Source organism: Gopherus evgoodei, chromosome 6 (assembly GCF_007399415.2).
Source record: "Gopherus evgoodei ecotype Sinaloan lineage chromosome 6, rGopEvg1_v1.p, whole genome shotgun sequence".
In the NCBI taxonomy this organism is placed as follows: domain Eukaryota; kingdom Metazoa; phylum Chordata; order Testudines; family Testudinidae; genus Gopherus; species Gopherus evgoodei.
In genome coordinates this window covers 56787937-56932115 of record NC_044327.1, presented here as the reverse complement: position 1 = coordinate 56932115, position 144179 = coordinate 56787937, and the positions used below count along the sequence as shown (strand labels likewise).

Below are 144179 nucleotides of genomic sequence, written 5' to 3'. Positions count from 1 at the left end.
TTAAAGGATACCTTATTGTCTCTCACTGCTTCTTTTACTTTGCTAGTTAGCCACAGTGGCACTTTTTTGGTTCTTTTACTATGTTTTTTAAATTGGGGGAGACATTTAAGTTGACGTTCTAGTATGATGACTTTAAAAAGTTTCCATGCAGGTTGCAGGGATTTCACTTTTGGCACAGTACCTTTTAATTTCTCTTTAACTAACTTCCTCATTTTTGTGTAGTCTCCCTTTCTGAAATTAAATGTTACAGTGTTGGGGGTAATGTTTTCCCTGCTACAGGGATGTTAAATTATAATATGGTCACTATTATCAAGCGGTCCAGCTATATTCATCTCTTGGACCAGATCCCATACTCCACTTAAGCCTATATCAAGAATTGCCTCTCCTCTAGTGGGTTCCAAGACCAGCTGCTCCAAGAAGCAGTCATTTAAGGTGTCAAGAAACTTTATCTCTGCATCCCGTTCTGAGGTGACATGTACCAGTCAATATGGCAACAGTTGAAATCCTCCATTATTATTATTGAGTTTTTTATTTTTATAGCCTCTCTAATCTCCCTGAGCATTTTGCAGTCACTATCATCATCCTGGTCAGATGGTCAGTAGTATATCCCTACTGCTATATTCTTATTTAAAGAATAAATTATATTCTTATGCAGATTTAAAAATCAGTTTAATATAATCTGGGATCACAAATCCTAAAATGCCTCTTTCATAATTGTACAATTATTGCAGATCATCATTAGAGGGCAAAGCTAAGGTTGTTTGGGTACCCTCACTACATTTTACTTAAAAATGTAGTATCTTAACTTTACATTTCCTAGGAGTATGCCACTTGGGTTTTGGTTAATTACAATGTAACTGTAATGTTTAACTTGACTAACTTAACTAGATATTGCCAGACAAAAAATGACCTTCAAATGGAGTTAAGGTTGAGAGTATAAATATATCAGTATCTTAAAGTTAAACATTACAGTTACGTTGTAATTAACCAAAAATCAAGTGGCATACCCCTAGGAAACAAACACAAAGTTAAGATAAAACATTTTAAAGTTAGTCAATCATGCATTCACAGCATAGTCCACCTTTACTCCTAATGTTGTTAAAAAATGCTAAGAAATCAAACAAATGAAGAGGAAGACCAAGCCTAGAACGCAAGATTCTTGATTCCATAACCAAAGCCTGGGACTAAAGAGGCTCCTAAACTTTAAAAATGCTGACTATGAGGATGCAGAGTGGGAGTGTGACACCCAGACTCCCTGAGACAGAGACAGAGAGAGAGCGTGCACACATGTTGTGAACAGGACAATCAGCTTCTTAAAGCCAGAGATGGAGATAATTGGAACTTACAAAAGCTCTCAGAGATTAAGGATTTAGTAAGGGAAAACATGTGTTTAGAGTCTTTATTATTTTAAGCATTTGCTCTTCTTGCTGCGGGTGAAGAAATAAATAATGGTTTACTCTAAATCATTTTCATCAGCTGCTGTCACAGGCTCTTGGAGGAAAAGGCTTAGAGTTGCCAAACTTAGCTGGACTTTTTGAGATAATATGGCTGGGAAGAACGAAGCCTGTGCCCATGGTCAGACTGTGTTATTCCACCTGGAGAGAGATGCAGAAAGTCAAATCTCTCAATGGAGGCTTGCACTTGATAAAAAGGGCTCCAAGATGCAGCTGACCTTGTAACCATGACATTAACCATGTAACATAAGACTGACGATGAGGTCTGCTCTTCCATTCCGAAGCTCATGCATCACTGAGGGATGCCCCAGCCCACCCTGCCAACATCAGAAAATCTAACCAGAGAGTTTTGTAGCAAATATATCCCCTTTCCCAGACATCAGGAAATCCCATGTTGATTGGGTGTTCTACTATCAGGACAGATGCTCTCTTCACATCTCCTAATGTCACAAAAAATCTAACCAGGCCACTTCACTCCCTGTAACAACACCATGATTTCAAGTAGGAGAACACAACATGCAGACGTCCTTCATCCTACAGCATTGTGCTGTATGAACTAGCAATTATAGTTTTCCTGATATTGCATCTTTAAATGTAAGTGAGCCTGCTTGTCTCCTAGCAAAGCTGTGAGCCAATCTAAGATTTTACAGTATATGACACATACTTCTCTCTCATGGAGATTTTAGACTATTTCTTTCTTTGTCTAAAATGAAAGTACTTGCTTTGCTTTTTGTGTAATAATCATTAGGGAAAAGACCACAAACTGATGTTGAGTGGGCAGGTGAGCTCATAACGCTGAGTTAAATTAATTTTGACATGTACATTGAGTAAGTTTGTTATGGAAAAATATATAGAACACTACAATGCCTAGTGCCCATGGCCACACTAAATCCCATTCATGGAAATACAAATATACCCCAGTCAATAAGCAGAATTCAGACACGTAGAACATAACACTATATACGCCATTTCTATAAATGAATAGTCCTAACATCCATGGTTGTGGAAATTTAAACCGATTGTGAAAATCCTTCTTTTTTAATCCATCCATCTAAAAGTCACTCTCCACTAAAGGAATCACTTGTGTAGTTCAATATAGCTAACCCCAAGCATTCAAAAATCGTAAGTCAGGCTTAACAAAAAAAACAAACAACAACATGACATTGGGTTAAAATCATGAGTAAAAAACAAACAACACACACACACACAACACATCAAGGGGCTCGTGTGTGTTCTGGTTTCTGAGCCTTCAGAGTGCACTTGGGTTATGTCTTCAAGCTTTTTTCCTCCCACAATCTGGAGGTCTAGATACTCACTTTTTGTAAAATGAAAGTTGAAATTCTCACATACAAGTTCAGGAGCCAGGATTTAAGAAAAAACATCAAATTTCACAAGACTTGTGTTATAATTCTAAGAGTTGGGAACGCTGGATTACTTGTAGCATTGGGAGAGCAAGACACAATCAGGGCACACTTGTTCACCAATGTATTGGGTTATCTAAACTAATTCCTTGCCACTGCAAATGCATGTAGCAATGTGGTGAAAGGGAGGAGATAGGGCTCCAATAAAAGGTGGCTTTAGTTCCCTGAAATTCAGCTTTTTTTAACTGCCAGATTTTTTTTAAATCTCATTATTTCTCATCATATCTAAATTGCCTATTGGTCCTTATTAATTTCTTTAAGAATCTTGAAAAAAACCCTTTATCTTCAGCATAAATCAGAATGAATAAATCCAGATTCAAAGGGAAATGCCCTCTGGGTACACACAGTGTTCTCCAACCCTTTTACTTCCTAATGGAATAAAACTCCACAGTTAGCTACATCTTTATTAAGCTACATTTGAATAAGAGTGAATATCATGGTTTTTAGAAAGAAGAAAAATCAAGTCACTCTCACTGAACAGCTCTTTCCACAGGAGAGATGACCTTTTATCTCAGGAAGAATAGCAAAATTGAGAGAGATTACAGATTGAGAAAACATGCACAACACAAACAATAGTGGATTAAAAATATCAGTGACAGACTGTTCAATTTTAAAGAAAATGTATTATGCAGTTATTTCCTATAAGTGACCACAAAATCTACAGAGGGGTTACACAATTACAACCTTTGGGCCCAATCCTGCCAGAATGCAGAACTGGTATCTAAAATATTAACCACAAATAAAGGACAGAGTAATTTGTTATACACAGATTTAGAAGCATTTCAAAAAACATCAAATAAGTACCCTGCATACTACAGGTAATGAGTATACCTTATTCTGCATTCTTACTTCATTTTTCATCTCCTTCAAGTATTTTCATGTGTCTGGTTATAAAACACTACACTGGATAAAGGGCCATTGCAAAGTCCACTCCAACCCCAAAAGGGATTCTTTTGTTGCTGATGTGCAGTGCTAGGAACACACTTTGCCTGTGTGTAGTGTGACATATTTGTTTGAAAACCCCAATGGCAGGAAAACAGACACTGCATTCCAGCTTTAATCAAAATGAAAGAGATATCTCAGTAATTTTCCAGAATGCAGTAAACTGCAGTAATGTACACAAAGTTTTAATCTGACAGATGAACCACATCCAATTTTTTAAATGTTTGTTTCCTTGCTGAAAAACCATTTAGATATCTAGTTATCAGTAATAATAAATTCCCTATTCATTTCTTATTTACATTTATGGCACAATTTTATATTAAACAACATGTAAAAAAGAAACATTTGCCCCCATCGCATTAGCTTGCCTATCTGTTTAACATCAGCCATAACAATCTTTTGAGAATCTGACTGAAGGCCTGGAGTTTCTCTGCATGATGTCCCTTTAGTCTCTTGTAAAAACAGCACAGAATGCCTGCCGTGTAAAATTAGGTCTAATCTTAATTATCTTGCTGTCTATTTCCTGAGCTTAATTAACTTTTCTGAGTGCTTTTCTCCACTGCAGTGAGGACTAGACCCATTTTGTCTTATTCAGTGTTTCATAATTTCTCTTTTCCCTCAGTTCCTAGGACGACAGCTCTTCAGAGTCCTAATTGCTATGGCAAAGGCAGAGATATGAGATTTGAAAGAAAAGCTATAATAAAAATTGAGGATGTACAGCAATGCATACTAATAAAAGAAACAGAAATCTTTGAGTGTGGAGAGAAAATCTGTTCTAACCCCTAAATGAACTGACTTTAAATATTTAATTATCCTGCTAAGTAAATTCAGATTATGGGATTCAAATCCTAGTCATTACAGGTCATCAGGCTGTTTTAGATGGAGTACAAATTGACTGCTAATACTCTGCAGTGCTCAAATAATTTTAGAACAACATTTAGTTTGCATATGCTTTCTTATGATCTGTCCACTCTTACCACAAGGGACAACAATGTTTTGAGATTTTAAAGCAAAACTGCAAAATGTACCATATCGTATAGCTAGAACTTCACATCGTTTTGCAAATTATAGGGAAACACCATCCAGTCATCAGGGAAATCCCCTATTCACTCTTTAGGCCATCTGCTTTCTCTATTTTTGCTCCTGTCGAAAAAAATTGGGGCTTTGTTTTAAGAATCAACACAATTATTCTGATATCAGTATAAATATGTTTCCTTACAACAGTTAACATTTTAGCTCAAACAGCCTCCATTGGGTCATTATTTATTTTGAGGATATACACCACCATGTAATTGGCCCTGTGGAGGAAAAAGAAGTCATTACTGTTTTTAGAGCACTAGCAGAACGGCACATCTTTCAGACAGATCAGATGACATTCTGATGTACAGTTTGGCTGATGTGGAGTGGTGATTGTTTTGGGGTGCAAGTAGTGAGGACATTAGGGTGACCAGATGTCCCAATTTTGGGGTCTTTTTCTTATATAGGCTCCTATTACCCCCCACTCCCCATCTTGATTTTTCACATGTGCTGTGGTCACCCTAGACGACATATACTGGACAACTGGAAGGAGGCAGGAAATGGACAACTCTCAGGCCCAGAGTGAAGCCCTTAAGTATACTGGTTTTGCAGTATGTTCTGCATTTTAACCGAATCAGGCTTCCTACTCCATGTAGGGCAATGTTCTAACCATGATAGTGGGTGACCAACTTTTGCCCCCCATCTCCTTACACACACAATACAATCTATCTTAATGAAGGTCCATTGAGCTGGGAGTCAACACACTAGAAGTTCAAATCTCAATTCTCCCACTCATGGTTTATATTTCTGTACATTTCACAGCCTTTAGGATTAAGCAAAGCCTCATACTAGTTACATGAGAAGTTGCATAACATCACTTCTAGGAGTCATGGGATAAAACCTGTTTTTAATATGGATGACTCGAATTACTCCACTCTGTTGCACTGTCTTTCAGCATGAATGTGCCAAATCTAAGTACTTGGCTATGCTGTATGTCTAAGCTACACTCTCCTTCAGAGCCAGGAATAGAAACCAGGATTTCTGATCCCAAACATTATTTACTATATAGTAAATACCTGTGTAAGTATAATGTAACCTCAAAGTAAATTATGTATAACTACTTTACAGACACCTTTTCCTGCACCTCTTGTATCATAGGCACCATCTCTCTTTACAGAGCATGGTGTATGCGTCAAAGAGTTCTTTGATGGCTGCCGAGTCCAAAGTGCAAAGGACAATCCTGTCTACAGGTAGAGCACACCCACACACTAGCAATACTCTAAAGCTGAGCAGCAGATTCTTTCCTTCTCTGAGGATATGTCTACATCTACAATTTTGCAGCGCTGGTTGTTACAGCTGTATTAGTACAGCTGTATAAGGCCAGCGCTGCAGAGTGGCCACACTTACAGCAACCAGCGCTGCAAGTGGTGATAGATGTGGCCAAACTGCAGCGCTGTTGGGCGGCTTCAAGGGGGGTTCGGGGAACGCGAGAGCAAACCGGGGAAGGAGACCAGCTTCCCTGCGGTTTGCTCTCGCGTTCCCCGAACCCCCCTGCAAACCGCAGGGAAGGAGACCTGCTTGCTCGGGGGTTTGGGGAACGCAAGAGCAAACCGCAGGGAAGGAGACCTGCTTGCACTGGGGTTCGGGGAACGCGAGAGCAAACCGGGGAAGGAGACCAGCTTCCCCGCGGTTTGCTCTCGCGTTCCCCGAACCCCCCTGCAAACCACAGGGAAGGAGACCTGCTTGCACGGGGGTTCGGGGAATGCGAGAGCAAACCGGGGAAGGAGACCTGCTTGATTACCAGAGAGGCTTCCTCAGGTATGCTGGGATACCTGCTTATTCCACGGAGGTCAAGAAAAGCGCTGGTAAGTGTCTACACTTGATTACCAGCGCTGGATCACCAGCGCTGGATCCTCTACACCCGAGACAAAACGGGAGTACGGCCAGCGCTGCAAACAGGGAGTTGCAGCGCTGGTGATGCCCTGCAGATGTGTACACCTCCTAAGTTGCAGCGCTGTAACCCCCTCACCAGCGCTGCAACTTTGTGATGTAGACAAGCCCTGATGCTGGTCATCACAAAGCTTGATCCAGTTTGCCTTGCAACGCCTTGCTCCATCTACAAGCTGACTCTGCTGAACAGCATTCAAAACCCCTTTCCCAATCATCCAAAGTGATACCAAAGGATACTAAGTCATCTTTGCAAGCATCCTGAAATCCAAGCAGTGGTCTGCCTCTTTTTCTAGGCCCTTCACAAGCTACAGAGTACAGCACACTCGTTGGGATCCTGTAATCCAGCATTTGCTTTACATGTCCAAGCATTAGTTTCTTACTAATAAACATTCCCATGAATGACATACCAGCATGATTTAACACTTCCACATTTGTTACCCTCTTGCCATCTTGTTCAAAGAATTTTATGCAAGCATCTAATATGAAAGCTGTTTAGTATTTTGGTATATTTGGCATAAGTTGTCCATGTTTCTGAGCCATATAGAAGAGTGGATTAAAACATGTCTCAAATACAGATTTTCACTTTAGTTGACAATTTGTTATTGTTGCAGGCTCTGTTTTGCAAAAGATCAAAGTTCCTGGCTGCTTTGCCAATTCAACTAGTGAGCTCAGCCTCAAGATCTACATTGCTGGTAACATTAGAGCCAAGGTACCAAAACTGGTCAACAACATCCAGTACCATCTAAGGTGATATCTGGAACTGGTTCTGAAGAGCCTTGGTGCATGATAACAGCCTTCAAGCTTATTGCTAGCCCAAAGATTTTGCATGAGTAAAGAACTTGGTAATAAGTTGTAATGCATCAACACTGTGAGCCACAAGGGCTGCATCACTTGCAAACAACAGGTCTCCTATGTTGATCTCCTTCACCTTCGTCTTAGTTCTGAACTTTGCCATGTTAAGCAAACCTCCATCATGTCTAGTGCTAAGATAGGCACCATCTCAAACATCACAGAATGCATGCTGAAGCAGAGATGAGAAGTAAATGTTAAACAGAGTAGGAGCCAGTATGCAACCCTGCTTCACGCCCTTGTTCATGTTAGAGTCAGACTGTTAGGTTTCATACATTACAGTTGCCTTCATGCCATCATGTAAGGATTTCACAAGGTTTAACAATATAGGTGGACAACCAAACTTCTTCAGAACAGTATAAATCTCTGATCAACTAACCATGTCAAAGGCTTTTGTTAAAGCTATAAAGGCCACGTACAGTGACATATGCTTTTCTCTGCACTTTTCCTACATCTCCTGTACATTCTCTGCTAAAGCACAAGACAGTGTTCGGTCTTTTCAGGAAGCATTACACAGAGTCAAACCCAAAGCCATTGCTTAAGATACAAACAGTAACATTTTAAATCAAACAATGAAATGTTTTAAACATTAGTTGAAATACTCTACCCACTTTCGTTTGAAAAGTTACATAGACTTAATACCTAACAATCTGTTCAAATGCAGATCTTCAAACTTTCTGTTGCTTATACAATGCACACTGATGACATGCAAGTCTGGTTTGTTATATCTCAATCTCAAAATAGGGTTTCACCATAACATTTACATTTCTTTACTTAGGCACAGTATACACACATACACACACACTATATTCCCTCAACTTCTTTAGAAATGATTTTTCAGTCTAGAGCACCTGGATTCACCTGCATTCTTCAGAACTGGAATGAAACTGTGATGTCTTCTGTCTTCTCAGCAAACAGAAAGCCTAGCCAGTCAATTCTTCTAGCTATCAGCATTCTGTCCTGTGGTAATAGCTGACTTGCTGTGATGAGATGGAAATCTTGCCCATAGCCAAAATGATACAGATGTGGAAAGCCAACCATGACAGCAGACACACCTTCTGGCCTTGCATCATCAGCAGCTAATTCACTAGTACCCTTAATAGCACATTTACCCTTACCCTCCCCACCCAAAGGTCTGATTGGCTCAGCTCTCAGACTCAGGATGTGTAAGACATGAAGAACTGCTTGCTGGTAATGGTGGCTTTCTATATGGCTTCATGAAAAACTATCAAGAATGCTTAGTAAATTCCATACTCTTCTAGACATTTCTAGCTGAGTCCCCTGTGCAGATGTGCAGAAAACAGATGCTTCAAATAAATCAATTCCTCCTCGCCATTGTTTCCCTTTGGACTGAAGTTAAAATGCTTGTGTAAAAGTAAGTAGATTACATGAGCCGCTGGCAAAGTTTATGTCAAGTCCCTCTCTAGTGCTGGCTCTCATAAAGGGCAATTACTACTCCTTTAGGTGAAGTGGCAGAGGTCTGTGATGAAGCTCGTTAGCTGCTAGGTTCAAACTCTTATGATGACCCTTGAGGAGGAAGGGTGAGAGTGGGAGGCAATATGGGTGCAAATGATGGGATTTTAATATCTTTGTTTACCACAAATAAATAATTTTTTTCTAAATCCCTCCTTAAAAAAAAACTCTTGCTGTGATGCCTACATAAATCTTGACAAATGTTTAGGCAGCTAGTGTGATGAGACCATGGTCTGTCATTCTGACTAATATTGCTTCTTTGTGCTTCCTCATCTATCTGCTCCACCTGTATTCATCTGTCTATATTCACATTACCTATATTATAAACCCTTTGGGGCAGAAACTGTCTTTTTGGTATGTAATTATACTGCAGCAAGAACAGTGAGTGCTGCTGCAATGTGAAGAAATAAAAATAATTATCCACCAAAACTTTACAAACAGGGGGCTGTTGTCAGAACATCAATCTCTGGACATTCTAAATTGCTCTTTAGAGGCCAGAGCATCCTGAAATTTCATTTATATTGGAAAGCATCTGAAATGGAGCTACAGGCACTATATTGTTACGTTTAGAACACTCCACAGCTTGCCAACACCTGGAGAGAAAGTCAAAGAGTTCCAGAAATGTATTTTTCTCTTTTTCTTTTGATACATGGGTCCAGAGGTGAAATTAAGGTGGTACGGGCCAGTAAGAAAAGGAGACTGACTGAGGGAGGGAGAGAGAAGCCTGCTCCCTGCATCAGAACAGTTTAAACTCAGCTGTTCCCTGATGGTTCAGTCCCCAGGGCTAGGTTTCTGGCATCCTTGTTAATTTCACTTACAGTAGCTGGGGGGAGGGGGTCGAGGGGAGGGTGTGTTTGACCATGGCAGGGGCAGTCCTTTTCTGCCCCGGGGATGAGGGGATCTCTCCAATACTAATATACACAACAAATACAAGCATTTGGCTACACAGCTTAAACCCAGAGCTAATAAAAGCAGGTGGAAGGGGAAAACTCACTTGGTTTCTCATCTCCTACCTCCCCGTCCTCCAGCCAGGCTGCAGACAAGGTTCTGCATTCCTCCCCATCCCCCCCCCCCACCTCCCAGCAGGGGTTTTCCTCTAGGCCAGGGGTCAGCAACCTTTCAGAAGTGCTGTGCCGAATCTTCATTTATTCACTCTAATTTAAGGTTTCATGTGCCAGTAATACATTTTAACATTTTTAAAAGGTCTCTTTCTATATCTTATCTATATCTTTCTTATCTCCAGATAAGTATGCCCAGTGGTTGGTGATGGGATGTTGGATGGGATGGGATCTGAGGCCATGGCTACACTAGAGAGTTGCAGCGCTGGTGAGGGGGTTACAGCGCTGCAACTTAGGATGTGTCCACACTTGCAAAGCACGGCCAGCGCTGCAACTTCCTGGTTGCAGCGCTGGCTGTACACTCAGTCGAGCCTCGGGTGTAGGGATTCCAGCGCTGGTGATCCAGCACTGGTCAGCAAGTGTGGACGCCCACCAGCGCTTTTATTGACCTCCAGGGTATAAGGAGGTATCCCAGCATACCTTAGAAGCCTCTCTGGTAACCATGCACACTCCACTGCCCTGGGCTCAGCTGATCCCCACCTTTAAATGCCCCAGGAATTTTAAAAATCCCCTTCCTGTTTGCTCAGCCAGGTGTGGAGTGCAATCAATCATTCAATCAATCAGCGACCATGCCTCCACGCCCCAGATGAGCCCCAGCATGGAACAGTTCCGAGCTGCAGGACCTCATCAGTGTTTGAGGTGAGGAAGCTGTGCAAGCACAGCTGCGCTCCAGCCGGAGAAATTATGATACCTATGGGCAGATATCACAGTCCTTGCTGAGAAGGGGCCATGAACGGGACGCGTTGCAGTGCAGGGTCAATATAAAAGAGCTGAGGAGTGCTTACTGCAAAGCCCATGAGGGAAATCGCCGCTCAGGAGCTGCCCCCACAACCTGCCGTTTTTACAAGGAGCTGGATGCCATACTTGGGTGTGACCCCACTGCCAATCCGAGGACCACGATGGAGAGTTCAGAGCAGGGAGAAGTGGGGGAGGGTGTAGAGGAAGCTGAGAGTCAGGCTACTGGGGTGGAAGGAGACACCCCGGAGTCCCAGGAGGCATGCAGCCAGGACCTCTTCTCAAGCCAGGAGGAGGCTAGCCAGTCACAGCAGCTGGAAGTTGCTGGTGAGGAAGAAACTGAGGAGCGTGCTCGGGGTAAGCAGATTTTTATGTTTTGGGAGAGGAGGGTTTGGGTTACGGCTGCCTGCATGCATGCCTAAACGTGGAATAGCCCATTGATTTGCTCTATCACGTCTCTGTAATCTGCCTCGGTAATCTCTTGAAAAGTTGCAGTCAGAGCGTGGGCAATGTGCTTGCGCAAGTTTATAGGGAGAGTGACCGTGGTCCTTGTCCTGGTCAGGCTAACTCGTCCGATCCACTGTGCAGCGAGGGGTGGCGGGGACCATGGCTGCACACAGGCAAGCTGCATAGGGGCCAGGGTGGAATCCACATTGCTGTAGAAGACCCTCCCTCTCTTCCCAGGTAACATGCAGCAGTGATATATCTGGCAGTAGGAAACCCTGTTGAGAATTTAGGGATACTTGAGTGCAGGGCGCCAGGTTCGCGGTTCCCCCCCCCCAGCCCCGCGGTGCGTTCCGGTCTCCCCACCCCTTTCCAGCACGTAGCCAGCCCCGCAGTGCGCTCCGGTCTCCCCCCCCCCCCTTTCCAGCAGGCAGGCAGCCAGCCCCGCGGCGTGCTCCGGTCTCCACCCCCCCTTTCCAGCAGGCAGCCAGCCCCGCGGTGAGCTCCGGTCTCCACCCCCCCTTTCCAGCAGGCAGCCAGCCCCGCGGCGTGCTCCGGTTTCCCCCCCCTCCTTTCCAGCAGGCAGGCAGCCAGCCCCGCGGCACACTCTGGTCTCCACCCCCCCTTTCCAGCAGGCAGCCAGCCCTGCGGTGAGCTCCGGTCTCCACCCCCCCTTTCCAGCAGGCAGCCAGCCCCGCAGCGCGCTACGGTTTTCCCCCCCTCCTTTCCAGCAGGCAGCCAGCCCCGCGGTGCGTTTCCCCCCCCCCCACCAGCAGGCCGGCATTTACGCAGACCGCCCCCCACCACCACCACCAGCTCACCACCTTCCTGTTCACTACTGTCCCCTGTGCAGGACACCAGCTACTTCCTGTACCCAGTGCAGATAAACCCCAGCTCCCCGACTGGTGGCCAGAACCCAGGCAGTGTGAGTGCCACTGAAAATCAGCTTGCGTGCCGCCTTTGGCATCCATGCCATAAGTTGCCTACCCCTGCTCTAGGCTCTAGCTTGCAGTAGGGAGACTGGCTGAGAAGCCTGCTGCTGCTGCCTGCAAAAGAACAGTTTAAACTCAGCTGTTCCCTGTGCAGTTCAGTGCCCAGAGTTAGGAGCTGTTTCTGGCATCCTTGTTAATTTCACTCCCAGTTGTTGTTGGGTGTGTGTGACCATGGCAGGGGCAGTTCTTTTCTGCCCCCGGGATGAGGGGATCTCCTAAAAATAATCAAAATCAGGAACCATTTCCAAGTTCAAATCTATTCCATTCCCTCCCCAGAAGAGGATCATGGTTGTGATGTCCAGACTGCTTGCAGATCCTCTTTGAAAATGTTACTGTTTAAAAAAAAAACAACACAAAAAACATGGAGAACATGGTGGAAAGATGTGTCATGATGATTAGGGTTTATTTTGGGCAAAGCAATTTTGCTAAAGAAACTAAAGATTCACAGGGAAAGCAAATAGCCCCCATAGACAAAACCACAAAAGGATTGGAGGGGAAAACCAAATAATCAGGGAAATTATTGTGCCTCCTTTGAAAGAAATAGTAGTTTTCATTCCAATCCACCCTCTTTATATATTGATTTAAACACCTGAAATGTCCTTAGGCCATCAGGTGCAATCTCAGGTCTCTTTTTGTTTTGTCCTGCCTGCAGAGTGCAGAGGCTGAAATTGACAAACTTTCTCTAAATATCTTGTATATTTCATGAAGGCCATTCCAGTTGTCCTTCATTCACTCCTGACTTCCTCCCCACCCCCCGGCTCCCTCCCTGTCTGGCTGGCTGTGGTTTTTGCCTTGGTTACTTATTACTTGGCAGACCCAGTACAGCGGCACCTGCTGGCTCTCTGCAGGCAGCAGCCCACAGGGGCTGGTTGCTGGGGTCACTGCTGGTCGGTGGCAGGCTGCAGATGCATTGTTTGTGACACATTCATACACATACATACAGTCAAAGGTGCAGGCAGCCCAGAGCCCTTTAAATCCCAGCCGTGGCTCCGGTGGCCGGGCTGGGGCCGGAATTTAAAGGGCTCAGCACTCCCCGTCGCTGCAGGCAGCCCAGAGCCCTTTAAATCCTGGCCGTGGCTGAGATTTAAAGGGCTCAGAGCTCCCGTCACTGCTGGCAGCCCAGAGCCCTTTGAATCCCAGCCGCGGCTCCGGTGGCTGGGCTGGGGCAGGGATTTAAAGGGCTCAAAGCTCCCGCCGCTGTGGGCAGCCCAGAGCCCTTTGAATCCCGGCCACGGCTCTGGTGGCCGGGCTGGAGCCAGGATTTAAAGGGCTCCAGACTTCCCTCAGCAGCGGGAGCTCTGGGCCCTTTAAATCCCTGCCCCAGTCCCGCAAAGCTCAGGGTTCCCCCGGTGGCCAGAGCCCCAGGCCCTTTAATTTGCCTCTGAGTCCCAGGGCACTCCCAGCCACCTCTGCAGCTGGGAGCCCCTGGTTGATTTAAAGGCTCTGGGTCTCCCAGCCACAGCTGGTTCCCCAGGGCCTTTAAATCTTGAGAGGCCACACCTCTTCCAGATGAGGCCACGCCCCCCCCCGGACTCCAGCAGTACCGGTAAGTCCTGTAAGTTACTTTCACCCCTGCATGGGTCATAATACAGACCAAATTTATGGTAATTTTTAGGGCAACAGTAAGGCCTCTCATATACAAGTGCTTGCAATGCAGTGTTCTGTAGTTTGGGTCTGTTGCCAGTTTGTCAACTTTTAACAGTAACATCACTTTTACATTTTAACTTCCCATTTTCAATGTTTGTGCTGCACTTTAATCCCCTCAACACTTCTGGAAAGTAGGGTATTATTATCCCCATTTTACAGATGAGAAAACTGATGACTTGTGACTAAGTGACTCTTTCCGCCCCCCCCCCCCCCCCCCCCCGAAGAACTAAAGAGTTCCTGGCTCCTAGCCCTAATACCAATCCACTAGACAACTGTGATGGTCCCCAGGAGTACCCAGGTTTGTGAAGCACCTCACCACTATCTGCCCTAAGCATGACACAGTCTTGTCTGTCCCTGCTGTGGAGCAGCTCCCTGAAACCAACAGCCTCTAGCAGCAAATGAACTGACTTCTAGTGCTCACAAAATGAAAGTCTCAAACTTCTACAAACCCTCAAATTCCAACTTAAACGTCCACAAACACCTGTAACAAACTCTGTTTGCAAAGCTCTTAAGCATGCATGTACAAAAATCACCACAGCCTCCAGCAAATCACAGCACAGCAATCAATGGTCAAAATAGAAGGAGGAGCTCATCCATTTTACTTGCTGTCATCAGAAATCTTGGTGATGTGTGTCAACGTTGCATCATCTTATAACGATGGGATACAAGAAAGGGGTGAGGGCAGGGAGTTTCTTCGCTAGAAAATTTTTAACCATCTGCTGTATTTATAACAGATTTTGGAAGAGAAACTGTATGCATAACCTAAATATGGTTATTTCTCTGTGGTTCCCCCCAAGGATGGAGACTCAGGTGTGTCCTTCTGCCCCCTCCACTGTACTGAAGAGGAGGTTGGGTGGATGCGAAGGATGGTCTCCATGTTTCTCTCACCCAGGAGGGCAGGAGGAACTGGCAAGGAAAACGGACCATTCTTTAGAAGAGTAGAGGCAAACTGGTGATTCCCAACTGGGATACATCATCTTCTTCCCCTGTCAAGTGCTGATGCTGCTCTTCCTATTGGTGGGAAAATCAGGGCCCAAAAAAGCCTCAGCAACCACTAAGTTCTACTGCTAGTATTATCACTGCAGATCCCCTGGCTCAGAATCCTCACTTGAACCTTCACCAGGTACAGAGGATGGGAACAGAGCCAGGGTGATGAGGAGTTCTTCCTCTGCTCTGAGCAACTCATGGCAAAAAATTGGTTTGAAGCTCATTTTGTTCAGGTGACTCTTGTGGCTCAGATTTGAATAACCAGTTTCTAACACAAACTATGAAGAGTTTGCCTATGCCCTGCTATGCAATGAGTTTCCAGGCCTCTCTTTCATGCTGGCTATACCTCCTAAGAGGCAAATCTATTGAGTCTAAATGACAAAAAAGCATCTGCTGAAGCTACTAACAGCTTATTGGATATGTTCAACTAAGCCGGCTCCAGATCCCCTCTGCCCTCATTAGTAGATATCCTGGCAGTCAGTCAATGGAAATACAATAAAACTCAGAATTTCAGGAGTTAGAAAGAGGCAGCGTATGGCTAAAGAGAAAGAGAGAGAGAGAGAGAGAAATATCAATGCAAAGCAATTGTACTTGCTCAATGATCTTGCCTCTTCCATAAAATTATGTCATGCTGGTATTTTCCCTTTATTTCCATACCAAAGCCATAGTCACTAAAGCTCTTATAATACAATCAATGAGCTTTAATTTCACATTAATACACCATGCAGCATATTGGAGTTTCTGCATAGTTCATAGTGTGGGGCTCTGAAAGCTCAGGCAAAGCCTGCACATAGGTGGTGAGAATCACAAAAGATCATGCCGTATACATTAACGCTGTCCTGAAACACTTTGGAAAAGCCCCATAAAACCTCAGCTACGTGAATAGCGTAGCTGAAGTCAGCGTATCTTAGGTCGATTTACCTGGCCGTGAGGACGGCGGTGAGTCAACTACTGCCGCTCCCCTGTCGACTCCACTTCCACCTCTCACCATGATGGAGTTCCGGAGTCGACGGCAGAGCTATCGGGGATTGATCGCTACCCGCCAATCCGGCGGGTAGTGTAGAAATAACATCAGTGTATTTATATAGGCTAGAATCCCTTAGTCTAACAAAAACCTGAAAGATATTTCCCAATGTCAGAGATACAAAAAAGTTATTAAACCAAGAAACTTCCATGAAATGAAAGCCAGTCAGTCCCTTGTTCTTTGTTAGTAGGCAGTGCTAGCCCCCGGGTGCATGGTAAGCCTGGATTCATAGGTCAGAGCAGCATTGACTTGGTCTATGGAGTCTGTTTAACAGAAGCTAGGTCTGGAATAATCAGCGTGAGATATCAAAATCTTGCCTCTCACTTTCATGAGGGCAGGTATATAATGGGTATAACCCTGCCTCAGAGGAACAATTTCAATAAACAATATACACAGAGCTGTAATGAGTCTAGAAAGTAGTTAGGCCATAAACAGATTTTCCCCCTCACTGTTACGTTGCACTCCCTCCACCCCATCGATTTTCTGTATTCCTCTGTTGTTCCTTGGGGAAGTTGGGGACTGCTTCCCCAAACACCAAGAAATCTCTCTGTGTCAATGTGATAAGGATTTGTTAAACCCAGGCCAGCTCTAGTGGGATTTGCCATTTTCTTTTACGTATATTTGCAATAGAAATTGACTTATTCTGTGCTCTTGTATGAATTTTTTAAATGGGATTTTGCTTGCTGGCATAAATAAATTTTTGTCATGATGAGACTGGTATACTGCATGCTTTAATATATATGTTTGCAATACAGTGGATGGTTTGCTGTATGCTTCTATGTGTATTTTTCCTATGAATATGCACTGGGGTTTGCAGATTCTTTTTAAATGCTAATGTGACAGGTTCATCTTGGAGTACAATCTGGAACTGGGGTACCATTAAGCCCTGTGACCCACCAGCCTGGGCTCCCTCTCACACTATGGTGCTGTGACAAGTTGCAAAGCCCTCCAGCCTGCACTGTCACCAGCATTCACACAGGTAGGGACATACCCGGCTGCAGTTACATGCAGGCTTTCTAACCAGCAGCTTCCCAGCCTAGGACCCCAAAGCAGTACTGTCCTTCTCTGTTCAAAGCTGGCCAGTATATGGGTTTAATATCCAGTCTGCCTCTCCCTCAATGTGAAGGAAGCAATGCACACTTGTTGTAACCAAGCAGAGATTTTCCCCAAGCACTCCAGTCAAAGCTCACTGGTTTGGATTAAACCAAAATAAATTTATTAACTAAAAAAAATAGATTTTAAGTGATAGCAAACAGATCAAAGCAAATTACCTAGTAAATAAACAAAATGCAAATTAAGTCTAAGATACTAGAAAGATAGGATATGAACTAGCAAATTCTCACCCTGGCTGATGAGATAGGCAGGCTGCAGATTCTTATGCAACAAGCTGCCCTTGCTTTATAGCTTGGAATCCCCAAGTCTTTTATACACAGGCTAGAAATCCCTTTAGCCTGGGTCCAGCATTACTCCCAGTTCAGTCTTTGTTCCTCAGGTGTTTCCAGATGTCTCTTACTGTGTGGGAACTGAAGAACCACAGATGATGTCACTCCCTTCTTTATCTAGCTTTAGGATAGGGCGGGAACACTTTGTTTCAAAGTTCAGTTCCCAGACCAGTTTGTGGAAAAACACTGATATCCCAAGATGGAGTCTGGAATCATGTGGCCTGCTCACATGTCCTTGTAGAGTCATTGCGGTCATTATTTACAGGCTGTCTCAAGTGTTCTCAGGAAGGCTTACCAGGTGGGAGATAAGCTTCTTGTAAAGCCTATTGTTTACCCTAATGGCTCATTGCCCTGAATAGGCCCTTCCCAACCAGCTATGTAGGCTAAAAGCATCTTGTATAGTGGGTGTTACCCAGGTGTAACTTCATTTGAAGTACAGATACATAGTCAGCATTTATAACTTTAGATACAAAATGATACATGCATACTAATAGGATAATCATATTCAGCAAATCATAACTTTTTAAAAGACACTTCACATGACTTATCTTGTATAAAATGCATACTTATGCCATAATCATATCATCATAATATTACCATAACAAATATGGGGTGCAGTGTCACAGCTAATTTTCCCAATAGTCCTAAGAATGGGATAAGAATTAATTATGTTTCAGGTCAAGCCACAAATGTTCAAGGGAAACTTTAAATGCTTTTTACTTTCCATTATTCCACTCTCCTAACAAAGGCAAAAATAGGATACCTCAGAGTTTGCAAAAACAAAATGAAAATTCTCACACACTCACACACCCCACATTAATCCCAGTATCTTATTCATTAGATTGCAGACAGAACCCAAAATATTATTTGCAAGGATACTACGGTAAGTGTCCCTCTCTCTGTATTTCCAAAATTTACCATTTTTCCCTATCATAGCATTCTCCCTGTTATGTGTTCACTTTTAATACAGCTTTCAGAAAAAGAAGCCATATGAATTACTGTCATATGGCCTGTCCAGTGGGACGCAAGTTTGACTCTAGTTATAACAATAATAATATTTAGCATTGTTCATCCATAGCTCCTAAGGTGTTTTACAAAGGAGGGCAAGGAGAAGGGTTAAGAGACTTCTCCAAGATGATACCGCAAGTCAAATGTAGAGCTGGGAATAGAACTCAGAACAGCTAACTTTCCAAGCAGTGGGGCATACTGCCTGCTTAGCTTAGCCCTTTGTTTCCTGAGCTCTTTTCAGCAGGACAGGAGGTGCTGAGAAACTATATAATGAGTTTCCGAGATCACAGAAGGGGGGACATACATAATTCTGAAGTAATACTTCTGACTCAGAAGCAATACCCTGGGGTCCACAGCCAGCCTTGGCTGGGAGGATAGAGGATTAAGAAGTTAAAAGGAAAAAATTGGTGGAATTTTAGAGCTTCCAAGATGGTTTGTGTCCATTCTGTCTCCCTAGTTGTTTACATGATCGCCAACACCGCAGTATTTCAATGCCTCACAAACATGACTGTATACTTACAATCTCTATGTGAGGTAGGGAAGTAGTACTATCCCACTTTCTGGGAACTGCAGCACATAGAGATTAAGTGATTAGCACAAGGTCACTAAGGAAGTAGAGTCAGGAATGGAATGCAAGTCTCCTATATCCCGATTTGGTGCCCTAGCCACAAGACCATCCATCCTTTGGGGGCAGGGAGGAGGGAGGATGCCATTTTGGAAAATACGGGTCTTCACTATGTTAAAAGAGTGTTAAGTGCCAAACATTTTCAGAGAGGTGCCAAAATATATTCATTTTCTTGCATTAACTTAAATTAAATTCAAACCATTAAATGGGAAGTCAGTGTCCTATTAATAGTAGCCATTGACTGAGATGAGTTCTGTCAGGATGTCCTGTATTTCTGGCAATTCAGAACCACATGTTCTGTTCTCCTGAAGCAGCAGAGGAAGGAAGACTCTTTTCTATCACCTCTTTCTTCTGACTCTCCCCCCAGCAATCTTTGAACCTGAGCGGTCTGTATTGCATTACAATGTCACATGCTGGCAGAATCCAGTCAAATTAATGTGCAAGTTCTCTGCAAATCTGGAATTTACCTTGATCTGGAGGGATTGAATTAGAAAAGGGAAAAAGGAATAATCCAATTGCTACATTTATATGTAAGGACTTTGTCACTGAAAAGGTTGTCAAGGGATTAAGAAGACATGAGGAAAATGATGTTTAATGATTCACTAAAATGTGTACTTTAAAAAAAATGGAAAAGAGCATTCTATACTTTCCTCATGCAAAAAGCTGGACATTACTTCCATAGAAATGCAGCTTGTCTATAAATTACCTGTCAGTATATTAAGTGTGCTCACTGAACAGACTTCTCAAGACAATTCAAATGTGATACTAGAAATAGAACAGTAGATGGCATAATTACACTGTGATCAGGGGATATTTCAGCACCACTATTTGTTCCTAAGCAATAGCTTGACAAACATTTTCTTTCACCTAAATCATTCAGGCTTGTGACAAGAAAAAGAAAAATGAAAAGATGCCACACTTACTACCCATTTTCTGCTGCAAATGAAAGCATAACAAATATAAATCTGATCAGTTGACAGCTGATGTAACAGACAGCTGTAAGAGAAAAGTAAATGTGAGCTGATGTTCATTGCTATTACTAGCAATGGATCTGAGCTTTGGACCAGAGTTTTACTTCTCAAGAAAGAACAGATCCCAAACCCTAGATCTGGATGTCCTTAACTTGGTTGCTCAATATCCAGGTTTGGATCCAAACTTCTCCAAAGTTCTGGGTATTTAGCTCATGATAGAGAAATGTTAAAGAAGAACAATCAGATCCAAACCCAGGTTCAGATCCAAGTCTGCCTCTGGTATTTTTTTTTCCTGAAAACATAAGCGTTATTTATAAATATGTCTTAAAATAGTAAACCAGTCCAGCTGCCATTACAAAACCAGACACAAAAAAGGGCAGGAAATAGTAAATTGGTGCAAGTTCATCAGTTGCTATTACTAAAAGAGCAGAGGTTTTGGTTCAAGTAGCAGGAACATCCTCAGGAAATGGAAATATCTATATTGGGTTACTGTTACCACACTGAAAACTAATGCACACTAGATACTAAGCTTTCCTTTGCACTGGTTCTTAAATATTAATGGTTTTCTTAATAGATTTTAGGCAAGGATGTTATACTTAAGGACCATAAGATTGTAATTTTAAAAGGGACCACAATTAAATCAAACAGTAAATATACATCTGAGTTGAGAGGGTGGGGAAAACCTGTCAGAGCATTTAAAAACTCTGACTTAAAGTTTTTTCATTTTAATAGCAAACAATTGCCCTCATCATGCCTTTCAAAAGGCTTTTTGAATATTAAATTTTACATTAACACACTAATGACAGAGATAAGTATATCTGTTTTACAGAGGCAGACAGCATCAATGTTGCTAAGATTTTCTAAAGGGGATGCAAATAAGTAATAATAATGTAAATAGGTGGTTGTGTAAACTAGCTGCATCTTTATAGAAGACAATGAATTGCATATCTGATCCTTTACACAAGCCACAGTCTGAGATGCAGGCTGTCCTGGAAAGTGGACAGTTATATTCTCCATATGCTTCGTAGGGAATGTCTACACTGGGACACTCAGGAAAGTTAGGGTGATCAACTTCAAGCAGGAAGTCAATGCACATAAGTTAAAGAGTATTAAACCCCAAAGTGGGTGTTCTCACTCAGGAGTAACGTGTCCTCAGTTCATTATAAATTAATCTTCCTTGGAGGAAGATTAAATTAAGGGAACTAAGGCCACTTTATGTGTGAATGAAAGTATCTCCCTTAAGGGAGGGTTAATTCACTTTAACTTATGCACATTGACTTCATGCCTCTAGTTGATTTGCCTTAACTTTCTTCAGTCTCCTAATGTAAATTAGCAATATTCATGTCTTGGGCCAACTCCAGAAGAAATATCAAAGCTAGTCTATTCAAATAGTCCTCAGTCGCTGTATTACATGAGTTTTTCAGGTATGCAAGAGTGGTGTAAAAAATAAATAGTCCCAAGTAGGCAGAATAGCAAATGTCTTTAGCAATATGTGATAATTATAGCATCCAAACACAGTGGGGCCTCGGAATAAACTGGTAACCCTGGCCCTTGTCTTGGCTTCTGTCCTCTTTACCAGGGTCGGCTTTAGGCCTATTCCACCAATTCCCCCAAATCAGGCCCTGTGCCTAAGAGGACCCTGTGCCCAGTGAGAATCCCTTCCCTGGCTAGAGGTGCGTTTTTAATTTTTACTCACCTGGCGGCGTTTTGGGTCTTCAGCGGCACTTCAGCGGTGGGTCCTTCACTCTCTCCGGGTCTTCGATGGCACTTCAGCGGCGGGTCCTTCGCTTACTCTGGGTCTTTGGCGACACTTCAGCAGTGGGTACTTCAGTGCCGCTGAAGACCTGGAGCAAGTGAAGGACCCACCGCTGAAGTGCCGCCAAAAACTCAGAGCACCGCCCAGTGAATACAAGCCCCACTTTTTTTTTCCCATATGTGTTGGGTTTTTTTTAAGTCATCCCTGCCAGGGCCCCGTCGAAACTGTTTGAATTGGGCCCCGCACTTCCTAAAGCCGGCCCTGCTCTTTACCCTCACTCAGCTCCCTAGTCATTTCCAATTCCTCCATGTCTTGACTCTCCTTCTGTTTCCCTTGATCCCTTCTCTGAACATAAGAGGGCAAGGAGCTTTTCTAGAAGTAAAGTCTCAGTTCTGCAGATTCTGAGTTGAAGACTCATGTGCTCCTGATATAGGGTGACCAGATGTCCCAATTTTATAGGGACAGTCTAAATATTTGGGGAGTTTTCTTACATAGGTGCCTATTACCCCCCACCCTCTGTCTCGATTTTTCACACCTGCTATCTGGTCAGCCTATCCTGAGATGAACTCAGTGCACCTGAAGGAGAGGTGGCATTACACCTCCTTACATCCCTGCAATGCTGGAGCCAATGCCTCAGGGCTGCTCTAAAATTACACTAGCAAACATGGCTCCTAGTAATCTGTTCCACTGGCCAAGGACTGATCAGAGCACTAAGTGCTAGGACTCTAGCCTTCTGTAAAAGGGCAGTCTTGATCCTACTTCTGTCTCAGGCCTGGTCCATACTACGCGTTTAAACCGATTTTAGTAGCAATAAACCGATTTAACCCTGCACCCGTCCACACAACAAGGCCCTTTATATCGATATAAAGGGCTCTTAAAACCGGTTTCTGTATTCCTCCCCGACAAGAGGACTAGCACTGAAATCGGTATTACTATATCGGATTAGGGTTAGTGTGGCCGCAAACCAACGGTATTGGCCTTCGGGCAGTATCCCACAGTGCACCACTGTGACCACTCTGGAAAGTGATCTAAACTCGGATGCACTGGCCAGGTAGACAGGAAAAGCCCCACGAACTTTTGAATTTCATTTCCTGTTTGCCCAGCATGGAGCTCTGATCAGCACGGGTGGCGATGCAGTCCCAAATCCAAAAAGAACTCCAGCATGGACCGTACAGGAGATACTGGATCTGATCGCTGTATGGGGAGACAAATCTGTTCTATCAGAGCTCCATTACAGAAGATGAAATGCCAAAGCATTTGAAAAAAATCTCCAAGCTATGATACAGAGTCCACAGCACAGAGCTATGTGACAGGCGTAACGGAAAGCCGAAGAATTAAATGGACGCTCATGGAGGAAGGGAGGGGGGACTGAGGACTCCAGATATCCCACAGTCCCTGCAGTCTCCGAAAAGTATTTGCATTCTTGGCTGAGCTCCCAATGCCTGTAGGGTCAAACACATTGTCCGGGGTGGTTCAGGGTATATCTCATCAATTTACCCCCCTTCCCCCCGCATGAAAGAAAAGGGGAAAAAATCATTTCTTGACTTTTTTCAATGTCACCATATGTCTATTGCATGCTGCTGGTAGACACGGTGCCGTGGCACTGAACAGCAGCATCCTCTCCCCTCCCTTCCCCGGTGGCAGACGGTACAGTGCAGAAGGACTAGCAGCCGTCCTTGTCATGATCCCATGAGTGCTCCTGGCTGGCCTCAGGTGAGGTCGGCCGGGGGCGCCTGGGTAAAAATAGAAATGACTCCCGGTTATTCCCAGCAGATGGTACAGAACAGCTGGTAAGCATCCTCATCATAGCAATTGGGGGCTGAGCTCCATCAGCCTCCCCTCCCCCCCGCTTTCATGTCTAAAGAAAAGATTCTGTACTGCCTGGACTATCATAGCAGCAGGATGCTGGGCTCCTCTCCCCTCCCACCGTTTAATGTCCTGCCTGGACTATCATAGCAGCTGGAGGATGCCTCCCTCTCATTTTATCTCACTAAAAAGTCAGTTTTTCTTATTCCTGCATTCTTTATTACTTCATCACACAAATGGGGGGGACCCTGCAACGGTAGCCCAGGAAGGTTGGGAGAGGAGGGAACAACGGGTGGGGTTGTTGCAAGAGCACCCCCTAGAATGGCATGCAGCTCATCATTTCTGTGGGATCTGACACGGAGCAGCTGTGCTCTCTGGTACACTGGTTCTCTAGTACACTTGCCTCATATTCTAGGCAGGACTGACTATTTTTAGATACAACATTTTTGTCTTTGCACCCCCGGCCAACCTCAGCGAAGGTCAGCCAGGAGCACCCATGACAGCAGCAGATGATACAGAACGACTGATAACCATCATTTCATCGCCAATTTACAATGGCACTGCAGACAGTACAGAATAACTGGTAACTGTCTCTGCTATCTTGCAAAGGCAAATGAATGCTACTGTGTAGCGCTGCAGTACCGCCTCTGTCAGCGGCATCCAGTACACATACGGTGACAGTGACAAAAGGCAAAATGGGCTCCATGGTTGCCATGCTATGGTGTCTACCAGGGCAATCCAGGGGAAAAGGGCGCAAAATGATTGTCTGCCATTGCTTTCACGGAGGAAGGAATGAGTGATGACATTTACCCAGAATCACCCACGACACTGTTTTTGCACCATCATGCATTGGGATCTCAACCCAGAATTCCAATGGGCGAGGGCAACTGCGGGAACTATGGGATAGCTACGGGATAGCTACCCACAGTGCAACGCTCCAGAAATCGACGCTAGTCTCGGTACATGGACGCACACCACCAAATTATTGTGCTTTGTGTGGCCGCGTGCACTCGACTTTATACAATCTGTTTTACAAAACTGGTTTATGTAAAATCGGAATAATCCTGTATTGTAGACGTATCCTCTGTCTACAAACTCTGCAGAGACTCTTGTGTTGGTCCAACACCTTGTGTGGTTTATTTACCAATGTATTCCCACCACCTTCATAATATACACAGCTCCTGTAACAAGCAGGAGAGAGCAATCTCTCTCTTCCCTTATTGCCTGCTTTCCCCCTATTTGCAAGTGCTGGCTAATGGCTTAATTAGCCTTTCTGTCCTGCCCCACCAATAAATTAGGTATCCCATATCCTGGATGAATTCCCTATCCCCTAGGCTAAAGGTTATAAGGATGGTCACTTCCTCCTTCCCCTCTCATGCCTTTTTGTGATTCTAGTCCTCCTTTGCTTTTGTCAAGATGCCCAAAAAATCGAACTGAAAAAATTCAAGTCGGGTTGAAACAAAACATTTCTGGAAACTTTTGGTGAACGAAAAGTGTTTGTTTTCAGTACAACCTGAAACATTTTTTCCTCTCCATTTTTTGGAATTTCCAGAGACCCCCAAAAAATAAAATCCATTATTGGCCCAGCTCTAGACCTCCATGGTCTATAGAGCCAGGAAGGAGGAGGAAGAGGAGCATGTGTAATCTAAAAGCATGAACTTTTCCAGGATAAATTGGAAAGAGCAATTTTAACATAAGCTAACCTGCCTGATACCTGAAAAAGCTCATATCTGCCCCATAATATCCATCCAACTTCCCAGGCTCTGTCATGCTGTAATTTTGATGATGGCATGGGTCATCACTTGCTGGTTCAATACTGAAATCCTTGGGAGAAGCTGCCTACAGCTACATTGGAAGTGGTATAAATGTCTCCTGAAGATGGCAGTCCCTTGACAGAAACTGTGCTAATGGTATTACTGGTGGTTTATTGTTTTTTTTCCAGCATGATATGGCCTTTCATTTTCCAGTGCTTGCTAACTCAGTCCTGTGCCAATCAATGAAGAGACCGCCAAGTGTGCTGTGAAGAGAATCTGGCCCTTTTCTGGATAAGAAAGATTAATGACAGGCTCAGAGTTTTCTGTCAATTGTGCTTTAAAAAGGATTGAATTTCATATAAGGCTGCTTGAACTGCTCCTTTACAAGTCACAGCACGTCTGACTCCAACACAATTTTAAGCCTCAAACTAGAGTTTTTTAGATATGGAGTCCAAATCTATATTTTATTTCTTAAAATGTCCTTACTTTTCCTGCTGTTGGTTTTGCTGTGATACTTAGGCTCTGTCTTGAGGGCCTTGCACTGAACCAAGGACATGCTGTACCAGTGATGCTTTGATAGTGACTGTCAAAGACTAAAAAGAGAAGCTGAGAGGGATGAATTTACATCTATTAAATAAGTGCTGCAAGTCATACTTGGATCTACATGTGGTGGTTGTGTCATTATGGTTCTGTTACTATCACTGTCACCTGTGGCCATCAAGTCAGAGGTTCAAGCACTGTACACAAGGGCTTAGTCTCACCAAGAAGCAGTACCTACAATGCCACTTGTAGGACTATGCAGGCATCATTCTGTGGTTAAGTTATTAAATCAAAGTACTTTCTGTTCATCTCCAGTAACAGTCTCAGTGGGAGTTTAAAAGAATCCTTTGTCCTTTACTGAGAGTAGGCTTTAATGCCCATATCAATAAAACAGGTTTTAGCACCTAATTTTATTTGGGCTTCCACCCAAACTCCAGTGTTGGGGTTGCAATTATGAGCCTGCAACTGAACTCATTTAGATGTCTAGCTCCCTGATTTGTGGATACTGTCAGGCAGATAGGCGCCTGCATGGGTTTAAAGGTGGCTGTAATTAAAGGCTTCCATGTGTAAATGTGGACACAAAATTATTCCCACAATATTAAGACTTCTTTTAAAAAAAAAACAACTTGGGCACAGATCATGCAATTCCACCTGACAGAGTGCCATTGAATTCCAAACCAGGCCTGGGTATGAGCTATTGCCAAGACATCATGACTGCTATATTTGCCTATGTATTAACTTCCCTGCCAGTATCTAACTCACTTCTTTGTAAATTTATTTGGCCTACTTGAAATGTGAAAGGTGCTATAAAATGGTACCTGAATAAATCAAATCATATTCCACTGAATCTTATTTCTTATCACATTAAAGTTGGGTGTTTGTCATGGGAAAAAAAAAAAGAAAAATCATGACTTTATAACTGCAAAAATGCAAATAAACCAGAAGACTAAGAAACTGTAAATGTAACTAAGTTCAAAGAAAGAAACAAGGGATGGTCCTGGGATTTACAGAAAAACCGATTAAAATGATCATTAGAAACAGAATTATAAAACACCTAGATTATCATTATACGATGGGACATGGGGTGTCATTTATTATACATCTGTACAGTGTTCAGCACAATGGAGCCCTGATCTTGACTGGTGCATTTGGGGACAATCATAATACTGATAAATAGTAATACACATCTTCCACAGTTTAAACAGGGGGAAATCATGCCTCTCTAATAAAAAAATAATCAGCAACAGAGCAGATAAAGAAGCAACTGATATATATTTAAAGTTTCAAAAAGCCCAGGTGGTATTTGTGGGCAACCCAGTAAAATATCTGTTTAAAGCCTACCACTGATCAAAACAAAACAAAAAAAAGATAAGTTGGGATGCATAAAGAAAGGGTTAGAAATTAACACTGAGATTATGTAAATCAATGGTACACTCTCAGCTGGAATACTGTGTCCTGATACTTCATGATTAAGGCTACATTTTAGCCACGGGTATTTTTAGTAAAAGTCATGGACAGGTCACGGGCAGTAAACAAAAATTCATTACCTGTGACCTGTCCATGATTTTTACTATATACCCCTTACCTAAACTTGGGCCGGGGTCTGTGGGTCCTTTGGAGGAGGGGAGTCCACAGTCTGGTGCTGGGGGGAGTTGGGCAGGCCACAGCATGCAGCCAGGCCCCCTGCTGCTGCTGGGCGGGCAGGCCACGGTGCACAGCCCAAGGGACCCCAACTGGTGCTGGGAGAGGGGCTGGGCTGCGGAGTGCAGCCCAGGACACCTGCTGGGGCTGGGGATTGGCAGGGCTTGCAGGCTCCCTACCAGGCTCTGCCTGTCCACACAGCTCTGGCCAGGAGGGCTCCACACGCTGCTCCTGCCACAAGCAGTGGCTCTGCAGGCACAGCTCCCATTGGCCTGGAACTGCAACCAATGGGAGCTTCAGAGGCGGTGCCCACAGGCAGGGCTGTCCTTAGCCATAGGCAGAATAGGCAGCCGCCTGGGGCACCTCTCTGCAGGGAGCCCAGACAGAGGGGAAGCAGTGGAGAATGTAAGAGCAGGGCTGCTGGGTCCTAGAGAGAGCCGAATGCAGCACAGTCTGAGGGAGGAGATTGGCTGCTGGGAAGTCTCTGGGAAGGGGTAGGGGAAGGAACTCACCTGCAGGGGTGGCAGCTTATATGGGCTCAAGGTGCTCAAGCACCAGGAATATTCAAGGCTGGGGGCTGTGCTCCACCAATATTTGGAGCTGGGTTTCTCCTCTGCCCCCACCTCGGAACTTCCCTGGCTGAAAGAAAACAGCCAGTGCCTCTCTCCTTTGTTTGGGCTGCTTTTGCCTAAGACTATAGAGATCATTGGGAGGCAGCCTCTTGGAGCACTGGGGGAGGGGAAGAGGAAGAGAGGAGGGGAAAGGAGGCACACACATGCTTGGGAGCTCTCTCCCCCGCCCTCCCCCAGCACTCAGTGGCAGCAGCAGGGATGGGGAGGCCACACATGATGGCAACCCCCCGCCCTGGTACCCATCATAGGGGAGGCGAGTGGGCTTTCTGGACCTGAGAGAGTCACTAGGAGCATGTGCAGTGACTGTGGTGCAGAGTGAGTGTGCTGCGGGTGGGGGGCAGGAGAGAGAGGAGGGGTCCCTTCCCTGGAGCTTGCTTCTGCCAGTAAGGAGGGGGGAGAGTCCTCTCTGGCCCCAGCCCTGGGCAGCCTGTTTGCATCCCAAGTTCCTTAGCCTGAGCCCTGCCCCACCCCAGAGCCTGTGCCCCCAGCACCCCAACCCTGAGCACTCTGCTGCAGTGTGAACCCCTCATCCCTAGCCCCATCCCAGAGCCCTCACTTGAGGGGAAAAACATGCAACTTAAATTTGGTGGTCAATTTGGAGTATCATTGTGTTTAGCACAATACTTGATTATTTTACACCCTTTAAAGTATACAGGTGTTACAAAGTGGGAATGTTCTTAATGTTTTCTCTGAATACTGTGTGGGTGCCTCAGTTTCCCCTATGCATTTCTCAAGGATCTAGATGATGGGATAAAGATGTGTGATTGTTGTAGAGCCCTAGAGTGCCAGTGTGATGCCGTTTGCACAGAGAATGGCTGAAACCCTGTCTCCGGGTAACTGATGGCCTGGGTCACTCCTGCAAGGTGCCAACTGAAGGTGTTGGAGAACAAAGAGATCAGGTGGCCTCCTAATGCCTGGAAAAGAGACAAAGGCCAGAGGAGAGAGTGTCAGTGCCTGTTTGGACTTTCGGGAAGTGCATGGTGTGGAAGAGGATGCTGGGATGCTTTGGAACTACTCCATACAAAGCCAGTTAGGACTCCGGGGGAGCCTCCTCTCTCTGAGCATACTGTCTCCAGAGCAAGACGCTTACACCTTCCTGGGTCTGACCTCAGAGCATTCAGCATGCCCTTCCACACTGTGCGCTTTCCACAGCAAGTCTGTCCAGGCAGGTCCTGGGGCAACCAGAGGTCCCTGCATCCCAACTCTGCAGTCAGACGTGACTGTCAGCCAGCCAGTAAAACAGAAGGTTTATTAGATGACAGGATCACAGTCTAAAACAAAGCTTGTAGGTACAGAAAACAGGACCCCTCAGTCAGGTCCATCTTAGAGGGTGGGGAGCCTAGACCCAAGTTCTGGGCCTCTCCCCATTTCCCCAGCCAGTTCCAAACTGACACTCCCTCCTCTAGCCTTTGTGTCTCTTCTAGATCTCTTCTGATCTCTTTGTCCCCAGCACCTTCAATTGGCACCTTGCAGGGGAAACTGAGGCACCTACACAGTATTCAGAGAAAACATTTAGAACATTCCCACTTTTTCACAAGTGCAACAAAATATAATACTGTATATTGAAGCAGACAAGTGCTGCTTCTGAGTTTACACTTTTAATTGACCCTTGTAATCTTGTGGTGCCAACACATTGTAGCTTCATTTTATATCGGCTTACAGGGTTACAGCGGGGGGGAGGAGGGCGGGCAACACCATTTTGGGCACCACCAAAAATTATACAAACTTGCTGCCTATGCTCACCTGTGAGTGTGACTCTTTCCCCTGGCGTGAGGGCTGTCAGGGCTGAATTTCGGCGACATTTCTGCAGATGCTCGTCCTCCAGCCAGTATGTGGGTGCACTGAGAAGCCCCTGCGGGCGCCATGGCACCCGCGGGCACCACATTGTGGATCCCTGACCTAGAGAGCCTCCTGAAGCATGGTGATCATTTTGATTTAAATGGACTTGAACTGTACGAAGAACTGAGTTGTTGCCACATGCAAAATCAGTGATGGACATTGTACAGTTTATTCATACCAGCAAATTTGCCACTCATATTCTACTGACAATTCCTGTAACAGTAGCATCAGGAGAATAGAGTTTCTCAAAACTAAAGCTCATTAAAAACTATCTGCACTCTACAATGAGTCAGGAACCTTGACAGGTCTTGCTATTCTTACAATCGAACAAGACATCACTTTGTCATACGATGACATTATTACTGATTTTGCAGCCAAAAAAGCCAGAAAGATTGCTTTTAATTAAAAACTAATCCTTGTTTCAATACCTCTTCATATAAATTTCCAATAAAATGTTGACAAATTTAAAAAAAATATATTATTTGCATCATTCTGTCAAATCAGAATTTTTTCTATAGTGCGACTTTTTAGTGTTAGTTCATCAGTATTACAGTGTGCTTAATTAAGTTAAACTGGTTTTAGTAACATGCCTGTGGCAAGTTTTCCAATACTGTAAGCTTATGTTTGTGTTGCTAAGAGCAAGACAGGCACAGGGGCACCAGTTTAATAATCCCGCCTAGGGCACCATAAATCCTAAGGACGGCCCTGCCCACAGGCACAGGCAGCGCGCACAGCACCCCAGACCCGTCCACCTAGGAGCTGCAGGGACATGCCGGTGGGAGCCAGGGACTGCCCCTCCCAGGTAAGTGCTTGTTTTTTTGTACTCCTGCACTGGTCTGTCTACATACATCTGTTGTCTTGTCTTATACTTATATTGTAAGTTCTTTGGGACAGGACCTGTCTTTTGTTCTGTGTTTCAGGGTCCAGAGATGGTCAACAAAAATTACTAGAGGCCTGGAAAGATTTCAGTGTTAGAAATTAAATTATAAATGAGACATGATAGATGGCATATAACATTGTATAACATTGTATAAAAGGCATATAACATTATAAATAGCAAAAAATGTTCCCATAAAACACAATAGGGACATTCAAGGAACTTGAAAGGCAACAAATTTTAGACCAATGAAAGGAAACATTTTTTTTCTTTAAACGCACAACATGTAATTAGCCTGTGGGACTCATGGTCATGAGACATGGAGGCCAACAGCTCAGTAGAATTCAAAAGGATCTCACATTTAGATAAAGAATGGGAATATTCACAGTTACATTAGATAGGATAAACAATTGGAAGGAAGATAAATCCTTTGCTTCAGGACATAAGCCAAACTCAAGACAGTGATACTTTTCTCTACGAGTAAGTTATTCCATAATTATCTATCAAGCTGTTTCTTGCTCCTTCTTTTAAAGGCCCTGGAACTGTCCCAGTCACAGTCAGTACAGCGAACTAGATTGACCCCTGCTTTGATATAGCATGACAATTCCTATAACCTTTATAGGTTCAACAGACATTATATTTCACTGTTGCATAACGTAAATGTGCTACCATACATAACAGCTAGATTATGCCTTTGTCTTACTCCACCAAGCAGGGGAGGAAGGCCCCTCAACTCTTGTTCAATTTATCCAGATTTTGTACCTGCTGTCAGCAAGCAATAGGCAGGGAGTAAGAGTCAACTCCCCAACCCTCATTCCAACCTGCCACTCACTGCCAGAGTAGCTGACCAACCCTGGGGGCAAGTAACCCTTTTAAGAGTTGCAGTAACTTCCCTCCTCCTTACCACTCTGAGTCACAATTCCTTCCCAGGGCTGCTCCTCGAATGGAGAAACAACAAGGATCAATCTAGCCCATATAAAATATAAATATTTGTACAAGTGTATAATGGATTGTGCTACATAATTAGGAACTACTACATATACTTGTAGTTATGAATTTTTCACTTCTCTTTTAATTCAAGTCATTACCAGGATTCCTGACATACAACAACATTTATTTTTGAAGTCAGTACCCTTTCATATCTGAATATTCTAAGTATGGAATGTAACCAATCATCCATATTTAATAGGTAATCAAAATAAGTAGGTTTCAGTTGATAAGCACAATCACTTAAGGTCTGATCCTGCAAGTTGCTCAGCACCCTCTACTCCCACTGAAGTCAGGGGAAGGTGAGAGCATTCAGTACCCTTCAGGATGCACTCATCAGCTTGCAGAACTAGGGCCCAGATCGTGCAAAATAATGAAAGCTTAATGGACAAAAATCCCTAATATAAAAGTCTTAACTTCCATTCTGCATACACTTACTTTACTACCATGTTAGTTAAGCACATGTACAACTGTGTGCAGCATGGGGGCTTCAGACTTGTCTATATTAGAGACTGTTGTCCATTAAGCTGTTAGGGCTCGTCTGCATTAGAGATTTTTGTACTCATGTAACTACACTGATGCAAACCCCCAGTATAGATGGGCTGCAATGGTGAAACTTACTTCAGTTTGATGTGTCGCTTTGCAATGTAAACATCTGCTGCATTCCATCCCATTTCTGAGGTAGGCAAAGTGCCCCCCAGCTGCTGTAGGCCAGATTCTGATCTCAGTTACACCAGCATGGCTTTCCAGTGGTGTAGCTGAGATCCTTCAGGATGAACTCTAGTCTATAAATGAAACTTAAAACAAGTCACTAAGCATTATTGCTATTGACAATATAGCAGTGGATTATCCAGTCTAGTGATAGTGCTCATTGTATATGTGCATCATGTATATTACTCCAGCTGAGACTTGGCAGCCCCTCTACCAGGATAACCAAAAGGAAGCCTTCTGCTCCTAATGCCAGTCAGAGCTATGCATAAACCCCTCGTTAGTCACTCTCACACCATCCATACCAATGAATTATCTACCAGAAAGACCCAAACCCAAACATTAACATATACTCATAGATATCACAGAAAATATTTCTTCATTGACTCTTACACCAAGCAGTCACATGTCCCAGTACAACTGGAGACAGAAATTTATGAGTGAGCTAATTCGGAACTAATTATCAAGATAATGCAATTTAAACTATGTGACCTATCTATCTACATAATATATTTCCTAAAAAAACCCCTAATTTATAAAGTGAGTGTCCTGTGGAAGGACACTCCTAGAGCCTGGTATGATATTGGACAACATGCCTCCTGTATAGCCAGAGAAGATTAAAGGGAATTCTTTCTAGAAAGCATGCACCAACATATATACTACACAGCAGCTTGATACAAGAGAGGTTAAGATAAATATTGGCTACCAGATGTTGAAAAAAACCACTTACACTATAAAAATAAATATTTTAGTTCTTCCTCTTTGAGGAAAGTATTAACAGGATCCAAAAATAAAATCGTTCTCACCATTCTCAGTCTCTGATATGTAAGGTAAGACAGCTAAGCCACTTTCTGAGTCCAGCCTTTCCCCTACTCGTCCTATTCCTCATTTTATGCATATCAGCTGGACCCTGTAGTATAATCAGCCACAGCTGTATTCACTCCCCAGCCACCTAACCCCTCCATCCCAGTCTGATTCCATGCCCTTGCAAACCTGACAGTGGAAACAATTGTGAGTTTTTTCCTTTCCTTGTGTTACCCTGGCCAGATCACTGTCATAGTTACAGTGTTGATTTTCCAGGTCCAGTTTAGGATGAGCCAGCATGACACTTTCAGAAATCAGAATGGATAAATTGGCTCTGATAAAACCAGCCTCAACTCACACCTTTGCCTACCATTTGATCGGAACCAGTGGTGACTTTAGTGTGTTTGAGCCAAAAACTGAGAGACTCCCATGATTTTGGCCCTGTGTAAATGGTTCATGGGTGTTTAATTGAGTGGCATACTTCATGAAATTATCACTAAGAAAATGCATAGGCATCAGCTCTGCTAAGTAAAAGAAGATGTCAACTTTTTCCTAGGAAGAACTGATGTAACTATAAAAAGGTTCAACATTAGAAATGAATTACTCTCTTGCAGCTCAATATATGGTGAAAGATTATGGGGAGCAAGCATCGGTTTTGAACCCCCTGGCCAAGCACTGCAGTCCAAACTGTTCAACATTGTTCAGTTGGCTGTGCCCATTGTCAGCTTCATCATCAACGTCTCTAACCTTCCAGATGTCGGATAACCTGAAATGTGAAATGAAAGCAAGGCACAGTGAATTTAAAACACCAATTGAGGTTCTCTAGAGCTGAAGGACCAAACACAAACATGTTCAACTAGCAGATTTCTCTGACTTTACAATAGGCCATGGAGATTACACATCAGCACCAATGCACTTTGGATTTATTTCCCATAGTTCAGCATGAAATGAAAGGCCAATTTCTTCACAGCATTCTTGCTGTTGTGTGTTCTGCTGCAGTTTGACTGACAGCAAGTAGAGGGAAATGCTTTCTGTTTAGAGGAATGAAGTCCATTTGGTGACTAGTATGGCAAGCATTGTCAAATCAGTAGTTCTCTCTTGAAAATGGAGTTGACTATGGTATACAGTTTTCTGACATGCTTCTGCTTTTCTGCACATAGAGGCTTCATTCTTGATATTAAGCCCATAATGAGATCAGTTCACCCCGAAGTCTTTCCTAACATGCATTTCTTTGTTCAGTCTGTTAACACATTGCCTCTGGCAGAGGCGACAAGTGAAAAGTCATTTTCAGCACAGAAATATCTGAAGAACTACTTTCCTCAGGAACAGAATGAAAGAAGAATATGTTAAATACCTACTTGTTAAACTGTGAAAGCATAATGGATCCTTATAAATTAATAGGCTCCTTTAGAAGTTTACTGGTGTAGCTCTGGCTAGATCAGACTGAAAATTTATTTCTTAGTGACTTTTTAATTAAAAGTGTAAAAGTTCACTTGCTTTGACATCTGAACAGTTTCATCCTCAGGCACTTGTAACAAAGAACTGGAAGAGCAAATATCATTCTGTGCTTTTGGGAGGAAAAGTCTTAAATATACATTTGTTACAGTATAATCCAGCCAGAAAATTAATTTTCTATTAACGCTTAACTAGTGTACAAGCCAAGAATTTCAGATAGGCCTTTAAGCATGTGACAAATACAATACATGATTTATACACCAAATATATATTGCTTAATGTCAGACTAAAGTACAAAATAAACCAGAAGCGTGTCATGGACAGTCTGTTTTATCAATTAAGTATTTCATTCTGGAAAAAAATAGCTGATAGTAATTTATGTGAATTTCTTTCCAAAACAAGAGATGTACAGTTGCACATATATTTAATCAGCACATATACATATATGCTTCAGGTGTTTTCAGTGCTGCAAGGTGTTCCACATTAATGTTACAAGTTGCTGTTATCCATTTACAGACACACACTTTTGGTTTTCTTGGCTAGTACTTATGGTTTATGCAAATAATTTATACATTTGGGTAACAATTAACAAATACTCTTCTTCTATTCTCCTTCATTGGATTTGTGAATGCTCAAGCGAGCCAAGTGTTTGGTGATAGAGAAAAAACCCACAGGACTGAGGTTCACTTTAATGAAGGCAAAAGGCCACTTGCATAACTACAAAAAAAAAAAAAAAAGAAACCCAAAGGACTTCTCACAGGCAGACACTTGCCATAGCCCAGTGTCGACTGCTATGTGGCAGAGGCGTGAAAAAGGGGAAGAGAGGAGAGAACTGTAGCAGCAGAGGGAGAGAAGCAGAAAGACAGGACAGAGAAAACACAGAGAATGAAACCCTAACCTCATTAAGGTCAGTGGGTACTTTGCCATTGACTTCAGTGGGCTAGGATTTCACACAGAAAGCCTAATTCTATTCTTACATCAGTTTTACACTGATGTCACTCCATCGACTCCACAGGAGTTAGCCCTGATCTCTGTAACCATACGGAGACCATAGAATGTGGTCATATCCCCTATATCTGCCCCTGAAGAGGAACTTTTGCACTTGGATCCTCCCTCTCTGTGCAGAAGTGCTTGCCCACCTCCACATACCACCCCCTCTACCTATCTGAACCCTGTAGAGGCCTTTCTGTGCAGTCCAGGGACAGGACAGAGACTTGGTGAAGAGAAGTGGGAAAGCTGGAGTCACAGCATATCATCTCTACTTGATCTCCTGGGAAATCAGGCTATATTATCTTTTCCATGCAGGCCCCAATTGGGCTGCCAGTAGATGCTGCCACCATGGAGCCAAGAGTCCAATGAGCTGATCTAGAAGGCATAGATAGTCATGGCCTTCTGTAGATCCCCAGAGGTCCTCCTCATTTGGGGAGAGCCCCACAGTCATTTTGGCAAGGAAGGAAAACCCACAACTCCTTCATCCTGCCCCAACAGGATGATATGGGAAGATCACAGTAAGGAATCCTCAAAGACAGTTCTTCTCCCAAAGCTTCTCTCTCTGGTTTTTACACCAGAAGCTGAACCCAGCTCCTGTCTATTCCCCTCTTAGCTAGATTCCACGGTAGTTTGCAATGAGGTCAGATACATGTATGTTGGGTAACCTGCTCAAGAAAAGACTATATTGATAACATGCTCTCTGAAAACCTCTGGACATGGTCCAGAAAAAGGCAGTCACAATATTGCCCTCCTTGCCCCACATAAAATAGTCATGTTTTTCTTAATTTTTATTAAATTACTTAATCGTAAAAAAAAATTTTACTCTTCAGACACAGACTGCCTCTTGCAAAGAGCTAGAGGGTATCCCTCTCTAGAAAAATATTGATGCTGTTTGTGTGCATGGCTTCAGTTGGCTCAAGCAACGTACACTGGGGTGAAACTTTTGTGTTTGACTAAGTCACTTTTAGGGCAGTTTTGCACTAGCAGAGTGGTTCAAAGATGCCCCATCATAGAAAATAATCTGGTCTGAGTGCTTAAATTGGGACAATGATGAAACCACCAAAGCTATTGCACTTTTATTCATCACAGAAGTAAGTCAGATCTAAACCTTAATCAGAATTAAGATTAATGTACTAACCTACAGATCCATTTCACTCCCTAAACTTGAATGGCTATCAAGCCAATGCATCTGCATCAGGACTGGTCAAACAAATCTGGGCCTGCTACAAAATCCTTAGATTTGGGCCTATATCTGTTTAACTGAAGCCAGTGGTTTCAGTGTATGCAGACACTTGCAGTGTGACAGCACTCCTGGGTGTCAAACCCTTATTACAGTCTGTATGGTCATGTTCTTTTTCAGGCATGACAAATGTATTTAATTATTTTTATTTAAACATTACATAACCATAGCAACCATAACCTGGAGTTAACTGCAGCCTGCAGCTTACTGAGGACAATTTGTGCCTCTTTGGCCATGGCCACATCCTTACACAACAATCTGAGCTGCTTCAGAGTTTGGAGAGTCCAACATTCAATGTGTGAACCCCTTTCACCACCTGACTCACATTCCTATATTTTGAAAGCTACATGGAGCTAATTTAGCAAGAGAATAAGTAACTGGTCCAGAATTGGTGTCTGTGGAGAGAGTTAGGGAACTAGTGGATGGAGATTTCATGTCAAACAGGAAAAGGCAGTGTACACCAGCAAGGTCATGTCCTAATTCTTCAGGTGCTCAAGTTTTTATCCCCATAGAGCTCTCACCTACATATAGCAGTTCATACATAACACCACACTGCAGAGGAGTGTGACAATAAACCTCACACTAGCATTAGTGGGGCTCCTGTGACTGCAGTTTGGCAGCATTTTCTGAACTATCACTGACCTGTATTCAGATTATACTGTATTCTGAAATTTATGTTGTATAATAGGCATCCTTTATTGTTGATTATTATTGTAACAAATGAATTCCAAAGTGTAGGCAGACTTACCGGCTGTGCAGCTATCGTCACCAAGGGCTTGTGATTAGAGCATCAACTTCCTTGCATACACATTAAAGTGATTTTTCTTTCTAAATTCAAATATTAGATCTAGAATTCCTTCTCTGGCTGAACACAATTTTTTTGCTATTGCAAGGAAATGCAATGAAATTCTCAGGACCTACTCAAGTATTGTGTTTCAAAATTAAGACTGGATATTTGTCAGTATTATCATAGGGGTAACTGATACCATCGTTATTAGGTGTGTTATTTAATATCCAGAACTCTTGACATTCTGAGGCTTTTGCACTTGAGTTGGTAGCATATGTGGAGGCAAATGCTCAAAAAACCTCCTGCAGAGCCTGAAAGGTTAAACCCTGGGAGGCACATGAAGCTAATGGAGAGCAAAAACTCAATAACCATCCTGCAGCAACAAAAAGCACCTGATGAGCCATCTCTGAGTTTCCTACTCCTCCAAGTAAACAAAATAAGTGTTATTTCCTAAATAGGCTCAAGCTGAGTTTTACACAAGCATTTTACTTGCTGCACAGTCAGTCTGCAATATAGTGACAGATTCACCATGACACTTTTATAACTTCACTCATGATTTACCTTGACAAGCCTCCAGCTAGGAACATTGCACAATTAGCCACAGGAGAGGCAGGGGACACCTTAATCCTCAGACTTGGTGGGCAAATATTCTGCTCCAATATGGCAATTACTGTGTTTGAGTTTATTCAGCATTGTCTTGAAGAAACCACTAGAGCTTTAATTCTACAGGGAAAAGGAGCAGGAGAGAACTACAATTGCAGAATTTTAGAAAACGTTAAACCCTTTTCCTTTCTCCACACAAACCTGGCATTGTTCCTAGAAAAAATGAGGCTATTGTAGGGTGCTGAGTGTAGAAATTAAATTTAATTTCTCCTTGCATTCACACATGATAATGATACATGTCCTAGTTGCAAAGGGTGCTCTTAGATCCTTATATGGCTTTTTTAATTGTCTCTTTGCCAAAGCTCTGGTGAGGTTTTTGGAAATACTGTCCTCCTGCTGTGTACTACCCCCCCCCCCAAAAAAAACTATATTAACTGCCTATGTTGACTAGTTTGCAATTTCTTTTTATCACCACAGTTATTGACACAAAACAATTGCATGTGTGATGGGAGCCACAAAGGGTAGGGTCAGATCCTTATCTATATCATTTAATTGCCTCTGTGCCTGGGCTCTGAGGAAGGATTTTATTAAATCTTTTCCCCTGCTGTGTCATGAATGCCTCATTCCATATAAACTACACCTCTTGTAATTTGAATACTTGAGCATACAAGCTTAAAATTTGCTTTCTGTGGACATTTTTGCCATTAAAACTCAGTCAATTTAACATTCACAGCAGACTAAAGTGGATCAAGCTGAAGTAAACTCAGAGAGGCAGTATATCCTACTTAAAAGTATGTTGGCTTGTGGATCAGAAGCCCGGGTTTCTAGTCTCCGATCTACCACTGGTCTGCTTGGTGACCTTGGAGAAGTTCCTTTGCCTTTTAGTACCTCGGTTTCCCTATCTGTAAAATGGAGGAAGTGATATTTACCTCCTTTGTAAAGCACTTTTTAAATCTACTGATTTAAAACATTAGAGAAGAGCTAGATGTTGTTATTATTTAATTCTAAGTGGACACCTACAAAAGATCTTTTGTGATATTAATCCTGTTCTACTTTTCCCTCATGAGGCCACTGAAATTAGCAGGATGAGTAGTGCTGATGTAGTGCTCAATAAAGGCCTCATAGCTCTAGAATTCTCTACTTTCTATAGGCTATAAGTAAATATAAGTAAAGTCCCCTGGGTGAAAGCTCAGGTGTTATTTCCTTTTCAACGTTTTCTAGATTGTATGTGTGTATTTATATTAGAGACTTATGTGTTCCCTTGATCCCTCTTCCATGAGGCATGTTGCCCTTTTGGTTTTTTAGATATGCTTCATTATAAACCCCAAAAGCCTTCAAGTATTTTTCACCAATAAATTACAAACACACTGGGCCAGATTCTAACCTAACTGATAACAATTTTACCTCCAGTCTAGATTCCAGTTTTGTAATTTGGACTTATCTCTATTATTTATTGAGTCTTCCCAGGTCATATATTGAATCAATCATTTACTTCTTTGACTTCATTACCACTGGACTAAAGCCTTGGCTACACTGGCGCTTTACAGCGTTGCAACTTTCACGCTCAGGGGTGTGAAAAAACACACCCCTGAGCACTGCAAGATACAGCGCTGTAAAGCCTCAGTGTAATCAGTTCTGCAGCGCTGGGAGTGCGGCTCCCAGCGCAGCAAGCTACACCCGTAGAGGATTTGGTTTACGTGCAGCGCTGGGAGAGCTCTCTTACAGTGCTGGCGCTCTGACCACACTCACACTTCAAAGCGGTGCCGCAGCAGCGCTTTGAAATTTCAAGGGTAGCCATACCCTAAGGAATGATTTCCTCACTTACACATGAGCTGATTGCTCATTTTGCACACCAACTGTTCAGCTTTCACATGTATTGGCAATCTACACTTGTTTTCTCCTGTCTACCTGATAGCTACATTAATCTTTCTATCTCACACCTATATAAACCCTGTAATATAGACAAATTATACAGAAGTAGAAATTCATACATCTTAACATTGGAATTGTTCTGTTACTTAACAGTGACTTTTCTTACGTATCACAATGCAGGAGAAGGGATAGATGTAAAATAAAATCTCTTCAACAGTGTATCAGACTGCGGTGTTTGCAGAAACAACTGGTCAGTAGGTATTGATTCTGTTAACTTGCGTAGTGAGATGGTTCTCTAATGAGAAAGAGGATGTAGGATGTGGGCTGAGCAGTCCTGAGATAGAAACCCTGGGACGATCCCAAGTTTCAGAAGAAGCCTTTGGCTAAATTTTACATTATCTTATTGTTAATTTATTTGTTAATAAACCATACTTCAGAAAAGGGATGAGTTTTTGACTCCACTCATTGTGCAGAGCTTGTTTTAGAGCAGGTTTGAATAGATACAACAGATTTATTTGGGCATAAGCTCTCATGGGTAAAAAACCCACTTCTTCAGCTGCATGGAGTGAAAATTACAGATAGGCATAAAGTATATATTGGGACATAAAGAAAAGGGAGTTACCTTACAAGTGGAAAACCAGTGTTGAAGGCCAATTCAATCAGGGTGAATGTGGTCCACTCCCAATAATTGATGAGGAGGTATCAATACCAAGAGAGGGAAAATTGCTTTTGTAGTGAGCCAGCCACTCCCAGTCCCTATTCAAGGCCAAATTGATGGTGTTAAGTCTGCAAATGAATTGTAGCTCTGCAGCTTCTCTTTGAAGTCTGTTTTTGAAGTATTTTTGGTGAAGAATGGCTACGTTTAAATCTGTTATTGAGTGTCCAGGGAGACTGCAGTTTTCTCCTACTGGCTTTTATATGTTACCATTCCTGATGTCTGATTTGTGTCCATTTATCCTTTTACGTAGAGACTGTTCGGTTTTGCCAATGTACATAGCAGAGGGGTATTGCTGGCACATATCACATTAGTAGATGTGCAAGTGAATGAGCCTCTGATGGTGCGGCTCATGTGATTTGGTCCTCTGATGGTGTCACTAGAGTAGATATGGGGACAGAGTAGGCAACAGGGTTTGTTACAGGGATTGGTTCCTGGGTTAGTGTTTCTGTGGTGTGATGTGTAGTTACTGGTGAGTATTTGCTTCAGGCTGGGGGGCTGTCTGTAAGCGAGGATTGGCCTGCCTCCCAAGGCTTGTAAGAGTGGGGGATCATTTTCCAGGATAGGTTGTAGATCGTTGATGATGCACTGGAGAGGTTTTAGCTTGGGGCTGTACTTGATGGCCAGTGGTGTGCAGTTATTTTTCTTGTTGGGCCTGTTCTGTAGTAGGTGATTTCTGGGTACCCTTCTCGCTCTGTCAATCTGTTTCCTCACTTCCCCAGGTGGGTATTGTAGTTTTAAGAATGCTTGATAGAGATCTTGTAGGTGTTTGTCTCTGTCTGAGGAATTGGAGGGAAAAAAAAAAAAAGCTTATGCCCAAATAAATCTGTTAGTCATTAAAGTGGCACCAGACTCTTCATTGTTTTTGTGGATACAGACTAATATGGCTACCTCTCTGTTACTGGGGGTCAGGAGCAGCATGACGAAGCAGGGTCTGTAGCAACAGCTAGCTGAGGTTCTGCCTAGCTGAACAGACAAACTTCCTGTATCTTCCCCAGGCTTAAATAATATGTCCGGACCAACTGGGAATGTCCTGTCAATTGGGCCCTCTGTTGGCCACAACCTGAAACTCATGACATGTTAAGTGTTTCTGCTGTTAGGTGGCAGCATGGAAGCAGAAATCCACAAACTCAGGTTCTAGGACTGCTGCTCCTTACAGGTTTGGGTGGGCCTCTGGCACCTGGGGAGCTCCTGTGAATCAAAACCTTCCGGAACCAAAATATCAAATTCCAGGCCTCTGCAGATTTTAGTCATGTGACTTCTATTATCATGGGCTTCACTCAGCTAAATCCCTTTCCAACCCTTTGAAAATGAAAGTAGTAGTTCTCCTGAGGGTGCAAGAGGGACAAAAATCATCCAGTCCAGCAAAGTTAGAGTTATAATCCACTAGGTGGTGCTAGTCTGCTACATATTTAGGACTCAACAGATGGTAGAATTCAGTTTTACTTAACTACAGAATTCAGTCTCTCACTAACTTACCGGCTGTGCAGTCTTAGAAAAAAAAAGTACTGAATTGTTCCCACAGAATATCTTGCTATCATATTCTTATCCTTCATTCTGACCCTTTTTCTACATTTTTCCAGTTTATATACATGACTAGATTCATCACAGATCTACTGTGCAAAAGGAGGACAATTTTCTTTCAAAAATGTGCTGCAGATTTTGAAATTTTAAGGCAGCAAAGCAATGGTCCAAATTCTCCTTACAGTTATAGTGATGAAACTCAACAGGGATGCACTGACATCCCTACGTGGAGAGCTTGGTCAAATGTGTGAGTCTGGACAGAGGGAGACAGAATGAAGGGATCGATTTGTGTAGTCATTGGTGTAGAGATGATGGTTGAAGCCAGGTAAAGTGATAACTTTGCCCAGCAATAAAGCATCGAATGTAAAAAGGAGGGGACCAAGGATGGAGTCCTGTAGAATCCACACTGAAAGAGGAAGAGGTGAGGAGAGGACCCACTGAATGAAATGTGGAAGGAGGGTCCTTTCAGGTAGGAAGCAAGCTGGGAAAGAATGGAATCACAAAAGCTAAGATGGGAAAAGTTATCAAGATAAGCAATGATGTAAACGACAGCTGAGAGTTCAAGGAGGATAAGGACAGAGTACAGGTCCCAAGATTTGAATAGGAAAAGGTGATTAGAGACTTTGGCAAGAGTGCTTCCTGGGAAGTGTAGAGGGCAGAAGCCAGATTGGCGAGCATCTAGGATAGAATTGGAAAAGAGGAACTCAAGATGGCAACTGTAGGCTGTATCACTGCAAAAGTACAGCAGCATCTGTGCTCTGAATCAAGGATGCAGCTGGGAGGAGACCTAAACCTGATGTGTCAGACCCAGTGGCATGAGCTAATCCAGTGTTCTTTCTGTTTGTATACAGATACTAAAGTAACCTAATAATGAGAACTCTTGATGTATGCATATAGTCCCTCAACACCACTGCCTCATTTCAAACAAAAAAAGTTACAGCATGGAACTAAAATCTCAGCCTCTCTTTCTGACATCTCCTTGTGGATGACTAGCCATCAGCTCAAGCTCAACATGGCTAAAACAGCCCTTGTGTCACCTCTCCTTTTGCATCCCTCCAGTGGCTCCCCCTTCTCTATTACATCAGACCAGTTGCTGGTGTTCATTTTGAAGGCACTTCACAATCAATTCCCCCATCCTATCTATCAGTTCTTATTTGCTATTGAGCTGTCAATGCTTGCGTCCAGTTGGCCCACGATTCCAGCCTCTGTTGCCCACATTACATTTACAAACAAGCACCTTCATGCTTTCCCCCATGCTGCCCCATATGCTTGGGAGGCACTTCCCATAAACATCCACAAAGTTATCTCATTGTCCATCTTCAAATTCCTCCTCAAAACTCTCCTTAATGCCAACAGAAAACTTGACAATGACTAAGGTGCTGGTGTGCAGAGACAGTGGCCCATCATGGTGACAAATACTGTCTCATGGACATCGGCCTGTCTGTATGCATCTGTTGTGTCTTGTCTTATACTTATATTGCAAGCTCCTTGGAGCAGGGACCAATTTTTTGTTCTGTTTGTACAGTTCCTAGTACAATGGTCCATGGTCCATGACTCGGGCTCCTAGGAGCTACAGTAACACAAATAATAAACAAGAAATTACTTAAGAGGAATGGTAATGATTGGTTGAGTCACCTCTAATGTTAGAATGATACTACTTTAAAATGACATAAGTTGTAGAACTGGTTATGGCTATAATTATAACACATTAACAAAAATCAATAATTTTGAAAATTATAACTTAATTTTTTCAAATATACCTATTTACAGAGTTTTCAATTAGTTTTAACTATATAGAAAGTCACTAACAGACTGTTTGTTAACTAGGGAGGGGGGAAACAGTGACTGCAAAACTAATTTTTTTAAAAAACAGAAATCTAGTTGACTCGTTCATTAAGTGTTGGAAAAAGATTTTTCTCTCACTTCTTAATACAGGTCGCAATATTTTCTGTTGGTTTTCATTACCCTGAAGACAGATTAAAGTTTAATGCTAATTTTATTATTCTAAAGAACAGCTTGTAGCACAAAACAATGTTTGCAAGCATGGCAATATTGTGTCCCATTTTACATATACACTACCTGTAACCTGGATAATAAAGTATAAATAAAGCAGTTCAGGTCTTCTGGCATGTCATCATGAATTTGCCCACAGTCACAAAGCACAGTCAATTATATAAATGGGAGCAGAACTCAAAATTCCCATTCCTCTGCCCACCCCTTGCTGAAGTTTAAATTTAAAAGATGGAGATTGCCATTCCATTTGCCGGTGAGTCAGATACCAGTTTACAAGCCAGTCTATTTTAGCTACAGAAAATGGTAATTCCATAGCGAGTAATACCCTATACTGAAGAAAATATTGTCCGATTCTAAACCATTAGCTGTGTAATCACCAGAAAGTACGAAATGATGTTTGTAATACAAAAGCAGATTTTTAAGCAAAGATTAAACATGCTTTCTTATGTAAAAATGTTTGGGAATATATATTAATGATTAATGTGTTTTGTTTCATTTTACCAACATTATCTTGCAAGTTCCCAATTCTGTAGCATTAATTTAATCTATTTTATATTTTTCTTCAATCTCATTGCAAGGGATTAGGGGGGAAATGCCATTAGGAGATTAAAGTGGAGCTGTGTAAAGCAGTTCGTTAAAAATCTAACCCCTGTCACCACCACCTTAGGGATTTGTACAGAAATGAATAGACCAGAACTATGCTTCAGCTCCTGCTAGTAACGCTGTCAACTGCAAGCAGAGCCAAAAAGAGCTCTGCTTTCTCTTTAGCTCTCTTTTTATAGTAATTCATGACACAAAGTAGTCACTCAGGGGAAGTATTGCTGTATTGTGGTTAGAGCAGAGAAGGGGGAATTTTGAGTTCTATTCCCACTTGTATCATTGACTTTGCTTTGTGACTTTGGGCAAGTCAGTAGAGGGTAAGATTTTCAAAAGCACTCAGCAACTCTGTTCCCACTGAAGTCAATGGACTGTCATTAGACCTCTGCTGAGCACTCTGGAAAAATCCACCCTTAAATCTCTGTCCTTCAATTAACCCAACTGTAAAATGGAGATAAAATAACATATTTTTCACCTAACTCCCATGGGCAACATGTAGTTCATTAACTAATACTTGTAACATACTTTGATTTCCTCAGATGAAAAATGCCACAGAAATGCTAAATATTGTTACCTTAAAGGGGCCTTTCCTGTGATTATCTGTAACTTGGGTATTATGGATTTCTAATTTCAACAATAGATGTGACAATTCTCTTTTAAATTACAAAGTACTGTACAGTAATCTGCTTTTATTGAAACTGCCTATATCTGAAGAATCCTTCTGATTATATTACAAATCATGCACATAGCAGGTCTATGAAAAAATAATGTTCTCTTGCCAGACCCCGTCCCTCATTTATTTCATCTTGCTTCATCTTGTTTTAAACTTAAACAGTAAATTCTGTGGAGGTAGAAGCTGTCTTTCTTAAGTCTATGCAGTATCTAGAGAATGTGGCTCTGATGGACCTCTCTGTACTACTGTAATACAAATAAATAAATAAATAAATATCTTGCAAAGGAAGAAGATGAGTAGCATGAAAACCAATGGATCATTCTTTCAAGTGAATTTAGTGCTAGCATTCATTGCCAATTAACAGAGTGGAGTTTAAAGTCCCCATGTTTATCCTCCCCGAAAAAACACAGCAGCACTAGTGCATGCTTCCATGCATTGCCCCACCAATGTGCTTCAATCATGTTCTGGATGAAGGAGTTCTAATAAAGGTGACAGGGAATCAGTCTTTATGTCATTCAGTCCATTGAAGCCTTTCACCTGGGAATGCTTACAAAGGTGGCAATTAGTGACAATCAGGGAGGTGGTTTTGTCATTTGTGGACAATGACTGGCTTGAGAACACTATTTCACACTGGCCACCGAATAAGCAGGAAGCGGAGACAACTTCTTGTCACCAATAACTTGGTTAGAATTAAACCAGTGACCTAGAAATGAAATGTTCTACAGCTCTACAAATCCCATAGCCCATTCATTCCCTCAAATGTTTTTCCACTTTTCAGACTCATCTTTGAATAGCTAAACCAACTCCAAAGGGACCTCAAGGAAAAAAGTGCAATTGCCTGATTTTCTATGCTTTGTCATGCCCTTCCCAATTAGGACTATGCGTGTACTTACACATAAAATTACTATTATAAAATTATTATAAAAATACACTGCTACCTCAATATGAAACCACCCGATATAACACAAATTTGGGTATGATGCAGTAAAGCAGTGCTCTGGGGGCGCGGGGCTGCACGCTCTGGTGGATCAAAGCAAGTTCAATATAATGCAGTTTCACTTATAATGCAGTAAGATTTTTTGGCTCCCAAGGACAGCGTTATATCGAGGTAGCAGTGTATGGGCTAATGGCTATTGTGAATAGTGATAGGTGGTGACAGAAAATCAGAGACCAATAAATGTATTTAGTAGGTATAAGAAATAATGTTGTATATGGGAATGAAGAGACACTGAACACACAGTGTATGTCTATACAGAAAAAAAACAACAACTGAGGTTGGCCCACCGTGTAGGGTCCTAGACCCTGGGCTCCAGCCCGAGCCCAGAAATCTACACAGCAAAACAGTCCCACAGACCCAAACCCTGCAAGCCTGAGTCAGCTGGCACAGGCCAGCTACATGTTTTTCTTTGCTGTGTAGACATAGCCACAGTTCTTCAAAAGTGCCCTGCCCAGCAACACAGTTAAATCAAATGAGACCAGCAAGAAGGCTATGCAACTTCACCCTTCATATCAAAGGCCAAGCACTATGCACAATTACTAAATACGAAAGTGGAAGAGACTGTGGTAAATTGTGATAAGCGGTAAGTGACAGATAGATGGGAGATAGTTGGATTCAATCGATGCACTTGGTAGATATAGCAACTAGTGCTTTATGTAGGAAGGGGGATATACAACAGTTCCTGTATCCCCCAAGAGAGAGCCGTGGCAGTGATGAAATTAATCAAAGAAAGGAGACAAAAAATAGGTAAGCACACCCTTTCCAAACAGTAAATATAAAAATACAGTTGCTTTGAGAGTGCAGTCTACTAAACAAACAATAACATACAGAGTTTATAAGTTCTTTCTCCCTGAAGCATGAAGAAACCCAAGTATATTGAATTTAAGTCTGGTACATGTCTGTAGACATATATGATACTATTTCTATGAGGAAAGAGCAGTGACTGCATTTTGAGAGGGCCACGATCAAGAAGAAAAGGTGATAGCCGGGGAACGCCTTGTGATATTTTGTCTGCATTGTTTGTTTATTTTCTTAATGATAGAATAGAGAAAGGAATTTTTAAGATACAGTGAAAAAAAATTAGAAACAGGCAAGAGTAGAGATTTGGAGGAAAGGGATCCTTCTAGTAAAAACAGACATTTTAAAAAGATAAGCAATGGAAAACAACAAAATAATTAAAACAAAGTTATCCCCCACCCATTTAATTGAGTCTGATTTATCAAGGTATGTGCTATTATGTAGCAAGGTGCTCTCCCCTGTCCTCCCTTCTATTGTTTGTTAAACTCACTACGTTATGTCTTTTTTTAAAATTAGATTATAAAATCTTCTAGCCAAGGACCTTATAGTACAATATGTTTATACAATGCTTAGCACAATGAGACCATGATTCTGACTGGGGCTTGTAGGCACCAAAGAAAGAAAAATGAAAAATTTAAATATTTCTTGTGGAAGAAAAGAAAGGAAAGGTTTTACATGTGCTAAAATTTCCTAGCTTAGCTCCTTCACTTTCTTTGTCTCTATAAATGCTCTTCTATGCACTTCCTGAGAGAATCAAAGCAATCAAACCCATGATTTGTTCCAGCTGTGTTTATTGATTGGTGTAGGTGCCTCAGTTTTTCTATTAATTGTTTTTTTCCTGTGCTTCTTGTCTACAGGCTAGGCTCATTGTTGCTGCACAGGACTGACCTTGTCTACACTACAAAGTTGCAGCGCTGGTGAGGGGGTTACAGCACTGCAACTTAGGATGTGTACACACCTGCAGGGCATTACCAGCGCTGCAACTCCCTGTTTAGAGTTCGGGTGTAGAGGATCCAGCGCTGGATCACCAGCGCTGGTCATCAGGTGCAGACACTCACCAGCGTTTTTGTTGACCTCCGTGGAATAAGCAGGTATCCCAGCATACCTGAGGAAGCCTCTCCGGTAATTAAGCAAACTCCACTGCCCTCCAAGCAGGTCTCCTTCCCCGCAGTGTGCTCTGGCGTTCCCCGACCCCCCCTCCAAGCAGGTCTCCTTCCCCGCAGTGTGCTCTGGCGTTCCCCGACCCCCCCTCCAAGCAGGTCTCCTTCCCCGCGGTGTGCAACAGCGCTGCAGCGTGTCCACATCTAACACCACTTGCAGCGCTGGTTGCTGTAAGTGTGGCCACTCTGCAGCGCTGGCCCTATACAGCTGTACTAATACAGCTGTAACAACCAGCGCTGCAAAATTGTAGATGTAGACATACCCTGAGTCATGGTTGTGCTGCTCTGATTCAGGCCCTGATCAAAACTCATTGAAGTTAATGAGAATTTTTCTATTCACTTCAGCCAGCTTTGAATCAAACCTTAAATTCAGGTCTCCTTGCTAGGTCTTTGCTGTATTGTCATATTTAGGCTTGGCAGAATTTGATTTTTGTTAATATAATTTTGATGAATAATATGTTTTATTTTTAAACATTTTTTCTTTTTGTTTCTATTTAAATTTTCACAGTTGCAGGAAATTAGGTGGGGCAGTCAGACATTGTGATTCAAAAAGTTAAAGCTTTATAACGATAGAAACACAAATTGTCAACAGCACACGTCAAACTATATGAAATAAATATCCTCAAATCCAACTGTTACTTTGTCTATCTGTGAATTTTGATTATTGTTGGTAGAAATATTTTTTCATCAGTTTGTGTGTGCACGGTGAAATCAGCATTTACCAATTTTTACTGATGATAATTTAATCCTTCCAAGCTTCATTATATTGCAGCTGGCCTGTTACTGTTACTGTTGTTGGATGTTGTAGTTGTGGCTGGTGTTTTACTGACAGCCATGGTACAAATCATTATCTAATACCTCATGGTATTTATCCGACGCCTTACGCTTGGTTCACATGTCTCTGCCAGTGTCATTGTGCTTTGTGTACAACACTGGGGTTCCATGTTTCATGCAGTTCCTCACCTACCTCTGTTACCTAAAACATGATATTGCCATTCCACACTGGAGTTGATTTCATTTCACTGTTTCAAACACTGTGGATCTATAGCAAGCATGAAATGTCTGAGTGAAGCAGGGCTCTGGCTGAAAGACAGCTGACTCAGACTCAGTTCTAGTAAGATGGTTGGCTAAGAAAACAGCTCCAAAGAACAGTCAGGAGCTTACTCTGCCTGATGCACAATTTTTTTAATTCTAGGGCTTGGCAAGACTAGACATCTGTGCTTGTGTTGTCAAACTGATGCAGCAGCAGCCACCCAGCCTCTGAACAGAGGTGAAAGTAACTTACAGGACTTACCGGTACTGCTGGAGTCCTGAGGGGGCATGGCCTCATCTGGAAGAGGCGTGGCCTCTCAAGATTTAAAGGCCCTGGCGCACCAGCTCTGGCTGGGAGAGCCAGAACCTTTAAATCAACCAGGGGCTCCCAGCTGAAAAGGTGGATGGGAGCCCCCCAGAGCTCAGGGGTAAATTAAAGGGCCCAGGGCTCCGGCCTCTGGGAACCCTGAGCTCTGCGAGGCTGGGGCAGGGATTTAAAGGACCCAGAGCTCCTGCCACAGAGGGGAGCCCCAAGCCCTTTAAATCTTGGCCCCAGCCCTGCCACCAGAGCCGTGGCTGGGATTCAAAGGGCTCTGGGCTGCCAGCAGCTGCGGGGAGCTCTGAGCCCTTTAAATCTCAGTCACAGCCAGGATTCAAAGAGCTCTGGGCTGCCCACAGCCATAGGAAGCTCTGAGCCCTTTAAATCCCGGCCCCAGCCCAGCTGCTGGAGCCGCGGCTGGGATTCAAAGGGCTCTGGGCTGCCCGCAGCCGCAGTGAGCTCTAAGCCCTTTAAATATCAGCAGTGGCCGGGATTCAAAGGACTCTGGGCTGCCCGCAGCCGCGGTGAGTTCTAAGCCCTTTAAATATCAGCTGCAGCCAGGATTCAAAGGGCTCTGGGCTACCCGCAGCCGCGGGCAGCCCAGAGCCCTTTCAATCCCTGTGGAAGCTGGCTCTTGCCAGTACGCCGTACCAGACCGGGCTGGCTTACTTTCACCTCTGTCTCTGAACAAACTAGGATTAGTGGGAAACAGAAATGGCTAAACCATGACAAGGGGCAAATTGGTCATGGCTTTGTTCTTCTGGTCACTTCCACCCTCTTCTTTTATGAAATCTTTAGTCTCCTTTAAGGAACTAATGGCATTGTCATGGTTTTGCTCTGTTTGTTGAAGGGTACCTTTTTACCTGTTTGTTTTCCAAAAAGAGGAATAAAGTGCAGAGATACTGTATGGCTAATCAGACGGTGATTGTAAGCTAATTCCATCCAGCAGAACCCTGGGCAACTAAAAGATCTGGATGGCTGGAATTCAGAGACATAAAATGTAGTTCTGGAAAGAATTAACTCACTGAATTCTGGAGAGTTTAACTCAGGGGAGCAGAAAAGCTAAAATAACTTCCTTTTTGGGGGAGATCATTTGTCTGTTATTGCACAGACAATATTTAAGGAGATCAAGCGTACAGATTTCACTCATTTTTTAAAACTTCATTTCATAAAATTCTATCTACAATCTTTTTACCTGTCAATTTTGTGTTTGATATGTACCTTAAAGGGGAGCCAACCTGTGATCACATTATATGCGATTTCATGTTATGGCGGGGCATGTTATGGTGGGGTTTAACTGTATTTCTGTTTCTCATATTTTGCTCTTGTATTACAGTGAACCTACCTTTTTATCTTTTCTTTAATACTTTTTAATTGATTTTGAGTTTTCACCTCCAAAGGGATATGCTGTTTTGTATTGATCTTTGCTTCCTCCCTTGTGGTGAAAATCATGGTGTTGTCATAGCTTGTTTTCCCTCTGTTGTTTTTGTCATTTATAGTAGATGTAATTACAGTTTGCTCCACATTGATCACAAAAGAGATTTTTGTTTTCTAAAACTAAGAGGCTTGGGAGGGTGTTAGTTATACAAAGAAACAAGAGTAAATTGTAAAGAAAATCATCATAATTTAAACAACATTTATTTTGATTGAATAGTCCAAATTCATTGCCATTTGCATTGTTAAACAATCTGTCTATGGAACTTTAGAATAAGAAGTCAGGTTCATAGATTTAGAATCCATCAGGCAATGGAATCCTCATGGCTAGACCCTTCTATCCAGGCTGAAGATAAAGGGACTCCATACAGGCATAAGGGTCTGTCTGCATGGACTGATGCCTTTGTACAGGATGACTGAAGAAGTTATATTTAAAACAAACATTTTCCACCGTGTACATAGTTTTCTTATATACAATCATTACCCCCATCTTCACCAAACAGAAAGCTGTGCAACTTGCAGTTAATGGTTGTCAGCTCCCTCTGGAAAGAAAGGTTAGGCAAACTGCTCAGGCTTCATTGTTATCTGGTGATTTGAATGTTAAAGGCTTATTCATATTTAAATGAGCTGCAGCGTCTTCATTTTAAAACATGTACATATATCAATAATTATACACACATATATACATATGTTAATGTGGGTGTGCAATAAAATAGCTTTGAGATGCCAAATGATTTAAATATAGTAGCTTATATAGTATATAAAGTATACTTTGTTGTTCTGGCTGGTAATTAGAGTCAGGCTGATAATCCATTAAAATAATCCATATGATTGTTTCTGATGCTAACTTTGTCAAAGAAATACTATTTGAAAAAGTGCAATTATTTTATATACCCTCATTTTCTTTATTTGAATAGCAGAATATTATTACTATTAGTATTAGAGCTACATATGAAAAGTAATATATACAAGCTAGGTAATAGGACTAGTAGTAATAAGTTCTAAAAACATATCACACCACACAGTATGACTTGTTTGGAACAAGTATATGAAGCACTGTGGACAAAAGGAAAACCATCTTGTGATGTCATGCTAATATGTTACTTATTAACAGATTTAAAAAAAAAAAACTAGCTTGAGCTGGATTCACACCAAGAATGCATTTCCTACCACAGTGAAAGGCTGAGCTTTAAAAGGATCACTTTGGAGATCGGCAATTTGTGCTGAATTCGTTGAATTCTGCAGTTAACTCCCTTAAAATGGTGAAGAAAAGGCATTCCTTGGATGAGACTGTTTTTCATTATGAGAATCAGAACAGCTTCCGAAAGCCCAATGATGATTCTCCACTCAGCCTTACAGATAGCATCGGATCAGTGTTTATGAGGTAAGTTCAATATGGTTCAGACTCTGATTGAGCATTCTGAACCTATTTTATAACTGGAACTAGAGTAGCAGCAAAAGAGTGGGATGGCACCAGAACACCTACGCTGCTGGAAACCCTAAAAAGAAGTTTAATTTGTGAAGGCAAAGCATACGGTGATAATGATTACAGTTGGATTAGTGACTGCACTTGGTATAAAAAATGAAGAGTATGTGTGGCACCTTACAGACTAACAAATCTATTTGGACATAAGCTTTCATGGGCTAAAACCTACTTCATCGGATGCGTGTAGTAGAAAATACAGTCGGAAGATATATATACACAGAGAACATGAAAAAATGGGTGTTGCCATACCAACTCTAACAAGACTAATTAATTAAGGTGGGATATTATCAGCAGGAGAAAAAAAACTTTTGTAATGATAATCGGGATGGCCCATTTCAAAACAGTTGACAAGAAGGCGTGAGTAACAGGAAGGGAAAAAATAGCATGGGGAAATAGTTTTTACTTTGTGTAATGATCCATCCACTCCCAGTCTTTATTGAAGCCTAATTTAATGGTGCACTTGGTATGCGGGAGTTAGTCTGAAGGGAGTCATGTGGGAGAATTTATGGGAGAGTACAAGATTTATGAGACTACAGTTCCTTATTTTTGTACAGCAATAATAAAAATAATTAAAAATAATAAGTAGGACTTTGAATTTGTATAGCATTGTCAATCTGAGGATTTCAAAACTCATTGCAGTCATTAAGTCTCATGCCAGCCCAGTGAAGGGGCAAGTATTATTTAGAAAGTAAAACTGGATTTGAATACAAAGTGGGTTTAAAGTGTACTAAAGCAGGGAAGTAGGTCAAATATTTTCTCAAGCATTATAGCCTGTGGGCAACTTTATAGTGCTTGTTAAATTGAGTCTTAAGAGGGATTCTACCATAATAGCAGAAAGTGTTTGTGTGATGTGAGATTCCATAAAGGCTCTCTAGTCAAATGTTCTATTGGAAAAGCTCATATTCTAAGCGCCAAATCCAGCTCCTCCTCAGCACTCACAGAGGTCTCCCAAGCAGCACTACCAACAGTTGCCACACCATCAGTGTGCTTCCATTGGCCAGGGAAGGTTCTCGATGCATAGTGGACTGTACAGTGGGTGTACAGTTTCCTGCATGGTATGGCAGAGCACTCTTCTCTGAGCAGGGTTGGAGTGGGAGGAGCTTACACAAGTGAAGGAAACAGAAAGAAGACCAAAGTGTACACTGCTATGTGGATCCTCTCATCCACCCCTTCTGTGGGCAGGGGTGCTAGAACAATTTGTATAGTGGGCTTGCTGAGAGCCATTGAACCAAACTGGAAACTACTTCAAGCCAGGAGGTGCGGCAGCACCCCTAGTTCCAGCACCTATGTCTGTGGGGGATGGGAACTATGAAAGGACCTGGGGGCTGAAGTAGTCTCTTGAAATAGCGCTACCACCACTGTAGCTTGGATGAGAATTTTTCACCTCTGTTTGACCCCTGTATCTGCTCAATGCCCCAAATGCTATTAGTAACCACCACAGTCTTTTTTTTTTTACTAGAAATTGGCAATTGATGTGTTATAGAAGCACAGTCACACAGTGCCTCATGAGGAGCACACTGACTATTCCCTATGTAACTGTTATTTTGCTACTCAAGGATAAATCTCAAAAAGTGTTAAAATAATTGGAGACCAGGGTTCAAAAATAGTGTTTACAGTTCAAGTGAAAATTAGTTTGATGGCCTCACCTCACTTCCTGTGAAATATTATTGTTGTTTGTTTTAATGTTTATGTTTCCATAATAGCTTTTTTTATCTAACTTGAATATGAGTGAGAGATTGTCTACCAGCCTGAGCACAGGATTTGTAATTAAATATGTCAGAGGCTCCTTTTGTTTCCTGAAGGAAGTCATTAGGGCCTGATTTTCAGATCAACATCCACTGTTTATTTGTTATACTCACTTCACCACATATACATGTACACCCAGCTAGATACTATGGATGCTCTGGAAGCAATGTAATCAGCCCTTCGAGGGGTAAAGATTCCTGTGCCTCATGTCACTCAAAAACAACTTCTCCTGCCAAGTGAGAAGTGGCATGGACAGACCTTGTGGAAACCCAGTCCAATCCTGCTCAGTCAGGTGGATGGTGGTGATCATAGAGGCCTTCAATAAAAACATTCCTTTCTAAACAGCAAACACTAGAACAACATAAACTAACTTAAACACAAAAAACAGACAACCTAGAAGGAAGCATGTGTAATTCCATGGCATGACCTGGCAGCTGGAGTGAGCTCTTATGAACTTGTTTTCGATATGTGTGTCACAGTTATGACACACTCACCTAAAGGGAGGTGTGTACCGCTATCCGTGAAATAAGGTTTCGAAAAAGACATGCAGGCTTTTTTATTCCAATTAATATGTTCATTACAATCCTGTTTATTTATAGAATATTATCCATTATTCATGTGTGAAGATATACAGACAGACAATTTAATATATTAATTATTGTTCTCAGTCATCATAATTAGTCATCCTTGAGGCTAAAGAGCGACTGTATATTTAAGCTTTTATGTACCTCTGCTTTTCTCTTGCTGAAATTGGCACTCTGCAGATGAGTATAAATTTGCAGGAATCCAGGGGGCTATTAACATTTCAGACAGGGGAGCTCATCATTTATCACCATGACAGCATGTTGCTTCTGACTATGAGCAGAATTGATTTCAGAAACTGACAGAGGCTGTAGAGCTATAACGGGGGCTTCCATTAGTAGTACAGCATGCACAGCACTGTTTATGGGTCAGGTTTAGCCTGGGATCTGTATCCAAAAGGAGTGTTAACCATATGTGTCTGCAGCATTGTCAAGGTAGATTCATGAAGCTGTCCTGGCTTCAGAGAACCACCTTCCAGCATTCCAAGCCAGAATAACTGGCAACAGCCATGAAGATCTGAACTTCACAGCTGACTTATCTCTAAAATCTCTACATTCAAATCCCCCAAACTTTAGAAAAGTCTCAGTCTAGACAGATTTGTAGTTTAGGCCAACCCAATGTATTGAATATGTACAAATAAGAATTTTAAGATAATTAGATCAGGGTCCTTATCTTCTCTGATGTCTGCAAAGCTCCATGTATACCAACTGCATTCTGTATATATGGTCATCCTTAACAATAATAAAATGATAATGCAGGACTAAAAGACCTTACTGAAAGCATCTGCTATACACATCAGGTGTTTGTAAAGGGAAATGAAGTGATAGCATTGGCCAGTAATGACTGAAGCTAACTGACAGAAAATCGAAAGAGGACTCGAGTGTGGGAAGCAGTGTATCATGAAAAAGATCTGTGGCTGTAATCTTGGCTTTATTCCTGGCACTGCCTGTGATTTGCTGTATGGCCTTGGGAAAATAACTTCATTTCTTCACTTGGGATTCCTTATCTGTGAAGTGTCATTAAGAATATTTACTTATCTATTGCACAAAGGTCTAAATGGGGTTTAGTTACTTAATGACCATAAAGCAGTTTGAATATGAAAAGCACTGTGTAGCTGTTAAGCATCTTTATTAGGGATCCATAGATTTAGGTTCTTCTTGCTGAATTTTCTATATTTGTTCAAAATGCAAACTTTCACTAAACACAAATGAAGTTCTGGTGGTGACAACAGACTCCTTCAGAGACTAGCCCAACCCACTCCGCTGTGTTGCCAAGGCTTCATTCAGACAAACTGAACAATAAGGAGAAGGGTTATCCAGGGCCGGCTCTAGCAATTTCGCCGCCCCAAGCACAACGGCACGCCGCGGGGGGGCACTCTGCCGCTCGCCGGTCCCACAGCTCCGGTGGACCTCCCTCAGGCATGCCTGCGGATGCTCCACCTGAGCTGTGGGGCCAGCGGACCCTCCGCAGGGACGCCTGCGGGAGGTCCACCGGGGCCGCTTGCCGCCCTCCCGGCAACCGGCAGAGCGCTCCCCGCAGCGTGCTGCCACAAGCACGCGCTTGGCGCGCTATGGCCTGGAGCCGGTCCTGGGGTTACTTTTCATCTTAAACATGTGCTATCTTTGAAACCCAGTTATGTCCACTTAAAACATTGTGAACTGTTTCACTGCTCAATAACACACCAAACTTCTCCAGGAGAAGCATTTGTCTGATGTGGCCTGTTATATCTGGGACACATTTCTTACAGGTTCCAAAAGCAAAAAAAAAAAGTTAGAGACCAATTCTGCCTCATATCAAATAAATAGTTCAGTAGAACAGTTTATTATCCACAGTCGTCTCTGCTGTAAAAACGGGGAGGAGCTGACTGGACTACTGCAATTCATTTTCATTGTTATATTTTTTCCTCATTTTGAGTTTTTCCTTACACTTTGAGCAATTCAGGGTAGGACCTTCCTTTCCTAGACATCTGGAAAAATCTGGCGGCTACCAAAAACAAATGAATGAATAATATTAGCCTCATCCAATTAAAGTCATTGTAGGTAATTAAACAGGCATAACTGGCTTGGTTGGATGAGGAGACATAAGAAAATAACTTAGGATGAGGATAGGATCCCTTTTATAACAGCAGCATGATCACTACAACAGCAACAGAGAGGCAACATGATCCTAGGTTCTACTCCTGCTTCTGCCACTGATCTGCAGTGTGAACCTGGATAAGTCACCTTACCTTTCAGTTTCTGTTTCCTCTCCCACCCTTCGTATGCCTTTTTTATTTAGAAATTCTAAGCTTCTTGGGTCAGGGACTGTCTCTAACTATAAATACATACACAGCCTAGCACAGTGAGGCTCTGACCCTGGATTCGAACCTCTAGGCACTACTCTAATACAAAAAAATAAGTAGTAGTAGTAGTAATAGCAGAAAAGAAAAAGGGTTTGGATAAATGAAAGACAGGTAAAAATGACTGGGTTCCACTGTGATTAAAAGGTGAGATTTTTGAACTCTAGTTATAAAGGCTACAACAATATACACTGAAGACATTTTTTTCATAATCTACTTTCCTAATTCTTGATTTGATATTTGTAGTCCTCCCAGACTAAATTTCCCTCAAGCACTGGGTGACATGATCTGCAGGGACTTAACTGACCTGATTAGAAAGCACTATGGGAGAAATCCTGGCCCTACTGAAGTCAATGAGAGCTTTGCTATTGATTTCAATGGGGCCATGATTTCACCCGGTACAAAAACTTACTAGCAGAAGTTTCACTGTTCTGTAAGAGTTGGCTATTATTATTATTATAATAATAAAGCTGTCCCCACCCCGTCATTTTGGTAATTATCTCCAAGAAGCCCTCAGGGATCATATTGTATTTGGGCCTGAAATCCAGACACTTTTGAGTTTTATTCACAAGAAGGAACCTTACCAGAAGGAGGAGTGGATACTGCAATGATTTTGGTACCCACCAAGAGAAACAACAGACAGTTTGAGGAGAGCATCTCTTCTGACATGCCTCATAAAAGAAGGAAGGACCAGCCCATAGGTAATGATGATGATAGGAGTCATAACATCCAGGAGAACATCAGAGAGATGGAGGGAATTAACATTTTTGTAGTATGGGATCATCACATGAACTGGAGCAATATTTTTTAATAAGCTGAAGTGGAGGACCTGTGGGGGAAAAAAGAGGACATACAGTTTAGGCTTGTTAAGCATGACTGTGAAGAAAGGAAATCAATACAACTATACCAACCATGTGAACTTGGCTGAGCCTTTAGCAAAAACTGTGCTGTGATTTACCACACTTTCAGGATAAAGGTCCCTCTATTCCTCCATACTGGGTGGATGTTATTAAACTGCTATTCAGCCACTTGTGTCAGATGAGTTTGTGAGCATCCTGCCACAAAGCTGTCCCAACTTACTGTGGAGGTTCAAATAAATAATATGAACATCAGTTCAATCCTTCCTACTAAAAAGTTGTTCCTCCCTTAGGATTACTCAGAGGCCATTCACATCTCTATTATGTTCAGTGTATTAACGTGCTGCACTTGCTACAGCAAATCAATAGGACTCAATTAGCATCTCGCTGCAGGGCTCCCCTGTCTGGTAGGTAATAAGGTGGGTCAAAAGAAGAACCCAACTAACCTGTTGTAGTGTTGATGACATTTAGTGGGCAAGGCATACTATACAAGTAGTCTGAGTGTTTATATAATGGATAACAATGCAGTACTGATCCTCACCAGAGGATGGATGTGGCATATGATATGCCTGTGGGTCCTTTGGAGAGGAAGTGCTGATGATATGGGTATGAAGTTTTGATCGTGTGTTATCACTGTAAGAAAGCACTTGCCTGATGGTGTGGCCTGTGCTATTAATTTTATGCACATTTCCACTTGTGGATAATAGTGTTTATGTCTCATAGTCCTGCCTGCTGACTTCTCATGGCAATCCACAGGGAACAGCTCAGGTCACATATACTGACTATGAGTGTGTGCATAGTTGATTTACTTTGTGCCTTTTGTACATATTTTGTATGCTAAATACTTGCAGATATTTCACAACCCTTCACTGACTTGCTTGTATGCCAAATAGAAGTGGCTCTTTAGCATGTGTGATAGAATTGGAAGTCGTGCTGCTGTTTCAACATCTTTCCACATCTGTATTACGGGTCTCTTGCCAACACAATTTTGTATCTATGTGGTTGTAGGTAGAGCTGCCCATGTCTCACATGTGTAAAGCTTAGCGAAAAGTCTTTATCTAATCTTATCTTTGTCATTGAAATGACCCTGATAGGATACTTGACAGAATTCTGCTATAGATTCAGAGGGCTGGTCTACACTGTGGGGAGGGGGGGTAATCGATCTAAGATACGCAGCGTAGCTGAAGTCGAAGTATCTTAGATCGATTTACCTCGGGTCCTCACGGCATGGGATCGATGTCCACAGCTCCCCCATCGACTCCGCTACCGCCGTTCATGCTGGTGGAGTTCCAGAGTTGACGGGAGCACGTTCGGGGGATCGATATATCGCGTGTAGATGAGACACGATATATCGATCCCCGAAAAATCGATCGCTACCTGCCAATATGGCGGGTAGTCTGGACATACTCATAGATTCAAAGGTCAGAAGGGATCATCATGATCATCTGGTCTGACCTCTTGCACATTGCAGGCCATAGACCCTCACCCCCACTCCCATCCCTCTGCCTGTAATAGACCCACAAACTCTGGCTGAGTTACTGAAGTTCTCAAATCATGATTTAAAGATTTCAAGTTACAGAGAAACCATACATGGAAGAGGGCACAGCATATGACTGTATATGTGGCCTTATGACCCAGGAGTTCCTGGGTTCAGGTCCTGCCCCAAGCATAATCATATTATGGTGATCATATTGCTTCTCTGTTTGGCTTTAAGCATCTTACTTTGAGGTTGCTTACAGGTCACTGCTTGTTTATCCATGGTCTTTTCTAATTGGATGTCGGTGTGTGCCATACAACCAAAAAATATGGCTCTGTTCTTAATGATTGGTCTGTGTTTGCCTTACCCTTTCCAGGCATCATGACTTTACCTTGGCAGTTGGTGTTTAATGCTAGACAAATTCTTCTGTAAAGTTTCATGGCAGTGTTATGTAGGACTCTGGCCACTGCTGTATTGTGACATAGGCAGTTGGCCACACACACACACACACACACACACACACACACACACACACACACACACACACACACCCCTCTATCTTTATGCACTGTCTTCACTGTGGTTCCCACTAGTCAGTTTTAGCAGTTTCTTACCTATTTGTTGCATACCCCAAAATTTTCCTGCCTCAAACACTTCTATTCACTTTGCACAGCTCTTGGCTGCGTCTGTGTACTGTATATCACGTTTCAGCTTTGCTATGGATGGCAATGGCACACACAACAGTGGACCTGTGCAAACAACTATTAACACAATATTAAGAGTTGTTTGCACAGGGTCCACTATTTTCTTCCCTTGGAAGCCAGAAGGAAGTGAGAGACATACTTAGCAAACTATTATCAGTTTTTCCTTTACATAATCCAAATACTAATTGTTCTTATATTGTACCTAACAGGGATGAGCAGAAGCTAGGATAGTTTTGGTTTTATAAGACCTCATTGTTTTGATTTTGCAAAACATCATCAACCTGGTGATAGTGATATATAGAAAACACATATGAAAGCATGCAGTGAATCCTCATAGCTGCAAAAATATGAGCATTTAAAATAGCACCATACTTACTGCAATAATCTACCTGCCAGGAGTTTGGGAAAAATGGAACCTGGGTCTGAACTACCTATGTGCTTTCGGGCCAGTTCACAGAGATCACTTTATCCGTCATTGTGATGGAGACCCCTGCTGAGGTGGATGCATGTCAGCGACTAGAGTTCCTAGCCCCCAAAGAGGACTGAAAAGGCATCCCATAAGCATATGTGGCTCTCTGTGTACTTCAGGATAAGGAGTATTAAGAACTGGAGGCTTCTTCTTCCCTGGACTATATTATCTGGTGCTCCTGGTGCTGAAGATGCTGCCAGCCCTTCCGTCGCCTCACTGTGCTATATAGTGCTGCCCTGAAGTTTTACTTTCTCTCTTCTCTCCACTACCACAACAGACAGAGAGACCAGAGAGACTTGGGGAGGAAAAAGAGGCCACTGCTATGGAGGCTTTTATTTCTTTAAAGAAATAACCCCGTCTGTTAAATCCCCTCCTTTAAGCCCCATTCACCCTTCATTAGTAACTGCCAGTGTAGAAAAGAAATCCTGGTTTAAATTGTCTTGGATGTGGATGGAGCTCCAAAAGCTGCTACACTATTGACTATAATGTGGCATCTTTCTATTTTCTGAGACTGATGTAATTACTGTATTTCAAGTCTATATATGAAGGTGAAGAATGATAAATGTGTATTTCCCACTCAAACATCAACCTTCTTTTAAAAGAGGAAAAGAAAATACATCAGCTACTTATATGGTCCCCATTACCGTAGTATCGAAATGACTCACAAAATAAATTTATGGAAGACTCATATCACTCCTGTGAGGTAGGGACATGTCCATTTTACAGGTGAGGAACTGAGGCCCAGATCCACAAAAATATTTAGGTGCCATTGAGATCCACAAAAACCCCACTCTTATGCCTCCTAGACTCACTCAGTGCCTAATTTTTTGCTGTAAAAAAGTCTTCTAAGGTGCCTAATTTCTGCCTCAGGCATCAGACACCTGCCTGAGGTGATGATGCCCAAGACCAGTCTCACACCTAAGCTCTAGTGCAATCCTCAAATCAGATGAAGACAGGCATTGATTGCCCTGCCTATATCACCTGCAGTCCATTAGGGGTGCTCTGAGGAGACCTTCCTTATAAACTTTAGGCCAGCAGTTTGGGGACTCATCCATGCTATGAAGACTCTAGTTCAATTCCCGCCTTTGCCTGATCAAAAGATTGCATTTGAACAGGGATCTCCCACCTCTTGCACACCTAAGTCCCGTTGTGACTCCAGGCCTAAGTGACTTACCCAAAGTCAGAAGCAAGTTTGTTGTAGAGCGGGGCCTTGAATTCAAGTTTCTGGAAGCCTAAGCCAAAATTTTGAAATTCAGGCCTTATCTTCACTACAAAAAAATGCATGTATACACACACACACACAATATTCATAATTAACTTGAGGTTAAAGCTTAGGGCTTGTCTACCCAGCACAGCAAAGAGCTCTCCAAGGCCTGCTATGTAAAACACTCTAATTGGGTAGGTCCTGTGGTGCACTCTAAAAGATACCAGAGAAGTAGTAATCGAGTTTCTAATGATAGGATGGGCAAAAACCATGTCAGCTGTGACAGGAGCAGCATCTCAGGTAGTATCTATATGAATGGCTGAAGACTGTTGAGCAGTAAGAGTAGCGTTGGTGAGCAGGGTTCTGACTACAGTTGGTTTTTGTTCAACCAAAAAAATGGTTCCAATTTGAAACAAAAAAGCAGAATTTTTTTTGTTTCTTCAGAACAAAAATTCTGGAAAGTTTCATTTTGAAACCATCAAAGCTTTTCATTTCAATAATATCAAAATATCTCATTTTGACTTTTATATTTCAGTATTAATTATTTTAATATAAAAGTTTAAACAAAGTGAATCTAATGGATATTGGAACCAAGATATTTCAACATAATCAAAACAAAACAAGTTAACAGGAATCATTTTGACTTTCCTATAATTTTTTTTGTCAAAATAAACATTCATGTAACACAGAGGTGGGCAAACTATGTCCCGTGGGCCCGTCCTGCCCTATGTCCAGCCAGGGAGGATAGCCCCCGGCCTCTCCTCTGCTGTCCCCCCACAGCCTCAGCTCATTGTGCCACCAGTGCTCTGGGAGACGGGACTGTGAGCTCCTGCCGGGCAGTGCAGTGGCATGGCTGGCTCCAGCAGGCAGCACGGCTGCTAGTCCTGCTGCTCTGAGCAGCATGGTAAGGCAACAGGCGGATTGGATAAAAGGCATGGGGTCCCAGGAGTCAGTCAGGGGACAGGGAGTAGGGGGCAGTGGGATAGATGTGGGAGTCCCAGGGGGCCTGTCAGGGGGTGGGAGTGTGGATAGGGGTTGGGGCAGTCAGGGGACAGGGAGCAAAGGGGATTGGATGGGTGGGGAATTCTGGGGGGCAGTCAGGGGGTGGGAAGTGGGAGCAGGCAGATGGAGGCGGGGGCCAGGCTGTTTGGGGAGGCACAGCCTTCCCTATTCAGCCCTCCACACAATTTCAGAACTCTGATATGGCCCTCTGGCCAAAAAGTTTGCCCACCCTTGATGTACCATGTTTGATTTTGACAAAACTGAATTTTCCACTCTTTGAAAGTGTTTTGATCAACTCTAGTTATGAATTCTCTAGCTTTTACAATCAAGGTTTTGTAATAGTGACTATGGTATCTGAATGATACTAGAAAGAAGATGACCTGTCCTGGGATGGTCAATAACGTTATTCTAGTCACCACCTATCATGGTAGGATTCTCTTTCAGAAATCAGAATTTTTTCAATGTAAAGAAAAATAAAAAGACCAGTGTGGCTCTAATATTTCAGATGCAAAATGAAAATATAATAAATACAGATTAATCTTTGCAGAACTGTACATAGCAAATCTATCTGAAGCATTCAGATTATCTTATAGCCCACCTTCTTTTAAGTGCATGTAGGGCTGAGGAAATATAAGGCCACATTTTGGGTATAGGTGCTTATTTATGGTATATTAATATTTATATCTTACGTTTAAAGCAATATTAATTGTTTTGTTTAAATGGAAACAAACTGGACCATTAGGAGGAGCTGTTCAGTGTGGCTTTCATCTAACACAGTGGTTCTCAACCAGGGGTACATTTACCCCTGGGAGTACGCAGAAATCTTCCAGGGAGTACATCAACTACTCTAAATATTTGCCTAGTTTTACAACCATCTACATGAAAAGCACTAGTGAGGTCTGTACAAATTAAAATTTCATATCATGATTTGTTTACACTGTTCTATCTACTATACAGTGAAATGTAAGTACAATATTTATATTCCAGTTGATTTATTTTATAATTATATGGTAAAAATGTGAAAGTAAGCAATTTTTCAGGAATAATGTGCTGTGACACTTTTGTATTTTTATGTCTGATTTTGTAAGCAAGTAGTTTTTAAGTGAGGTGAAACTTGGGGGTAAAACAAGACAAATCAGGCTCCTGAGGGGGGCACAGTAGTTTGGAAAGGTTGAGAGCCCACTGATCCAGCAGCCCTAAACCAATACCCTGGGAAAAAAGGAGGGGAGAAGTCAGGGTTAGCAGGGGTGTCAGACAAGGGACCTTATGCCTCTCATTATCTTTTATTCATCCATTTCACATCCTTCCTATATCCCAATCTAGTTTGCCATCCTTTGCTCTGTTGTATCCAGATTGGGCCCTGATCATGTAAACTGGTCTATAAAAGCAGCAAAGAATCCTGTGGCACCTTATAGACTAACAGACGTTTTGGAGCATGAGCTTTCGTGGGTGAATACCCACTTCTTCAGATGCATGTGGTAGAAATTTCCAGGGGCAGGTATATATATGCTAGCAAGCAAGCTAGAGATAATGAGAACTGACCTTGTTATCTCTAGCTTGCTTGCTAGCATATATATACCTGCCCCTGGAAATTTCCACCACATGCATCTGAAGAAGTGGGTATTCACCCACGAAAGCTCATGCTCCAAAACGTCTGTTAGTCTATAAGGTGCCACAGGATTCTTTGCTGCTTTTACAGATCCAGACTAACACGGCTACCCCTCTGATACTAAACTGGTCTAGTAGATCCAGTTTCAGGATCAAGACTTTAAACTGTAGACTCCTTGGAGCAGGTACACATCTTTGTTATTTGTTTGTAAGGCATCTTGGCACAGTAGACATGAAATAGCCATGAACTATGCTTTATAATACAATGATATCTATGTTTTCCAAGAGTACTTTTTAAAAGCTAGGTAATTACTATTAGAAACACTAGGATATGGACTTTTACATAATAACAGCAGGTCTCTGTTGCTGACAAGCAGTTGATCTTCACATATTACTGAACCTATTATACAGGGGCAATTACAACTGCATAACATGAGCTCCACTGTGCCTTCTCCTTTATGTCAGAAGATTTGCCACAATCTCAAAATAAAAGCCACATTAGCACCTGCACATCCAATAGATTAACATATAAAGGGAACTTGTTCTTATATAACTGTGTCATTGTGATCAAAGACCATGCTAAATACCTTACTGTAGATTGTACTTGTTGCACCAACCATTCCCCGACACGACCTGGTCACAGATTTTCTATTCCAAATCGAAAATGTATATATAAATAGTCTGGTGCCTGAAATTATTATTTTCAATTCTAGCTTCTACATTTTCTTTGTAATGAAAAGGCATTGTGTGAAGGCTGTCACAAAGCATTTTGTCAATGAAATGTCATGCATTGAGAATTTTCCAAGACCTGTTTACTGAGTAAGATGATGTGCCATGGAACAAAGTGCTACCAACTATTTGTGAGCAGAGATTGGGGATACATTTTCCAATCTGTAGTTTGCAGATAGTAGTTTATCTGAGCACAAGCATCTTGTTCAGCTGTGCCTAATTTTGAAGCTGTAGCCCACAGAGGCTTGGGTTTCTTGAAAAATTATGATTTGCTAGAGAGTCACTTTTAATTAATTTAGACATGAGAACTAAGTTAGTTTCAAGCAGCTACAAACTAACCTCTAAGGAAAAGTAAGCAGATTTTTAAAATATGCAAGCATTGAAATTAGTATCCTGTCCACTAAATCACTTCCAAGCTATTCCCTTTCCTCCACCACACATACAAAATCACAACAGACAGGCATTATGCAAAGAGCACCACATATACATTCAGGTTAGATAGCTTATTTTAGGCTAAGAAAAATCTAATGTACATATATATATGGGCACCTATGACTATGCTATTTGAGCACTTCAGTCTTCAACTTATCTATATTCACATGCCCCTGTGAGTTAGGGAAGTGTTGTTATCCCCATTTTAGAGATGGAGATTTGAAGCACAGAGACTAAGGGGCAGATTTTTAAAAATGACTTGCCCAAATCTGTGGCAGCGCAGGCTCTAGGTTTCCTCAATTAACCATTTTCTAGAAAATAAGTGTAAGTTTTCCACTAGAGAGAAAGCAGAGTACGTCTCTCATTCTAAGTCCCCGCTCCTTAAGCCGTTTCACAGTCCTGGTTGACTCACATTTAGAGATTCTGTTCATAGGAAGCTATGTAGCTACATACAACATGGACAACTCTTAGGATACATCTACACTACATACCTATCGCAGCTCTGATTGAGCTAGTGTGCTAAATATAAGAGTGTAGCTCTGGTAGCACAAGTAACAGGAGAGGCAAGCTACCCTGAGTTGTATCCTTCTGAGACCAAAGGCACATAGGTCAGGGCAAGTAGCCACTCACTTCTGGGCTATACTCTATTATTAGCATGCTAGGTTGACCAGAACTAGTGCGGTTAGGTCTTCTTGAGCAGAGAATCACACTCCCCAGCTCAACGTGTAAACAAACCCTCAGAAGAATGAAGGTTACATTTGTCTAAGTATTGGACGGTCAAGGGCCAAGTTCACAGCTGATGTAAGTCAGCATAGCTCCATTGACATCAGTGAAGATACACCAATGTATACAAACCAGGAATCTTGCCATGGATTTTTAATCTGGTCTTTAGAGTCTCCAGAATTTGCTTTGAAATTTCAATGAAACAGCAGGTTCTCTCACTAGATTTCTGGAACTTCCTGCTTCCATCTGCCCTCACAATACTCTAAGAATAGTATCTCTCTAGGTATGTTGGCACTTTCACTTCTGATTCCAGATATGCTGATCCATACAAACATTTAAAATAATTCCAGAGGCTAGGTATTAACCAAGGCCACCAATTTTCAGACTTGGGTGCCTAAAATAAAGTAATGTTATGTTGCAATCTTCCAGAAAGAGTATTTTATGTAACTTCTCTTTGTGTATGCCATGAACATAACAACCTAAACACCCCCCCCCCCCCACGGGACTGCAGCCTGCCATGCTTGAGGCAGCAAAAAAGCTAGAGCAGCCCCTGTGCAGGTGTAGGGTGTGCCCATAATCCCACTCCAATTACCAAATATAAGCAGATAAAATTCCCACCTTACTCTGAACAATCTAAACACACTGGCTATAGGCTAAAGGTTACCCCTTCACATATTTTCCCTTATTTTTAAATTAAATTAAACAACTTATCAGCTACAAAAATCTACCCTACACTTCATTCTGTGCTTTCTCCACAAGTATAGCTACTCATAAATTGATTTTCTTCCCCCAGGCTTCTCTATTACCCCTCTGAGCAGAGAGGCACCTGGCCTTTTAATTCTCCTGGATTAGAGCTAACGAGCCTCACCTGGTCTGGCTAGCAGCATGAGATTGCAACACAAGCCCTGCATCTCCCTGCAGAATCCTAGAGCTCATTCTGTCCCAGCAAGCGTGAACTCTGTAACAGCTTCGTAGTATACTTAGTATACATAGTTATACATAGTATACTTCATAGACTGATACTTAGTCCTTCCATGAGTGCAGGGGACTGGACTAGATAATCTCTCAAGACCTGTTCCAGTCCTATGAATCTATTACTATTTTATTTTACTAGATTAATAAATATTTAATAATAACAATACTCAGTATTTTATATTTCCAACTGTTCTGTAAATACTAACTAATGAATGAATCTTCACAACAACTCTGGTGATTGGTTAGCATTATTATCCACATTTTAAAGACAAGAAAAATAAGGCACTAACTGAGGTTAAGTGACTTTTTTTCAAGGCTGTTAGCAAGGGGTCTGATCTTGCAGCTCACTTGAGCTGTCTTGTTGAAATCAGAGAGAGAAAGTGGATGAGGTAATATCTTTTACCGGATCAACTTCTGTCCAGTAAAAAATATCACCTCACTCACCTTGTGTCTCTAATATCTTGGGACTGAGATAGCTACAACTACACTGCATACAACAATTGTTGAAATCAGTAAGAATACTCAGGTGAGGGTGAGCTTCAGGAAAGGGTACCAAGTCAGAGCAGAATGTACATATTTCTTCACACTGTCTGTTACTCCTGGAAATATGGGGCAAAATCAATAATAGCTATATGTAATGGCTAGAAATTTAGGCCCCAGTCCTTAGCACATAGACATACTTAATTTTAAGTATTTGCAGGACCAGGGTTTTATATAGGCACATAAGAATTGTTATACTGGATCAGATCTGTGGTCCATCTAATCCAGTATCTTTTCTCCAAGAGTGGACAGTATCAGATGCTTCAGAGGAAGCTATAAGAAACCCTGCAATAGGCTTCACCCATCATCAGACAAAATTCAGCTGAGAATTCTGTTGGTACTACATAAAGAAGAAAATCTGAAATACATACAAATGTCCAGATCCTACTTTGGGATCTTCTAGCACTATTAGGGATCTTCTTCTGTGTGGAGTCTCGATGACTCTACTGGATGGGGGGTGGTGATTTTGATACAGACTTAAACATGTATTGTATTTATACCATATATTTTAAATGTCATTAAAATGGGCCAGTTTTGTAGGGGATTTTTTTATTTTATTTTAGTTCTTATAATATATATGTAAATAGATATACAATCCACACCATTAAACTTATGGTATTTTATGTAAAAGAAACTACCTGGGCCTGTTTTTCTACCTGGGCCTGTTACACATTATGAAATACAATCAGAGATCTGGAATATTTTTGATAGTCTCATTTATATTTCATTGGTAGCATGAAGAAGCCCCTGTGTGAGACGCTGCCATTTAATATTTCTCTCTGCTTGCAAATTCAGCAGCATCCTGCTGAGTACAAGTGGGGGGTCTGACAGTTGATCCTACTGTATATTTGTTGCATGACGTTAGATGGTTTCTTAGGGCTGCCATGCCAACTTAGAATGTTGCTGGACAGAGGCAGAAAACAGATTTATCTGAGCCAGGCTAGGTGAAAATATTAGTTCTAGTGAATTATTCTAGTGATTAGTGAATTATCCTAATATAGAGGGTTCACACCGCTGGCATCTAGGCAGACTTCTTCAGGGTACTGCTTATATTAACTATCACAGGTAAATCTTGGGACATAAACCTGGAAGGTTCTGAGTGTCTCATGAGAAGTGCCCAAAATTTCTCTGTTTGCTCATGTTAGAAATATCAGGAATGTAGAGTTTGATCTTTCTTGGGTTTGCAGGAGGACCTTAGGAAGTCTCAGATATGTTTATTGTGAGATCTAAAATGCTAACTGAAGGGGCAAAGGTGTTTAATTCACATTTGGATAAAGGAAGTCTCTGTTGAAGTTCGTCATTGAAGTGAAATATGTTCAAAATTTAAAAAAAAAACACAAAAAACAATTAATTTTAAACAGTCTGCTTTCCCTTGCTCAACTTTCACTCTCTTGATCATCCTCCATTATCATCAATGGAAGATTTGCCATTGACCTAATGGGAGCAGGATCAAGCCCCTAGCCTTTGTGATGTCATCATTGCACTTATTCTCCAGACACCATAAAAACTTTCAGTCTAGAGAAACCTGAGTTTCTAATGTACAAGCAGGAAAATACAAAACCCATCCCCTCTCAGGACTTCTTTAGACACCAAAAAGTGCCTTTTTTTTCACCTGTAAAGAACCCATCTCTTTTTGTAAGTGTAGACTGACATTTAAGAACACTGGGACAAACAATATCCTCACTCTCTACCTCTTCCTCCCACCCCCTATTATTATTATTTATTATTATGTAGTTTACTGCCTAATGGCTGACTGCCATCCTCCATGATGCACAAGTACATAAGCCTGATTCTGCAACTTGTTACATTAGAGAAGACTATTGTACCTATAATTAACACTATTGATTTCAAAAGGACTCCATGCAGACAGATGAAACAATTTGCAAGATCAGTGGTGTCCTTTGTGATGCACTTTGAGATCCTTTAGGATGAAAAACACTATAAAAATGCAGTAGGTTATTGCTGTTATAAATCAACCCAAGTTTTTACACCACACTTATCACTATGGTATCTCAAATATAAAAAATACCTGTCATCATCTCCAACTTGTCAGTCATCCAGGTTGGGACCACTACTCCATGCCTATTGTCTGCTCTGAAAATAAACAAAAATTGCCTCTTTGGGGCAGCAAAGGGTTAATGGCACAGCCACTTCCCTCTCTTGTCATCCCCATATAAAACATTAAATAGACCTTTTTTTTAAGTAATCAGGAGGCAGTACCCGATGAGGCAACATCCTGTTTGAATAATTTAAGTTGTGTAAAAGACCAGCCTCCTGGTGTAATCTAAAAAGACACGATCATGTTGTGTTGCCTTAGTTCTTTGTCACTGTTATTATATCTTAAGTTATATAAAGTCAGCGCTTGTAATTATGTTTAACATCATTAAATCCTATGTTATAGCCTCATTCCAATACATTTATGGTTTAAAAAGTAAAGCAGCTGTGAATTGTTAACACTGTGTTTTCACCTGCTTGGCTCATTAGTTTCCTCTCCCAGAAAGACTTGTTGAACAGGCTTTCTCCCCGCCTTCCTTCCGTTTACCTCCCACCCCCAACTACTGGTGGGGTGGAAAAAAGGATGTCTCTTTTCTTTCGTTCTTTTTTCCTCCTCCCCCTGTCTCTCTTCTGCCTTCCCTTTACCATTAGGTCTCGCTGACAGGGCCAGTTTAAACTTGCTCAGGTTAGCCAGAGATAAAGCGCTGGGCTTAATTTGCTCTCTGGAGTTTCAAGAGAGAGTTGTGTGACAGAGAGGGAGGATCTATTTCAATTGTTGGTAGTAAGGGGTCGAGGAGGAGACACACGGATACTCACAAAGAGCTTTCTGCAGACGGTGCTAATGACTGAACAACAGTCTGATGTGGAAGAACTAAAACCTGTAAGGGCTGTCAGTAGAAGAGAAAACAAAAGTGTCCTACTCCTGTAAGTATCCGATGTATTGCATGTAAAGTCTCTGCGCCTGTTGCCTGTGGTTTGGGGCCGAGCTGAGAGATCTATACGGTATCAAAAGGAAAAAATCCTGTATACATTTTATGTTGTTTCATAACTTTTGATACTGGCTGCCTTGTGATTCTGCTGTTTTCTTTTACAGCTGTTAACGCTGGAACTTAGTAGGCAGACTATAAAATTTCAGGAATGCAGGCTCGAGATGATCACGTGAAATTAAGAAAATATTTGAACGCTAATTGCGAATTGTTTTTTAGTCCAACTGCACGTGACTAGTTTTGTAACTCGGGGACCACGAACAGAACTTGGGCTGAACAGAACTTGAGTCTGGCTTCCTCTAAAGCGAGGAGACTTGAATGTTATCTGAGGAATATGTTGTCTTCAGAGTTCTATCTGCCAGAACTTATCTTCACGTTTGTATCCAGCACTTCAAAAAAGCTGGTATTGTGCAAAGTCTAGTGACTAAAGTAACAATGATGTACTATCTCAGATGACTTTAGTTTGTCTTCTAAAAGTGGTTTGAATCTCCCCCAGCTTCGGAACAAGAAATTTGGGGGGAGGATTAAGTTCACCTTTATTCAGAGTAATGGAACTATAATTGGATCCAGCCTAAAAAACCCTCTAAACATCTCATTGTGGGTTTCCTTGAAAGCACAGGACACTTTCTGGGGTGTCATGCTGGTTTGCAGGTAGCATACCGTAGTCCTGATTCTGATTCCCCTGAGAACAGTTTTATAATGGTATAATTCCATTGACTTTTCGACAGTTACACAGGTGTAAATGATACTAGAATTATTCTCCTTATCTCTTAAGTGGAGCTGAAGTGAAAGGTCAGAGTTTCATTTGGTGTAACCAAAATGCTGCTTCCCTTTTCCCTGGTTCCCCTAATTTAGTGGTACTCTGTATTTAAGGGGAGGGAAGGAGTTTTTTATTCTAAAGTTGGGGGTAGGGAGAATAATAGCTATTGACTAATGGAAAACTGATAGGAAAATCGTATTGTGTAAAGATCAATAGAGCCCTGCAAATCTGCGTTGGATCCGCGGATGTGGATATCCGCGGACCACGTTTGCAGATCGGATGCAGATACAAACCGCGCAGGGCTCGAAAGATCAGTATCTCTAGCACTGCAATCAGTGTTCGCTCTATACTTTAGTGCAGTGATACCCAGGAACTCATTCAAACTTAAATTTCTTTCCCTTTTTAATCTTTGAAGGCTCTTGTACTCTGTATGATGAGTGACTTTTTTATATTGAGCTTACTTTAGAAATGGGGGGGGGGAGTTTTAAAGATAAAATGGCCATTCCAAATACAACATTAATATGTGAGATTGACTAGAAATGTCTCTCCTGAAAGGGTTGGTGTTTGTTTTAAATCATGCCTTCCTGATGCTTCTTTACGTAATTATTTCTTCACTATGGAAAAAATGCTTGTGTTTAAAACATCCATGGTATAGGTGGGAACAGACGGTGGAGAAAGATGTTAGTAAAATTTTCAGAAGTGCTTAAGTAACATAGGAAGCTAAGTCTCATTTTCAAAAGTAACTTAGATTCTTAAGTCTCATTGAAAGTCAGTGGCACTAGAATCCAAATTTACTTGGGAATCAGATTCCTAAATTCCTTGAGCACTTTTGAAAATGTTATCTGAAAGCTTAAAAAAAAAAAAAAAAAAGCGAAGGAAGACAGAATGTGTGTTTGTGACTGCCAGAAGGACTAGAACTTGAATTCATGTACAAGTTCAATTTCTTTATTAACTTTGCATTAGAGATTTCCTCCTTAAAATTTCTCCTTAACACTTACAACAGCACTCCTTCATAAAGAACCCATCTCAACCACCATTTTGGGTGCTGTTTGAACATCCCACTACCTCCTCAACATGTTTATGTGATTGCATCTTTTTAAAATGAAAGAACTAATAATATATACATAACATGCTGATCTTTCATTATTTCAACATACCATATGCTCTTTATCCCCTCCCTATTTCGTCTTATCCCCACTCTGTTTAGTTCAAGATAAGAGCCTTGTATGGCTTTTTATAAATAAGTAACTTATGACGTGTACATAATTCCATCTATAACTGATGATGCAAACCACATGGAGTACTGTCAGTTAAAACTGAACTCCCATCTGTTTTGCCTGAGTATGATAGACCTCACGATAGTTCTTATAGAGGAAGTGGTTTGCTCTGGTTTTCTTGATCAAAATTTCCTCTGTTGTTCTTCCCTACCAAAAAATTGTGCAGTGTGCTGTTTACTGTTTAGCTTCTGCTTACTGCCTGATAGATGGCTGCATTTCCTGTGTGCTGTATATATGTAGCTTGTGAAGCTACAAACAATCCTTCAAATGTAAAATACTCTTGGAAAGTTGAAAATGCTTGATGCACAATTTTGCAATAAAATATTGAAAAAAGATATGACCAGTGTTACTCAAATGCCACTCAGTACCAGTGATTGGAGTTCTACCCAAACCAAATATCCAGCTCCAAAAAAACCTGAATTTGGGAGAGTTTGAATTTTGCACCTTAAGGCCTCATCCTTGTTGGAAATTACAGTTCCCAGTTACACATCACAGATCATGATTAGATCTGGTAAAAAAATTTCCAACACAACCCTTACCTGTCAGAAAATGCTGTTTTGATAGAATCTAAAGACTGTGCCAACACTTTTTTGATGGAAACTACGTAGCCAAGAAAGTGGGTCATCCTGCCTGGGCTGCCTCTACTTCCTAGGAACTGCCTCCCAGGCTTGCTTGACACCCCATGACTCCAACTTCCTGGGGAGTTGGGCGCCATGGAAAGGCAGCTGTCCATGGAGCTAAGAGAAAGCTGAGAGATTCAGTTTCAGTTCTCCCAAAATTGAATTTTTCAGAATGTGCCTGCCTGTGAAAAATTTTAAATCTTTGACTTTTCATCTGGAGTTGGGACCAAATTATTTGTCCAACCCACTGAAACTTCTCACAAGAGGATCATTCTATTTTCCAGCCAACTTGAATCTCAGTCCTGTAAACACATTGAGGAGGATGGAGAACATAAAAGGCAGCGATCTCATTTTCTGGAAAGGTGTATACGCTTCCAACACTTATATCTCTGGTCCAAACAGGTGCACTCCCAAAATACCCACCACAGTGAAATGCACTGGCAAAAATAACTTATTCCTGAGGCAATGCTTCAGGAATGAAAGAGGCATGTTCTGCATTTTTCCCCCTTCCCATGTGGGGAAGGGAGCAACTATGTCCCATACAGATGAAGAGGCAGTTCCCTGAATCACTCTTGAGCTCACTGACTTCCTACAATTGATGGCCCTGACCCTGCATACAGATCCATTTTGGAGGATCCCTAATAATTTCAGTGGTGCCTTTTATGGTGCAAAGCACAGATCATGAGGATCTGCTTGTGGAATCAGGACCTATGATTGTTAATCATAAAATTATATATTTTTTGAATAAATGTGAATTTTAGACTAAATATATGCACTGGGACTGCATAATACTACCCTAGGCTGTGTGAGTCTAAATAGAAGATCCCTATGAGATCTTCTTCTAGTTACAGCAGCACATAAAATCAAGTGCACATCTGTAGTTTAAATGATGCTCCTTTTAAGGGTGTTTTGTTTGATTTTTACTACAGCAATCTTTTTATTTTTTTAAAGCAGGAGTTAGGTGCATTGCTTATCTAATTTCTGAAAACTGTCAGAGCACTAGACAATTTTTTTTAAAAAAAAAATCAGTGTTGCATTAATTGAGGAAGTGTGTGACTTTGTGAACGCAAAGGATATAAACAAACCCTGCCATCAAAGGGTTTCATGTCACTTGAAACTTTGTAATGTGTTTTTTGTAGAAACAAGTAATGCAATCCTTATGACATGAGATAGTATTTTAAAATACTATCAGACCTGTTTTCTTACACACACACATGCCACTCTCCCATAAGCTTTTCTGGCAAAGCTTCAATTTTAAGAGAAACTGGGTTTCCTGATAGACAGGTGGGATAACACTCTGTGAATCTATATGGTCCTCATTACCACAGTATCTGAGCACCCCACAATCTTTAATGTATTTCTCCTTGCAACAAACCTATGAGGTAGAGAAGTGCTATTTATCCCCATTTTACAGAGAAGCAACCAAAGCACAGGGACGCTAAGTGATCACACAGGAAGTCTGTGGCGGGACAGAGAGCTGAACCCAGGTCTCTCAAGTCCCAGGCTAGTGCCCAAACCACTGGACCATTCTGGTTCTTTGCTAAATAATTAATCTTACAAATTTCCATATGGTGAAAGAAGATCTGAATTATTTAAAAAAGGAGTAATTACGTATGCTTGAAAGTCAGGTTTTAGTTATTGTAACTTTGCTCCTGTAGCTAAAGGCCTTGTGAACATACTGCCTCTGTGCTCAATTATCCATGCTTGCTTCCCACTGAGTATGCAATCCAACTGTTTGTTCAAAACCCTCCATCAGGCAGCTTCTAGCTTCCTGAGGCAGTGTGCTCACCATGGCCTGTGTCTCCAGTGGCTTGGGAGCTGTCTGTAAGAGAGACCGCCCCGTTGCGCCATGTGCCCTAACAGTGTAGTTGACAATCAGCAGAGGCACTCCAGCTGGAGGTACTTTGCTTTGTAAGAGAGGATTGCTAGTTGGACTCGTTGGGGCCCTTGAGCTAGAAATTGGTCCCATCCCCATGCCTGTTGGTCCACAATAATCTTCCTTAGCTAAACATGGGGCATTTGCCAGAGCCAATGTCTATAAGTCAGCACTTGGAGATGATTGAGGGGTGTGAGGCTCTGTGGGTTGAGAGTTTTGTGGAATTTCAGATACGGAAGCTTTGTTTGCTGGGGGTTGGCCTGTTGCTGTATCTATGAAATGTAATTGTAACTCTCTGTCTGGAACCCTACAGTACTTAAATAGCTGTCATTAAATGTGTTCACATTGAAATAACCAATGTGTACACTCCTGTGGTGTTTAAAAAGCATCCCTCTCTTCTCCCTGTGCTAAGCTCACAGTTCAGAGTTCTGGGATGGGGTTTTCACCAGAAATGTTGAGCTAAAGTATCTTACACCATCATTTCATATGTTAAACTCTTCTTTCTTCTCTCTATTCCTCAGGCCACATCCAGACTACCCGCCGTGTCGGCGGGTTAAAATCAATTGCTCGGGGATCGGTATATCGCGTCTAATCTAGACGCGATATAGCGATCCCTGAGCGCGCTTATATCGATTCCGGAACTCCATCAACCCCAACGGAGTTCCGGAATCGACACGGAGAGCTGCAAACATCGATCCCGCGCGGTGTGCACGGGTGAGTAATCCGATCTTAGATATTTGACTACAGCTACGTTATTCACGTAGCTGAAGTTGCGTATCTAAGATCGATTTCCCCCCCCCCCAGTGTGGACCAGCCCTCAGAGAAGTTGTTCTCTGAAGCTCTTCCTAAACACATCAAGAGTCCTTAAATTGCTTCCAAACTGGCATTCCTATGATTGGTATCTTGATGTAAATCCCTTTTGGTCATAGAGTATCTGGTTCTCATAATGTATGTAATGTAAGGAGCCTTATTTTCCTTCACATGCACTTATTTCCTTTGACTTCAATGGAGCCACTCTGATTTATACTGAAGAGAATCAGGTTCATGCTCTCTAAATCTGTCTGTGATAGAAAATTCCAGACAATACATCAGTTAAAACAGTACATAATTGGTTTTATGCTGAACACGGTATGTGGTGTATATTTGTGAGCTAGCACGCTGGAGTAGTAGGGCTAGTATTAACTGACACATTCCATGAACTAATGATTACAGCACATGACAAATTTTATCTTGCTAATTCTGGTGCACCAGACTTTAAGAAACGAAGGATTTTAGATTAAAAATGAGTATAGATCTTTTTAGGGCATTACAGGTAGGGTGAGCAAAAGTATTCCTTAATACTGAGAGAAAATATTAAAAAAAAAAGTGCTTCCAAGAGCTATAGAAAATAATTAAATAAAAACTGTCCCCTGCTAGGAATAGTGTCATCATGCATATCAGATAATTATATGTATACTGCAGATCACTGGTAACTTAATGTTTCTGTTTGATAAATAATCACAGGTTGGAGAAGGGGAAAAAAAAATGGCAGCCCTGGTCTGTTGACATTCAGGTGACAGTACACAGTACTTTATTTTTCCTTTGAACTGTGTGACTTAGGGTCATGCAATTGGTGAAGACTTTGAAACTGGTAAAGACCCTCCCTACTCTTTTGATTATATGTGGGGTTGTTGTGGGGTTTTGGCAGCTGTCTGCAGTTTAGTGTTTCTAGTTATGAATAGGAGTTAACCTGGCCAATGTTCAGCTAGGCTCAGTAGGCTTTAAATGTCTGCTCTTCACTTTATCTTTTAAGTGAGCGTCTGACATACTTACATGCTTGGAACTTTGCAATAGAAGGGTTTAGTGTCCTCTGATCAATAGTACCATGTTCATAATCCTCTTATACTACATACAAAACTAAATTTAAAAGAACATTATTTAAGGTTGCAAACCCTCAACTTGGGAAATACTAGAATTAAGGTTGTCTGTTTTCTCCATATAAAATTAAATGTGTTGTTTTTTTCCCCAAGGCTTAGTCTTGGAAATGGCTGAACTATTTTGTCTGAAATTTTCCCCAAAATGAATCCACCTTAGGCAGACACTTGGAATAGAAAATTTCAGCTGAAACAGTTTGCCAAAGCTATAAGCAACTGATACCATGGTTTTAAAATAGGAAGTGTTAGGCAACCTTACTAATAGGTGGTGCTCCCAGCCTTGCCTTATAATGCATGCTCTGGACCTGATTTTCAGAAGTGCTGAGCACCTGCACTTGTCTGACTTCATTTGCAGTTGTGGTTCTTCAGTACTCCTGAAAATTAGGCCATGTAAAATTACCCCGATTGCTCTACAGGTCATGTATACTGTCAGCACACACAAGTACAAAGCTGCCTGTCTAAGTTTTACTGTGTGATACCTGAAAAAGAGCTGTGTGGCTCACAAGCTTGTCCTTCACTAACAGAAGCAAGTCCAATAAGTTATTACATCATCCAGCTTGTCTCTCTTACTGTGTATGTCACATACAGGAGCATCAGTTTGTGTAGGCTTTTGTTCTACACCAGCTAACCCCATTGACTAAACTCTTAAAATAACAAGATTCCAAACCTATTTTTATACCACTGTTACTCTTACACAGAGATAAAGAAGAATTTTTGCTGGCAACTGTCATGATCCTACTGGTCTTCAAGATGTGTCCCCAGGGTCCCCAGTTGACTATTGCCTCTGTGCTGCCACCCAGTGGCTTGCTACTAATCTTCTGAGCAGGAAAGACAATGAAACCTGAAGTGACATCAGGGAGGACTTCCCAGGGCTTGACTGGAGGAACACTATGAAGTCTGATTTGTCAGGGCTTCCTATTTAAACCCACAGGAAGCTGTCTCCACAACTGGTCTTTACCTGGCTGTTACATTGAACCTTGCCTTCTTGCCTGACTCATGAATCCTACTTGCCTGCCTTGCTCCTGGTTCCTGCTTTGTTCTTGTTTCTTGCCCTGGGTCTCCGAATCCACCTCTGACCCTTGGCTCGGCTCCAACCACTAGACTTAGCGGCCTACAGCAGCTTTGTAATTGGTGCTCTTTTCTAATGTTCAACAGTGACCACAGGACCCTCAGAGTGTCAGATCTGCTAGTTGATGCCCAAATATAATAACAGAATCTTTTCTCTTCCCCACCCCAGCCACACAAATGCTTCTATCTTGTAGTTGGAATAGTGGTACATTTCCTTCCTGAAGCTAGAACAGATCCTCATTGTCAACAGGCAGTTACCAAGAGAACCAAACACACCCTACCATGCTTAATCAGAGAAGCTATACAAAAGTGCTCTCATTTGGAAGCTGCTCTATATCTCTTCTGAAGAATAAATATGTGAACTTTGTACAGCTTCCTAAAGCAGATGTTGCAGTGGGATCTAATACTGTCACCCAGCTGACTCTTCCCACTATGCACCCCCATGACCAGACAGATGAGTTGACAGGCTCTCGAGGAAGAAAGTATAAATTTCATTTACTATGCAAGCATATGTTACTGCCAGCCCTTATGCTAGAAGAGCTGTTGCTTGGTCTAGCAGCCTTCAAAGATAAAATCAATATGAAGAAAAATGTCTTAACCAGTATTCTTTGAGAACTCCCAAGATACAATGAAGTTCTCTGCGAGAGTTATTTCCTCAAATGCTATATTGCAGAAGAAGCTCTGGCTCAGGGTGTAGAAGGCAGATAGCCAAGTACAGCAGCTTCTGTCTGCCTCTCTCTTTTCCATAGAAAGAAAGCTCTTCAGGGAGCAATAGCTGAGTCAAATGGAGAGAAATACTCAGTGTTTTCTCACGCACCAGGTAAAAAGCCAGAGGCCTCTATAGACACATTGTCCTTTTTCCATTGACAAAACAGCAAGAGAGTCTCACCTGAGAGAAGAAGATGCACAGGTGACAATTGCCTGTCTGTCTACTTACAGCCTACTCCAACCTATAGAACTTTACTATCTCCTTATCATAAAATGCTGTGTTGTGTTGCCTAATGACAGGATGATTATTGTTAAGTTTACCCTAGAACAAAAGGCTGGAGGCAATGGGGAACAAACATATCTGAATGGAGGACTATCCAGGGCCAGGCTGAGGACTCTTGATGGCTTTCCCATATGTATATGAGCATGTGTTTGTAACTGATTGACAGTAACACCTCCTGGGTGTCCCAGCCTATGATGAAGGCTACAGTGCAAAAGTGAAGGATGCAGTGCAGTTTACAATCAAAATGTTCACGAAACAACATGGAGTTTGTTGATGCGCTAATCTGTCACAACCAGCTTAGAGAGGAAAACTCTACAGAAGGTTGGCTGCTGGGAAAGATGACAATGTGTGGCAATGATGGAGATGGCTGATACAAATTGTAGCAAGAGATGTCGCTATAGCAGACTGATCCCCAGTGCAATGTGAAAATGGGAGAAAAGATGGCTAGATTGCCAGAGGTCGAAATCTTGTTCTAATCTTACACTGCAACATAAAAAAACCCTCTGCAATCTTATTTCATTACACTGCAGGAAATAACATAATGTTTATTTGTATCTGCAAAGTCCTGGTCAAAGGAGCTGTTGTGATTGTGCAGAGCTAATTACTCCAGACTGCTTACATCCAGGATTAGAGACCAATACTTCCTGCTGCGAGAAGTCTTCATGTTTCCTAGTGGATAAGATTGCTCGGATCTGCTATCTGTCTCCATGAAAGCAGACACATGACTACAGGAGACAAGTATGGATCTGCTGAATTTGGGTAGAGTTGCTTGCTGAGGTGCTAGGAGGAGTTTGAGTAATAAACTGAGATAGACTTGTGCCCTTCCTCTGTGGTGGAGGGGGAAAAAGTGGCTAGTTGGACGGGCAGTGAGTTACTTATGATTTGAACCTGTGTCAAGTCAAGAAGCATGTTTGTGTGTGGGCAGGGAGTTGTTTTTAGCAAACTCCAATTATTGCCTTGTCTTTAATCTATATTTCTTAGCCAAAAGTTATTAAGAAGGTTGAGATCAGGCAGTTCTGTGATACCTGTTCACTAAGTCTCCTGGACCTTGACCCAGTCCGTTTTGTTTTAGGTCTGCTTCTGGCACAAAGACTGTACTTGCAGTGTTGACTGATCAGGTGTCCGTGCTAATTCTCGGATATCTCGTCCATCTGATCAGCTTCCATTCAACAGTCCCTTTCCTTCTCTCTCTTTCTATGTACCTAATCAAGAGCTAGATATTTTTGATTATTTCTTTACACAGATTAAAACAGTTTAGCACAGTTATAATCCCTGATATCAAAACAGAATAGTTCTGAAAAATAGAGATCCTGAGTACACTGCATCTAGCAGCCTAATCTCTAACTGTAAGTGCTCCACTATACCACTTTTAAAAAGGGAACCAGTAGGACTTCCTAAATCTCACAAGACTTTTTCACTAACATTCTTTTAATATGTTAAGTTTAAAAAAAATTCCTTGCATCTATATTTTTAAAAGCACCTGGTACAACTAACCATTGCTACAAGGATATTGAAGAATCTACCATATTCGTGCAACAGATCTCTTGCATAAGCACAGCTAAATCTGAAAACTTAGCTCTCACTCATGTGAAGAATATCACTTTGGAAGGCAGGTACTTTTCCAAACACTTTAAAAAAAAAAAAAAAAAAAATGTAAAGACTTTCCAGTGGTGAAGCCAAGCTTTCTTTTCCTCACTTGTTTATTCCTGTGATGATGCCCACAAATGACTGCACTGTTAGGTGGCAGCCATGGATTTTCATAAACCATGAATATTTGTCAGGCCCTACTGTAAGTATGACTGTTAACAGGTTCTGCAGGCAACTACATTTCTTCCTTACTTAATTTGGCAGAAAAGAATTAGACGCTATGACCTGTCAGTGCCTCTTCCCTCCCTTTCTTGATCCTGAATAAAATTTAGGGCACGTCTACATTAAAAACTTAAGTCGACCTATATTAAGTCAACTTACAGACACCACAGTAATTACTGCTGTGGTTCATGTCCACACTACCTGCCTTCGGTCAGTGGCACATATCCTCACCAGCACTGACCTAAGAGAGCAGAGTGGGGAGCTGAGAGTCCAGGTTCTCAGCTCCACTCACTGCTCCCAACCAGGATCCTGGCTTCCCCACAGGATCTGGCCCTGTTTTGATTTTGGGAATAGTGCTCTGTCCTTGGATTTTCTGCTGAGGCTAGCCAGAAAGTTGCAGTGGGGAAGTATTGGAGTGATTTTTTTTTTTGAAGTGGCCAGGGGACGGGGGAGAACGATAGAACAATCAGAATGGCTTACATTCCTGTTCTGTTCTTTTTATAAAATATTAGCCTCTCACTTAATGGCACAAGGAATTTGTTTCTGTTTTTCTATGGAACTTGATAGCATCTGTCTTTGATTAGATGAGGAATACTGCCTGTTAATAATAGATGGTATTTAAGAACTGAGACTGTACATGCTAATGACGTCCACAGGGTCACAATGACCTTACTGCTGTCTGCTGAGGTACTATGGTGTGAGACTTGACCCGGCTATGATGTGAAATGTTTATCCACTGGGCTAAAAAAGTACAATAAGATACCTTTCCATTTTGTTTTGCTGTTTTTAAAAGGTATAAGTTCATGTTTAATAACTAGACAATTTTATTGTTTTCACTATACAAAATTCATTAGTTTAAAATTCAAATGTATTCAAATTTTCTAATACTGTATAAGAATACACATTTGGTTTGAAATGTTGGTATATATTGCTATGTTTAAAGGTATTGCTGCAAAGTGAGAATACATCAATAAATATTCAAATAACTCTGCTTCCTCACCCTCACAAATATAACCCGTGACAAAAAATAACTATCAGAGTGAGGAAAAGCAAACTCACCAGTGCTAAAGTCCCCAAATCCCTCTGTGTCATCCTAAGAGCCGTTTCATAGGCAAAATATGCATATGGCACACATTGCAATGCCTGTCAGGAAACACAGCCAGTCATAGGCCCAGTGCATTCTCAGACTGCTGCCTGTGTTGCTGAGAAGGGCTGACACCGAGCAAAACAATGGTGTTGAGAAGATCTGGTAAAAGAGAGAGGGATAGCTGGAGGCAGGGCAGAAAGTATAATTCAAATATAGTCACGTCTACTATAGCAGCTTCACTCTGTTTTTATATTTGGCTCAGTGAGTTGTTTCTATAATAAGAGAATTAGCCTCCTTGCATTGCTTTCAAAGGGATTGAAGATATGCAGACCATTAGTATCTGCTAGAAAAGAACAGAGCATCCACTATCTTTAGTTCTGTATCCACTTGTAATAACAAGCTGACCCCCAATTTTAGTGTTCTTGAATTCCTTAAGCTTTGAACACTCTTCACATATATAAAGAGATGTCTGACAACGTTACCCCTCCTGTCATAACCTAGTCCCAGATTTGGACCTTAGCGTCCAAAATATGGGGGTTAGCATGAAAACCTCCAAGCTTAGTTACCAGCTTGGACCTGGTAAAGCTGCCTCCACCCAAAAAATTAGTTTTTTGGGGCACTCTGGTCCCCCCAAAAACCTTCCCCAAGACTCAAATCCCTTGAGTCTCACAACAAAGGGAAATAAACCATTTCCCTTCCCCCCCCCAGGTGTTTCTGGAGAGATACACAGAAGCAAGCTCTGTGAATTTAAACAGAGGAATTCCACCCTCCCTGTTTCCAGTCCTGGAAACAGAAGTACTTCCCTCTTCACCCAGAGGGTATGCAAAGTCAGGCTAGTAAATCTAACACACACAGATTTCCCCCTGACTTCCTCCTCCCACCAATTCCCTGGTGAGCACAGACTCAATTCCCTAGAGTTCCCCACTAAAGAAAGAAAAAATACATAAAAATGGTCTCTCTGTATCAAGGTGACAAATACAGGGTCAATTGCTTAAAAGAAATATGAATAAACAGCCTTATTCAAAAAGAATACAATTTAACACATTCCAGCAACTACACACATGTAAATACAAAAAAACCATATAAATCACTATTTGATCTTTTGTACTTACAACTGGGAAACAGAAGATTAGAAAGGCAGGAGATAGAAATCCTCTCATAGCCGAGAGAGCGTACAGGCAGAAGACAAAGAACTCAGACACAAACTTCCCTCCACCCAGATTTGAAAGTCTGGTTTCCTGATTGGTCCTCTGGTCAGGTGTTTCAGGTTACTTCTTTCCAGGTGTAAGAGACATTAACCCTTAGCTATCTGTTTATGACACCTCCAACATACAACTGAAATGATATCCTTCTAAAATCAGATGCTCAGTTTTGGGCTTTTGTATGTACAGACCAGAGTACTGTGTTTTTAAATTAGACAAAGATAAATTTACTCCATCCACTTGAATACATCATTGGTCTACTTAGCTTCTTGTTTGCTCCATTAAGCAGCTCTTCATTTCTTCACTTTTAGTCTAGATGTATTCTGCTTGGAGTTGTGAACGTATTTCAATAGTATTCGCTCTCTGAATCACTGTCAAAATCACAATGCCCTCTGTTTCTTCACTTGTGCCATACAAATGTGTTGTTTCTTTTAAATTTTGGAGCTGCATTATACCACAGAAGCAGGATAGATGTACATACAGAACTTAGATGTTTAACTCCAGAAAACAGGATAGTTCAGACTAAACAGATTCTATTTCTTTTAAATGTTGAGCATCATTCTGGATTTTATATGGTGTTAGTGGCATGTCTGCTTCATTGTGACTCACCACATCCTTATCTGCTAAAGATAAGATGCTAATTGTCATGGTTACAGGGCAAAATAGAGTTTCTCTTTTAGTCCCTCTGACCTATACCTCTTTAGCCTTGCTCTCTACACCCCTCTCTGGCCAGAACTATATGGTTCAATTGGTCTGGTCTGGATCTCTGAACAGCAACACCCCTATTTCCCAACCATATTAAGGGCTTGTCTACATCAGAAAGTTGCAGCGCTGGTGAGGGAGTTACAGCGCTGCAACTTTGAAGGTGTACACATCTGCAGGGCACCACCAGCGCTGCAACTCCCTGTTTGCAGCGCTGGCCGTACTCCCGTTTTGTCTCGGGTGTAGAGGATCCAGCGCTGGTGATCCAGCGCTGGTAATCCAATGTAGACAGTTACCAGCGCTTTTCTTGACCTCCGTGGAAGGAGGAAGCCTCTGGTAATCAAGCTGGTTTCCTTTCCCGGTTTGCTCTCTCGGTCCCGGAGCCACCCAGCAAACCGCAGGGAAGGAGACCTGCTTGCTCGGGGTTCCGGGACCGAGAGAGCAAACCGGGAACGCCGCGGTTTGCTCTCTCGGTCCCGGAGCCACCCAGCAAACCGCAGGGAAGGAGACCTGCTTGCTCGGGGTTCCGGGACCGAGAGAGCAAACCGGGAAAGGAAACCAGCTTCGCCGCGGTTTGCTCTCTCGGTCCCGGAACCCCGAGCAAGCAGGTCTCCTTCCCTGCGGTTTGCTGGGTGGCTCCGGGACCGAGAGAGCAAACCGCGGCGTTCCCGGTTTGCTCTCTCGGTCCCGGAACCCCGAGCAAGCAGGTCTCCTTCCCTGCGGTTTGCTGGCTGGCTCCCTCCGGGACCGAGAGAGCAAACCGCGGCGTTCCCGGTTTGCTCTCTCGGTCCCGGAACCCCGAGCAAGCAGGTCTCCTTCCCTGCGGTTTGCTGGGTGGCTCCGGGACCGAGAGAGCAAACCGCGGCGTTCCCGGTTTGCTCTCTCGGTCCCGGAACCCCGAGCAAGCAGGTCTCCTTCCCTGCGGTTTGCTGGCTGGCTCCGGGACCGAGAGAGCAAACCGCGGCGTTCCCGGTTTGCTCTCTCGGTCCCGGAACCCCGAGCAAGCCGGTCTCCTTCCCTGCGGTTTGCTGGGTGGCTCCGGGACCGAGAGAGCAAACCGCGGCGAAGCTGGTTTCCTTTCCCGGTTTGCTCTCTCGTCCCGGAACCCCCCTTGAAGCCGCCCAACAGCGCTGCAGTGTGGCCACATCTAACACCACTTGCAGCGCTGGTTGCTGTAAGTGTGGCCACTCTGCAGCGCTGGCCCTATACAGCTGTACTAATACAGCTGTAACAACCAGCGCTGCAAAATTTTAGATGTAGACATGGCCTAACACAACAAGCTCAACTGGGTTTGGTACCTGTAAACCTTCTTTCTCTATCAGCCTGTGACAGTACAAGTTCACAGGGACACAGAGCCAGCATCTTCAAAAGAAAGTCTTTATTCACTTATCCAGGTACACAGCATACGAAGTGAAGGGTAAAAACAATAAAGGTGTATACATAAATTTCCCCTTTTATTTAGCTTTCCTTGAAAGCTTTGTTACTGTCAAAGTTAGAATCAGGACTCACAATTTGTCAGACCACTCTGTTTATTAGCGCAGCGCTCCGCCAATAACATTCAGAATATGTGAGTGGCCATGCAAGGCCCAAATAGTCTTATTTATACAGATAAAAGAGCGGGAATTAGACAAAGGGACAAAGAAAGCAAAACAGGAAAATTAACCTGGGGCACAGCATGCATATCCTATTTCCTTACTAACTGTTATCGATCTAAGGCTAATGCTTCACCAATTGCCCTTAAACGGTGCAATTGTTCTATGTTAATGTCTGTATTCCTGACACCTGGTTGCAACATTCCAACATCTTTGCTTAAAGATACGGACAACATTTCTTTAATCCTTTCTGTTCTTACTATATAATTCATTCTACTTTCACAATCCCTCCTTTTGGTCAGGCGTACGCCATGACCAACCCTTACTGAGTTCCACAAATTAACCGTTCCTTATCTCTTAGTTCATCAGTGATATTCAAAATCATCATGTTAGCACTCTGTTTTGGGGCAGTCATTGTGAATACAACAGGAGATTAACTGAAAGCATACAAAAATCACTAAGATTCCAAACAGGATAGTTAGGGCTCCCTGAAACAGCCAGTTTCCTATGCCAGAGAAATTGAACAGGTTACTTAGCCACTTCCATAAAGAACTCAGCTCTTCCTGAGGAAGATATGCAATTTGTTCTAAGTGGCTAGCGTGATCTATTACCTCATTGGTATTGTCAGGTATGAACACACAACATTCTTTTCCAATGAGAGCACAGGTCCCTCCTTTGGCCGCCAGCACTATGTCTAATGCTTGATGGTTTTGGAGGGCAACCTGTCTGATCACCCCTGTTTCTTTGACCAGGGTTTTTAAACTTTCTCCGGTTTCATTTGCCATTATTTCAACCACTGCTTGTAACCTTAGGAGTCTTTTTGCGTGGTGTATTACTCCCCCAAGTGGGATAAAGGAAGTGCCAATGGCCTCTTCCCAAGTTAAGGGGCTTATGTTAGGTATATACCATTGGGCATCTAGTAAGTCCCTTCTTTTTCACCTGAAATTACGGAGGCGTTCTCGTGGGAGGGACTCTAGTACCCGGAATTTTGGGAAGAGTTGGGCGGGATAACAGATACCTGACCAGTTAGCTGGTAATACAGTATAAGCTTTGGTTCTACAAACCCAATGATGGCCTATTAAGGCCGGAAAGGGTCGATTGCAGCCATTTGTTACATAGGTATCTGCAAATGAGGAGTAATATCCTCCAAAGGGCACAGGGTAATCCTCCTTACGAGGAGTGGTAGTATTTGTATGGCATTGGAAGATTGTATTATTTTTACTAAGATTACTGTAGGGGGAACATGAGACTGATTTTTCTGTTTGATCCCAGGTTGAAAAAAAATTCATATCCCCATACCCAGTCCGCCACTCCTTAGTTTTGTTTGAATAATCCCATACACCATTTGCCACAATATGCTGAAGGCAACGGCTTGTTCCCAGATCCAGCCCTGTCCCATTACACACCCAACACCAATGACCTTTCCCCTCCACCACACTTATCCATTTAGATACATTTATTCCCACTGCTTCCCAAGTGTCATTGCTGTTCCATGTTTTGTTAAATGGACGAGGTCCTCCAGTAAGGTCTGGGGAATTCAGTGGGATAGCCAGGACAGGAACACCAGCTTGAGAGTGGGCTGGGATGTGGCTGCAGACCCAGCATTTAGAAATATTAAGGGTCTGAGCTATCCGCACTTGCTGCTGGATAAAAGAATTGTCATTGTGGGCACCCCAGACCTTAAGATACCAGCAGCCAAGGAACAGGCGCCACCAGAGCTGCATGTTGGAGGCAAGGCCCTTCTGGTTCTGACAACCTCAACTGAGGGAACTGCACTCACAGTTTTATGTCCACCAGGCAGCAGGCGCTAGGCTCACTACTGCTGCTTCTTGGGCCTTGCTTTAGGTCGTCGTCTGCTTCTGGCAACCCTTACGAGAGCATAGATTGTAAGGTATTGCAGGCTGTTCATCTACGTCGTCTTCTGGAGTCAAAACTGACTCTGCGCAGTCCTGAGGTGTTGATTGGTTCGCCGGGGAGGGTGTCTTCTTACACTGTGAAGCATGTATCCACGCTGCAATGCCAGATAGCTTAACAGCTGTCTGGGTAGTAAGCAGTACCTGATGAGGACCCTTCCACTGAGGTTCCAAGGCGTGTTTTCGATGGTGATGCCGTACATAGACCCAGTCACCTGGTTCAAGGTTGTGGCAGGCGTCAGAGGTGGGTTCCATCGGCCAGGCGGCTCGAACCTGTGAATGGAAGTGACTTACAGCTTGCATTAATCCCTTGCAATATTGAAGGAGCGTACTGTGAGTCAAATTCAAGTCTGAGACTGGAGTAATGGTAGCCACAGTTCGCATAGGGCGTCCCATAACGATTTCAAAAGGACTCAGTTTATGCCTTTGGGATGGAGTGGATCGCATTTCCATAAGGGCTAGTGGTAAAGCTGCTGACCGGCTTAACCCTGTGGAGTCACAAATTTTAGCAAGTTTATTCTTAAGTACACCATTTTGCCTTTCCACAGCACCTGCACTTTGTGGGTGGTAGGGACAGTGCAGCAGGTGTGTGACATGTAATATACGATCCAGGTGTTGAACAATTTGTCCGGTAAAGTGTGTACCCCGGTCACTGGACAGAGTGGCAGGAATTCCCTTGGCAGGAATAATATGGTTTAACAAACATTTAGCAACGGACAGTGAGTCAGCCTTGTGACAAGGAAAGGCTTCAATCCAACCAGAAAATAAACATACCATAACCAAAATAAATTCAAATAGTTGACACTTAAGCATTTGTACAAAATCAAGTTGCCAATGCAAGAAGGGTGCTTGGGGCAAGCCCCAGAATCCCTGAGCCACTCTTACAGGTTTACCAATATTGTGGCTTTGGCAAGTGGTGCAGGCGGCACAGTGGCGGGCTGCAAAAGAGCTGAAATGGGGAGCCCACCATCCCGCCTTAGTTAGAGCAGACACCATTCCCTCCTTTCCGACATGCGAAACACCGTGTAGCAGGGCAGCCAGCGATGGGTAGAATGAAAAAGGGGCTACGAAGGTACCAGTGGGCGAACGCCAAAGGGAATCAGGATGTAGAGGGCAACCCAGGAATCTTTTTCAGTTTCTGGGGCAGAGTCCTGGAGCAGGGTGAGGTTAGTGAGGGACGGTGGTGGTATAGAAACAGAGAGGGAACCTAGAAATGCATCTGGGGAAGGTTCTATAGCAGCAGCATGTTTAGCAGAGGCATCAGCAAACGCGTTACCTTTAGCAACATCAGTGTCTGCCATCGAGTGGCCAGGGCACTTAACAATAGCCAGGGCAGAGGGAAGTAAAACTGCATACAGGAGAGCAGCGATATAGGGGCCGTTCTTAATAGGGGTACCGGCAGATGTAAGGAAACCCCGAGCTTGCCAGAGGGTACCAAAGTCATGTACAACCCCAAAAGCATAGCGAGAGTCAGTGTAAATGGTGGCGGAGCGTCCCTCAGCCAAAAAGCAGGCACGAGTGAGGGCAACTAATTCAGCAACTTGTGCTGAGGTTACAGAAGGTAAAGGTGCAGCTTCTAGGGTTTCAGAGAGTGACACTACAGCGTCACTGGGAGATTACCTTGGTTGTCTCGAAAACAGGAACCATCTGTAAACAAAACAAGGTCAGAGTTAGGGAGAGGGACATCAGAAAGGTCAGAGCGCGGGACGGTGATAGCACAGACAGTTGCAAGGCAGTCATGAGGATCACCGTCTTTAGACAAAGGAAGGAGAGTGGCAGGATTTAACTGAGAACAGCGCTTTATAGTGATATATGAGGCCGACAGCAGTAGACGTTCATACCTGGTAAGGCGAGCGGAGGAGAGGTGGCTTGTATTGCGTTGTAACAGCAGAGTTTCTACAGAGTGAGGGACCATGAGAGTAAGGGGGGGAGCGAAGGACAAGGGATTCAGACATTTCGACTAAGTGTGCTGCAGCAGCCACAGCACGCAGGCGGGGGGGCAGGCCTTGGGCCACAGGGTCCAAAGTGGCAGAGAAATAAGCTACTGGGCGATTCCTGCCTTCGTGCACCTGAGGTGAGAACTCCTAGTGCACATCCAGATTGTTCATGGCAGAAAAGGGTAAAAGGCTTAGAGTAGTCTGGCAGCCCTAAAGCGGGGGCCGAAGCCAAACTTTGTTTCAGGGAAACAAAGGCAGAGTCTGCTTCAGGTGGCCATGGCATGGGATTAGGCACAGAGAGTCGAGTGAGTTCATGTAGAGGTTTTGCAAGGGAGGCGTATTGGGGAATCCATTGCCTGCAAAATCCAGTCATGCCTAAAAATTTTTGGACCTGGTGTGGAGTGCAGGGTCGGGGAAAGCTAAGAATAGCCTGGACGTGGGTGGGAGAAAGCGTACGGGAACCCTGGGAGAGGAGAAAACCAAGGTATGTGACAGAGGTTTGACAAAGCTGTAGTTTAGAGCGAGAAGCCTTGTGGCCTTTGTTTGCTAGGGCAGTAAGGAGCACTAAAGAATCAGTTTCTGAGGCAGATAACGAGGGGGAACAGAGGAGCAGATCATCTACATGTTGGACTAGAGTGGACCCAGATGGGAAAACAAGGTCAGCTAGGTCTCGGGCTAATGGTCTCGGCCAATGGTCTCGGTCAGCTAGGTCTCAGGCCTGGGAGAAATAAGATGGACTTTCTGTATACCCCTGAGGGAGCGTGGTCCATGTATATTGCTGTCCCCTGTAGGAAAAGGCAAAGAGGTACTGGGAATCAGGGTGAACCGGAACAGAAAAGAAAGCAGAACACAAATGAATAACAGTAAAATGAGTTGCAGCTGGTGGAATAGAAGCCAGGATCATTGCTGGGTTTGGGACAACAGGAAAAATGGGTATGACAATACGATTAATGGCTCGAAGGTCCTGAACAAATCGCCATGATTTGCCATCAGCTTTTCGAACGGGGAGGATAGGAGTGTTACAGGGACTGGAACAGGGAACAATAATGCCTTGCTCCTGCAGGGCAGTTATGACCGGAGCAATGCCAGCCTCTGCCTCAGGGTTTAAAGAGTACTGAGATAGGCGAGGCAGGGGTTTGGAAGAGTCAACAGTAATGCAGACAGGATCAGTATTTAAGCGGCCCACCTCAGAGGGATGGGTTGGCCACAGAGAGGATGGGACCTGCGAAATTAGGTGCTCAAGGGGCAGGACCAGTGGGCAACAAGGGACCGGAGTAGAAAGGGATGTTTCAGACAGCAGGGAGGCTACAGAATCACTCAGGGAAGACTGGGGAATTTGTAAATAGACCCCATCCAGGGAACAGTATATGGTGCAGCCAAGCTTACATAACAGATCCCGACCCAAAAGGTTTATCGGAGTGGAATCAGAGAGAAGGAAGGCATGATCCGCAGAAAGGGGACCAACCTGGACCGGTAGAGGTTTGAAAGGGGATAAGGGGTTGGGACTCCCGTAATGCCCACAGCAGACACGGTTTTTCCGGAGCGGGGAACCTCAGGCAGGTCGGTAGTACGAACTGCAGAGAGCGAAGCTCCTGTGTCAACAAGGAAAGGGAGAGAAAGATCTTTGATAGTTAACACACACTCACCCGTGGGAGTGAGAGGTAGTAAAGGGGCTAAAATTTCCTGAGGTTCCCCGGTGTCCCGTCATTGTTGTGGGGCAAAGTAAGGCTGGGGGCTGACTGGCTGTGCTGGCAGGGGGTTTAACTGGTTGTTCACAGAGTTACCAGGCCAGCTTGGACACTCATTCTTCCAATGTCCCGGCTGTTTACAGTAATTACAAACATCCCCATAACCCGAAAATCCAGTTCCCTGTTCCCTCCCACGACCACGTCCCCCCCGTCCTCGTCCCTGGTATTTTCCCCATCCCCGGTACTGTTTGCCCTGCCCTGAATAATGCTGTATTTGCAAGGCCATTAACTGCTGAGCTGATTGCTCTTCCTTCCTTTTAAAGTACGTTGGCAGTGCTCTGCCACTGTTTGCAATTTGTCCATGGTTTCGGTCTCCCATCCAACACTTATTCGTTTTAGCAGATTGCCAATAGCAGGCAGGAGGCCATTAACAAATGCACTAGCCAGGGCGCCCTGTCCATTTGTATCTGGTTGCTGTATACCAGAATGTTGCAGAAAAATGTCAGTTAGCCGGGTGCGATAGTCGCCCGGGTTTTCTCCCTGTCGTTGCTTACAGCTATTTATGGCAGTCCAGTTGGTTTTAGGAGTCCATACCCGAGGGATGGCTTCAAATAGATTTTTAGCTCGTTCCTTACACTTCTTTCGGTATTCAGCAGTAGGACCAGTGTCTGGCAAAGTAGAGTGGCGGTCAGCAGCGGGCCAATCTCCTGCTGTGAGCCATTTATCATGCTCATTAGGGGCTGTTACAAGTAGCTTGCACAGCTGCAGGAGGTCTGCCTCAGAGGGTTCATAGGTATCACACCCTAACAAAAATTCCTCTGCAAATTTCATAGGATTTTCTCAGGGCTTTGGAAAGCCTTTTATAATTGAAAGGAGCTTAGTTCGAGTCCAGGGTTTATAGCTCCAAGTGGGACCCCCATCCTGGCCCCCAGTATGCAGGATTCGGAGGGGAGCCTGGATATTTTTAAGGCCTAAGCGTGAACTTTTACGAGGCAGAATTAGTCCAGAGGAATGGGCCTCGGCAGTACCGGATGGTCCAGACGGGTCCGAACTGGAGATCTCTGGGAATTGTTCCTGATCTGGGAGATCTGGTAACAGTTGTTCCTGAGCTGGGGGCGTGGGTGGCTGTCTATTGATTCGACGCAAGGCTGCCAGGCCAATTAATGCGTCTTCTTCATCCTCATCCCCGGAATCTAGCAAGGGGTTTTCTTCATCTTTTCCCACCCGGAGACAGGAGTATGAAGAGGGGTCTGCTTGGAGAACAGGGTAAAGGGGAGCGCTCGGTCTAGTGGTGGGAGAGGAGTTTTCCAATAAAGATTTTAACTTATCATTTGAATCTTTGAGAGAGGCGAGTTTCGATTCTGTCCATCTACGATTTGCCTCTTCCCACCATTGCATGAAACAATTGACTTCTCCTTTTGCCAATTTAGTTTTAGATTGGCCGAGTTTGTCCTTTAAGACATCTACTCGATCCTTATCCCAAGATCCTAACAGTGGCCACTGAGTTTTGGGATCTCCCTGAGTTAGCCTAGACCATTTTTCCAGAAACTTACAGGAGTCTAGACCTTTCCTAAAATACATAAAATGAGCCGGAGTTCCTTTAGGGAACTGCCCCGGCTTAGACGTCTGGTTACCCATACAGGAGGACTTCACACACCAATCGCACAAGAAGGAAATTAGGGTTCGTCAGAGCGATGCCCAGTGCAACACAGAAAAGGAGCCCACAGGCTACTGCCTCAATCGCCCTTGCTTTCACACTAAGGGTTTTACCCAAGGTGTGGTGCGGCTGCGATTGTGCAGATTTCACTCACTCAGACCGCAGGGACAGGAACCCCTTGGTCGGCCGATCCCCAGATAGAGACGGCACCCAGACTCAAACACTCCACAGGGAGGACGGATAGACACAGAGACAGGACAGTCCTCAGTCCGGACAAAACACAGAAATAATTACCTGACCAGAATCCTGATGTCAGATCCCGGGATCCCTACCAGAACAGAGTGCGAACCAACAGGTTCGATGGCGTAGACTTCACTGTGGTCATGCGCCTTTCCGTTCTAGTGGAGGACCGCTTGGGCCAAGTGCCCAGGTGCCGGCTGCCACGGTCGTCCTACACAAACTGTCAGGAATCACACAGCCCCAGTGAAGACGGTTGCCATCTCGGTGGAACCTCCAAATTGTGAGTCCTGATTCTAACTTTGACAGTACATTTCATCTAGCCTAGTTACATCCATTTCTGGCTGGGAATAGTCTGCTATAGGTGTCTCCTTGCATGACGGTAGCTCTAGCTCTCCCTGGGCAGCCCCTCTTGGATCACCCAAACCCCCTCTTTTCTAGGCCCTCTGTGTCGTAATGGTTTAGTATCCTTGTTTGATCCTAGGCCTAGGCTTGGGAAGAGTAAATCATTCTTAGTTTGGCTGGAGCTCGGTAGGAAGTATTCCCCAATAAACAGCTTCCCCATGGTTTCCACAAGGGCTCTTATCTGTGTCATTGTTTTGCTTTCCCTGCTTGGTCCTTTTAATAACCCCACATCAAGTAACCCCACATAACTAAATACACAGGGTACATCTGTGCTGTAATTAAACACCTGCAGCTGGCCCACGTCAGCTGACTGGTGGGGCTGTAAAATTGCAGTGTAGACTGTCAGCAGATCCTGTGAGGGGAAAGGGTCCCAGAGCCCAGGCTCCGGCCTAAGCCTGAATGTCTACAGCACAGTTTTACTGCCTGAGCCCCATAAGCCCAAGTCAGTGGACTTGAGCCACTCATGTTTAATTGCAGTGTAGACAGTCACATGCACCATATTCATAAAAATAATAGATATTTCCTTGTAACCTCATACACCAACCAATAAAGACATGGGCCACGGATGACTGGCAGATTAAATGTAACGGTAGAAAGCGTCCCATTATGCTATTGTGAAGGAAGTCCCTTAAATATCTAGGAGTGTAAAAATAATCTGGGTAACGGGTAGACATGTTGCAGTTGTCCAGCATTCTAGATGGAATTGATTGGATTCAAAACTAGACAAAATATTGGTGTGTCATGGCATTGTAAACCAGTGAAGTCATTTTCTAATCTATTCAGAATTAGAAAATATTCAACAAACACTGCAAATGAACGAATGGCAGCCTTTGTGGTGGTGGAGTTTCGGAACTGGCCATCCAAGCATCATGTTTTTGGTCTAAATGGATGAGATCCCACTTAATAAACAAGCAGCTAGTGGGACACTACTTAAGATAGCTTTTGATCTCCGAGAGAGGGTGGACTTGAAAGGTGAGAGTAGCCAGTCTAGGGAAATATAAGCAAACCTACAGAATATTAAGGATCTACATAATACGCTTCTGTGTGTTCTAGGGATTGTTTCATTTTTGCTGAATTATGTGTTGAGAACTAAAAAAATTCAAATTTATTGGACCTTTCTCAGAACACATAATGAATGCCTATAGTGCATTGGTCAAATAGCACTGAATATTTGTAAGCAACTTTCATTCAACATCTACCAAAACATCCAAAAAGCAGTCTTTGGTGAGTGCAAAGGGAACAGGATGTAGTGTAGGTTTTTAGTAGCAATTACACTTCATAACAGTTTTTCAAAGGAAAAATATTCAAATAAATTTCCATTGTAATCAACTTAATACAATTTCTGCGACATAGGTTAGCTACAAGTCTGAGTGGCTGATCTTCTGAATTCAGAAGGAACTTTCTTTCTGTAGCATAAAGAACTTAAGCTCCCAGATCTGCCACTCGTTTTCTGTGTTTATATAGTGTATAAAAGAGACAAGATCCATTTCCCATGACTTTTAAAATGTGCTGGCTAATGATGGGTCTCTGTACACTTCATTAGAGACACATTCAGTTTGCTGCTTTTTGTTAATATATTTCCTTGCTCTTTTTTCTTTTACTGTGAATTAATCTTATGTTCCATTCTTGGTGTATATTATGGTTATGTACTGTAACCTACTGTTTTTCTAATACAGAGTTCATATCCTTTTAATGTCACTAATTTTATGTTATTTTAACTGTGACTCATCATTGAAGATGAATCTCTACAACTTTAAAATGTATTCCCTTTGTGCCATAATAAACCTGAAAGGTTTTTTTTTGTTGTTTGTTTTTTTAAGGGGGTGGCATGTCTGAAAAGTAGGTAGGGTTTGTTGTGTTGGTTTTTTTTTTTTTTGTCTTTTGCATGTTCATCTTGAAGCAGATATTCTGTCAGCATTAGACTTGTGCGTTTAAAAATATATACTTGCAACAAACTCAAAATCTTGATATTTCACCTCGATATGTACAAAAATGGTCCACTTGCATGAAAACCCTCTTAAGCAAAATGACACCTACCATAACACTTTTTTGGTCTTTTTTGAGGTGGAGTGAGCTACTTTCTCTCAATAATTGCTCTGTTAGACTAGACTGAAATCTTCAAATTGCAAAACTTTAGAACACTAGAGCTAAATCTAATCTCCTGTATATCACAGGCCACCAACATCACACTCACACTAAATCCAACAACTGAAATGAGACTCTCAGGAAACTAGACTATTGTATGCTACAGGCAGAGAACTGGGTGGACTAAGGGGCAGCAGTGTCTAAGGAGCCTAAAATGGCAGAGGAATTACACACTATTGCTGATATTTTACAGCTGTGGTGAGTTAGTTTCCTGAGAGATTTGTAGGCTCATATGAGAGGAAATGAAGATTTACTCCTTTGTACTGAATTTCTGATTGCATGAGCTAGGTGAATGTGGCAGTGGTGTTTGGTGGAGGGTATATATGAAGCATACGTAGGAAGGCATGTGTAGCTATGATCCATGAAACACATTTGCAGGAGTGGAGTCTACTTAAACTTCTTTACTTTAATCAGGTGCACCAATACATGGGCAAGACTCTCCCTCTTCTTCCTGGAGGCAAGGCCTGAGTGGAGGGGAAAGGATTTTGGCTGCTTTTAGAGATGCAGTGAAAAGAGCCCAGCTCTTCTCCCTCCCTCCTCACCCCCCCGAACAAGTAAAAGGAATAACATAGTACCACGCTTCTTCAATCCCTAAAACACTTTTTACCACCCCATATCCTCAGGGAGCTGCACCTTTATGCTAGGAAAGGCATGCATGGGCAGAGCCTTGTGACTTTGGAATGGTGGCTGGAGTTACTGTTGGTAGAGAAGGCAAGGGGTTGAATGATGATAGAGTCAAGGGAAGGGAATTTTAGGTGTGAAGTCATTTATACCACAGTTCCAAAGTTAAAGCAAGCGGAGAGGAGAGAGTAATTGAAAGAGAGAAAAAAAAACAAGATGGGAACAAAAATACTCAATGGATCATAGGTTGTAAAGGATTTGAAGATGGGCAGGAATTTTGCTCTTATGGGTTGTTACAGGAAAAAGGAAGAGGTGAAAAGGGTATGTGTATGTTATACAGAGAGATTTAATGGCTTATCTTTATCTTGTTGAGCCTCATGAGAAATCTGAATAACTGCATGATGCTTCATTGTTCCTCATCCTTCCTTCCAGTTGTTTTTGTGTCCCTACTTAACTCCTGTCAACTTTCTCTGTAAGCAGCACTGTAACCTCTTTATATAGCTTTTTACAGTGCCCAGTCTGGTGTGACCCTGATTCCTACTGTGACCTCTCAACATGGCAGTAATATAAATAACAATCCTACATCCAGTTAAGAGTTACTTAAATTCAAGGTGTGTACACACAGACTCCCCAATCCCAACACTGCCTGCTTCCTTCTCAGGCAAGTTACTTCTCCTGGGAAGCTTAAGAACTTCTGGGGGGAAAGAGACTGACAGTTGACTACCTCCTGAAGCCATCATAAGAAGTGGCTAAAGGACCACTAGGCCTTTCTATTCCCCTAAAATAGACCAGGTTGTGGCTGTAGTGGGAGGGAGCGTCCCTGGCCAGGCCAGGTCCTGACCAAAGTCCTCTCTGAGGTTCATGCCCATTGGAACTAAATAAACTGCTGGTCTGGGTTCTTGATGATATCAAAGGTTTGTGCTACCCAGCACCTGTAGAGTTCTGGTTCAGGTTAGATCAGCAGTCATTGAAAGCTGTTACCTCTGGTCAGACAAAATTGACGTCCGTTGGTGAAACAGTGTGGAAACTTGCTGTGTTGATCCTTGTGCTTTGACTCCTCTATGAGTAAATGGAATTTTCCTTAGTCAGTTTGGTATCTTTTTTTCATGGGCATTAAATTCACTGGGTGTGAGACTGGTTGCTCAACAGGTGGGTGTTCTCTCAAGCTTTCATATTTACAAATCCCAATGTAAATAAGGCACAAGGCTCTGTTTATTTGTGTCCTATAAAATAAACATTGGTAATCAGCTGCTGGCTGAGAGAATGTGGTAGATTTGCATAAGCATTTTGCAATGTTTCTCTCCTGACCTCACTCTGCCAAGTCAGGTAGACACTTTTTTGATTTTTGTGCAATTCCAAATGAAAATATGAGATTGACGTCAGTCTGAGATGTCCTATGCTAATATGAATGACAAGGTCTTGGTATAGTAACTAAAATATCTACCAAAACTTTTAATTGAAGTTACATTGCAAAATGTCATTATCAAAATGATGGTCTGGACTGCGGTTGCCTTGCCATCTGTATAACCATTGTAAAATTGCATACAGATCTATTAAAAACTACACGGAGAGGTCTCTTATAAATTGGGGTCATCCAGGACCACCTTGAAGGAACACAGTTAATGTTGACAGATGCAACATTTACCCTACTTATTTTCATTGCTGTTTGTTGGCAAATTTCTAATTTCTTTCTTTCTAGGATTTGATCCCCAAAATAAGAGATGCATGTGGTAGCTTACTAAAAAACCTAAGCAACTTTATAACTAAAATCCATGCATACCAGAGGATTCTGCCCTCAACTGATTTCTTTTTTAAAAAAAAATCTATCAGCTTCTGTCATAAACAGATAGTTAAGGGTTAATGTCTCTTTTACCTGTAAAGGGTTAAGAAGCTCAGTGAACCTGGCTGACGCCTGACCAGAGAACCAATAGGAGGACAAGATACTTTAAATCTTGGTGGAGGGAAGTCTTTGTTTGTGCTTTTTGTGGTGTTGGTTGTTCGCTCTCGGGACTGAGAGGAACAGGACCTCATTCCAGGTTCTCCAGTCTTTCTGAATCAATCTTTCATGTTTCCAAATAGTAAGTAATAGCAGGCAAGGCGGATTAGTCTTATATTTGTTTTCTCAACTAAATGTGTCTCTTTTTGCTGGAAGGATTTTTACCTCTGTTGCTGTAACTTTGAATCTCAGGCTGGGGGGGCGGGAGGAGGCCCTCTAATCTATATGAATCTGAGTACCCTGTAAAGCATTTTCCATTCTGATTTTACAGAGATAAATTTTACCTTTTCTTTCTTTAATTAAAGCTCTCTTTTTAAGAACCTAATTGATTTTTCCTTGTTTTAGAATCCAAGGGACTGAGTCTAAACTCACTAGGGATTGGTGGGGGGAAAGCAGGGGGGATGATTAATTCCTCCTTGTTTTAAGATCCAAGGAGTTTGGATCGGTGTGAAGCTTCCCAAGGCAACCCAGGGAAGGGAGAGTCTGGGGGGGGGGAAAGGAGGGGGATAGTTAAATTCTCCTTATTTTAAGACTCAAGGGGTTTGGGTCTTGGGTTCCCTAGGGAAGGTTTTAGGGAAATAGAAGTGTGCCAGACTTCTAGCTGGTGGCAGCGTACCAAATTTAAGCGAGTAATTTAAGCTTAAAAGTGATCATGCAGGTCCCCACTTCTTAAACCCTAAAGTTCAAAGTGGGGGAAAAACCTTGACAGCTTCCAGTGTGGAACAGTATTAAACAATGGATGGGGATGGGGAAAGAGGCTTAAAAATACAGATGGTTGGACAGCCTCCTCCTTTTGCCTTTAGACTTGAACCCATGAGTGAGTGTGTGTGTGTGTGTGTGTGTGTGTGTGTGTGTGTGTGTGTGTGTGTGTGTGTATAATATTTTTTTTTTAAAAATCTAGAATAGTGTTAAGCATCAGGGCAAATTTTGCAAAGGGTTGTGTATTTGTTTAAATTTGGCTACCATTTTGCCTACCATATAACTTAATTAGTATGGTAGTATATGTGTTTGCCATGGGAAAGATGGATTTCAGTCTCATACACAGGCTATTAAACACAGATCCTGTATTGTGACCTAGGTCACCTTCATAAACCTGACAGATGCTTCTTCTCTAAAATAGAATAAAAATGCTTTCATGGAAACTTTGTAGTAAGTAGTGACTGAGGGGTCAAACGAGACCTATTGGTTCCAGTTAAGAGGAACTCTGCCTTAACACATTCTTTATAGCCAATTATAATAAAATCAAGTTAAGTAAAATATAACTTGTAGGCTGACTAGAAAATTTAAAAAATTCTAACCACTGAACTCAGTTAAGCACTGAAGTCATTTAGTTTAGATTTATTCTTTTACTACTTGGAGCCAAAGCTGGACTATAAATACGATTGATTTGTGTAATACTAGCACTTTTTCATTTCTGGTCATTTTCCCCCATTGCTAGAATTTCAATGCTACAGCTCATGTTGCTCAGGTGATATCAAGTCTGTGATTGGAGATTTTTTCCAGGACACTAAATGACAGTGTGTACTAAATAGTTACATTTTTGCATTAAGGTGTACTCTACATTGAATATTATACTTTGATAGATCTGTTGGCATTAAATTTCCCAATTAAATGGATTTTAAGAGCTGTTGCTGTGTACTTAAGTACAAGGAACAAGATAAGCTCCTTGTTTGCTTTATTTGAAAGCTTTATAAAGTATGACATTTGAACACTGCTGTAGAAAACAAAGCAGTTCCACATTCATATGTAGGGTTTGAGGTTATCCCTCAGCTAGATTGGCGTTTTTATCAAAATGATAGGGGGGGTTGTTTTTGTTTTGTTTTTTTTAACTTTCCCACATGTTAGTGAGAATCCTCACAAAGATCTTTGAAAGTGCTCTTTTACTGATGTCTTTAACTTGGGGCTTACTGGTGGGTTATGCAATATGACCTGATAAGGCTTTATAGCTACACTTTGTACATTTTGCTGCATCCTAGAAAATGAGACAACTTTTTTTGAAATACATGTCGTGGAAAGGGTTTAACAGAAAAAACTATATTTATGTTTGCTATTTATAGAACTAATCAGAAAAAACATGGTGAGGAGGACTTTTGTCAATTTCAAAACAGTAAACATTTTCAAAGGAGCACTTAGATACTACAGTGCCTGGTGCTATGTAGACATTAGCTGATCTAGAAGGTTATTTTAAGTTCCTATGTTAGGATGACAGACTGACGATTAAAGCTCTAAGTAAACAAGAGTGGAGGCTATGCATTTAGTTTTCCCAAGTATGATCAATGATACAATAATGCCTATTGTTAAAATCTTTATATGTTAAAATCTAAAATTAATGGCTGGAAATACACGTCAGACAATTTTCTTTTTTAGATCATTTTGCAGTGGCTTTTGTTTTTTGACCTTGTTATGAATCCTCAGATAAAGAGAATCTCTCTCTCTCTCTCTCTCTCTCTCTCTCTCTCTCTCTCTCTCTCTCTGCAGTTCAGATGGAGAATATGGTGCAGAGGAAAAAAAGAAGGCTGGAAAATCACCCAGCCTATTGCCACAGACCCCTACTAGTGAGGCTGAATGTTTTGATGACCGGAAAAAAGCTGGTGCCACTAGGTAATGTCAGAATACTGACTAGCAGAAACTGAGCAGCAATAAAAATTGCTGAGACCCATCCAAAAAAAATGCTTTGAAACAAGATAAATATTTACTACACACAAGGTCCTGGTTGTGGCCCAGCTTGTGCCACTGTGCAAGGGAATAATGGGGTATCAGTGCTCATTTGTGCCAGCTATTGGAACATAGAAAGGAGCATTTCAGGGGAAGAACAACCTCCTTGGGGCTTCTACATCCAACCCCCTATGCAAGTAGTTGGGAAAGGATAGGATGAGGTAGGTTGTGGGCAGAACCAGCTGGCATAGTTGTACTGGCATGCCAAGGGAAGTACACTACACAGATCTAGACCTGGTGCAGGTTACTTCCATTGCAGAACAGGGAGAGACTGGCTGCCAGGATTTGTCTGGCTCCAGGGCTACTCCTGGTGCAGCAGAATGTTGTAGAGTCCTTTGCTCATGACAAAGGTATAACTGAGCCCTAATATGGGATTTCTGTGATAAGAATCTTCTGTCTCCAACCCCTCAATCACACCATTCTTATAGGGAAACAGGATTCAGTGATAGCAATCTCTGTAACAGTATATACTAGGTCTTGTGAAAACATTAAATCAGAGTTTGGGTGGCAGGGAATACCAATAACTCCTCCAAAACAAAGGCTGTGATGTTTTTAAAATCCTATTCAAACAGCTAGATTACTCGCTTATAACCATGGGGTGTAAGTCCTAATAGCGTGTCTTCTTGCCTATTCCTTAGATGACCAATGCAACAACCAACCTAAGATCACAGATTTGCTTACAAGGCAAACACACATGAGCCTATTACATCTTCTTGCACATACTGTGTTTTCCCTGCTCCTTCATGTAAAACTCTTGAGGACGTACAAGAATTTTCACTGTAGACTGCACCTCTCCAGTCAGACATCTCTGTCCCACGAAAAATTTACCCGATAGTCCCTGTACAGTGTTTTTTATAGGGTCAATATTCTTACTATCATTCAAGATTTGAACCCATGACCCACATGATGATTTAACATAAAACAAGAACCAGGGATCACCCAATAAAATCAATAGGCAGCGAATTAAAAACCAATATAAGGACTGGGCATTGTGTGAAGAAGTACTTCAGTCTGTGGAACTAATTGCCAGGGTATGTTATGAAGGCCTTAACTATAACTAGGCTAAAAAAAAATTAGATAAATTCATAGAGGATATGTTCATCAGTGGCTATTAGCCAAGATGATCATGGATGCAACCCCTTGCTCTGGGTGTCCCTAAGGCTCTGTCTGCCAGATGCTGGGACTAGACAACAGGGGATGGATCATGTGATAACTGCCCTGTTCTGTTGATTCCTTCTGAAACATCTAGCATTGGCTACTGTCAGAAGACAGGATACTGGGCTAGATAGACCAGTATGGGCATTCTTATGTTCTTCTATCCAAAAGAAAAGCCATATACTTTGTTCACCTTATTGGCAAAGACTACAAAAGAAACTAACAGTAGTAGTTAACTTTCCAAACAAGAAATGAACATTCCCTCTAATGTTAAAAGGTTTTCACTGAGCTGTGAGACCTAGCCTGTTGTGAAACTGATGTTAACTGTCCTTATCTGCTGCTTTGTCATCAAGAGACAGGAGAATAAGAATGAAAGTTAATAAAGGATGAATGTGTGCAATAGACAGAAGTATAGATCCGGATGGTAACAAAACTAATGAAATGACACTAAGCATGGCATTAGGAATGTTTTCATACCCTCAGGACAAAGATCAGTGTGGACAGCCCCCTCCTGACAGCAGATATCAAGAGTGACTCCAAGATTGAAAGGAAAAAACGTGCCTCAAATCAGGTAATACAGCAATAACGTGTGTGTTTTTAGTTAGAATAAATGACTGACTATACTGTCATTGTCTAGCTTGGTAACAGTATTGTTCATTGTATTGTAAGTACTCAAAGTTTGGGCACTGCCACTGGTTTCTTGCCCAATGCCTTTGAGTGAAACATGGTAAGTGCAAAAGTGAAGCATTACTACCAAGTACAGCCACTGAGGATTTGAGACAAAGGAACAATCTTTAACAGGAGCAGAAGATGACTTTTCCAGTTTAGTTCAAAAGATTTTAGAATATCATCCTTCTTTTGGGAAAGTTCACCGATGGGATATTCTCTCCCTCCTCGCCCTTGCCCTCTGCATATCTATTCTAAATATAACACATCAGCTTACTGATGCAGATACACTCATGTGGCAACATCTAGAACATATATTTCTCACTTTGAAATGTTCTTTTGAGGTTTTTTGTTTGCTGTCCTCTGATTAAGCTGGAGTATGGATGTAGTTTTGCCTCCAGAGTTGAGTAGTGTTACTTCATTAGATGGTACAGCTATAGAAGAAAATTCAACCCTAACTATGACATTACAACTAGTGCCACCTCCTCTTCCATCTCTGCAGAAGATAGTGCTTTATCCAGACAGCAGAGCTGGAGGATTCTGTAAAGTTAGCAAAAAGCTCAGTATGGATGTACCACTCTCAAACCACTAAAACTAGTGCTATCTTTCTGTTGTATAAAGGTTGTGCAAACACAAATAAAATATCGCTGAGCTCTCTTCTTTTGAAGTGTTTTTAAAAGAAGAGCTATAAGGCAATCTTTTACTTCCAGAACTCTTGAATTTGAGAATAAGGGGCTATTTATTCATTTAAGTGCATTTCTGTAGCACTAATCACCATAGTATCTGACCATATAGAGGATGCTAAAGGAGAAAGCAAATCTGCAGATTAAGGGGGGTAAATATATTTTAATGAAGGAATAACCAAAATGTGTTTTGTTTGTTTAATTTTAGTTCAAGGCAAATGCTCACTATCACAAGCTATTTCTGGATGTTCCTACTGCAGAGCCACTGAAGCAAAGTAAGTATTGCACCATTATTTTATCTGTCCCAGAATGCAAAGTGAATCCATGACAGGACAATGGAAGCTGTCGGTTACTCAAAATCCACTACGTAAATGAACATCTGTTATAAGAGCAGTTTAGTTGATTGGATTTATATATTCTAAGGCCAGTTCCTCCATCTACTTAGTGTTCCAGTGGGAATCTTGCAGAATTAAACACATCGTTCCTTTGTTTTCAGTTGTCAGGAGATGTTTGTGAATCATAACCTGTGATGTGACAATTTTGCGCATCCAAACAGAAATAACCAAGATTTACACATTCTACTTGGTTACTACTGACTAATACTACCAAAACCTGCAGTAGAGGTGTGAGAGAACTGACCAAATGACTAGTTCGTTCTGAAGACATTCAAGTATGTAAAACTCTTAAAGTTCTGGCACACTTTATGTCCTTTTACCTGGAAATACATAGTGATCAAACTCAATCCCTTTAAATTTCAGGTGTTGGTAAGAAAAGTAGTGGGTTAGAGGGTGTTAAACTTTAAAAGTTTTTATATAGAGCCATAACTATATAAGAGCACAAAAGATGCACAGCTTGTGGCAAGACCTTAAAAGAAGGAATAGCAACTCCGCATGTGGTCAGCATACACTACATAAATGGGGGAGGCGGGATTGTTCTGTAGCCATAACATAAAACGCATCCTATTCAAATGCGTATCTCTCAATCTGGTTTGGGACTAATCTACAGGATTCATATTGTATTTAGTGGGTTTAAGGAGAGAAGTGGCTAACATACCAAGAATTCTTCATGTTTTCAGTATATGGTAACCTGAAATGAGCGTGTAATATTCATAGGAAGTAAGTGAAAGTCATTGTGTAAGGTACTTTAACCTTTGGAAGCTTTTTCACATTGTGTATCTTGCTGTACTCCTCAATGGAAGGTTTTACACTTAAGTGCAGAATGTGTAAGAAACTTCCTGAATTCTTCTTAACATATTTGGCTCATCCCTATTTACAATGCATTTTTAATACCTTGTAAGAGTTTGAACTCTGTTAAACCTTCAAGTTTGAGCTCTAACAAGTTTTCTGTGCATAACCAACTCTTTTGTGTGCTTTTAAAGAGATTTATCAATTTATTTTTATGAATAGCACAGGGCTTTTTTTAAAGCACCTCTGCTCATCTCATGGTTACCAACCCTGCAGGATCATCCTGGAGTCTCCAGAAATTAAAGATTAATCTTTAATTAAAATTGTCATGTGATTAAACCTTTATGTACTTGAAAACTGTTATCATGGGCCCCCCCTCAGTCTTCTCTTTTCCACACTAAACAAACCCAATTTTTTTCAATCTTCCCACATAGGTCAAGACCTTTAATCATTTTTTAGACCTTTAATCACTTTTGTTGCTCTCCTTTGGACTCTCTCCAATTTGTCCAGATCCTTCCTGAAATGTGGTGCCTAGAACTGGACACCAATATGCCGACTGAGGCCTAATCAGCACGGAGTAGAGCGAAAGAATTACTTCTTGTGTCTTGCTTACAACACTCCTGCTAATACATCCCAGAATTATGTTTGGTTTTTTTGCAACAGCTTTACACTGTTGACTTGTATTTAGCTTGTGGTCCACTATGGCCCCCAGATCCCTTTCTGCAGTACTACTTTCTAGGCAGCCATTTCCCATTTTGTATGTGTGCAACCGATTGTTCCTTCCTAAATGGAGTACTTCACATTTGTCCTTATTGAATTTCATCCTATTTACTTCAGACCAGTTTGTCCAGATCATTTTGAATTTTAATCCAATCTTCCAAAGCACTTGCAACCCCTCTCAGCTTGGTATCGTCCGCAAACTTTATAAGTGTACTCTGTATGTCATTATCTAAATCATTGATGAAGATATTGAACAGAACTGGACCCAGAACTGATCCCTGCGGGACCCCACTTGTTATGTCCTTCCAGCATGACTGTGAACCACTGATAACTACTATCTGAGAATGGTTTTCCAACCAGTGTTGCATCCACCTTATAGTAGCTGCATCTAGGTTGCATTTCCCTAGTTTGTTTATGAGAAGGTCATGCGAGACGGTATCAAAAGCTTTACTAAAGTCAAATTATACCATATCTACTGCTTCTCCCTCCAAAACACTCCATCCACAAGGCTTGTTACCCTGTCAAAAAAAGCTATTTGGTTGGTTTGACACAATTTGTTCTTGACAAATCCATTCTAATTGTTCCTTATTATCTTCTAGATGTTTGCAAATTGATTTTTTAATTATTTGCTTCATTATCTTTCTGGGTACAGAAGTTAAGCTGCCTGGTCTGTAATTCTCTAGGTTGTCCTTATTTCACTCCTGCTTTTTTTAAAAAAATTTTTAATGTAATATATCTGTGTTTTATAGGCTTTACCTGCGCTCTACAGAAAGAAATTCTGTACCAAGGAAAGTTATTTATATCTGAAAACTGGATTTGTTTCCATTCCAAGGTCTTTGGTAAAGACACCAAGGTTAGTAGCGTCTCTGTGTGCAAAAAGCAATGTAATTATTTGGGATCTCGGTGATTTCTAGAAATTCCTGCTCTTTTAATATGCACAAGTGGTGTTAAGCCTCTTATCTTCTTGCTTAAGCATTACTGAACACTAGCAACTATATTGCAGTAATGTCCAAAAGCACCAGTCAGCCATTGTGCTGTACAATGTGCAGAAGAAAAGGCATTCAGTATGCAGTGATTAGAGTACTGATAAGCCCACATCATGTTAGTCCCACGTCTGAATTTTTTTTAATGTTTGTTTTTAATTGTTACTTACACTACAAAATCGAGAGGTGTTGCAGGGGACACTCTGGGTAGAAGTGGAAGATAGGAGACAAATAGAAGGGGGAATTAGGAGACAAAGCCAAGAAGCACAATGGGCAGGGAGAGTGTAGTTTGGGCATTGAGGAGGTGTGGGAAGGTAGAAGAAACACATTCTCCCAACCACTGCTGTTACTCCATATGTGAAGTGGCAAAGGGAGGCCATTGGACCCAGCGCTCTGTATTCTTGCCTGTGGGTCTGCTGGGATGGGCAGAGGTGGGTTGTGGAGGTACAGATTTACCCCTATAGCGAGTACCGGCTGTATGGGGAAAGAGTTAGGAGAGATTTTCATGTTTGACGTCAATCTAGTTGTTGGTTGTTGTATCATGGTGTGACAGCTCCAAGCAAGTTTTGGGCCCCATTGTAGTAAGCACTGTACATATGGACAATTAAGAGATGGTCCCTGCTTGAAGAGGTTTCTGTTTTCAACATAAATTTTGCCCTGACTTCTAGTCCTTGGGAGCCCACTGAAACAAATCAGTGTAGCTGAATTTTGGGCAGTTGTTCTTTTCAGTGGGAATACTGTGCCCTGAACGTGTAAAATATTTGTACATGTCCTTGAATGAGAATAAGATTTAGATGCATATCTTTTCCTTCTTCTATAATTACTAGGGTGCTGATGCCATACCTTTTGACTTAGAGAAACGGATTAAAAAGTTATCAGCCTAGGAAGGAAATCAGGTCAAAGGCCTTAATAGGACACCTGATATTTGGAGGAATTTTTTTTAAGAATGTAAAATAGATTTAAAGAATGATTAATGATAAATTGTTCATAATAGTAGCTTATTGCATTTGCAAGGTGTACTATTAGATGACTCAAGTAACTGAGTTATTGTTTGTTGTGAATTAATAGATTGGATTAGTCAATTTTTTGACGTGAATGGGGAAATGGCAGAAATGTTTAACAGCCATTTAGAACAAATAAGGAAGCTGAAATTAACAAAAGGGTCATGTTGTGCCACCCTTGCTCATTGAGTTCAACCTTCCTTGTCAAGTAGTTCCATTGAAATTAATGAAACTACTTGTAGCATAAGCTGATACTCAGCACAAGTAAAAGTGGCAGATTTTGGCCCAAACTCAAGTTCAGCTTTGAAGTATGCAAGCTAACATACATGATGAAATGTAATCCAACACTAAATGGGAGGGATAAACCTGGGAAGTCAGTAATGTGGAAAGAGACTTAGGAATTAGATATTTAGCAATGTGTTATGATTTCAAAATACATCAGTATAGGTTTGGGGCTACATATGGTACACAAAAACATCCCATCATAGTGCAAGGAGATGTATGGTCTCTCTATATGACTGTGATGCAACTGCACCTAGGTTACTTATTGGAAAGATATTGAGAAATTGAAGGAATTCAGAGAAGAACAACAATTCCTGCCTCTTCTGGGCTGTGGAGCAACCACAAACGTTCCCAAGAATGAATCACAATATCTGGTTATGCTGCATAGTCCAAGTTGGCCACAGTTTCAGTCCTCTAGACAGTGAGTATTGCAGATGGATAGCACAGATGAGTAGAAGACAAATGGTCTCACAGTGATTCTCCCTGGTAAACAATTGCTGGCATAAGTGTGTAGGAAATGGGTATTCCGTCCTACTTTATTTTTCCTCTTTTTGAACTAGGATATCAATTAATATCAGTCATGAAAATGGTATTAAGCAGAAACTTCATTAAACTTCAATGCAGTCGGGATGACTCTATTTGATGAAGTTTGCAGAATAGATTTTTAATTGACCTATTTTTATTTAAATATATTTATTTGATAATGCTGACAGTAAGTCATTTTCCAGAAAAAAATTACAAACAAAGCCTTTTAAGAAATTCTTGCCATCTAACTACACAGCATATGATACAATAGCTTGAAGTGGTTTTCATCATATGCAGGGTTTACAGTTTGGTTCGGGGCTCTGAGCACCCTCACAAACTGTTCTAGCACCCCTGAGGAAAGGTAAAGAGAGCAGGTTGAGGTAAGCAGGCTATTTTCAGTAGAGATTTAAAGAAGTGGGTTAGAGGCATTCCGGTCATGTGAAAACAGCATAGTAAGCAGGCCAAGTAGTTCAGGGGTGGTGTGGAGGGTGTGTCTGTGTTTTTATTGTATATAAAAAATAATACATGCATGCACGCGCATGAAATTGAGAACTGGAGCTGGGCCAGAGCTCAAATTTTGCACCAAGTCTTCCAAAAACCTCAGGGGTGTTTTTGAACTTGAAGCTTTTGATTCAGGCTCATCTTTTTATCAAGAAATGTATTAGCAATGGCTTTTGATCAAAGTGGCCTTGACCACCTCTTCTCTAGCCTTTAGTGTGAGGGTCGAGTATTCATTTGGTTAGCCATCCCTAAAATGGTGAATGACAGGCTAAACATAAGCAAAAGCATTGGTGGTTATAGTTAGCCAAAACATAATGAGATCATTTCATGTCTCAGTGTTGCTTTCCTTAGACCAGTGGTCCCCAACCTTTTCAGTGTGGCGGGCGCCTGACAACTAGCCGCCGAGGAGCATGGCCACAGAGCAAGCAGCTGCCAAAATGCCACCGAGAAGCGGCAACGCCAACAAGCATCGCCACTGAAATGCCGCCAAGAAGTAGCGTCATCAAGAGGCGTCACTACCAAAGATCAATGGGATTTTGGTGGCAGCGCTTCTTGACATTGCTGCTTCTTGGTGGCATTTTGGCAGCTGCTTTTCTGGCAGCCAGTAGGCGGGTGCACATAGATGCCTTCGTGGGTGCCATAGTGCCCACAGGCACCACGTTGGGGACCCCTGCATTAGAGGCACTTCATAAACGGGAGCTAACAACTGAAAGGTGATAGATTATTCCATAAATAAAAAGGCTCCTATTTCCATTTATTATAATTCTTAGTCTGTAATACTAATATATGCTTTCAATTCAGTGCTATGAAAGGTCATTTATTAGCCAGATTTTAGACACACTCCCCTCTCTCCTAATCTCTCTCCCATATCTTAGTCTCTCTGGACTCTGCATCAGTCAGAAGTGTAAATAACAGAAATTCTAACAGGGGGACCATTCCATCCTCTGTATAGCCTGAAGTGTCACATCTGCCTGTCTTGCTGCCAGTCTCTTGTTGGAATCAGAGCCTGCCCTTCATGCTCTCTCTAGTAATATGGGATTTCGAAGTGAGGCCGATACCAAACTCCTGAACTAAAACACCCTGAAACTTGAGAGAGTCCTCATTAGAAACCAAACATTGTGATCAAGCATATGATCTCACTAATGAAGGCAGGAAGGAAAAGTATTGAAAGTACTGATTTATGTAAAGTATAGTTTGCAGGTGTATTTGCAAAAAGGCTGGACAGCATATATGGAGATGTGTTTATATTTAGCATGAGTGGGCTAAATCCTTTTAGTTATGCCGAAAGATCTGAACTGTTTACTCAGCTACTTGCCACAAACTAGGCACTATATAAGTAGTGGGGTAGAGCTTGAAATATGTTGGTTCTTTGACCTGTATCTCCTGTAAGCTACGTTCTGGAATGTTTCTTCTCCTAAATAGTCTGCTATGGGACCTTTTTTCTTTTGCACTATTTGCTGACCAGATGTTCTGCAAAATTAGAATAAATTCAGACCTCTTCTGAAAACTCTAGACCCTAGAAATGGGGAGGGGGGGATTGCTTTTGTTTCTTACATGCTTCACAAACTTTTGTTAGCATAAAACATAGCTGATGAATTAAAATTTAGACCTGAGTGAAAGCAAAAAACAGAGCTCCTTACATCAACCCACACCTATTGTGTGTAACAGTCAAAACGGGGCTCTGGAAAAGATGTAGTGTTTCAACATATTTGATCTATGTTAGTGGATTGGTTTTCACACAAACTGCTATTTGTACATAACCAATAAGGTGATTGAAGTATTATATTATTTTGGCACTCTAACAACATGATGATTTCATTTCAGATTAGTATTCCTGTGCTCTCAGTAAAACTAATAAAGAAAACCAAAACTGCCCTTCTGGTGCCAAATGCTCTGGTCGTAGCAACAGTCACGGACCGGGTAAGTGTAGCGTTATCTTTGACCTCTCTTGCTTTCTTCTCTCCTTACTCCTAGAACTTGTCATGGTGGAATCTTGAGGAAGCAGTTGCCAGGTGGCTGTTGAGAATATCGAGGCACAGACCAGTCCCATGTGGCCATTTTAGGGTCACAAAACCAAGCCTTAGGATTTGACCAACTCAATGGCCTGAAGCACCCCTCTGAGGGGACCTTCTCTTTGCCTGTCCTGTGGGAAAGGGGTGCTTCAATCTTCCAGAGTACCATATTTCCCCTGGGACCCACAGAAGATGCAGCTCTGCAAGGTATTGAGAGAAGAGGGAGGGTATAGAGAAGCAGGGCACCAACAGCTCTACATGGACCTACAAACCTCCCAGATTACTACATAGCAATCCAGGATGGAGCTGAAACAGTTGAGGAAATTAATCTATTTTGGGGGCCCTTTATGCAACTGCAGCGAGTCCTATCTAGTGACAGCAGGGCTTGAAGGGAAAAGTATCATCTACTGGATCAGCAGCCCCACCTCCTACAGCACCTCTGGCTCTGCTTGGTGATGTCCAGTCCAACCAGTAACAATCTAATTTAGTTCAGTTACAGCATAATAGCAGCCCATATTGGTATTCAGGATTGTTTCTGGTTTGTTTGCTTGTTTTTTAAAAAAACTGAACTCCTACAGTATCTATGCATTGGAAGGGGTCTGATTTGTCAATATAATTTGACTGGGGAGGATAAGGCAAGTTGACTTCCTCCCTCCAGAATTTGAGTGGGATGGAGAAAATATAGTTCTTATCCAGCAAAACTTCTGAGTTTTACCCGGGTGTAGACTGCAGGCTTTGGCAAATTTATGATAGGCCTAGTCCACATTTTTATAAAACTCTTAAATTGTGTTCTTTACTTCATATCTTCTAAGCCTTTCTTTACTATCTGCAGGCCTTTGAAAGTAATTGCTGAACCAGCAAGTGCACCCTGTAAACAACTGATAAGATGAAACTAGTGCAAAATACCTTTTTTCAAACAATTATGTAAATTATTACTTTTGTCTTTCAGTTCATATTTGTCTCCTTGCTCTCCAGAGACACAACCTACAAGCTATTAAAATCTGTCTGTGGACACTTAGAGGTAAGTATTGACAGAGTGAAGTTGTGAAGCTCAATTATGTTTCTTATGACTGCTCTTTATTTTAAAGATTAGCAATTAAATAACAATTTTTTTATTTAAAAATTGGCTTTCAGGATGTAAGTGTTGGCAATAGTCCCAATCCTTCTTCCACAGAAAACAGCTTCAGGGCCGATCGCCCTATGACCCTGCCTTTGGTAAGATGGTTTATTTTGCTTTTGATAAAGTTCCATTTATTAAAGTCCAAATTGTCCAAACTCTTCTGTTGTCTCAAACTGAAGGAAAGCTTGACAAACACACATTCTGTCACCTCAGAAAGCTCTGAATTAACTGCAAGTGGTTGGTGATACCAGCATAGATGTAATCTTGTCTCCACAAGAAAGATGCATGAATAGATGTGCTGTCTGTATATGTGCACTGAGTATATAACAATGCCTGTTAAGATCTGTATGTGGGCTGCGCACTGACTTGCATTTTTCTTCCTTTCCACATGCCTGCATTTCCAGCAGTCAGTCTTTTACTATGCTCTGTACTAATTTAGAGTTGCAGTAAGCGGCTTCCCTTGTCATTGAAGGCAGAATAGCAGGCTTCTCAAAGCTTCCCCTTGCAAACTTTCCCCTATGTGCCAGGTCAGTTCGTTGGTCTGAAGAAAAGCTGCTATTCAATAGCAGACACATGCTGCAATCAATGATCAAATAGTTCAAGCTACAGCTATGCTAAATTCTTCATCTCTAGAGTGACACCTTTTAATTTCTGCTGCTCTGGGTACAAATGTCAGGTGCAAGCGACCCAGAGTAATGGAGTTAAAACAAATAATCTTCATAATTTTAGGCCTTGCCTGGTCTTTTCCATTACTTCTCGTCCCTTCAGGATTTCAGTGAAGACTACTCAGATTTGGATGGTATAGTGCCTCATCGGAGACAAGAGTTGGAAGAGTCTAGCAGTACGGGCTCTCAGACCCCTGAATCAGAACACTTCCAAGGTCAGCATAATCTCAATATTTTAAGACTGAAAGTATTTAGAGCAGTGTTTTCCAGAGTGCGGGGTATACCTTCCAAAGGTTAGGTAACATGAAAGGTTAGCCTTGAGAGTACAGATGGATGTCTCAGTTGTTCTCCAGAGTCTCAGCTTGGATTTTAAAAAAATGCCTAGCTATTATCGGTTGTGAAGAAAACTTTCAGAACATAATCCAAGTGTAACCAAGGCAAAGACATCTGCCAGAGTCTGCTGCTAGCCTGAAGCAATGGTTGAGGTTGAGGTGTGAACTGCTCCATTCATTTCAATGGGTGTTAAATCAGATGCTAATGACCATGCTTTAGAGAGCAACTTTCCCCATCAAAGCATTTAGGAATGGAGAGGAAGTATCATACTATGAAGATCTACATCATGTTTTTTCAAAGTGTGGTTTTGGTGGAGGAGAGGAAGGAACGAAAGATAGATAAATTAAGATGTGTAGGCCTTTAATTTTACATCCAGCTGCCAGCCATTGGGGGGGGGTGTTATGCCTTTGCTAGTTTAGAGCGCTCTCTATCATCAAAAACTTTATTTGCATATAAGTACATATAGGTACCTCTTAATCTTCTTTTAAATATGCTAACAGATCAAGCTGCTTTACTCTTGCATCAGGCATGTTTTCCACACCTTGAAACATTCTTGTAGCTCTTTTCTGAATCCATTCCAATCTTTTAACCTCCTTTTTAGAGGTCTGAACACCAGAACTGAACCCAGTAGTCTAGCAAGAAAAAGCATGATCCAGTTTAAGTTGCTAAACTGGAATTTGGATTCAGTTCCCTGCTCTGCCTCAGACATCCTGTGGGACCTTCGACTTTGTTCCCCAGTTCTGTATCTGCAAAATGGGATAGTAGCACTTCTCACAGGGATGTTGTGAAAATAAATACATTAAAGAATGAGGCACTTATTTACTATGTTAATGTGACCTATGTAACCACCTTAGATAGAAAGTAATGGTCTAAGCAATACCCTATACAGAGATAAGACCACTTCCTTATTTCTACTTAGCATTCCTATTTGTTAGGCTTCTCAGGGTATGTTTACACTCCCAGCTGGGAGCATGCTTCCCAGGGCGAGTAGACAAGACATGCATTAGCTCTACTCAGTCAAGCATCCTAAAAGTAGCTGTGATAGCACAGGCAGTGGCTCAGGCTAGCCACCTGAGTACAAACTTACCTGGATCCCTCAGGTATGTATTCGGGCACCTAGTCCAAGCTGCCACCCATACTACCCCCAGTTATATAGATATTTCTAGCACACTTGCTCAAGCAGAGCTAGCCTGTGTCTAACTACTCACACTAGGAAGCAAAGTGAAACACTTACATTGTAAGTCTTTTTGTACAGGGCCAGCCCTATGTTTTCTGTCGCCTAGGCACAAAATATTGTTGGGGTCCTCGAGCATGGTGACTTGCCACCTCTGAATATTGGCACTCAGGGCAGCCATCCTGGTTTCCTGTCCTGAGTCTGGATCTGTCTTTGAAAAGCTGAGGGCATTAAACTCCGTTCTTAGGATCAGGAATCTAATTTCCTTTTCATTTAAAGTGACTGGGGTGATTTGTATATGCCTTTGTACCAGAAGCCAGTTTAAGTTCACAAAATATTGTCTACTGCATTAATTTTCAGTTTTACATTGCTACTTGACATATATCTTCCTCCTTCTCTGCTGATCCATTCCTAATATGAACAGTTGAATTCCTGCTTTATCCCATATTAGTTTAAGTAAATAGGTGCTTTTGTGTAATGGTGCAAGTCAGATAAAACAAAAACTATTTATCCTTGAAGCCTTGGGAAGTATCGCAGATGTTTCCATTTTAGAGTCTGGCTTTGGGCATATGAGCTCATTCACTCAAGGTTCTTTGAACAGTATCTGCAAATGCCTTAATATATACAAAGTTATCTTTCCTTAGCCTTGTGTTTTGCTTGATGTAATTGCTTTCTGTAACCAATCATCCCGAGACATTGCAGGAGGAGGGTAGGAGGCAGAGAGGATTTTGCTGCGTCCTTTAATTATAATGGGAATAGTGGAGTATCAGTCTTTGCAATCTAAAGAAATAAGGCAAAAATCTGCTGTGTTACGTTAGTGTAAGTAATGCCAACGTGCCCTGAGTGTCTAGTACTTGTAATGTTTTGCACCTCCTGGGCCATTCTGTGTTCTGCCTTGCAATTCCAAATAATTATCTGTATCACATGAAAAAACATTTTAATAACAGTAACTTCAAATGAGGCAGTGTATCAATCCTCTTTTGCTTAGAATAGCCTAAATTATTTTTGGGAAACTGTTCTGTTCTGTGCTAGTCAGGAGGTCAGACTAGATGATCGCAATCGTCCCTTCTGGAGTTAGAATCTATGACTCTATTAACTGGGTTAGGTTTCATTTAGTAGGGCTTTTTACTTTTGCCACGAAGTTTGAAGCCCTTCCCCCTCCCCACCCGCCCATGTTTACCAAGTGGGTTTCTGAAATGATTATTTGATGGTGGTAGGAAGCAACAACTAAACTGCTGAGTTGCTACCACCCACTGAACACATTTCAGTTTCAGCTCACATCTCCCTGGCAGTATTGCTATACCACCAGTTATAGGGCCAACTTTTCTAATACTTGCGTTCTCTAGGCTGCTTCAAGAGTGCAGAATTCTGTCCTGCAGGAACGAAGAACTTCCTTGTACTGCTCTGTTCAAAGTGCATTTCTCTAACCTGCGTTCACAAATAAAAGCCCAGCATCCCATTTAAAAAAAACCAACTTACTGCATCATTGCGGCATACTCAGATACCACAGTTACAGGTATGCTATCAGAACCTGAACTGAATATAATTAAATCAGGTTCCTAAATATAGCTACCATCCAATTCCCAGCAAAATAAATTGGCAGTCATCAAAGAGAATGGCTGGTCAGTGTGGCTAATGGCAGGACTTGTGACTTAGTCACATTGACCTGGTAGCTTGCTATTTTGGTGAAAACCACTATTTTCAGTGCTCTTCATTTCAAAAGGGCGGGTTCTAGGATTATTCTCATTTCACTTCCACTCATAATCTAGAAAACCTTCTTTTAGGACTTAAGTGTTTGTTTGTTTGTACCTACATGAAGAGGAGAGAGAGTAATTTTCAAAAAAAACATATTTCCTTTTTGCTTTCCTCCAGCAAAAAATGAATAGTGGACACACTTGTGCTTCTGCCCAGTATATGCCTGCATCCAAGTACTTAAAATTCCAAGTACTCAGATTTTGTGAGAACTCAATGGCAAAGCAAAATTTTAATTTAATTTAAAAACAAAAACGACACCCTTTACAATATTAGGAAGCAAGCATGTTTATTGGCACTATCCTTTTAAAAAGTAGTAGTGATCCAACGCCCCAGAGTTCACGATATTGCTACTGTAGTGGTTTGGGTCACTACTATAGAATATTTGTGTCTAGTATTTCTACATGTTCTTCACTAACAGATGGCAACCCTCATGAGCTTTGCAGGTTAACTTTAAACTTGCCAAAGGAACTTGAAACTTGAATACATTATAGCAAAGCATTTTACCACTGTGGTTTTTTTTAGCTTATAAAATGTTGAACTTTTATGCAGATTGTACTCAAATCTGAAGATGAATCTTCTAATTCAGCCACCTGTATCCAGATCCCAGAAGGGCTTCCCTTCCAATCTTTATATTGGGAGAAACTCTGTCTAAGATGACCTTAATCATTTCCTTTGTGCTTCACTTAATTTAAAATCCAATCTTGTTTTTGACAGATTACCACATCATTGAGACCCAGACTCATCTGAAAGTCTCCAAGGCAGAAGCAAAGTCTGTCCATACAGACATACTCAGTAAACATATGCCTGAAGGAACAGGCAGGAACGTTCCCAGAAATGGTAAAGAACCAAAGCTAGATCTTCAGCAGGTATAAACTGGTGTAGCTCTACATAGGTGCAGGCAGCTAAACCAATTTACATCAGTAGGGTATCTGTCCCTCACTGTCTACATCCTTTGCCACATATTTGCAAAGTTTCTTTTGTTGCATTATATCAGTCCACTTTGGTCAAAATAATTCTGTTCTTCTCATGACAGGCCAGGCTGGAGCCTTTGGATTTTTCCACAGAGTGAAGTCCCACAGATTTTTGTCTCTGAATCACCTACTTGTTTTCTATGCAGCTCTGTAAGTGAACAGTTTTTTTTACCAAGACCGTCAGAGTCTCCTCCTACCTTATTACACCAGTCTTACAACAGTGCTGATTTCAATGGAGTTGCACCTCCGCCTAGTGTAAAACTAGAAGCATGTTTAAAAGTGGGTTTCTTCATTCCTCCTTGTTCATGTACCAATAATAGGATTTTACAGTAAAATTTGTTCTGCTGTATAAAAGCCAAAAGAAGAATACTGTTTCTTGTGAACTTTCTAAATTGCTCAAAGAAGTGATCCAGGGTAGGTGTGGAATTTATAGCCTATGCCCTATAGAAACCTCTAAAGTGATTGTGACAGCTAAGTTTAAGAAATGTCCATCCAAACAATACTTAGCACTGCTGTAGACTCGAAGGATGAGATTTTTTCAAAGCTACCTGAAACATGGAGGCATCAGATGAATTGAGAGTCCTGTGCTCTAAGGCAGCTTTGAAAATCCCACACTAGGAATTGTACAGTGTACAAATAAGTTATTCATTGATTTTAAAATGACGAGTATTGTCAAACTTCTTTTTGGATACATCTGTCTGAGGGTGCTATGCTCCAACTAACGCAGCTGTCTTGTCATTTATTTTCCCCCTGCAGTGTCTGTATCCTAGTCTTTTCTACCTTCTACATGAGATATAAAATCAATGTTCTGGAGGAACGGCTAGTCTCCATGGCTTCCTTTGTTGACTCCCATATTAATAAGTAAGAAGGCACCATTTTTAAAGGAGAATAATCTTCTGTTTTTACATAGGTGTCCAGCAGGGCTTAGTATCTTCAAAACCTCCTGATAATTGATAACAACTTAGTGCTATTCAGTTCTTGAGCCTGCATTAGTCTCATCTTGTAACTTCCTCTGTTTCTCAGAAGCATTGGGGTACTTCAAGAGAATTCAGGTGAAACCTGGATTAAAGCAAATTTCAGTTAATTGGGAGTAAAGGTTACACAGAGTGTTATGGTATGGGACAATCTAGAGTTGTACTGTACCGTCCCTTCAAAGAGGCATATTTCAGAGCTCCTGAAATTGGCTGTTTTGCAAAGAGCACCTGGAGAACATCTGGCTAGCTTTAGACACTTCAAAACCTGCAGGCGGGTTCGTCTTATTGTGCGTGTTGTGGGGAAGAGGGTTCCTGAAGGCTTGGGCTACCTTCGTCTTCAGACTACACCCATCCTACTGCACTAATACCCCATTTTGTGATGCAGCACAAAGGAAAGAGGAAAAGTTGACTCCCTCAAGCATCTGGGCTGCTCTGGGTACCAGTGTGGCCATCATCAGCATAAATTAGAGCTGTCAAAAGGTCTTTAATTTACGTCAACCTCCTGAGGGCTGCCTATAGGCTGCTACATAGTTCAGAGCAGGCTGGAGCCCCCATAGTGCTGTGCACTATGTGCCTGCCCCCTCCACCGGAAATTGTTATGGCCAATTTATGGCTGCTGTGCCCCGTGTGTTCACTAGGGGAATTTTCCCATGACCCTTGTGGCCCAGTTCCAGTCCCTCAATGTTGCAGCAGCATGCAGAGCTCAGGTCAGGGGGAAAATTTGTCCCCAGTGCGCAACCCCCCTACTGAGGACATAGTTTATATAGACGAGGGGTTGTGTTTGTTTGAGTGGGTTGTTTCCCACACACACACACACACACACACACACACACACACACACACACACTCCTGAGGTAGCTCTCCCAGCAAAACTTTTAAGTGCAGACCTAGCCTTAAACTGTTAGGTATATTAATCGGGCAAGGGGAGAAGGAAATGGGGAAAATACAAGTAATTCAGTTAATATCAGTATCAATAACCTAATCCACTAACTCATGAATATTTATTCTTACTGCCTAGTATGTACTATGAATATGTCTATATTGCACTAAAAAACATGAGGTCAGATTTAATGAGCGTTTATTTCTAGTGCAGCTAGTTGTGGTATTCTGGGATCATTCAATGCTTAAGGTGCTTGGAAGAGATCAAGTTTATTCTGTGTTTGCTTCCAGTTGGCTGTGCTTAACAAGAGCTTCCAGGTGCCCTACCGAGGGTTTGTCTGGTAATCTCAGCCATTGAAGGCACAATCCCCAATACCACAGCAATAAACTCTCATCTGCACTTTCAGGTGGTTTAAAATAGATTTCCATGCCCCAAAACAATGGCCTCAGTTAATGGAAAAGTCAATAAAAAGTAAGCAGTGTGTGGAGAGTTTTGGATTAGCCCTTTGGACCCTCCAAATAAACATTCATCATCCTTGGTAAAAGGCAGTGAGGTACATAGTATATTTATAAGCAACTCACTGACCTTCCTGAGTTACCTAAGCAAACACAGGGCCTGCTCCTTGTTACAACATACAGCAGGGATACAGTTGTCCTTAAGAGAGCCAATTAGAGAAGAAATAGTTATTCCATAGCAGCTCAAAGCACAACTTGCTTTAGCTAGAGCTCATGACCTAGCACCGGTCTGAGCCCCAGAAACTTAAGATCCTACCCAGACATAGCAACACCTAGTTGCGCACCAAAACCACAGCTAGTTGGGTTCAAAGGTGGATATAATTGGGGAAACTGATCAGTATATTTAGGGTTACATTCAAGAGTGGATTATATTCTCGCCCTAATGTGATTTTGAACCTTCCTAATCTAGCATGCAAAAAATTGTTAAAAATCGAATAGTAAACCAGAATGCAAAACTGCAACAGCAGGTGTTGTACCCGGAAATGTTGACATTGTCAGCCAGCTGGAGAAGCACCACCTGAAAAACAAGCAGCGAAAGAAAGCAACAAAATGCTAAACCTAACACAAGGCAGTGCCATACCCAGAATGGGTGGGCCTGTCTGCAAAGTATTGAAAAGGCCCAATCTCTTGGGCCAAGTTACGTTACACCTCTAACTCCATTTTCCTGGCAAGTCATCCATGACAAAACACTCCCTGACACAACATTCCAGCCCACTTAGAAAAACTATTGCACCATTTAGCATCCAATTCTGCTCTCAGCTACTTATGCAACTTCAACTGACAGTGCGGATAGTGTGCATCTATCACAGGACAGAGTTAGGCTCTTGATTATTAATTTAAAGGAGTAGGAAGGGAGTAATGCCTTATCCTTAAATGGGAATGTCTGGAAAGCTGTTCATCCACTGTGTTTTTCCCTTATTTGGAGTTGTGTGAGACTGTTAAGGCCCCTTCAAACCACTTTGATAATGGAGGGAGGGTCATGCCAATGTGGTCCAAACTTCTAAAGGATAGAGAATAATCCTAATGTGCACTTTCCACTCTATTTATTTTTTCCCCCACTTTGTTTGGATCCATGTCATAAAACACGAGCATACTTAGAGGGATTTTACTAATAAAAATGTTAAGAATTTCTGTCTTGGTTTCTGTAGAATTAGTCTGGTAAAGTCTGAGGGTACAAATTACATTACAGAAATACTGTGCTAAATAAGTATCGCAGTAACAATGTTCCCATTCAAATCCTTCATTGTTTTCATCTTTCCTTTCCCCCATCACATCTCGTTCTTTTGTTTAACAGCCAGCCAGTGCAAAAAGGCCTGGGATCCCATCTGCAAATTAATGCTGATGTCCTCTGTGGTGAACTAACAGCTAACCTCATAAAATTGGAAAAGGTAATTGATTGAGATGAATAATACTATGTAAGTACTTAAATGCCCGGTACTCAGGATACATGATGATCACAACAGGTTTTTGTCAAACCACTGATGTTTCTTTCCCGAAAGTACCAGACTCTCCAAGATTTGCTTTTGTAGATCTCTGAACAGCATCTCTGGAAGAATCACCTTCCTGAGGTGAGAGAGTTCTTGGACAATGGCATAAATTAACAGTTACGCCTGAGCATGTGTGTCAGTATGTGTGAGTGCTACCTTATGAGAGGTTGAGAGATCAATTGCCATTTAATTACTCTGAAACCTCCAGTGATTTGTTGTGTTTATGATCCAGTTAATGACCTTCATTTTTGGCTGGTAAGGCAACAGACTTTTGATATTACTTTTCTTGGGTGATATGTTTCTCCAGTCTGTTTTGTCCTGCTGGAACGCTGGTGTCCACCTACAAAGTGGATGTTTAGTAATATCTGTTACTGTTTAGTAACATGAATGGACCAGCTGTTTGTTCCCTGCAGATGACCTCTTCTCTTTTCCATTTACTAACTGCAGAACTAAATGTATTTGCTATCCCCAGCTGGAAAATCAAAGAAAAACAAGGCTAGGCAGGAAGATATTTTCACCTGGTTACATTTATACTTCAAGTGCAGTAAACTGATAATTAAAACTAAGGTGTTCTTCCATTGGCCCAGCATGTAGGTTGTATTTCTACTGTAATAACCTTTTATTTGAATTCCTACATACTACAATCACATGAGTGTTTTTGTTTTTTGGTTTTTTTGTTTCTAAAATGTTGATAGCTTGCAAAGGTCTTCAATACAATTTGTTTTTCTAGAGCAAACTTCTCAGGTTGCATGTCACTGAGATTATTTAATATCACCGCTAGCAATATGTCAAAGGTTTCAGAACAACTTTGCTACCAAGAAAATGGGGCTTGATTCTCTCCTCAGTGTAAATCTGGAGACATTCAATTGACTTCATTCTCAATGTTTACTAGTTTAAAACTAGGAAGTGAGAGGAGATTACTCGCTATATGGTAAGATATATTCAGAGACCTTCAATATTGACCCAAGTACACAGGCCAAATCATTACAATGGAATTTCTCATATAAAGACTAATGCTTCAGTTCAGCAAATCACGTGAGCATGTTCTGAAGTCTCATTCATTTCAGTGGGACTTGAGCCTATGCTTAAAGTTAAATGCTTTGCTCAACTGGGGCCAAAAGAACTGAACCCCTAAAGAGACCTTAACTGTGCATATTTTCATACTTGGATTGCTGCCAATTTACAATACAATGGTCCTAGTGTCCTCTGAGCACAGGTTGTTGCATACCAACACACCTCTCTTAAACTGGCACTGGCACTCCTTCAATAAAGATTTGCTAAACCTTAGCAAGCATTTAAGCTAACGCTATGGAATAATTAGCTATTTATTATTTGTGAAAATTGTACTACTGGGTTGACGTTCTGCTCTGATTAAATTTTTTTAGAAGAGGAAAGTTATTAATCCTGGCACCTGTACTTAATGTATGCTTTCCTCTCCTCATCACGTCTTCCCCATAGACTTGCATAAGTCTGGCCTTACGCCTACTCTCAAAAAGCCTGTTCAGAATTTGACCCTGTTGCAGTGACCTCTTTTGAATGTGACCTTGTGTTTCTCTCAGATCTATTGAATTCCACACTTGTGGGCCACTGAATTCCCATTGGCTTAGTGCCACAATATCTAGCACTTCTAGACTCTTTTTGATGGGCTTCATACAGCTTGGTTGCCAAATGTACCAGATGTATCCACCAGACAAGTGCTTGAAATGAAAAACCAAAAGGATTCATGTGCCTCACCTATATGAGCCCCAGGATCTCGGTTGACTCCTCCACCTCTTCTGAGAAGGGAATACAATTAAAATGCAGGCACTAGATAATTTGTATATATTAACCCGGAAGCAGTTTTCATTTTTTTTCTTTCCATTTTTTTCTTCCTTTCCCTCAGTGAACCTATCGCTGCTTTTTTTTTTTTTTTTTTTTTTTCCCCTTAACGGGTGTGTTTGGTGTGCCTCAGGGAAGTGGGGGGTATGACAACATGGTTTTAAGGTAACTTTCCCTGATCCTGGGTCAACTGGAGGCTGGACGAGGCATGGCATAATCTTAGAGCAGCTTTAAGGCAGCTCCATATTACACTATCTGTAGCCAGTGGCTATAGCAGCTGAAGCTCTGGCAGAACACCATGTGTCCCACCTTGACATGCCCTATGCTAAAGTGGAGAGAGAAACAGGAGGCATCGAGCTGGCTAAGCTAGCTTTGCACCATCCAATTGTCCCCTTGGATAGCATTTTGGCTGCTTTGCACTACCTTCTACAACACAAAGTAGCTGGGGCAGAGAATAGAGCCCAGTATCTTTTTCCCTGGTGCTGGCTGCCACCTTGCTTCTCCTTAAAGGAGTAGGCTAATTTCTGGAGCATGGAATGTTTTACTTCATGATCTGTAGATTGTATCCTACTGTCCTTCGGATGAGGGGGAAGCCTGTCCTGTTTGAGCTCGCCAAAACACTTGAATTTTCCACTTTATCAAAAGCCTTTAGGTTTTTCAAAAGTTCTGTAGATGTTTTCTTGAGATTTTGGCCACCTATAAAGATGGTGGCCATCTTTCAATTATCAAAAAAAATCAATTATGAAATTTTGAAAAATTACAACATTGATAAATCACTTAAAGTTAATGAAATTAATTACTGGGTTCTTTCCAACTCTACTGTCAGTCATGGAGTAGCCCTGCTCTTTCACTAGCTCAAACATAGTGGAAGAGCAGGGCAGCTTCAGAATTTACCAAAAGTGCTCCTAAGTCCTGACACCTCAGTTCCAGCTTTCCAAATGAGTTTGTACCTGGTCAGGGCTGTCCCTAGGAGGGTGTGGGCACTGGACAAAGGTGCCAAATTTCTAATCTTGATGGGGTGCTCCTCCCTGGATCTGCCCAAGATCTGTCCCCGTGCCACCCCTTCCCCCAAGGCCCCACCCCCACCCTGCCTCTTCCCTGCCCAGTTCCGCCCCCTCGCCCCAAGCATGCTTTTGTGCCTTCACTCCTCTCCCCTCCTCCCCCCGTGCCTTCTCATGCCTTGAAACATCTGATCCACAGCAGGCAGGAGGCACTGAGCGGCAGGGCCTGCCAGCAGGTAGGAGGCATTGCGAGGAGCAGGAGGTTCTGGTAGGGGAGCTCCTCCTTGCCTGCCTGCTGCTCGCATCCCTGTTTGCTTCCTCACTTCACCCATCCTCCTGCCTCACCTCCCTGCTCGCCACCTCATGATTTTATCCATGTGCAGGGACCCTCCAGGGCCTGGGGCAGTCACCCCAATTTACCGTACCCAAGGGACGGCTCTGTACCTGGCTGATGCACATGGATGTTGGGTTGACTTCAGTATAGCAACCATTCGAAAGGGCATAAACAGCAGTGCTAGAATTAACTGGTGCACTCATACTTGCACTGAAGAATGCTTTCTGACTGTGTGAATAGCAGTAAGTATATCTGACCCTTCTGTTCTTCTTTAAGATACAAAACAACTTACAGAGACTACTTGAAGATGGTGACTGAAACCTTCATGTTCTGGGCTACTTCATACCTCATTCTCCTACGTCTGATAAGCAGCATCAAACACTGCAGTGAACTCTGCAGGCTGGAGTTCGTGTTCCATTTTTTGAATCTAAAGCCACACTTAGACTGCTGCAGTAGCTTCTCCGTCTCAAGAATCTGGAGAGTGGTTTATTCTTGTGCAATGAAATATATCTGTGTATGCTGACAATAATGTTTTTCCATTGCTAGTCACACATCAGTATGTGATTTTTATAGTTTGGGGCCAAATTCTGTTCTTGGTTCTCCAGTGTAAATCTGGAGTAACTCCCTTTATCTCAACATTTGTTTTTCATTTACATGGATGTGACAGAGCAGAATTTGGTCCTAGATGTACAGCTACGGAACCATCATGTGCAAATGCTTGTTGTCTTTCAGAGAGAGACCCCTGTGTCTCTGATATTACTGTAGTTATTAATAAACACTCCATTTTTAGTTTTCTTCTCTTCTGCTCCAGTTCCCCAAAATCTATGCATGCGTCAAATACCTTCATGTCTGGTCTCTTTGGGTCTGAATCTGAGGTGCTGAGTGCATTCTGCTTCTTATGTGCCAGATTCTCAGCTGGTGTAAATCATCAGCACAACTCTATTCACTTTGCTGGAGCTATACCAGCTTAATACCAGCTGAGGATCTGGCCCATTGACTTCAATGGAAATTGAGTGCCCAGTAGATGATCAGATCAAGCCCTATGCAAACGCTCACAATTTTTTTTACAAAATACCCCACCCACTATGAACTGTAACTTCTGCAAACTGTCTACAAGCCTGGGTGGCACACTGAGCTGCTAAACACAGTTTAAAATATCCGGTAGATTTTAAATCTATCATTGTTACATAGTTTTCTCAGGATGCCCTTCAGTGCTAAGACGCTGTCAGCTTTTCAGAGGGTCACATGAGGTCTTAGTTGTGCAGTTCCCATTCCAGTTACCGGGAGTCCCATAGCTAATTTGGTCACAGAAGATCCCACAGAGTCCATGACCTTACACAGTGGGAACTGGCAAGTTAATGAAAATACAATGATAGAAACTATTTTATTGGAGTGAATAGAAGAAAAATAGGTGTTCTGTTTTCACAGAGCCTTAAATGATGAGGTAACTGGTGATTTTAACTCTTTGGTTTATGAAGTGGGTTGGTTGGTTTTCATGAGGCAATATTTAAGGTAGCATAAGATAGAACCTGTAAGTAAACAGATGTTTACATATGCATTTTTAATAATCATTTCTGTGAAATGTACCTTATTTTGTTTAATAAAAAAAACTTTTAAAAAAAGTCTGGTGCTTACAATTTCGCTTGTACATTCCACATGTAACAGTTAGTTTTATACTATAAACAAAGCTGATAAAGGTTTTTGCAATCAGAAGTGTTGCTCTTACTGTGAATCCATTTTGTGCCTGCAAAATCTGTTTTCAAACCACCTTCTAAAAATCATCCTACACAATGTAGCTAGGGCCTGATCAAAAGCCTAATGTAGGCCATGACAGCCTTTCCATTGAAGGCTTTCATTCAGATTCCCAAGTGTGGATGTATTTTTCCTCATCTCCGGCCACTGGAGAAGATCCTCAGCTGCTGTAAATCCATGTAATACCAGGACCAATTTACATCAGCTGAGGATCTGCAGGAACAATTTTTATAGTGGGGATGCTGCTGATGGAAACCATATGTTTGTTCTTCAAGCATAGGGGTGCAGCAGCCCCACCAGCACCCCTAGTTCTAACACCACTGAGCATCTGGCCCATATTTGTAACATGTTGCTGTGAACCTTGGGTAAAGCTGTGCCTGAAGAATGTATGATAGAAGCCTCTGTTGCCCTCAGCCTATAGGCAAGGTGCAGCAATCTGCACAGCTGAGCCAGGGGCTAGTTGTATATGGTGCCCATTGGGTACCTTTCTCATTGAGTGGATCTGTTTCAGGTTAATGTGGTTTCCCCAGAAATACACACCTCGGTGAAGAGCACTGCAAGGCTTTGCTCTCCAGCATGCTGGAAGTTAGAGTTCCACACCCCAAGTGGCCACTTTCCTTTCCATCCCATCCTAAACACAGCATGGCAGAAGTTCCACTGAATGTACTCTTTGTGGCTATAAAGTTTCTGGGCGGGTCTTTCCTATTTACTTAGATGTATAAATATCACTAGCTGAGAAATTGATAAACAAATCTCTCCCCATACAACTTTTCACCTCACATTCCCAAATATGAGCCACATTCTTCCCTCACTTATGAAGTCAGTGGAGTTGCATGGGTGCAATGGAGGGCAGTCCTTCACTCGCTCCAGGGGCCCCAGAAAACTCTCGAGGGCCCCCGGAGCTTCTTCCACTCCGGGTCTTCGGCGGCGGAGGGTCTGTCCCTGGGGCGAAAGGACCCCCTGCTGCCAAATGACTGCTGAAGCGGGACCCGCTGCTGAAGTGCAGGATCTTTGGCGGTAGGGGGCCCCCGCCGCAAGTCTTCGGGGCACTTTGGCGGCAGGTCCCAGAGTGGAAGGACCCCCCCGGCTGCCAAATTACTGCCGAAGCAGGGACCACCTGCTGATGAAGACCCTAGGCCCCCTGAATCCTCTGGGCGGCCCTGGCTCTCAATCTCTCCTGTTGAAGCTGGTCCACTTTGTGGACCTACCTACACATTCATTGGCCCAAAGAGAGAGAGAGCACAAAAGAATTACTCTATATCCTGGTGGTGATTATGAGGCACTCACCTGGGAAGTGCTGAGTTCAAGTCCTTGCTCCATGGAGTGGATTTAAACTGGGGTTTCCCATATCTCATGCAAATACCCTAACCCCTGGGCTAAAAGTTAAAATGGGGAGTGGGAAATCTGTCTTATTTTGCTGGCCTGCGATAAGGGTGTTTTTGTGTGTGTGGTTTTTTTTTTTTTCCTGGGAAAACTAATTGGGTCAAATTCACAAAGTTTCAGGTCCGCTGAGACTGCATGTTTTGGCAAATTAACTATTCCAAAAAAATTTCATAATCTAGATCACTAAGGGCCAAATGTTGCCTTTGGATGTGCCCACATGCCTCCTATTTAATTCAAAGAGAGCCCTGTATGCAGAGCCCAGGATGGAGAAAAGACTATCCCAGTTTGTGTTCAAATACTTCTGAACAGTTTTCCTAAACCTGGTGTCTTTTCTACCTTGTAGAAACTATACAGAGCTGCCTATGTAACTCCATCCAACCGAGCTGACTTTGAATTTGCAGAGGGTGTGAATTAAAAGCAGTTCTTGAAATTACAAAGCACAGAAAAGATGTCTCAGAAGCAGGGTCAACTGATTTTATTTTGAAGACAACACCAAATAGTTCTACCTATTAACAGTAAGTGGGCTGGGGAGGGGTTTCATGCTGGGCAAGCTCTGATTACACCCACTTTGGAAGAGATCTTTACTGAATTAGCGGTGAGGAACCGCTAACCAGGTGGGTTTTTATGGTGTCTTTTTTTTAGATTTAAAATCAAACTAATTGGACAAGGAACAAGAACTACATTATTTACCAAACAAATGGGTATAAAATGCACTTGCTGGAATTCTCTACAGAGTAATTTTGTTTCCTACAAATTTCATGGGGAAAATTTGTAATGGAGAAGCCCAAGTTTTCAGAAGTGACTAGTGATTTTAGGTGTCCAACTTGAAGCACCTTTTTAAAATGGGCTTTTCAGAAAGTTTTGAACTTCCACCCTATGAAAATCAGACGCCCCTGAAAATTTTGACTGCCTACTGTATTGTAATATGCTGAATTAAGTCTTACAGCAGACTGGGAAGGAGAGCAGGTAAGCTAAAGACTTATCACTAACCATACTGTTCCCTAAGCACATATATTAGATAACAGTGACCAGAATAAACAATTGCAGCAGTGAATGAGTAATCCAAATGTATTTCAATAGATCTTTGGGCTGATAGCTGCCCTTTAACCTACATGTTGTTTGTAGTGTTGTTGTGGCTGTGTCAGTCCCAGCATATTAGAGAGACACAAGGTGGGTGAAGAAGATCTCTGTGTAGCTCCGAAACTTATCTCTTTAACTCAGATGGCACAATTCAAGGTAAGGTGAATCCAAGTAAACTAATTTCTTTCTAATGCAGGAGAAATAACTGCTGCACTGCTCTGTTGTGGGGGAAGGTCAGAGTCAGGGTTAGCTCCAGAGTTTTTGCTGCCCCAAGCAGCGCAAAAAAAAAAAAAAAAGGTGCAATCTGCAGCTCTACTGCCACTGCTTCAGTCTTCGGCAGCTGGTCCTTCGCTCCAGGAGGAGTGAGGGACTTGCCACCAAAGAGCCAGACGTGCCGCCCCTCTCCGTTGGCCACCCCAAGCAGCTGCTTGCTGGGCTGGTGCCTGGAGCTGGCCCTGGTCAGAGCTCACACTTGTCTTCTGATATTGGTAGTGTCACTTGCACACTGCCTTCAGCAAATCATTTGTGTCTCAGTTTCTACAACTGTAAATCTGGAATAATGATGGATTGCTTCACAAGTGTGTTATAAATGTTTCAATAGCACTATGGGATCAGAGCCAAAAGGTGTTGTGTAAGTGTCAATTATGGTGCAATGTCCTCCCCAGACTGGGAAATAGAGAGCTGCTGGGAAAGGGCCTATGAAACCTCAGCAAGGTTCATTTAGTAGAGGCTCTATGTGTTCTTATCTCACAGCTCTGAACTTGCTCTAGTCAATAAAGACCAGATCATCCCCTGCTGCAGTAAAACACATAGGATTATTACCGGGGATGATAAGGCAGAGGAGTTGAGTTTCACCTGTCTGTTCCAACTGGGTTTTGCCCACATATTGGGACCCTTCTGCCTCTGCCTTGGGCCTTAGAGTGCCATCAGAGTTGCTCATGAAATGACTGTGTGTGTGAGGGAGAGGGAGAAAATTTTCAACAAAAACAATAAAATGTCAAATTTTCATCCCATTCCTTCTACATTTGAGAGGGGACAGGTTGTAGCACAACTGTTTCGAGTACTCAGGCCACTAGCCCAAACCACTGCCAGTACTGCTGAGTACGTTGTTGTTTGTAGGCATGTCTATGGCTAGGAATTATACTTTCCAGCTGCTGCGTAAACATACCCTTAGTGCTACAGATTTCTTAGGCACTGTTATAAGTTTATCACCTGACTGGATCAGCTGCAGTTACTGGTAGCCTGCTGCACTTAAGAGCATTGAGAGTTTGAAGTTATTAAGGAGTAATAGCCTACAATAAAGATAATGAAAGAAGGACGGCTATTTATAAGTGAAACTGAAGCAAACAAACGACCTTTTATCATTCTGTCATATGCTTTTTATAAATAACATAACAATGACTTCTTTATTTGGAAGAAACTACACTAATTGCAGTTTGCCAAGTGAGTAATAGCAGCACCCTTATTTAATACTCTTAATTTGCTAGTATGCATAGAATGGCAAATCTTACTTATTGCCTCTGAAATTTGTGGCTTGAAATCAGTGAGATCCTCCCTAATTCCTGCTGGCTGCTATACCATTAGCAGAAATTTTGTAATGCAGGGAAGACGGAACTTTGGTAAAATCAGGGTTTCACAAAATTGTGGGACTAGATGATAGGCTATTAATAGGTTGCTTACTAACAACCTCCCTCCCCACTCCTGTAAACCTCCTGTTATTAAAAAAAGAGGCAAAAGCTTAACTAAATAACTAGATCATACCTGGTGCACCTTGAAGTGCTCCAAATTCTTAGCTTAGGAAGACCACCAGAGAAGAAGTTTTAAAGATGTGACACCACTACCTTCCACTGAGCTTGCCCTGCCATGGAGAGTTTATTCCTATATATCATGGAAAGAACAAGGAGCTACTACAAGATGTCATATAGCCTATAGGTATCTCCTGCCAAGATGTAGTTATGCACATCTCTCCCACCTATACATCTCACTTTTTCTATTCTCTCTCTCCTTCCCAGAACAACTTTCACTTACTTAAGTAGGTACAGTACCTGAATATTAACAATAGCAAAACAAAATCAGCAATGGTGTGCATAATCATCTTGTGTATTGTGTTTAATGGCAGTTATCTTTTTCCTATGTACATGACACTTTGTATCCACTGTGTTGAATTGATCTGGTTACTGGTCACATACTCAATGATTTCACAGCCGTTAAAAACCCACCCTTGTTGGTCAGACAGGAAGCCCTGTGAAAGGCCGTCCTTCAGTTACTCAAGTCATGACGAAATGGAAGTGTCCATATTAAACTCCATTAATTGTTTATAAACAAGTTTCCTGGTCTTCGGCAATGTAGGAAGCATGGAAATAGGGCTGTAGACTGAAGGGGCCCTTCAATTGCATTTCATACATAATGATACGGATGAGGTAATTTTCCACTGAGAAGGCACTTTACCAGTGCTTAGTTGCAGATTAGAGAGCAATCATTTGGCTGTGCTGCTGTCATAAACAGATAGCTAAGGGTTAATGTCTCTTACACCTGGAAAGAAGTAATCTGAAACACCTGACCAGAGGACCAATCAGGAAACAAGACTTTTTCAAATCTGGGTGGAGGGTTTTTTGTGTGTGAGTCCTTTGTTCTTGGTCTTCTGCCTGTACTCTCTCGGCTATGAGAAGTAATTTTTCTATTTCCTGCTTTCTAATCTTCTGTTTCCAAGTTGTGAGTACAAAGATGGTTTGTTGTTTTGTATTTACATGTCTATAGTTGCTGGAGTGCTTTGAATTGTATTCTTTTTGAATAAGGCTGTTTATTCAATATTCTTTTAAGCAATTGACCCTGTATTTGTCACCTTAATACAGAGAGACCATTTTTATGTACTTTTTCTTTTTATATAAAGCTTTCTTTTTAAGACCTGTTGGAGTTTTTTCTTTAGTGGGGAACTCCAGGGAATTGAGTCTGTACTCACCAGAGAATTGGTGGGAGGAAGAAGTCAGGGGGAAATCTGTGTGTGTTAGATTTACTAGCCTGACTTTGCATTCCCTCTGGGTGAGCGGGGAAGAGAGATTAACTCTCGGTAATTCTGTTTTCCAGGACTGGGAACGGGGAGGGTGGAGTCCCTCTGTTTAGATTCACGGAGCTCGCTTCTGTCTCTCTCTCCAGGAACACCTGGAGGGGGGAAGGGAAAAGGTTTATTTCCCTTTGTTGTGAGACTCAAGGGATTTGGATCTTGGGATCCCCAGGGAAGGTTTGGGGGGACCAGAGTGCCCCAAAACACTCTAATTTTTTGGGTGGTGGCAGCTTTACCAGGTCCAAGCTGGTAACTAAGCTTGGAGGTTTTCATGCTAACCCCCATATTTTGGACGCTAAAGTCCAAATCTGGGACTAGGTTATGATAGCTGTCAAGTGCAAAATTAAAAACTAGCTCTTATCTATACATCTGCAGATAGCACTAAGTGTTCTTTCCAAAGTAAAGAATTAACCGGTGGCTTAACTGCTTCATTACAACTGGTTCCTGGTATAGTGCAAAACACAACTCAGGAACTGTTCCACCAGCATGGTAGTGCCCATGACTTTGAAGGGTTGTGCTAATCCTCCAATGTGATCTAATTCTGCTTCAGCACAAAAGCAGCAGCTGAGGCAAGCCATGAAGGGAAGTTTGTACAGGGAAGTCACTTTTTACCGATGTTTAATTCCAACATGTAAGTATTGAGCTCTTGACTTTTTCTCATGGAGTACAGTTTGTGACACAGGCTGATGATTCTCATGTGAACAACTATATCTAAAACGATCACTACATGGTATCCAGCTTGAAATAGAGCACAGTACTGACAAGTTATCCAAGTTTTAAGATGAAACCTACCACTGATCCTTGTAGTACTCCACTAGACACCTTTCTCAACAGATACTTCACTATTTATCATTACCCCTTGTGTTCACCCTTTAGCCAGTTTACTGATCTACATGCCAGTGCTCCCATGCCATCCAATTTGAATTACTTTAAGTGGGATTTCATTAAATGCTTTACTGACATTAAAATATTAAATCTACTGTCTCCCCTTCATTAACTAATTTACTAATTCTATCAAAAAAGCTATCCAGTTAGCTGGCTGAGGTTTGGTCTTTATAAACCCATGCTGTTTTACACCTGTGGTTTTTTTAAGGCTTGTCTGCATCATCACTGCATGGGGAAAATAGCTATGTCAGTCAACTTCCCCATGCAGATAAGCCCTTATTCTGTAAGTGCTCAAAAAGGGTGGCAGGAGTTTTACCACATTAGCTGATCTTTGGAAACATCTTTACGTAGACAATACAGTTTGTCATTTTCTTGAGTGTTAGTCAGCTGAGGTACACAGTAGGGGTGAGGTTAGATTTATGTCAAGGAGATAACATGTGAACACTACCCTGGCCTTGCCTTCACTAGGATTTTATTTTGTGTTAGCTAATGGGTGTTAGCCTTCACACATACACATTATCTTTTTCCTAGTGAAGAAATGGCCAAAGGTTGAAATCATGGCCCTATTACAGTCAGTGGGAGTTTTGTCATTGATTTCAACAGTGCCCACGATTTCCCCCTAAAAGTTCAGAAAAGTGATACCAAATACACTATTGGTGTAAACAAATCCAGCTCCACTCAACTCCCCATTTCTGCCAGCATTGCACTTCAAACTTTTCCTCAAAATTTTGTTCTGTTATGTTGGTTGAAATGGAAATTAAACTTACGGGAAGGCAATTGCCAGAATTGCTCTCATGTCTTCTATTGAAAACCAAGCCTACATTTGCTTTCACCAAATCTTTTGGTATCACCTCAGATGTTTTTTGTTTTTTTCTTCAGTAGAGTTAAACTATGCATCGTGATTAATTTGTAGGTTTTCTAAGTATTCAAGTGGTAAACACAGATAATATTAAATAGGGAAGGCTCAAAAATGTGAACTACATCTTCATAAAAAGTTTGTGTCTCCTCCTGTTCACAATTACACAAACTACTTCTTTTCCCATTTGCAATCTCATAACATCTCTTTGGAACCATAGAATGGTTATGTTAGCTAAAAACACATTAAATGCATTCTGATCTTTTAATGTCATGCAATAAATGAAAACAAGGCACTCAGCATAATTTGGCCAGCCACTTTTTACAGACCAATGCTCTATAAATGCTTTTATAATAAGTGCTGTACTAGATATTCTCGCCTATCCTCTGTTATTTGTATTAACTGTGGAACTACTCAAACACAGCCTCTAGCAAGTGGAAACTATTTGGAAAGTTTTGGCACAGCAAATTTAAAAAAAACCAAACTGCTCTGCAATTATTCTTTTTCGTTCCCTATTTAATCATAGAACTTCATTCCATGTAGAAATGAAGATATTTAATCATTTCAGACTGATTTCTGGTAGTACTGAGCTCTAAAATCATGCTGCCAACACAACTCTGCTCATTACTCTTCTATTGTTCATAGTCCAGGAATCAGGCCCTCATAATGTCATACTGAGGATCACGCTGAATAATGTATAATTTTTTTTCATATGAGGCAAGACCTTGTGTTATATTGCCTCTCACCATCAGAAACTAGATTAAAACAATGACCACAGCCCTTTGATATCTAAATCTGAAGAATGTCTGCCATAACAAGTACAATATTAGCATCGTTTTATGAATAGGTGAGGTTAAGAACAGTATTGTGTTCTTCCATATGAAACCATGATCACATTCTCAACACTCCCTAGTTGATGGCTTTAGCCATTGTGAGTGACTAGTGATTAAATTCTCCATTTAACACTAAGCAGAGTACTTGGATCATTCTCTCGTCTTTGACTGTCGCTACTTACCTGTTGTCTTTTTTTTCCTCCCCTTCAGTTTTCATCACTCAGTTCCTATTTCTTGAATTAGCTATCAGCATATCCTGAATTTTCTTTGGTGAGGTGAAGAGATTTGCTTCTGGGTTCCTTGGTATAATTTTTGGTTTTCTTTCTTTTTTTTTTTTGTTAGCAGTAGAGGAGTTTTGCTTCCATTCCCCCAAATGTACTTTTAAAATGTATCTTGAATGTAAAAAGGTTAAGGCACAGAATATAAAGTTCACTATTATAAAAGCAGAGACTTTCATCAGCTCCCTCTATAATAAAACAACTTACACTCTTTTCACTTTATATGGATTTTGTTGTGGTTCATACCTGTGCCGGCTTGACTCTACATGTGCACAGATGCATGGAGGGTGTGAAATGTGCATGTTACCCTGCAGATTCAATTGCACTGCTTATGCCCCAGGACTAGCTCACTATTACACGTTTCTCTTTGAGCTTCCATAGCCACAACTGCAAGCCACATGAGAAGAAGAGGGACCTGTCTGTTTTTCACTCATTTGAACTTAAAGCCTGACAACTTCAGTTCCTTTTTAAGGAATAAACTTGTACACAAGTTAATAACCATGCTGGAGTTACATGTCATTAGGCTAATGTTCTGTTTAACTATGGTTATCAATCATACTGTGATTAAAACCCTTTTCTGCTTAGTAAAGCATGTGAGGCAAAAGCATTGGCATGTTCCAAAATGATTAAAATGTGCTCTTGGGGTGGGGAGAGGGAAAAGAAAATGGAACTTTGTGAATTACTAACAAAACCATGGTGTTTGTCCACTGCAGCCACAGCTGTGATCAATCCAGTCCAAACATCCAATCTGATCAACAAAACAATTAGAAAGCTCACTGTGGGAGGAAAAAAAAAGTGATGATAATAACACAGACTGACCCTGCTCCTTGACAGGTAGCATCAAACAGGTGACGGCTGGAGCTTAGCGCATGAGCCTCTATCTCATGAGCTAAAAACCAGCCTGCTGTCAGCTAAGGCTGTAGAGCAAATCTCTCGTTCTAAGTGGTCCTGGTGTCATTACATGGGACAGAACACCACGCCCAGGAGGATTCACTGATTCAATCTATGACCTGGACATGGTCAGCTAGACCAGACTTCCTTTACTGTGATGGAGGAAAAGAAAGAGTCTGCACTTCACGCCTGCTATAGGACAAATGTATGCAAAGTATTGTTAAAAATAGACAACAAGACAAAAGACCTTATTGTGCCAAAGGTTTCCAGCTGCATAACCCAGATACCCCACTTTTTTGTGCCCAGGGCCATAACTAGGGCGGATGAGGGAGGCAGCTGCCCAGGGCACAGAGTCAGTGGGGGCAGGAGGTGCAAAAATGGGACTGTGCAGGATCTGGCCCAGCAGCATCAGCCCCTCCCCTGCAACAGGGTTTGGCCCAGCAGCATAGGCCAGAGTCCATGGGCATAGTTTTGGGGGCATTTCTCTCCCCCTCAGCCCCTCCCCCCCAAACAGAGGCCCTGGCCAGGAGTGGAGGGGCTGGTCCAGAGGTGCCTCTCAATGCCTCTGCAGCTGGACGCTCGGCTTCCCCTTTTACATGTGCTGAGCACCCTCTATGGCCTACATCCTGTTTTCTGTACAAAGGTGAGTGCCTGTGGTGGTGGAGGAACAGAGCAAGGGGGAAGGCTGGTGATGTGGGGGGAAGAGGAAATGGGGAAGGAAGGGGGATGGGATGGGGTGGGATAGGGCAGGGCAAGGGAAGAGAAAAGGATAGGGGAATGGGCAGGGACAGGGGCATGTGATAGTAGGAGTAGGGGGAGGGAGCAGAGAATAGTGGGGAGAGGAAAAGGGGTGGAGAGAGGGAAGGGCAGGGGGCAGGGCAGAAGGGGAATGGGGGGAAGTGGGAGCCCTGCATGCAGTTTTCCCTCAGCAGCAGCTGGGGCTCCCCCCTAATAAACTGGTACTCTCCCACCCACCCCCACCACTGGTGGCCCACCTCCAGTGGGTACCCACTCCAGTGCCCTCCAAAAACCCATTCCAGCACCCCCCAAATATCCCTCCCAGTACGCACACCTCTCCCACACCCCCAAAATGTCCCCTCCAGCTCTGGCAGCGTCCTTTATTTGGGAACTTAAATATAGTAACCCTAGAGATCTCTCCATTCTCATGGCCTTGGTTTCCAGAGCTGGTGGGAGAAAGTCCTGAGCTGGGCCCTGTGCTGGTGTGGCTGAGGTCAGAGCTTGGGCTGTGTGACTGTGAGCCCAGCAGCCATGGGGTGGGGCAGGGCAGCCAACGGGATCAATGGCGATTCCGCTCTGCACAGTGACTCAGCTGCAATGGCAGGTCCCCTGGAGGCGAGAGGGTGTGACCAGGCTGCTGAAAGGCAGGTGGGATTAGTACTGCATGGAGCATCCCACGGCAGCTACAGATAGGGGCTGGCTCCCAATGGCATCACTAGCCGACACCGAGCTCCTTCAGGGTACAGGCAAGAATGTGTCGGGCACAGCTTGGAGCTATGCCATGTGCTGTGCCTGGGGAGCATCAACTGTGCAGAGGTGGCCTGGCTTGGGAAGCAAGGCAGGGAGGGCTGCTGGGCAGCCAGCCAGCACCCTGGCTCCCACAGCATGGAAAGCCAGGGGCCCCAGCAGATCAGGTGGTTCCCACCAGCTCCCAGTCTGCCAGGAGATGACTGTTTTCAAACTATGGGGTGCAGCCTGTTAGGAAGGTCCTCCCCCCACACACACACACTTTGAAAACCTCTGTGCTAAATGGAAGGCAGAAATTGCATCACTTCTGGTGGCGTGAATATGATAGCTCACCTCAGGCATTAAAATGCTTAGTTGCAGCTCTTGCTGTGCCACAAAAATCACATACACTTGGGCAAAGTGAGTGTAAAATGCAGTGCACAAGATAAGGCAGAGCAAGAAAATCAGGCCCACTGCACATGGTGATTCTTTGGGAAATATGAAATTAATACTTTTGCAGCCAAATTCTACAAGGGTCATTGATGGAAAGATTAAATGCTGCTGGGCACTAAGGTTCCTAATGCTATCAGCAGGGAAGAAATTCATTCATGATTGTTTAGGTGATTTCAGAGGAAAAAGAACAAGATCATTTCATTTTGCACAACAGTCTGAATAACACTGAGTAATTCAAGGGCTAGTAAATGAGAACACAGAGTGGCTGAGCCAGGAATTTAAGATATACCAAGTAGTACATTTATTGGGGATCATTGCACTTTTCAGATCGCTAAAGCCATTTGCCTGTGTCTTATAACATCGCTTAAACTGAGCAATACTTGCCTGGAAACTTGCTGCCAGATGTGTTAATATCTATTATTGCTACACCTAATGTCCTAAGTGTCCGTGGCTTCTAGTGTTTGGCTGCTCTCTGGGTATGGGTTGCATAGCCGGGCCATAGGCCCCTGAGAAAGCAGCTGAGACAGATCCATTTGTTGGTCCCTTGGTAAAGGATGTGAGGTTCTAATCCTTGGAGCTTTGATCAGCTCCACTCTTCGAAGTCTCTGAATGACTAGTCACTCCCTGGTACTATGCTGAGCTGAGCTAAGCAGGAAGACTTGGTATAAAAGTTATTTGCTAGGCAAACTAGAGAGCTGTGAGCAGAGGCAGCTTACAGGAGAGTTTCAGAGGGAGTGAGAGAGGCTCTCCTAGGTTCAGCTGTATGGGTGATTTCAAGATGGCCAGCGATGGAACAATCGAGAAGAACTGGAATTGTTCATTTGTGTGTATAAATTTGCTCTAGTTGGTATTTCTGAAACCTGGTGGGATGAGTCCCATGATGGGAATGTTAAATAAATGGCTATATAACCTATTTAAGAAAGCTGGAGTGGGCAAAAGGGGAGAGGAAGTGGTACTGTGTGTCAAAAATGGCATTACCTGTTTCCATGTCACTGCTAACGCAGAAGAAAATGATCTTGAAAGTGAATGGATCAGTGTCCTAACAGATAAAGCACACAAGGGTGAAGTGTTCTGGGGTGCAATCCAGACTAGTGAGAGGTTGTGTCACCGCCTGCCCTATAATCCTGGGTGCCTTAAATGCTCTGCTGCTGTGGCTCACAGTCTGGACACCAACAGTCAGCAGATAAGCATGAAAGCACCTGAGTGTGTGCTGTGCAGCCAGGGTTCAGCACTCTGACCCCAGCAAACTGCCTACAACACAAACAGTCACACTCTGGACTCTATCACCCACTTACTTTATGCAAGGTGACCCCAAACACACTCTCCATCCTGAATGTCCCCGAAACTATCTGCTTTGAAGTGTTCTGCCCTCTCCTGGTACACCTACAGAAGTTTTTAAGTTTGCTGTTCCCTTTTAAGAAACAGTACATAAGCAACTTAACCACTTTACTGGAGTGAACAAACACTCTGTTCTAATCACAGACATTTGATAATGGGCACTTCAGTCTAGCAGAGCAAGGTATAAACACAGTCTAATGACTGGAAATTGAAGCTAGACAAATTCAGACTGGAAAGGTGGTGTAAACTTTTAAAAGAGTAATTAACTATTGGAACAATTTAGGAAAGGTCATGGTAGGTTCTCCATTACGGACAATTTTTAAATCCAGATTGAACGTTTTTCTAAAAGAGGTGCTCAAAGAATTATTTTGGGGAAATTGTATGGTCAGTATTATACCGGAGGTTAGACTAGATGATCAAAATGGTCCCTTTTGGTGCCATGGAATCTGAGTGTTTAAAACAAAGGTAGGTATAACAGTTGCTGTCAACAAGGTATTTCAGTCTATAGGACTTCCGAAAAATGTGCTGATGGAATTGAGGCCTGGTCCCATGTAAGGACTTGTCTACTGGGCGTGCTAGTGTGCACTAGTTGGTACACAAATTATAATGTGCACAAGCATATTGTGCCCTAACTGTACACATAGACCCTGCTGGTGTAATGCCGACAGACCCTGGTTGTCGGTGGGCAGGATCAAACCTGGGGCCTCTGGAGCTTAGTACATGAACTTCTACCTCAGGGGCCAAAAGCCAACCACCTGTTAGCTAAGGCTGTAGAGCAGACTCATTTTATACCTCTCTCTAAGTGGTCTTGGTGCCACTAGATGGGACAGAACACCACAGCCCAGAGGTATGTGGGTTACATTGGCACACACTAGAAGCTCCCCAGGAAGCACTGATATAATGCAGTTTTATAATGAGACTATGTCAAGGTGTGCTAGGGAACTTTTAGTATGAGCCAGCTGGGTGCAAATCACCCAGTGCCTGCCAGTTTGTTGCACACTAACTAATGCACGGTATAGACAAGGCCTGAATCTATACCATGTCCAAGACAGATGCAGGTTCGAGTAAGGATTTGATTGAGAGAGGAAAATCAAAACGAAAACAGATTGTAATCCAAAACCAAGTGGTTGTTTATTAATGGGGAGTGAGTTGCAACTTGGGCTGGGGAGGAGCACTTTTACCAACTAACAATACTATCAGAACATGAATATACACACAACTTGAAACAAGAGAAAAGGCAAGTCATCAACCAAAAATATCACCATAGCAGCAATATATACAAGTTGAAACAGTCTATTTACATCCAACCACAAGAAACCAAGCGGTCTATAATCAACTGCTTACTAAAATCCAGAACAGATACACAAAACTAAGTAAACTGTGCGCACATTAACCGAATATTGTAAAATACAACAATTAACCACAATAGCAATCAACACAACAATTCAACTCTCATATATTATATACACAGCTTGGTATCAAGTAAGGGAGGGGAAAAAGGGAAGAAGTTAAACAAACAGAGTATTTACAGCACACTCCAGGCGCAGTTGACCAGCAGTACAGACAGCAAGGGCATGACGAATTGGCGGGAAAATAATCCAAAAAAGAAAGCGAATCGACACAACCCGAGCTGGCTAAATCCGGAGGAGACCCTGGCTGAAAGGGTGATCAGGCCTTTCAGCTAACCTGCGGATACTCCTGCAGTTTTTGGCACGAGACTTAGTTTTATTCAAAGACTCTTACTCGTGTCCCTAGCTCCTTCACCAACCAGGTTCCGAGCTGGTGCCCTCTACGTCAATGGGAGCTGCACCCGGCACACTACTTTTGCACACAGCCCTATGCTTTTGCACACAGCCCCAACTTGACCTTTTGACCGACAGAAGGTTCGAGAGCAGGCACACTGGTAATTTTGCACAAGGCACTAGCCTGACCCTTAGGTGACCAGGGAAAAGAGTGGGAATAGGCACACGGCACTATGGTGTTGCACACGGTAACAATGTGACCTTTTGACTGACAATTAGCCAAACAGACGCCATGTTTGAGCATAGGGTCTAGGTCTGCGACACACCAGAATTCCCCTTAACTATAGTAGAAGCTGCCTCAGGTCCGCTGTCATCAGGGATAAAATGTAGTACTGTGACTTCCTGGTGGTTTAATCTGACATGATGAAGCAGCTGCTTCTCTGGTAGTTAAATCATACAGCTTGAAGGCAGGAAATGTATGTTCTATTTCCTGTTCAACTCAATCTTTATGCACAAGTTGCTTAAGATTTGCAAAATTATTAGGGCCCCACTTGTCAATTTCATAACCCAGCTACAAAAAATGGAGAAATAAGTTAATGTTCAGATGTAAGCATGAATCTTTCACAATAGGTAACAGATAATTGTGCAATTTTAAAAAGAAGAGACTTCTGCAAAACAAATACACATAACCCATGTACCAGTCCTTTTGTTGGAACAGTCCATAGCGAATAGTCAGAGCTAAGCCCTCAGTTTAATCTATTTGTTTTTCTTTAAGGAGCTGGTGATGAGCAACTGGAATAGCAAATAACATAATCAGCATGCAAATATTGGCTAGCATAAGGTTAGCAAATGTACAGCTGTAGCATGGTTTGAAATACATGGATTATTACATCAGAGTTGACAAAAAACACAGAGCAAACTTACACAAGCCATAGGCTAAGAGATATTGCAGTCATTTTTCTTGTAAAGATCGGAACACATCTCAAAAAAGGAATGATTCACTCTGTTCCAAGTCCTTCCATTCTTTCACCATCACAGTAGAGAGTTCCACAATCTTGCCCACTCCCCAGAATAGCAACCTACGTGTCATGCTTGACGTCTCTCTGTCCTGTACCATCATTTTCAAGCATTTGCTAGATCTTGTCATTTCTTCCTTTTCAACAGACCCAAAATCCATCCCATCCCTTCCATTCCTGCCGTCATGTCCATATCTTGATAATCTCCCATCTCCCCTACTGTAACCTCCTCCACTGTAGCCTTCCTAATATAACCTTTGATTTATCTAAAATACTGCTGCCAAACTCATCTTTCTCGTATACCACTATGACCACATCCTCCCTTTATCATTTCCTCCCTATCAGTTTTAGTTTCCTCATCCTCACTTTCAAGGCTCTGACCTTGTCTGTATCTCTTCACTCTTGTGTTTGGACCCCAAACTTTACCAATCCACCTCCCTCCATGTCATCTTTTCCATTTCTCCCGTAATTCGCTCCTGCCTTCTTTTATGCTACTTCCTGTGCCTAGAATGGCCTCCCTGATCCTGTATGCCATGCATCTTCCTTCTTCACATAACTTTAATCTACATATGTCTTCCTCTATCCTTCTGCCTGTTATCTGCCTTAGAGCCCTCACATATTGTGATCAGTTTCAGAGGAGGGATCATGAGTTTACTCACTCAGAGTTAGCATTGTGAACCCTTTTTTCAAGCTAGCAAGTACTTCCATGAGTAGTCCCACAGGCTCCAATGGGATTACTTGAGTAAGTAAGGGGTTCACAGTCTGGGCCTTTGTTAAGTGCTATGCACACTTATGGCACTATATGTAAATATTGTTTAATAATAAAAGATAGTGCTGGGAACTTGGAAGCGTTCACTCTTTGGAATCAAGATTGCAATATTTAATCAATGGTCCATGAAAAATAAGTGTTGCATCAGTAAGGAGGAAGCCTGCTCTAAGTTAGAACTAAAGTTCAAGACAATGCAATGAAATGATATTCTTTCCATTTACATTTGACACCTATTGCGCTCAGAATATTGTGTCCCTATAGCCTAGTCTAAATCACATACTGACAATAGGTCTATCAGCGGCTTGGGGGTTTTGTTTTCTAAACCTCAAGGTGAAAACCTGAAAATTCAAGAATGGTTTGGCATTTAAACATAGGCCATAGAGCCAAGAGAGCTTTATTCTTGGCTCTCCATCTCTGAGTGTGATCCTGGCAAGTTACTTAACCTTTTTGCCTTCTTTACACCATCTGTAAAACTGGGATAATAATGCTTCCCTACCTCAATGAAATGGCAAAGCTAAATTCATTACAGTTCGTAAAGGAATTTGAGATCCCTGGATAGAAGATGTTATGGGAGTATAAATTATTATTGCCAACTTACAGAAGTGATATAAAACTTGCATTCCTGGAAAAGTATTCCTTCCTCTATGGTACAGGAGTCAAACTTTCTTAGTTTCCATTCCACACAGAAGAGCGCTTGACCCAATTTGGGGGATTCTTGCACTGAAAAAGGGACCAACCCCCCCCCCCCAAACAAATAGAAGTAAAGCATTGAACAAGGTATTTAATTTGGTTTGCCCTTTTCCATGGAGGTTGGATGTTTGAGTGCAATTAAACTGAAATAGTATTTTCATCTTTGCCTTTTTTTTTTAAGCTAATGTTTTATATAAGAACGGTATTAATCAACTGAGGCTTAAGCAGAGTGAAGTAGCTGTAATTATCAGCTAAAGAAGTAATGTTCCCAGCTGTGCAGAATGTAAAAGGCACTCATAAAAGTAGAGGCTGGTGTTTTTACCCATCTGCCTAATGAATGCAAAGGCTGTTCCACAGTGTTACCTCATGAGTCAGAAGGAGAACTTAAAAACCAAATGCACTCTGCTGCTATTTAGCAGGTCTTGTTCTGACCAACAGTGCCACCTAGAGGACAATAAAGTGAAAATGAAGTCCACACAGCTCACTGTACAAGTGTTTTTCCCCTTACTCCAAAAGATTGGAAATTGTCCGTGTTACATAAAGGGTGAGCAAGTTCACTCTCTTCTTCCCACTACCACCTGACCCCCACAAAATATTTAATGTAAAAATTATGCTATGGACAACTCAGTGTAATTGTTTATATGGGTATCCATTACTGATCACTTCCAAATTGAGGTCAGATGCCCAACACTGGAAAAAATATAGTAGCAGCAGGTGGGATTGGCAACTAACAATTATTCAAAGATTGCATGCACCAGGAAGTTGAAAAAAACTAAGTTCAGCACAATTTTGCTGGTCAATAAAGAAATGTAGTCTCCTTTTCACTTCAAAAAATAATCTGCACTTTCACAGCTTCAGTTATGTAAGATTTCATTGATACATGAACACTAGCCAAGCAGACCTCACTACACTTAGAGAACTATGTAAAGGATATTGCAAAGGTACTTGCAACCCACCTGCCTCAGGTAGAAATAACCTCTTGAACAACATCCTTTCCAATATATACATTTTTAATACTTTATATCTCCCTTCTACCCCTTCCCCTGCACCCAGTCTATTTTTCACATTACCAGTACACATTTATGTAGTGCGTATCTAGTGAGCTATATTATGCAGGAGGAATGTGACACATGTTTCACAAGACAAGCTGGGCAAAGCACTTTTGAGCATGACCATCAATTTAGGGACAGCTTCCATTGAAAGTAATGCAAAGACTTCCACTGATTTCAATAC

General features: G+C 42.2%; 1 protein-coding gene across 1 annotated transcript; it reads left to right on the top strand.

Moving 5' to 3' along the window:
• The first annotated feature begins 52902 nt into the window (after nt 1-52902).
• On the top strand, nt 52903-126085 carry GRAMD2B (GRAM domain containing 2B). The gene is made up of 14 exons (XM_030567136.1): nt 52903-53036; nt 101480-101602; nt 103355-103442; nt 104429-104495; nt 106874-106977; nt 111241-111336; nt 112378-112449; nt 112563-112643; nt 113317-113428; nt 117190-117312; nt 117509-117596; nt 118203-118307; nt 121110-121203; nt 124732-126085. Exons 1-14 carry the CDS (start codon nt 52912-52914, stop codon nt 124771-124773), a joined length of 1320 nt encoding a protein of 439 aa, XP_030422996.1. The 5' UTR covers nt 52903-52911; the 3' UTR covers nt 124774-126085.
• The last annotated feature ends 18094 nt before the right edge of the window (nt 126086-144179 follow it).

What these genes read in the sequence shown, in the direction of transcription:
- GRAMD2B (XM_030567136.1), top strand. Translation starts at nt 52,912, where the DNA reads ATGGTGAAGAAAAGGCATTCCTTGGATGAGACTGTTTTTCATTATGAG. An exon ending in TAGCAACAGTCACGGACCGG is followed by an intron (nt 111,337 to 112,377) that starts GTAAGTGTAGCG and finishes TTTGTCTTTCAG; the next exon opens with TTCATATTTGTCTCCTTGCT. An exon ending in GTTGACTCCCATATTAATAA is followed by an intron (nt 118,308 to 121,109) that starts GTAAGAAGGCAC and finishes TTTGTTTAACAG; the next exon opens with CCAGCCAGTGCAAAAAGGCC.